Genomic DNA, 121896 nt, shown 5'->3' with positions numbered 1-121896 from the left:
ACGTGAGGATTTTTTTAACTTTTAATTAAATCCATATGGTAACAAAAACAAATACATATTGCAAATGCTTTTTTTCGAACCGTGCCCGTACGCGGTTACTTTTAAATATACGTTGCGTATACTTCTTTACTGAACAACATTCCAATATCTCCTAACGACTGGTGAAAAAATATATATATTGCAGCCTACCAGGAAAAGTTATTGATCACCTTTAACTTAAAAGCAGCGTTTTCGCTCAGATCCAAAGCCGCTCGCGTAATGCGCTCCCTCCCTCCGTCCCGTTTCATCGCAAACCGGCATTTTCCCACAAGACACCGCGAAACCGGGTGTGACATCATAGCATCCCGCAATGTAGTACAGAAAACAAATATAGTTTAAACTAAGTAGGCAGCACAATGCTTCGAGTGTTTTCCATGTTGATGAGGGTGAGTACAAATGACTGATTTACAATAATTTAATTGTGAAAGTGCGCTTGATTTATCGTACAATTTCATTGGACCTCTGTGAACTACTCATCAATTTTATTGGTCTACTGTTATGAGGCAAAATGTTTACGAGGCGGCATGAAAAAAATCATGCATTAGCCGCTTCGGATTATTGGCCGCAAAGTTCAAAGCTGTTCAAAATGTGGGAAAAAAGTAGCGGCTTAAAATCCGGAATCTACGGTATTTTAATGTTGGTAGCTGACAAGGAAGAATCTCCGCTGTGTGGACCACTTGCTGCAACCCGGCCAGAGAGGAGTTGGCCTGAAACCAAATGGTGATAGAGATGGTTACAACATTCTCAGTGATGACTGAGGAAAAATCCATTAGGATATGCCCTGAGATATTAAGTTTCCAAAGCTGGCATAAGAACAATCTCTGCTGGGCTTTCCTAGTGATGGGTGTAACGTGCTTGTCCCAGTTCAATGTATTGGTAATGCTAGTTGCCAGGAACTTGAAACTGAGTGTGCTGAAAAGGAAATGAACATATTTAAGGGGAAAATGAAACTGAGAATAGATTTTGGAGGATTTGGGAAGAAATAGAAAGGAAGGAATTGGTAGAGACACAAGTGGCTGTAGTTACTGGCATCTGAAATGAAAAACAAATTGCTGAAGGACTTCAGAGCATTGGTATAGTCAATATTTTGAATAATGACTCAGTTGAATCACAATTGAGAGGGTCAAAGGAAGATACTCGATATAGAGGTGGGAGGAAGGGTGAGACATGTAAAACACAAACTAGAACATTCGCAGCTCATATTCCACTTGGGTAGTCTACAACCCAACGGCATGGATATTGAATTTTCAAATTTCCTGAGTTCGTTTTCCACTACCACTGGTCCATCTAGGTTCTCTCCCTATGTTCACCTTTCATATTTTCATCTGCTCCTTGTATTTTACAAGGGATAGATGGAGTTGCTTTGACTTCAAGCAAAAAATAATGTAGTGGCCATTATGTGAAAGGGAATCTAACTAAACTGGAAAATAAGGAGAGGCATTGATTGAATCATTTACAGTTGAGAGCCACAAGACAAGTAAAGATTATACACAATAGTCACACACATAGAGTGCAGGTTCCCTATTGTGGAAGGATAGGAGCAAGACTGGAGAAAGTTAAGCAGAGAGTTTCAGGAAATATGAGCTTGAATTACAAGGACAATGCATAATCTGTGACTGTGGTTCTCTCTTTGATGAATACCCAGGTTTATGCATCAATGTGTTGAAAAAGACCACTGGTGTAGTAGATACTGTACATAAGATTAGGGAAACAGCAAGGAAAGTTAAAATGAAGAAAGCGGAATCATAATCAAAATTAGCTTTGATATCGCTGACATATATTGTGAAAATTTGTTGTTTTGCAGCAGCAGTGCAATACATTATATAAATACAGTAAAAGTAAATCAGTGGAAAAAGAGATAAGAATAATAAGGGATATTTCATATGTTGGTTCATTGTTTGTTCAGAAATCTGATGGTGGTAGGGAAGAAACTGTCCCTACAGCTTTTTTTGAGTGTGGCTCTTCAGGCTCCTGTACCTCCTCTCTGAGAGAGCATGTCCAGGCTGATGGGGGTCCTTAGTTCAAAGACTGGAAGATTCAAAGTACATTCATTTTCGAAGTATGTATACAGAATAAAACTCTGAGATTCGGCCTCCCCCAGACAGCCATGAAACAAAGAACACCATGGTACCTGTTCAAAGAAAACATCAAACAACCAACACATGAAAAAAAGGATAAATTGAGCAAACAGCAAAAAGTGAGCAAACAAAATATAGAATATTAAACCTTGTACCAGGAATCCAGGAGTAATGATGGGTAGCATCTTTTTGAGGTATCACCTTTTGAAGATTTCCTCAGTGCTGTTGGATAAATATTTAATTTATTGGTCACTGGGCCACAAAGCCCAGTATAGTAAACGAAGGCTCCTGCTTTTTCAGACTTTGCCTCAAGAAAGTTAACCAGCCAATTGTTCTAAATTCTGAAGAAGTCAGGTGGTTCCCTTTGTTTGCAGGTGAAATGCTCTGTGCTTGTGGGTAGTCATTCTCAATACCATCTGCTGGTCCGAAGCACCTGCTGCTCCAAATAACAAATTAGCAGGGCATTTGCTTTCATGCCATATGTCTGTGAAATAGCAGGAGGTGCACACAGTGTGGCACTGTTATTTACAGGAACATCTTCTAGGCGGATAATGATGTCACCACACAAGACTTGCAGATCAAACCACTGATTCTGGTGTACCCCTGCTGGTTCCATCAGTTAATTGTACTGCTAGGCAGCCCCTCACATTTCAATTTGTCACATTAATTCAGTAACTCAGGGTAGGGTCATCCATGTTGTTTCTCCCTATATCCCGACTCTTGTACCTCAATCTTTATTCCTCTCTCTGAGTTACATCCAGGGTTACAATTCCATGGGTCCTGGCAGTTAGTCTGTACCTCAGCCAAGTTGCTGTGCGCAAGCTATCTGCCATGCTTCCTGACATTAAAACATTAGTGCAATAGTACTTTATTAGCTGAGAGATGCCGAATGTTCTCAGGCTATTGAAAATATTATGTAAATGTTCGTTATCTTTCCTTCTTCCCTTCACATATGAGACTAGATTATAACTGTCAGCAAACCATTGAGGTTATTGCCGTTCCAATGTTCCAATGTTTTCTGAGATCCACTTATGTGAATATTACAGAATAGATTACTCGGTAATAATCACAAATGAGGGGTGGATTGGCTGAATGTGTATCTTTCAAAGGTTTGAGTAAATAGGAACAATCTATTCCTTTGATGTGATGAAATCATTTTTATTTGTACTTTTCTCCTTTCTTTATCCTTTCAATCCGTGTCTGTACCACAATCTACTTCCACATTGTGATGGGATCTGCTTTTTCATAACTGAACTTAGATAGACAGAGGAAACACTCTAATCAAAAGACTAATCACATGACAATTAAAGTCAGTTTTCTGGTGTGCGTTAACTGACCCAGTTGTTAATCAATTGTACAGTTGCTTTATCTGATCGTTTAAAACACTCAGCAGAAATTCATTGACAGCACACGTCCATGAAGCATTTCACATACCATGAGCACTTATTTAGAGATGGGTGCAGAAGAAAGCCGAGTTCACAATTTATATTCATTTAAGTTAGATAACTGATAATTTACATGAGGCATTTGAGGCTTAGATCATGATTAGGCAGTATACCAAGAACATAATAACTAAACTGGGAGCAGGACTGAAATATGCACCCCAATGAATGTCATCTGCCTTTCCATAACCTTGTACTTGATTTGATCTTAGTTTCCAGTTCAATGTTTTGGCCTGTTTCCATAATCCTCAACTACCTTATAAACCAAAAATCTGTCTACTTGGCTTTGAATGTACTCTTACAGATATTCCCTTTGTTCCACCCATTGCCTTCCCCATCTTCCCTGACACCTAGACTAACTTTCTTCCTTTAACTTTGTTCTACAGAAGGTCCGTCGACCTGAATTTTCAACAGTTTCACTTTCCACAGCAGCTGCTTTACTTGCTGAATTCTTTCAGCACTTCCTGTTTTTAGTTTAGTGATTCTTTATCTCCTTTTTTGTTAATGGGAACTTGGTTAGTGTAATATTCTTACAGTGCTGGTACTGTCTGTATGTTCTCTCTGTGACTGCCTGGGTTTCCTATGGGGTCTCCAGTTTCCCCCCACATTCCAAAGATGTACAGGCGAATTGGTCACATGGGTGTAATTAGGTGGCACAGGCTCACTGGGCTAGAAGGGTATACAGCACAGAAGTGGCCCCTTTTGTATCAACACTTCCATGCTGACTATTATGCCTTTCTGCACTATTCCTATTTGCCCGCATTAGGCTTATATACATTAATTCCTTCCCTATCCAAGAGCCCAAATGCTTTTTTAAAGTACTGTAATTGTGAAGGTTTCCGCTTCTTCCTCTGCCATCTTGTTGCAGGTGATCAAAATTCTGTGTGTGAAAATGTACTCTTCAGATCACCCTTAAATTTCTCACCTCTCACCTTAAACCTGTGCCTTCTAGTATTTTTTTAGAGATACAGCAAGATAACAAACTCCCTTGCCCTGGGAAAATGATTCTGAGTATCTACCTTATCTATGCTTTATGCTGTCCTATGAGATTCTCCTGTGGTGGAAAATTCCTCTCGGCATCGCCCCCCATTTTGGCTGCCTGTCATTCTTCTAAACCTCAAGCTGCTCGACGTTACTTCATGGAATAAACCCTTTACCCAGGAATCAATCAAATAAATGAACCTTCTCTGAACGTCAAATTGGGTCAGATAAGATAAAGGCAGATTTGATCTTGCAGAGTGAAGGGTGCAGAAAACATTCGGGTTACTCACCGTTATCAGCTGAGATAGATGTATACAAACAGGGATAACCTAGTTCAAACTGAAGGTAAGGTTGTAAAGTTAAAGAAAGCATATTATGAACTAGAAGAGCAGTATCTAATATACCTGCCCTGCATGTCACAGTCATAGAGCCATAGAGAAAATCATTACAGAAACACCCCCTTTAACCCTGTTAAATCTATTCATGCCAACCTGGTTTTCTGCCTTCACCTGGATCATAGCCCTCCATTGCATCTCCCATACACATCTTTGAAATGTTACAATCAAATCGACATCTACCACTTCCACTGGCAGTTCGTTCCACACATTCACCACCCTCTGAGTGAAGTAAACCCCCTCAATTTCCTCTTAAATATTTAAACTTTTACCCTAAACCTATGACCTCTAACTCTAGTTTCTCTCAACCTGAGAGGAAAAAGCCTGCAATCCAAGCACATGAACAATGAATTGTCTAATTTCAGGTAACCTCCTCCCACCACCTCCCCCCCACCTTTTGCTTCTTCTCTCTTTCTGAAATGCTCAGGTCCTCCTATGCATGTGCCTCTTTCTAATCACAAGCCACCACTCCCCTCCCGCACTCATCACCCACTTTGCCTGTGCCAGCTGCTCATCACCCACATCTCCTACTTGGTCCTCTATCATCACCCCCCACCATGAAGTGGATGGGCGACAGCAGCAGAAGATCATGAACATACATTCAGTGGCTTCTTTATTAGGTAAAGGAAGTATCTAATAAAGTGGTCACAGAAAACATAAGAGCATAAGAAATAGGAGCAGGAGTAGGCCATCCAGCCCATCAAGCCTGCTCCGCTATTCAATAAGATCATGGCTGATCTGTCCATAAACTCAGCTCCATCTACCTGCCTTTTCCCCATAATCCTTAATTCCCTTACTATGTAAAAGCCTATCTAACTGTATCTTAAATATATTTAGCGAAGAAGCCTCAACTGTTTCCCTGGGCAGAGAATTCCACAGATTCACCACTCTCTGGGAAAAACAGTCTCTCCTCATCTCCGTCCTAAGGCAATGGACCCTAGTTCAAGTCTCACCTACTAATGGAAACAACTTTCCTACTTCTATTTTATCTATCCCTTTCAAAATTTTGTATGTTTCTATAAGATCCCCTCTCATTCTTCTGAATTCAGAGAGTGTAGTTCCAGGCAACTCAATCTCTCCTCATAGATTAACCCCTTCATCCCTGGAATCAACCAGGTGAACCTCCTCTGCACTGCCTCCAAAGCCAGTATATCCTTCCTTAAGTATGGAGACCAGAGCTGCACACCATACTCCAGGTGTGGCCTCACCAGTACCCTGTATAGTTGCAGCATGACCTCCCTGCTCTTGAATTCAATCCTTCTAGCAATGACAGCCAACATGCTATTTGCCTTCTTAATAACCCGTTGTACCTGCAAGCAAACTTTTTGTGATTCATGAACAAGCACTCCCAAGTCCCTCTGCACAACAGCAAGCTGCAATCTTTCACCATTTAAATAATAATCTGCTCTTCTATTATTCTTTCCAAAGTGGATAATCTCGCATTTACCAACGTTGTATTCCATCTGCCAGACCTTGGCCCACTCACTTAACCTACCTATATCCCTCTGCAGACTCTCCACATCCTTTGTACAATTTGCTTTTCCATTCAGTTTAGTGTCATCAGCAAATTTTGCCATGCTACACTCAGTCCCCTCTTTCAAATCATCAATGTAAATGGTAAACAGCTGCGGGCCCAGCACTGACCCCTGCAGCACCCCTCTCACCACTGACTGCCAACCGGAGAAACACCGATTTATACCAATTCTCTGCCTTCTATTGGTTAACCAATCCACTATCCATGCCAATACACTTCCTCTGACTCCATGCAACCGTATCTTATTTATAAGTCTCTTGTGCGGCACCTTATCGAACGCCTTCTGGAAATCCAAGTGTACGACATCCACCTGTTCCCCTCCATCCACTGCACTCATTATGTCCTCAAAGAACTCCGGGAAGTTTGTCAAACGGGTCTTGCCCTTTCTGAATCCATGCTGCGTCTGTCTAATGGAACCATTCCTTTCTAAATGTTTCGCTATTTTTTCTTCAATGACAGCTTCAAGCATTTTCCCGACTACAGCTGTTAAGCTAACTGGCCTATAGTTGTCTGTCTTTTGCCTACCTCTTTTTTTAAAAAGTGGCATGACATTTGCTGTCTTCCAATCCGTCGGTACCTGCCCAGAGTCTAGAGAATTTTGATAAATAATTACCAACACATCTACTATAACCTCAGCCAATTTCCTCAGCACCCTGGGATGCATCTCATCAGGACCAGGGGTCTTAGCTACCTTCAGGCCCTCTAGTTTGCTCCTTACTAACTTTTTAGTGACAGTGATTTTATCGAAGTCCTCACTTCCCATTTCGTCCATAACAACATTCTCTGGCATATTAGATAAGTCCTCCACTGTGAAGACCGACACAAAATTGTCGTTCAATCCTTCAGCCATTTCTTTATCAGCCAGTATCAATTTCCCCTTCTCGTCTTCCAAGGGACCTACGTTGACTTTAGCCACCCTCTTCCGCTTTATATATTTATAAAAACTTTTGCTATCTGTTTTTATATTTTGTGCTAATTTACTTTCATACTCTATCTTCCTTTCCTTATCTCTTGTTTAGTTATTCTCTGTTGCTTTTTAAAGTTTTCCCAATCCTCCAGTCTCCCACTACTCTTTGCGACTTTGTACACATGAGCTTTTAATTTGATACTATCTTTTATTTCCTTAGTTATCCAAGGCTGGCTCTCCCAACACTTACTGTCCTTACTTTTGACTGGAATATACTTTTGTTGAGCACTGTGTAAATTTCTCTGAAAGTATTCCACCATTCCTCAACTGTTCTACTAAATAGCCTGTGCTCCCAATCCACATTAGCCAACTGTTCCCTCATTCCATTGTAGTCTCCCTTGTTCAAGCATAATACACTAGTTATCAATCTAACTATTTCATCCTCCATCTGAATGTGAAATTCAATTACACTATGATCACTCTTTCCAAGAGGATCCCTGACTACAAGATTGTTAATGTCTCATTGCACAGGACTAGATCTGAGATAGTATTTTCCCTTGTAGGTTCACTAACATGCTGCTCAAGAAAGCCATCACGGATGCATTCTATGAAGTCCTCCTCAAGATTTCCTTGACCAACCTGATTCCCCCAATCTACGCGGAAGTTAAAATCCCCCATGACAACTGCCGTTCTGTTCTTACAAGCCTCAGTTATTTCTTGGTTAATCGCCTCTGCCACTGCAATATTTTTATTAGGTGGCCTATAGACAACACCCACCAGTGATTTTTTTCCCTTTACTATTCTTAATCTATACCCAGGTGGACTCAACATTCTGCTCTGTAGATCTTATATCATCTCTCACAATCACCCTGATCTCATCCCTAATCAAGAGCGACACCCACCTTTGCTTCCCGCCTATCTTTCCATATTAACTGATACCCTTAGATATTTAATTCCCAGTCATCTCCACCTTGAAACCAGGTTTCTGTAATGGCCACTAAATCATATGCCTTGGTACTGATCTATGCCACATGTTCACTAACCTTGTTTCTAATACTACGAGTATTTTAAAAAATCTAGTGACCTATGCGATTTCTGCTTTTTACTTTTATGCATTCTACTCTTACTTTTTCCTTCACTAACTCTAGTTTTGGTCTCTGCATCACTTCCCTTTTCTTTTCTGTGTGGGTTCCCACAGAGTGTAAAGTTGTGCTTAGAAACTGAGATAACTCAGGGATAATGTTTTCCCTTGCACCATAGAACAAAACAAGGGGTCATCAATTTAGGATGGAGATGGAGAGAAATTTCTTCACCCAGAAAACAGTGAATCTTTGGAATTCTTTCTCCAAAAAAGTTATGGTGTTGTAGTCACTGAATGTATTCAAGGCAGAGACTTATACATTTTCTTGTTATTAATGGAATCTAAGAATCTGGGGATAGGATGAAAAAAATCTTTCTGAAATTTGGAGATAATTTATTTATTATATTCATGCTTTGTAGAAGAGCAAGCAATGTTATCCCTATTGTATTGGCCAAACTGTTACCTTCAGTCAATATTTCTAAAGAAGCTTAGATTGTTTGGTCATTGAAGAAAGAACTGGATGAGCACTTACAAGCTGTAACCATCCTAAGCAGTCAGTAGACAGGATTTCCACTGAGTGTTTGGGTTGCTAGTTTCCCTCACTTTGAGATATTACTTCCCTCTTTCTCCATCTGTTAGTTGTTTCCATAATGGAGCTTGGAATAGAATTTTGGGAGTCTGTATTGGGCACACCCAAACTGAGTGAGAATAATTAGGTAGGAATGTGATCTTACTTTCTTTTCCAATCTTTTTATTAAGTTCCAATAAACAATATTAATGCTAATACATAGAGATCAGGAATACATTAATAACAGTTAACATGTAGAAACACATATTCCAAGTAACAAATAGAGTCTAACCACCCAATCTCTTAGTACTTAACCATGAAAAAGATGATTATAATCATAAAAAAAGAGAAAAAGAAAAAAACCCCAAACTAAAACAAACTAACCTAAAAAAAAACAAAGATAGGGCTGCCATAATTCATTGGTTAAAATTATATTTTGTCATTAACTCCGCTCCTCTATACATTAAAAAAATTACTGAGAAAAGGATTCAGAAAGGGTCAACTTACATCATATGAAAATATTGAATAAATGGCTTCCAAGTTTCTTCAAATTTAACCGAGGGGTCCATAACACTACTCCTAATCTTTTCCAAATTTAAACATGCAGTCCTTTGGGAAAACCATTGAAATGTGGTAGGTGGGTTTTTCCATTTAAATCTTTCCATTTAAATAAAACGGATCTTCTGGCTGTCAATATCACGAAAGCAATTAAACAACAAGCTGATGAGGATGAATTGCTAGAGCCTATCACTGGTAGTCCAAAGATTGCAGTAATAGGATGAGGTTGTAAATCAACATGCAAAACTGCTGAAATAATATCAAAAATATCTTTCCAATATTTAGGAATAAAAATTGATACTGTCTGAAATAGATACAGAAATTTAGGTAAAATAAACATGTTAATAGCATTAAGTCTACCAATCAAAGATAAGGACAGTGGGGACCAGTTAGTAAACAGTTGTTTAACATGATCAATAAAAATAAAAAATTAACTTTAAATATATCCTTATACTTCTTAGCAATTTTAACCCCCAAATAAGTAAAATAACCAGTAGCCAATCTAAATGGTGATTGCCTATAAATAAGGATTTGTATATTTAATGGGAAAATCACACTCTTATCAAGATTCAATTTATACCCAGAAAAACTACTAAACTGGGCAAGTAGAATTATTACTGCAGGAATGGATTTCTCTGGATTAGAAATATCCAGAGAACAGATATAACAGATTACCTGCATATAATGACATTTTATGCGTCCCGTTCCCACGAATAATGCCAAATATATTGGGTGAATCATGAACAGCAATTGCCAAGGGCTCCAGGGCAATATCAAATAATAAAGGACTTAACGGACAGCCTTGTCTATTACCTCGAAAAAGCCTAAAAAAAGGGATCTCTGATTATTGGTAAATAGGGCAGCCAAGGGTGTATGATATAACAGTTTAATCCAAGATAGAAATTTTGAACTGAAATTAAATTTCTCAGGTATATTAAATAAATATTCCCTTTCAAGTCTATCAAACGCCTTCTCGGCGTCAAGCGAAATAACACATTCTGGAATATTAGATGAAGTAGTGTATACAATGTTCATTAACCTCCTAACTTTAAAATGTGAATAACGATTTTTAATAAATACTGTCTGATCCTCAGAAATAATCTGAGGCAATACCTTCTCTAATCTAATAGCTAATATTTTGGAAAAGATTTTAGAATCCACATTCAACAAAGATTTAGGCCTGTATGATGTACATTCAGTGGGATCTTTATCTTTTTTAGGAATTAAGGAAATTGATGCTTCATAAAAGGATTGTGGTAATTTACCTACTAAGAAAGCATCTTTAAAAACTTTACATAACCAAGGAGAGAGTAAATCTGAAAAGGTTTTAAAAATGCAGCTATATAACCATGTGGACTGGGTGGTTTACCTGAGTTTATTGAAAAAATTGCCTTCTTTATTTCCTCTTCAGTAATGGGTCCATCTAATACTAAACATTCATCAACTGGTAATTCCGAAAAATTTAGTTTCCTTAAAAATTCATTCATTATGGCAGTATCACCAGGAAATTCTGATTGATATAAATTATTATAAAATTTTTGAAAAGGTTTGTTAATTTCATCATGATTAATTGTCAAGACACCATCTCGTCTACAAACTTTATTAATCTGACGTTTTGCCAAAGCTGCTTTCAATTGATTAGCCAACAATTTATTTAATTTATCACCATGTATATGGAATTGGCTCCTAGATTTAAGTAATTGGTTTTCGATTGGAGATGTTAATAACAAATTATATTCCATCTGAAGTTCAACTCTCTCTTTATAAAGCTCCAAATTGGGAGCAATAGAATAATTTTTAGCAATATCTTTTATCTTATCAGCCAATGCGCGTATCTCACTATTCATACCTTTTTTCAATCCAGCGGAATATGAAATCATTTGTCCACGGATATATGCTTTAAAGGTATCCCATAATATCCCACTGGAATTTTCTTCCGTTGAATTAGATGAAAAGAAAAATGCAATCTGTTCTTTAATAAAATTAACAAGATTTAAATCCTGAAGCAAAATAGAGTTGAACTGCCATTGTCTAGTACTAAAAGTTACATCACTAAATTTAATTGATCATTTCAGAGGCGCATGGTCGAAAATGGCAATTGCATCATACTCATAGGTAGTGACGGATGAAACTAAATGAGAGTCAATAAAAAAGTAATTGATTCTAGAGTAATTGTGATAAACATGGGAAAAAAAGGAGAATTCTTTATCATTGGGATGTAGAAATCTCCAAATTTCTAAAATTCCTGTGTCAACTAAGAAGGAATTAATAAAAGCAGATTTATTTGGAGGTACCTGATTGGGTGCAGACCTATCCAACATAGGATTCAAACAACAATTAAAATCTCCACCCATTATTAACCTATCATTCATTTAAATTGGGAAAAGGTATAAATAGCTGCCTAAAAAATTCAGGATAGTCTGTATTAGGTGCATAAACATTAGCCAAAACTAGTTTTTGGTTATAAAGTGAACCAGTAATTAATAGAAATCTACCATATGGATCTGAAATTATGTCATAATGAACAAATGAGACCGAAGGGTCTATAAAAACCCTTCACTTTGGTCGAAGAATTAGAGTGAAACCGTTGCCTTTCAAAAACCTAAAAAAAACGCTGATTATCCTCCTTCCTCACGAGTCTTCAGCGCAAATATAATCTGAGCATTTAATCTATGAAAAACCTTAAAAACGTTCTTCTGTTTAATTAGATGATTCAAACCATTTGTGTTCCATGTGAGTGGAATGTGACTTTAGTAGGCAATAACTAAGTTGGTTCATTCATTCTGCCAATTGATTTCATTGAATTTATACACAACTTTCCAAACACTTTGAGATACTTGTTATAGGCACTCCAGGTCTCTTAAGGGAAGAGGAGGGGACAGATTATTGTGGATAATGAGCTTTCGTCAGCAATGTGGCCTTGATCTTCAAGCACTGTTTTTCTCAGGCATGGAAGGTGTGGCGAAATTATCATCGTATTTGCCTTCATTGAGAGGCAGCTCTTGAGATCTGAGAAGTTCAAAGTAAATTTATTACAGGTCAACCTTCTATAATCCGGCACCATTGGGACCTGAGGAGTGCCAGATTAATGAAAATGCTGAATTACAGAAGGATCACATGAAGCAATAGCTAACCGCCTCATCATACTTTCAAAATATCATGTAAATCAGTACAAGTTAGATAATAATGAAACAGAAATATTAAATGAGTAGCAAGTGAAATTTGACCGGCTGGTGGCATAGTGGCATCAGCACTGGACTTTGGGGCGAGAGGTCCCGAGTTCGAACCCTGCCTGCTCCCTTGCACGCTCTCCATCCATGCCTGGGTTGAGTGTCGAGCTAGCAACTCAACCTGGTAAAAAAAACCCTGAAGAGGGATGGGCTTCACCAGGTTTCAGATGCCCAAGACACGCCATATGTTGAGCAATCACCAAAGGGATCGGTGCAAAAAGCTTGTCAAGATGGCGCCCCGATGACTCCACCAGGAGTTAAGTGCACACACACACAAGTGAAATTTTAATAAAGTAATAAACTGTACAGGCGCAGATAAAATAAAGAGTACAGGTAAATGTACAGGAATTAATTTATACAGAACAGTTGAGCACTTCCGCTTCTAAAGTGAGACATTTAATATACCTTCAGGCAAAGTTATATGTCTGCAAGTGTGGAGTTGTCAGGATCATCAACATCTTCATCTTGAAAAATGGGTGAAGCATCAGGAACTGGTGCTGAAACTGACACAACAGTTTCTTCAAAAACTGTTGATGATGGTGACAGTACATCTGGGTGAGCAGAAGCGGAAGTCGGAGAAAGGAGGTCTTCTATACGTCACAATTCATGTGACCGCCAAGCAGCCAGGGATTCAGCGCTGGGCTCTTTCCTCTTCACTCACAGTTACTGAGGGAATCCTTGTTAGTTTCTTTTCCTCCACTTAGTAATATGCTTAAATCCAGTGGGTCTCCACATCTGATCTGAGGCCGTAGGCAGAAGAGAATGGAGAGCCGGCTAGGTGATGCCGGAGGGCAGTGCGTGACTGCCAGCAGGTGGGCGAGAAGGCGGACTGACCCAGCGTGAGCCAGCTCCCCTGCCATTGGCGGGTGATGGGCGGCTGCACCTCATACAAATGATGTTAATAAATTCAGGGAAACAAGCAGAAATCGCCTGTCTGTGCTTACAAGAGAGCAGCAACACGTGAACAGATCTAGCACAACCAAAACAATGTGCAGCAGTTTGGTAAAGTGGCCCAGGAAATTCGAAATTACAGTTGTGCAGAAAATTTGAAATCAGTGCCGGATTATTGAAGGAACCGGATTACAGGTAGTCGGATTAGTGAAGGTCAACTGTACCAAAGTCACCGTATACTACCTTGAGATTCATTTTCTTGCAAGCATTTGCATTCACAGAACAAAGAAACACAATAGAGTCAATAAAAAGCTACACTAAAACAAAGACTGATTAACAATCATGTGCAAAAGAAGACAAACTGTACAAATAAATACATAATACAGAGAATGCAAGTTGTAGAGTCCTTGAAAGTGTGTCCGTAGGTTATGGAGTCAGTTCAGAGTTGCGGTGAATGAAGTTATCCTCGTTGGTTCAGGAACCCACATTTTCCAGGATCTCATCTTGAATATTCCTCATTGGGGGTGGTAGAGTGTTACAGCAGACGTAGATTGGGGTTGGTAGGGAACCTTTGGCTTGCAGATGTTAGGTGTTGGGTTATGTATCATATATACAGTAGTTCAGTAAATGAGTGGACAGTGTCTCAGAACTCAGCCTTTGAACATGTAAAAACACAATTGCCATTGTTTACTGAACCTCAACGACATGACATTGGTGTGAACTTAGTTCTTCAGTGGAGGTAATGGAGGTTGAACTGATTGCTGCTTATCTGCATGTTAACTATGCACACTAACATTGCGGTTAGCGTAATGCTGTCTGGCACCATCGATCAGGGATCAGGATTCAATTCCTGCCAGTGTATGTAAGGAATTTGTACATTCTCCCAGTGACCATATTGGTTTCCTCCCTCTTCCCAAAGATGCACAGCTTAGAATGAGTAAGTTGTGGGCATGCTGGAAGCATGGCAACACTTGCAGGGCTGCCGCCACCACATAATCGGACTGTGTTGATCATTGACATAAAATGACCCACTTCACTGTAAGTACAGTTTTCATATACTGTACTTGTGACAAATAAAGCTAATCTCTCTCTTTATCTCTTAACTCGGCTTCTTTCAGGAAGCTGAATGGAGTGGAGGTGCAACATATCCTTCTCTTCCTAGATGTAGCAGGTGACATTATTCATTTGTGACTGAAGTTTCTATCCACCATGTTTTAGAACTTCAGCATAGATATCACCTGAGCTTGAGCCTATGTGGTTGTTCAGATGGCCAATGGCGTTATGACTTCAAGTTGATCAGGAGAGGCTGATTAGGGCTAGATCAGATAGTGAGTGGTGGAATGGAGCCAAGACTGGTGGTGCCAAGGGAAGAGTTGCAGTTGACGTCGTTTCAAAGTTCCCTTTTCTGTAGGCACTGGTAACCTCTCTGCCCTTGATCTGTTCTTAGCTCTTAGCAGAATGGATCCTTAAGTGTTTGTGCACAGACAGCTAATATTTCGAAAATATGCTTTATGTAATCTTTATTCATTATATATTTACAGTAAATATAATTGGCACACATCTTTCTCTTCATTCATTTTAACCAACAACTCAAAACATTCTTTAAATGCATGAACGTCACTCACAGTTTCCACCTTAAAACAGTAGAGCGTTGAAGTGTTTGAGACCCGTTTATGCAGGATGCAGCTTCTCGGTATCTACAAACCCCATTTCCAGAAAAGTTGGGATATTTTCCAAAATTCAATAAAAACAAAAATCTGTGATATGTTAATTCACGTGAACCCTTACTTAACTGACAAAAGTACAAAGAAAAAATTTTCAATAGTTTTACTGACCAACTTAATTGTATTTTGTAAATATACACAAATTTAGAATTTGGTGGTTGCAACACACTCAACAAAAGTTGGGACAGAGTTAAAATAAGATTGAAAAGTGTGCAGAGTATTCAAGTAACACCGGTTTGGAAGACTCCACATTAAGCAGGCTAATTAGTAGAGGGTGAGGTATCATGACTGGGTATAAAAGTAGCGTCCATCAAAGCTCAGTCTTTGCAAGCAAGGATGGGTCGTGGCTCACCTCTTTGTGCCAAAATCCGTGAGGGAATTGTTAGTCAGTTCAAAAGGAACATTTCCAAATGCAAGATTGCAGAGAATTTAGGTCTTTCAACATCTACAGTACATAATATTGTGAAAAGATTCTGAGAATTCAGAGACATCTCAGTGCGTAAAGGGCAAGGTCGGAAACCACTGTAGAATGCGCGTGATCTTCGAGCCCTCAGGTGGCACTGCCTAAGAAACCATCATGCTATTGTGACAATTATAGCCACCTGGGCTCGGGAGTACTTCGGAAAACCATTGTCACATAACACAGTCCGTCGCTGCATCAAGAAATGCAACTTGAAACTGTATTACGCAAGGAGGAAGCCATACATCAACTCTATGCAGAAACGCCGGCGAGTTCTCTGGGCCTGAGCTCATCTCAGATGGACCGAAAGACTGTGGAACTGTGTGCTGTGGTCAGATGAGTCCACATTTCAGCTAGTTTTTGGAAAAAACGGGCATCGAGTTCTCCATGCCAAAGATGAAAACGACCATCCTGATTGTTATCAGCGAAAGGTGCAAAAGCCAGCATCTGTGATGGTATGGGGGTGCGTCAGTGCCCACAACGTGGGTGAGTTGCATGTATGTGAAGGTACCATTGACTATGAGGTGTATATTAGGATTTTAGAGAGACATATGTTGCCATCAAGGTGACGTCTCTTCCCGGGACGTCCATGCTTATTTCAGCAGGACAATGCCAGACCACTTTCTGCACGGGCTACAACAGCGTGGCTTTGTAGACACAGAGTGCGTGTGCTTGACTGGCCTGCTGCCAGTCCAGATCTATCTCCTATTGAAAATGTATGGCGCATCATGAAGAGGAGAATCAGACAACGGAGACCACAGACTGTTGAGCAGCTGAAGTCTTATATCAAGAAAGAATGGACAAAATTTCCAATTGCAATTCTACAACAATTAGTATCCTCAGTTTCAAAACAATTAAAAAGTGTTATTAAAAGGAAAGGTGATGTAACACAATGGTAAACATGCCTCTGTCCCAACTTTTGTTGAGTGTGTTGCAGCCATCAAATTCTAAATTTGTGTATATTTACAAAATACAATTAAGTTGGTCAGTAAAACTATTGAAAATCTTTTCTTTGTACTTTTGTCAGTTAAATAAAGGTTCACATGAATTAACATATCACAGATTTTTGTATTTATTGCATTTTGGAAAATATCCCAACTTTTCTGGAAATGGGGTTTGTAGATTGTGATCTTCCCTCAGTGTGGGTTCAGTGATCTCTTAGGATCTACTCCAACCTCTTGGAAAGTGCCAGTTGGAAGCATTTGTTTGCAAACATCTCCTTCCACCTGAAGATGAACATAGTTTTATAATATCAAAAGAAATGTTATTCAGAATAAAAAAATACAAGAATAAACTGTATAATGGCTTTTCATTCTTATGTTCATTAATGTTCGTAAACAATGCATTCAAGTAGTGTGCTGTTACATTTCTTAATACCATGCAGTACTTAGTCGTAGGCAAATCCTGTATATATGTAGCTAGGGTGCGTAGGACTTTGGCACAGTACTGTATTTGTCAACGTGGAGCAAAGAGCGAGCTTGTAAATATGGAGGAGCGAAGGATGCTGGGAATGGCAAGGGTGGAACACTGCAGGAGGGGTGTGGGACAGGTAGCAGAGAAGGAGTGCTGGGGCGGAATTGGTGCAGGTGCAGGCACACCCTGCCCTGAGACACCAGACAGGGTTATTTGATTTTAAACAACTGCTTTGTTGATCATTGCAGAATGTCTTTCTGGTGCTTCCCACTCCATCACCTCTCCCTTCACTTTGTTCCCAACAATGATTCCCCTCTCCCTGCCCCCTTCCCACTCTCACTCCCCAGTAGAGACCCATAAGAGAATCAGATTTATCATCACTCACATTTGTCATGAAATATGTTTTTTTTCCGCAGCAGCAGCCCCATGGGGATGAATAAAGTATCTATCTATCTATCTATCTATCTATCTATCTATCTATCTATCTATCTATCTATCTATCTATCTATCTATCAAGTTACCACAGGACTGTCAGACTTCTGCCACTCATGTGGCCTCCTGGAGTGGTACTCTTCTACAATAATTGCAGGGCTTCTTCACTCCACCCAACTCCTCCATATATGGTATGGAAGAACCCTGTACAGTGGTCCTGTCCCACCGAGCCCTTGCCATTCCTGCGTTGAGCTTCAATGCGTCCGTCAGTATGTGCTCCTACAGCCTGGTTTGTGATTGTCAGACCACCACACACCTTTCAAAAAGTATGACTTTGAACATGCTGAAGAAACTGCAATTGTCTTTTTTTCCCTCCCCTCTTCTTCTATTCTCCACTCTGGCCTCTTACCTCTTCTCACCTGCCTATCACCTGCCCCTGGGGTACCTTCTCATTCCCTTTCTCCTATGGTCCACTCCCCTCTCCCATCAGATTCCTTCCTCTCCAGCTCTTTACCTTTCTTACCCTCCTGGATTCATCTATCACCTTCCCCTACCCCCATCATTTTATCGTGGCATCTTTCACTTTTCTTTCCAATCTGGAAAAAGGGCTTCAGTCTGAAAAGTCAACTGTTTATCCATTTCCATACGTGCTGCCTGACCGGTGAGTGTTGCTTTGGATTTCCGGCATTTACAGACTTTCTCATGTTTGCAATTGTCTTGTTCATCAGTTGGTTCCAGGACATCTGGATACTTTCTGCCAGCAATTTACTGTTTAGATTGAGTGTTATACACTCAGTGGCCACTTTATTGGATACACCTGTACACCTGCTTATCAGAATCAGAATCAGAATCAGATTTTAATCGCCAAGTACCTATGCACATACAAGGAATTTACTTCCGGCAGATGTTGTCTCTCTGCTCATAACAATAATAATGATAAATATAAATGAAAATATAGATTATACATACAGGTAGTGCAATCCAAGTAATAGTTAGCCGACAGTTAACCGGCAGTTAACTGTTCAGCAAAGTGACCACAGTAGGGAAAAAACTTCTCCAGTGCCTATTAGTCTTAGTCTGAAGGGATCTGAAGCACCTACCAGACGGAAGCAGATCAAACAGTCCGTGCGCAGGATGGGAGGAGTCCTTTATGATGTCCTTTATGAATGCAAATATCCAATCAACCAATTTTGTGGCAGCAATTCAATGCATAAAAGCATGTAGACATGGTTAAGAGATTCATTTGTTGTATAGACACATATTAGAATGGGGAAGAAATGTAATCTAAGTGACTTTGACTGTGGAATGATAGTGGTGTGAGACAGAGTGGGCCATGGATCTCAGAAACTGCTGATCTTTTGAGATTATTATGCACAACGGTCTCTGGAGTTTACAGAGAATGGTGTGGTAAACAAAAACATCCAGTGAGTAGCATCTCTGTGGGTGATAAAACGTTGTTAATAGAAACATAGAAAACCTACAGCACAATACAGGCCCTTCGGCCCACAAAGCTGTGCCGAACATGTCCCTACCTTAGAAATTACTAGGCTTACCCATAGGCCTCTATTTTTCTAAGCTCCATGTACCTATCCAAAAGTCTCTTAAAAGACCCTATTGTATCAGCCTCCACCACCGTTGCCGGCAGCCCATTCCACGCACTCACCACTCTCTGTGTAAAAAACTTACCCCTGACATCTCCTCTATACCTACTCCACAGCACCTTAAACCTGTGCCCTCCTGTGGCAACCATTTCAGCCCTGGAAAAAAGCCTCTCACTATCCACACATTCAATGCCTCTCATCATCTTATACACCTCTATCAGGTCACCTCTCATCCTCCGTCACTCCAAGGAGAAAAGGCTGAGTTCACTCAACCTATTCTCATAAGGCATGCTCCCCAATCCAGGCAACATCCTTGTAAATCTCCTCCGCACCCTTTCTATGGTTTCCACATCCTTCCTGTACTGAGGCGACCAGAACTGAGCACAGTTCTCCAGCACAGTACTGGCTGCCGGCAACGGTGGTGGAGGTGGATACGATAGGGTCTTTTAAGAGGCTTTTAGATAGGTACATGGAGCTTAGTAAAATAGAGGGCTATAGGTAAGCTTTGTAATTTCTAAGGTAGGGACATGTTTGGTACAACGTTGTGGGCCGAAGGGCCTGTATTGTGCTGTAGGTTTTCTGTTTCTATGTTTCTAAGTGGGGTCTGACCAGGGTCCTATATAGCTGCAACATTACCTCTTGGCTCCTAAATTCAATTCCACAATTGAAGGCCAATACACCGTACACCTTCTTAACCACAGAGTCAACCTACGCAGCTGCTTTGAGCGTCCTATGGACTCGGACCCCAAGATCCCTCTGAACCTCCACACTGCCAAGAGTCTTTCCATTAATACTATATTCTGCCATCACATGAGAAAGGTCAAATGAGAATGGCCAGTCAGGAAGGTGACAATAATCCAATTAACCATGTATTACAACAGTGGTGTGCAGAAGAGCATCTCTGCATGAACAGTTGTTCAAACCTTAAAGTGGATGGCCTACAGCAGCAGAATACCACAAAAATACGCTCAGTGGCCATTTTATTCGGTACCTCCTGCATCGAATAAAGTGACCTTTGAGATTATGTTCAGGCATCCACAGAGTTATTTTGTTTCCTTTGAGACATAGCGGAGAGCACAATTAATGAGAGTTAAATGCAGGTTAATTGTCCCTGCGGCTAATAGTCATCAGCTGAAGATATGTGACATTTATTGGCTGCTGAGACTTTTAACATTAGCTACAGGCGTGAACAGACCAGTACACATGACATGAAGTGCTTGCATTTTGGTTTGTCATTCATAAGAACACTGCAAAATAATAAAAAGGCAAACACAAAGCAGTCAATTCTTTTCAAATGAGTTACATAAAATTAATTAAACCAGCTCCCCGATCTGAGGGGTAACCTGTCATTATTAGGTAAGGCAGTAATTACCATGGCTAAACAATCCATAAGTGGAACATGTCAAAGTAACATTAATGATATGAAAATATGTATGATCCGATATGAGAAATAGAATTGTGTAAAAGGGTAAAGGGCCCATTCACACCTACAGCTAATGTTAAAAGCTTTCCTAGCACAAAACCTTAATTTGAATCCTCTTGTGTAATGATAGTCAATATGTGTACTTAATATCGATTATCATTACTCTTTTACACTTGATAATACAAGTAGAACTGATGGTGAAGGCATATGCTATACTTCCCTTCATTGGTCAGGGTGTTGTGCATAAAAGGCAGGTTACTGCTGTATAAATCTTTGTTTAGGCTACTCTTGCAGTGTAGTGTGTAGTTTTGATCGCTGCATTACAGGAAGGTTGTGGAGGATTTGAAGGGGGTGCAGAAGGCTTTCATCAGGACATTGCCTGGATTAAAGGGCAATAGCCGTAAGGAGATGTTGGACAGACTTGGGTGTTTGGAGCTGAGGGACAAACTGATAGAAGTGCATAAAATTATGAGAGTCATGGATAAGGTAGTCAGTCAGTCTTTTTGTTCCATTTTGGAAATGTCAGATTGCATTGCTTTAAGGTGAGAGGGAGATAGTTTAAAGGGCATTTATCTCATGTTCGTTTTAGAGTCATAGAATAATTCGTCATGGAAACAGGACCTTCAGCCTAACTCATCTGTACTGACCAAGATGCCCGACTAAGCTAGTTCCGTTTGCCCACATTAAGGGAAATTTGTTTTAGAGAAATAGCGTGAGATGCTTGGAACACAGTACCAGGGTAATTGGTGGCAGCAGATATACGAACAACAATTGAGCCATTTTGACAGGCGTACAACCAGGCAGGAAAAGGAGGGATGTAGATGAGATTGGCGTGGTGGTCAGCACAGGTACTGAGGAATGTATTGCCTGTTCCTGGGCTGTGTGTTCAATGATGGTCCACGACTGGAAATATTATTTTGAGAGTAGAAGTGCTCTTTGAGTTAAGTCTGGTGAAAGGATATAAATTGACCTGGAAGCAGTTATTCTGGAATACCAGGGACAAGTAGAGCCTCAGCATATTGTGACATATGGTGCCAGCGTACTTCAGTTCCAAGTACAGTCTGGTGTAGCCATTCACAGAGGTAGACCTTAGGATGAGGGTAATGTAGGGTTTGCTTTCCCCCCTGTTGTCCAGGAACTTGCTCACTCCTCCCCATCAGGCATTTTCCATCCTGGAATCCCAGATGAATTGGAAGATAGCTCAAGTGATTTCCAGGATGAGCAGGCAGGGAATGAGCCACAACTGCATCAAGTAAAACAGCAACGAATGTCTGTCCAATCTTATGGCCAGGTTCTTACTCATCATCATGACTATCCTCTCTTACAATAATCCAAGTACGGTCTGACCAATACAGTACAAAGCCTCAGCATTATATCCTTGCTTTTAAATTATAATACTCTCAAAAAAGAATGCTAACATTGCATTTTCCTTCCTTGCCACCAACTCAACCTGCAAGTTAACCTTTAGGGAATTCCTGCACAAGGACTCCCAAGTCCCCTTGCTCCTTTGATTTTTGAATTTTCTCCTCCTTTAGAAAATGGTCCACGTCTTTATTCCTTCTACCAATGTGCATGACCATGCACTTCCCTGCACTATGTTCCATCTGCCATGTCCTTGGCCATTCTCCCATTTTGCTTAAGTCCTTCTATGGAATCCCTGCTTCCTCAACAATATCTGCTCCTCCACCTACCTTTGTATCATCTGCTAACTTGGCCACAAAGCAATCAATTCCATCATCAAAATCATTGACATGGAACTTGAAAATAAGTGGTCCCAACAGCGACCTCTGCAGAATACCACTAGAAACTGGCAGCCAACAAAAAACACCCCCTTTATTCTCTCTCTTTTCCTCCTGCAAGTCAGCCAATCTTCTATCCATGCTGGTATCTCTCCTGTAATACCATGGGCCCTTAATCTTGTTAAAGAGCCTCATGTGCAGCACTTTATCAAAGGCACTGATTTCAGCTGCACTTTGTCTACTTTGACTGATCAGAGACCAGAGATTTCCCCAAGACAATGTGGATGATACACTTTCTCAAGAAGGTTTTGGTAATATCATTAATCTCTTCCCACGTCAGAGACTGGAATACAGGATTTTGACGTTGAGGATGTTAGCCGTCTTGTCAGCCAATAAAGCCAATTGAGTGTAACTAAAACCTTAGTGTCAGGAATGTCAGCCATGGAGAGGTGGCTAACTTGTCACAATGGATTTGGAGGATTTTGTAGTGGTGATATTGCTGGTTTCTCACTAGAGTCTTGAAGCACCAAATCTCAGTAGCAAATAGACAGCAGAGTGGCCCAGTAGACTATGAAATTTATGCTGGTTTTGAGACCCCTATCTTCAAACACCCTCTTCCTCAGTTAGCCCACGCTGTGATGCTGCACTGAATGTGATAGTGAACTCCAATATTTTGTCTTAAAGATATTGTAGTGGAACCACCTTCCCATTCGCTTCGGTGAATAAGTCAGCAATGATTTGGAGCTTGATTTCCAAACACTCACAAATGGCAGGATCTCTTGCAAACACCACATGGATTCTGAGCCTGGTTCTGCAGTGGAGCATGAACACTTTAGAATTAGTCTTCCCGATTAGTTCCATGCCAGCAGGATGCTAGTTAAAGGTAAGGTGCTGAATTACAGTAAGAAAGATTGAGGGAAGTGTTGGGGCAACAACATAGCCAAACATGACAACAGCTGCACTGGGACTGGCACTGCTGTGACCCCCTTGGTTAGGGTCATGGTTTGCATGCCGTCATGAAGCAAAGCTAAGGAGGTAATGAATTTTGCACATATAGAAATTTGACAGTTCATTCTGACTGATGTCATAGAAGATCCTGAATAGTGATTAGAGACACATATTAGACTCTGGAGCAATGTATAATGATTAGTTCTGCTTCCTGCATTTTTCTCGGAGCTGTTCAGTAGTGAAAATCATGCTCACAGCACTTATTGATTGATGTGATTCTGCACTTCAGGGGGAGCTGTTCAGTCATTAAGAGGAAGCAACTAGGGAGGACGGCAGAGTGGTCTACCCTAGACTTATCTCCTCCCTACAATGTTAATATCTCTCACTTATCCTCCTTTACCCAGCTGAAGACAAAGTGGTTCTGGACTGTGACTTAAGCTCCAAGCTGCTGAGTTTAAGTTCCTGTAAGAATATTGTCTCTCTTTGAGTCTATGCACACAAAATTCTGGAACTCAGCAAGTCAGGCAGCATCTATGGAGAGGAATAAACAGTCAACACTTCAGGCTGAGACTGTGTATTTTGCTCTGGGTTTCCAACAGCTGCAGAATCTCTTGTGTTTATGATCTCCTTAATGCCATTTTGTACTTATGTCAGAACATGACTGTTTAAGAAGGTGGCGTCAGTAAACAATCTTACCAAGGGTGACATACTCCAGGCGGTTCCTTTAATTTCTTTTTACATCTTTTTCTTTCAAATGTGGTTTTCCTGTCATTGGAGAATGTGATCTACTGTTCAGCCTGTGATCTACATTTTGATGTGTGTGTTTGGGCCCACTGAGTGATCTGGCGCTTTGCTGTCTCCCTAAGGGTTTCACGAGGTAGCAAGTGAAATGTGCAGCCTAGACACTGAGAACCCTAGCGAAGGTGCGTGAGCTCAGGATTGACTCCATTTCTCACTGATCTCACTGACTAAAACACTGAGAAAGACTGAAAACATTGAGGCGAGTGCGGAAGGCGAGTAGTGTTCAGCGCCATCCACCACCCTTTCACTCACTGCTGCCAGAGGAAGGCATCTTCACATGACAGTCTCTCTCTCTCCCTCTCGCTCACTGCTCCCAAGCGAAGGCCTTGAGTTTGAATTATCTCTCTCTGTCTCTCTCATGCTGACAAGGATGGTGCCGGAGCAAGGTGTGTGAATTGGACTCTGTAGTTCACGTTATGACGTGTTTCTCATTTTTGATCCCTTCTTTTCTCCTTTTTTTGTTGCTGCTTAGAGCAATTTTGAATCGGGGTGGCCTGCACACTGAGCCAAACTGAAATATGCCTATGGTCTTTCAATTTTGTAATTTGTATTTTGTGTTTTTGCTCGTTTTTCTTTTAATTGCCATTTGTGCAATTTGTTTTACTCTCTGCTTGATGTTTTTCTTTGAATGAGTTCCATAGTTCTTCTTTGTTTCATGGCTGTCTGTGGGGAAGGTGGAACTCAGGGCTGTATACTGCATGCATACTTTGATAATAAGTGTAACTTTGAATCTTTAAATTTCTTGTCAGGTGGGAGTGGTGACAAGGATAAACCAATAAGTAGTTGTAAGATGGAGTCAAACATGCTCATGTCGAGTCAGGAATGCCAGATGCAGTCCTTGAAGTTTCCTTTCAATAGGGATTGACTACCTTGCTCTCCTTCAGTTTACCTACGTTCTTGTCTCTCAATAGGAGGAGGCCTGGGGTATCTAGGTCATGATGACCTTGATAATACTGAAGATCTTCCTTATGCCATCACTGTTACTCGGTGATTGAATTTTAAATGCTCAATAAAACTTTTTTTTGATATACGGCAATTTCATCAGCATCAAAGTTTATTTAATGTTTCTATGAAATGCCACACAATGCTTCTCTTCATTAAATGTGATATATAAATATAACCAGTTATTGCTGGAACAATCTGGTCAGAGATATAACTTGTTCAGCACACATCTTCATGTGCAGTGAATTGAACTGATTGAAAACCAGCCTCAGCTGTAGTGGCTGGTCTGGGAGGTAAAGAGTGACTGCCCATTGACAGTGTCTTTTGCATTCCTGCTGGGATTTTCACTGAGGATGGAGACGTGCTCTTTTTGGTTGTTTTGCCTGTCCACTATCACTCAGCTGACACCTCATTCCTAGTTTCTCCTGACAGTGGTTCAGGCATCTTCTTTCATACTCCTCGTAAACCTCTGGTTTGATTGTAAGAGATAGAGTGAGGGACAACAGTACTGTGGAAAAGTTTCAGGTGCATGTATATATCTAGGGAGCCTTAGACTTTTGCACAGTAATAGAGTAATTTTACGTATTGCACTGGACTGCTACCACATATGAGACTGACAATGAACCTGATTCTGATATGGGTCTCTATTGTGGACTAAGAGTGGGAAAGGGGCAGGGAGAGGGGAGGGAGCAGGAAACAACCTTTGCTTCAGGATGCCATGCAAGAGAAGGGGTTCCCACAGTCCCAGTCCCAGTGCAGCTGTTGTCAAATTTGGCCGTGGTGTTGCCCCAACACTTCCCTCAATCTTTCTTACTGTAATTCAGCACCTTACCTTGAACTAGCATCCTGCTGGCATGGAACTAATCGGGAAGACTAATTCTAAAGTGTTCATGCTCCACTGCAGAGCCAGGCTCAGAATCCATGTGGCTGTTTGCAAATGATCCTGCCACTTGTTGATGATGATTGCCCAAAACACACCATTGATGAGCAATTTTAATAGCCTAATCAATCCTGAATTAAACCCATTTAATAAGGTGGTAATATCACAAAAGAGGATGCAGAAATCTTGTCTCAGTGAGGTCACTACTTCCTGTACTAATAGAGGCTGATACATATGTGACAGGTAGATCAATGAGAAGTTCAAATAGGCCTCAAGTTAGCAATCGCGTCCTTTGATTCCAGTCCATTTTGGCAGCAATGACCTTCAGGGAAGGGCCGGTAGGGCCAATCCTGTTGAAGGACTCTGAAATCTCACCCCAGAGTACATTCTTCAGTCTTTCTATCCCTGAAACATTCTTCCAAATGAAGTTCAAACAAAGAAGTACTGACTCATCTGTTTGTTGAAAAAAATAATAAGCAGGTTTCTGAATGCAGTAATTCAGTAATTTCATAGCAACATTTAAAATTAATCTTCAAATTAAAATTTCAAATTATTCAATTTGAAGACTAATTTGAACTGTTGTGATGGAATTACTAGATTACTGCATTCAAAAACATGCTTATTATTTTTCTAAATCTAAAGTGTTATGTTGTGGTACAGTGAAGCTGGGTGGCCATGAATAACACACACGAGAGACAGAGAGGCGTGGAGCAAACATACTGCTGTTTATATTACTTGTAAGTCACCTACCCAGAATGCCCCTTCCATTTACGTTCAGTACGGAACGCACAAGGAAGCCTGACAGCAACTCGTAAGGGTCAGAATGTACATAAATACATAATATATTCATCCCCCTAATTATAAAGGTTCCCCCCACCCTTCCCAGAGCGGCTGCTGAACTATTAACATTCAATGGAGTATTCGTCAATTCAATCAACAACAACACATTTTTTTTTCTTCACCAAGGAAAGAGGATAGATTGCCTCTATTTGCAGACATAGTCCTAGGGATTATTCTGCCTGAGGTAAACTAGAGATTCAATCTGTCTGGAGGCCGCCTGTTCCTGTGAGAGTACTGGTGACCTGGGAGTGATGCCAAACACATTTTACCTCTTGGTGGTATATATATACAAACATTGGCTTGGGTACTGCACTGTCAGAAGAGGGCACCTTAGAAAGCACAGGTGATGGGGGACAAATGCTCTTGCTGATTAAAAACTAGCGTGTGATGATTCCGACTGCCAAGCGGGTCGCCTAGAATATCTAGGGATGAAGGCAGCATTACAGGGGGCGGTAGAATTTCAGGTGGTTTTGATTGAAAAGGCAAGGTTCCACTTGCCTTCATACTGTTAACTAGCTTATTGAAAGTGGTTATATCTGTGTTCTTTTCTTTGTAGTTGTTTAGGATCAGGTGATGCAGTTAGAGTCTGTTCCAGATGTTCCACAGTGAACGGGGGGGGGGGGGGGGCAAGGTTCCTCCCAGATTCCATTTTGAGACCTTTCATTAGTGCTTCCACCTCTTCAAAGGCAAACCCACTCTAGCCAGTGAACTTCCCTTTAGATTCTCCTTGTTGGCAGTAAGACTGGACAGCAGTGCTTTCACATTCACATTTGTTTTTCATACTATTTCTAAATATCAACACTTTCATTAATCTCCTTAATATCTTCTTATGATGGAATGGGAGCTAAGTAGTTTCGAAGGTGTAAGACAGGAGTTGGGATCTTCTGCTCTAGAGCAGCAACTCACTCATGTTCTTCATGTAGAGTAGACCACCGGCTACTGCAGTGACTACCTAGTCAACTTAAGTTACTTGAGAACCATTGACTGAACCTGGCTGGATAACACTGATCCTTCACCAAGTGCCTCTTCAATCATTGATACCAGTCCAGGTGTAATTTTCTCCATGTTGAAGAACTCATTGAAGTCAAAATCCCCAAATGAGGGCTCAGATGGGACTGCTTCCTGGGGAGCATTTTGGTCAGGTTCTGATGCAAAAACAGTAGGTACAGTATCTCTGCCTGGGAAGACCATTGCACTCTATACATTCTTTAAGGGTTTCTGATCACTTCTGCCAGTCTTAGATCCTCCAATAGCACTTTATCATCAATGCTTGTCAGCTCTATTGTTTCTGATTGAGCAAAGGGGCCAGCAGAAAATCATTCTGGTTCTTCTTCTGTATAAGAATCACATTGCCTCTGCTCACCAAAAAGACGTTTGCCATTACCAAACCTTCCCCTGCAGCAATTTTCCTTGTTGTCTCATTCCTTCCTTAGCAAGCATTTCTGTCATGCAAGTCAATGTCTCTGCCATCCTGATCAAAGGTTCTTGATGTTATTATGTGCCGACTTCCAATTCTCAGCTGGTAACCCAAGCCACAAATATTTTCATTCTCATTATTTTCCAATGGGCTTCCAGATTGTTGGCTATCGGAGGTGTTGGTCACATGACAGCCACAACCAAAGCTTTGGCACAGAGGATTAAGTACAACATCAAGATCTTCTTTTATTCTCTCTCATGGATCTGCAGTTCTTCACTTGAGAACTGTTCTCTCCAAATCTGAAGCATAGTCCTTCTCAGATCCATCCAGTGCCGAACGTCTGCCAGAACTGGGATACAAGGGTGTATGCCACTTTTCAGGTCCCAGATACCTTCACTCTCATATTTTTCCAAAAGTCATGCTGGTCTCTGCTTTGCATATGGGTACTCTTTAATATCTAGCAGCTTTTCCTTAGAATATCTATATGGTTTCTTCATTCCACACATCTTTATTGTAACTTAATTGACATTTTTCCTCAATCCACTCTTCTTTATCTATGCTGCCACCACAGCTCAACGGCCACCTCCTCTGCTCGGCTAAGACCTGGGGCTTAACAGTGATTCCTTTCACACTGCACAGTTCTCTGTTGAGCATTTTTGTGTGTTTCTTTAATACCTCTTGTAGACCAGAGCTCCCACCAATCAAGTGAACTTCATGCCATTTGAGCTTGAGCTGCTCCAATCACAGGAGGCCCAGAAGTGTTGGATAGTTACCTTTAACTATATACAGTGGAAGTTTGCTTCTCTGTTCATTAATCTCCATGGTAATATGTACTTCTCCCCTCACTGGAACAACCTCACCAGTGTAAGTCAACTTATCCCCTTCTGAGGTGAGGTGCTGTGATTTCTCCTTGTAAACTGCCTCTGACACCAGTGATACTGTAGCTCCTGCAATCTCACTTGTGGTCCCATTCAACTGCAAGGTTATCCAATAGCATCTTTGTGTCCTGAAACAGATAAAACATGCAATACTTCTTCAACTAAAGAGTGAGAGTCACTCAGTCCATCTTCAGTATGCTCCATCTTGTTCACGTTTTTTTTGTTCGTCCAAGACGTATTTCTTTAACACGCGCATTCCATATGTCCCTTTTTGCCACAGGTTCGACAATTTAAATCCTTTTGCTGACTGCCCAGTTTTGCCACAACGGCAACATTGATTGCCAATAGATGTTTTAATCTTAAAGTCAGTAGAAACTAGATGAACTAGGGAAGCTGTGCTTCTTTAGATGCCATCTCCAGAGATGTACTAATCTTACTTGCCTTCTGTAATGTTAGCCTGTCTTCTGTAAGCAAATGTTTCTGAATTTCCCGACTACACAGACAACATACAAGTCTATCATGTAACATGCTACTCAGCAACTGTCCAAACTCCCAGTGTTCAAACAATTGCTGCAGCACCACCACAAACTGTGAAATAGATTCACCTTCCTCTTGATTCCTTTCGTAAGATTGAAACCTCTCAGCAATAATCAGAAATTTAGGTGAATAATGGTCCTTTAGGACTTCAACTATGTCCTCATAAGACTTATCACCAGGCTTAGCGAGTTGCACTAGACTGCGTAATAAATGGAACAAATGTGAACCATCACAGTCAGAAAAGTTGGAAAATGAACATCAACCGGATATCACTCACATTACACAGTGGTACACCAGGCTTTTTTTGCCAAAGGAAACAAAACAATAAATATCACATGAAGACTTGTCATTTTGTCGTCAATAGTGATCCTTGTGGTATTGGGAAGCTGGGCAGCCGTGGATAACACACACAAGAGGTGGAGAGGTGAGGAACAAAATATGCAGCTGTTTATTTGTAGGTCTTCTGCTCAGAATGTCCTCTCATAGTATGTTCAGTATGTAACATACACAGTAGCCTGACAGCAACCTGTAAAAGTCAAAATAAACAGTACGTTAATATATAATATTGAGTTTCCATGTGCCAAGGTAGGATTTGAGCAAATAGTCCAATATTTTTCTTTCCAGATTTGTAGTTTACTATTTCAGCAATCTCACCACTTAGCTGGCCAGTGGTGTAGTTGCATCCACACTGAACTTCGAGGCCGAGTGGCCTCATGTTTGAATCCGGTCAGCTGCTGACGTGTTTTCCATCCATGCTGCGTTGAGTGTTGAGCTGGCAACCCATAGAAGAAGCAGACAAAAATGCTGAAGAAACGGCAAGGTTGCTGCCCGATGTGCCACAAGGCACAGGAAGTAGCAACAACAATAACAACAATCTAACCACTGACCTGGGTTCAATTCCCACCACTGCCTGTAAGGAGTTTGTACGTTCTCATAACTGTGTGGGTTCACTCTGGGTGCTCCGGTTTCCTCCCATATTCCAAAATCATACTGGTTGGTAGGTTGATTGGTTATTCATTGTTCCATGGTTAGGCTGGGGTTAAATTGGGAGATTGCTGGGCGGCATGGCTCAAAGGGGTTGAAAGGCCTACTCCGTGTTGTATCTCAATAAATATAAAATAAATTTTAAAATCAACTCGTCTAGTCACCATTTCTAATATGAAGGATTTAAACCACCCAGATCATCACCGGCACCATCAAGGACATCTAAACAGGAAAATGCCGGCAAACACCCAGCAGCATCATGAAGAATCCCACCCACCCAGCTCTTGGACTGTTTGTCCCACTCCCATCAGGAAGGAGGCTACACAGTATCCGTGCCAGGGACACCAGACTCAAATACAGTTACGTCCCCCAAGCGGTAAGGTTGATCAGCACCTCCACCCACTACACCCTTCGCCACCACTATGTTCTCATTTCTTGTCAAAGTCACCTTACGAATAGACACTCCTTTGTCTAGCATCACTCTATGAACATACAATCAGTCTGTGTATTTATACTTATTGTGTTTTTTAAAATTATTGTGTTCCTTATCTTATTATGTTTTATGCTAGGGTACAGAGTAACAATTATTTCACTGCTCTTTACATCTGTGTATGGGAAATTACATTAAACAGTCTTGAATCTGGAATCTTTCTACCCCAAGGAGGTATAGGGTGTCAGCAGTTAGTTCTCAAATTCCATTATAGAGTAACTTGTATTCACAGCCTACAACAAATATGATGAAACTCATTGTACATCATTGAATCATAGAGTTATAAAACAATACAGTGCAGAAACAGGCCTTTTGGCCCATCTAGTCTGTGCTGAACTATTATTCTGCCTAGTTCCATCAACCCGTACCTGGACCATACCCCACTAGCCCACCCCATGACAACCCACACCACCACTACTTCATCATTTCCTCTCCTTATGTACAGCTTATGTACATACCTTATGTACCCCTTATGTACAGACACTCTTGTGCATAACATCACTTTATGGACATGCAATCAATCCATGTGTTTAAGCTAGCTCATGTATTTATACTTACTGTGTTTTTTTCTGACTGTGTTCTTTTACTTGTGTTTTTTTCGTGCATCGTGCATTGGATCCGGAGTAACAATGACTTAATTCTCCTTTACACTTGTGTACTGGAAATGACATTAAACAATCTTGAATCATCTCAAAAGTATCTTGATATTTTAATGGATTAAAAAGTATTGAAAATTATTCATTGCATATAAATAAAAATAAAAGTATAATTCTCTATTTCTGTAGGGTAAACGCACACACCCTGTTGCAGCTCTCAGAATACCCAGACAAATACTGATAGATGTCTTATGTCTTAGCATTTTATGTAGAGGCACTTCATATGCCAGCACCATACTTCTTGGATGTAAATTGGTTAATATTAAAATCAATGAATTGCTGTTTTTAAATAAGTCTCTTTCACAAATGAACACAGAACATCTAATTAGGCAATGATTTGAATGAATTGACATTAATTCACATGTCAAGATGATTTTCTGTGATTTGGTTCAATCTCCAGCATCTGCTGCAGACTGTAATGTTTAATACACTTGAATTTATAAAGAGTAAGTCAATTTTAAATGGTACATTCTGAATCCTTGCCAGGAGCCCGATTCAGATTATTTATTCATTTCTTTATCATATGTACATTGAAACACAGAGTGAAGTATGTCCTAAATTCCTAAATTTAGGATTGATTTCACTTACTGAATAAACTGGGTTCCTAAAACACCAAATATTTACCGCATGGAATTCACACTTAATTCTTTTCATCTATTGTAAACTCTGTGCACTGTATCCCCAGGGGTTTGAGAACAAATCCTTTGCTGATGCTTCAGTGACACACTGAGGGAATCCTGTACTCTTGGAGTCAATGTCTTTCAGATAAAAATCACACTGAAGCCACAAAAGAACAAAAGACATAGGAGCATAATCCAGACGTTTGGCCCATCCAGCCTCTTAATAAGAACTGGTGTCTGAACCCTTCAGCAGTGATGACTCACTCTTCACCTTTGGTAGAGTTTTAATAGTGAAGTGCAGACCCTTCTATTCACCAGGGGAGTTCACTACCATTGTGATCCCCACTGTACTAATGTTGGGAAAACCATGGATGAACTCTTCCGACACTACCAGCGACCTCCAACCTAAACACCCTAACGGCTTTTTAATTGTTGCTGGTGACTTTAACCATGCCAACTTAAAAGCAGTCCTGCCTAAATTCTATCACTATGTTGACCTTGATATGAGAGGTGAGAACACATTTGACCTGGATTATACCAGCATCCATGGTGCTTACAAGGCTGAGCCCCATCCTCCCTTTGGATACTCTAACCTAGTTGTCATCAACCTTTTGAAGCCCAAGATCCCCTACCTCGGCCTTAGTGAAATGCAAGATCGACTCAAAATCAATTAGTTACACGCATGCGCACTGGGACAGAAAAGACCGGAAGTAAAACCCCGCAACCCGGAAGTAGAAATAAATGTAGGAACACCAGGGGTCACCATCACCACCCTTTTTTTGCACCACAGACCAGTTTACTATTAACAATATTCTTGCAGACCGGCTGATGGGGGGGGGTTGTTAAGCACGACCGGAATACAGCGGTACTCAAAGCAGGTTCCTTATGTCCAGTCTATTTCACAATTTAGTTTACGTGGCTCTCAGGACTTACTCACGTTTTTAATGCTGGAAAAAAACTCAACGGGCTTGTCTTTAAGTGCAGGGTGCTTTGACTCAAGGTACCGAAGCAGTTTTGAAGGCTTTATTGCCTCATTAGACAGCCTCTGGGCCCGAGCTCCAGCCTCCCGCCCGCCCACCCGTCGCCTTGGCCAGGTGCGTCTGTTCCCGTGCCGGGGCTGCGGCGGTCGCAGTCCGGAGAGAGCGACAGACCGAGCGAGCGAAGAGGGCTACAGGACGTGTCCGCCCCTCTTGTAGGATCTATCGGCTGACAAAAGTTTGATTCAGTAGATCGCAGCGAGGTAGCTACTCTGCTACTTACGAAACCCTGAGCCCGAATTAGGTCATCTGCGAATATTTTAGCACCGGGTTCCTCGCGAACATTCGGTGTGCTAAACAGGTTTAGAGGTGACGCCCATCTGTCCGCGCTCCCGGCCGGTAGCAACAGCAATTCTCGCCGGCCGCACAAAGCAGCCGGTTACCCGAGGCCAACCAGTGATCCCCGACGCGCTTGGGTAATGACCTCACATGTATTCAAGTTCAACAGTGGGCGTGACAGGGAATGAGGGAAGGTGCAGCTGACTCGTATTGGTTCCTTGCGGCCCGGTGGTTGGGGACCACTGAAGTACACTATGTAGTGCGTGGCGGAGGAACTACACACATGCGCACTGGGCAGAAAGAACGGAACTAAAACCCCACAACCCAGAAACAATCTCTCAACAGTATTTGTGTATATATTTTTCATCTTTTTCCAGGATCTATGGGAAAGTCTCAAAGATCAACCCGTCGATCGCGATCAACGGATTGGCGACCACTACTGTAACCACTTATTTAGAATGCTATTCCTCCATGCAGACCACTGATTAAATGAGCTGAACCAGTTCAAAGTGAGATAAAGAGCTAGCCGGAAGTATCAACCTTAACATTACAAAACTGTTTTACAAAGATAACCCGGAACAGGTTCAGGAAGGCAACTACCTATGACTATCACACTAACATCGATGAATATGCGGGATCTGTGACCGGCATTGAAGACATCACTGTTATAAAGCACATCTCTGTGAGGGCAAATCAGAAGCCAAGGTTGATAACAGAGGTCCGGGTACCACTAAGAGGTCAGGATGCTGCCTTCACTTGGCTCTGAGGTCAGCAGGAGCTGTGCTTTCCAGCGCCATCAGGAAGGCAAAACTGGATTCTGCATGAAGAATCTACCGCCATTTCTGTGACACCAGAGGCACTGGGTGCATGTGACAGGCATTCAGACCTTACAAGGACAAGTACAACCTGCACATCAACGACTGCAGTGCGTCACGTCCTGGTAGGCTGAAAGTCTTTTACCCTCGGTTTGATGCACAGAACAATATGCTGGTGAGGAATTCCCCCACCTCCCCTTACCCCTGAGGAGCAGACACTCTGTCCGACCTCAGCTGATGTGGGGAAGACCCCAGCCAGGGTCGACCTAAGTAAAGCTGTGGGACCCAATAACACAGCTGGTCGGATGCTGAGATACAGTGCAGCCTAGTTAACAGAGGCTCTAACAGACATCTTCAACATCTCTCTGGAACAGTCCACTGTCCCCACAGGCTTCAAGGGAGCCACCATCTCCCCAGTGCCCAAGACGTCGATGGTAACCTGCCTAAACAAATACGGCCCAGTGACATTGACCTTAACAATAGTGAAGTGCTTTGAGCGGCTATTTATGGATAGCATTAAATCCCACCTTCCTGCTACATTGGACCCTTTCCAGTTCACTTATCACTCAAATTGGTCCACTGATGATGTCATAGCCTCTGCCCTACGCTCTGTCCTGTCCCAACCGTAAAATGGTGCCTCATATGCCAGGATGCTTATTATTGACTTCAGCTCTGAGTTTAATATGATCATCCCTCAGAAGCTGGAGGGTACACTGTCCTTACTGGGTCTCAACACCTTTCTCTTTAACTGGATCTTAACTTAACAGAAAGCCTTCAGTCAGTCTGTGTTTGAGTAACTTCTCTAAGTATGGGAATTGAAAGGGATCCGACTGCAAGACCCTACAAAGGATTGCGAGGACTGCCGAGAGGAACATCGGGGTTTCTCTTCCACGCAACTGAATACTGTGTACACAGGGCCCTTAGCACGGTTAAGGTTTCCACCCATCCATCCCACAATCTCTTCGACCCCCTACCATCAGGCAAGATGTATCATAACATTAGAACAAGGGCTACTAGGATGGGAAACAGCCTCTTCCCCCAGGCTGGAAGACTACTGAACTTCCAGCCGCCATCCAGGTCTCATCACTTATGAAGCACAAGTAAGGTTATACTGTCTACTTTTTAACTTGTGTCGTATGTTAAATGTCAATCTTCTGGAATATAGTTTATTATTTGTTAATTTTCTGTTGTAGTATTACTTCACGTGTTTTGTGTGAGTTATATGTGCACCTTGGTCCAGCGTAATGTTTCTTGGCTTGACAGTATACGTGTATACAGGTGAACGACAATAAGCTTGAACTTAGTTAGACATGACAGATCCTGTGGTAATATTTTGAAAGACACATGCATTGTGTTATTCTTGGTGCAATAGTCAATATTTATCCTTCAATCAACACTCCTAAAACAGTTGTTCTACATATCATATCATTACTGTTTGTGGAATTTGCTTAGGTGGGTAAGCTGCCCTGGTCCTACCAGATAGCAGTTATTATATTTAAAAGAAAAACATTACTGGGTGTACAGCCCCCAGGCAGATAGATATTTATTTGCAATTATATGAAGTGAATCCTCACCCTTCCCACACACAGGTGCAATGCCACCAGCTGAGTCACAGCTCATACTGTAGAGTGGAAATATTTCTCCCAAAATATACAATTAAGATCTGGAAATATTACAATTGTCACAACCACGGATTCAGCAGCGCAGTAGAAAAGGCAATTGCGCTCATGAATATGTATGTTCCAGCTAATTATTATTTAATTGTGATAATATTTAACTCCATTCATTCCATTGTAGTTTTGTCAAGACTTGAACAGGATACAGCAACTCTTCGCTGCCTCCATTCTGCCTTGCCTGAGAGAAAATGGACTGTCAAGCCAACTGATTCTGAAGACTAGCCATTTCATTTTATTCTTAATTTTGTTATTGAATTTTCAAATGGGTACAAAATAGAAGGAAAAAATATATATATATCAACCCTCCCCCCCCCTTAACTCCTCTCCCCTAACATATCCCTATATATAAGAAAAAGACAAAAAAAAGAAGAAAGAAAAAAAAGAAAAAAGAAAGAAAGAAAGAGTGCCTGGATATCGGAAGATCCCCACACGCTCATGGAGTTCAAATTAGCTTTAATGTATATATATGTTTCTTTCCCCAGATGACCAATAATTTTATCTTCGGAGCACCTATATATTTAATCCTATCTTTTGTAAATAAGGGCACCAAATTTTCAGAAATATATCATATTTATTTCTTAAATTATAAGTAATTTTTTCAAGTGGAATGCAGCTGAAAATTTCATTCTTCCAACGATCTATACTTGAGTATAAATCCGATTTCCAAGTAACTTCAATAGCCTTTTTGGCCACTGCCAATGCAATTTTTATGAACTCTTTCTGATATTTGATCAATTTGGGTTTCGGTTTTATCCCTTCAATATCACCTAGTAAGAATAATATTGGATTGTGTGGAAGCTGTGTTCCAATAATTTGTTCCAGTAAAACTCTTAAATTTGTCCAAAAAGGTTGAATTTTAAAACAAGACCAAGAAGAGTGTAAAAAAGTACCAATTTCTTGATTACATCAAAAATATTGATCAGATAAATTTGAGTTTAATCTATTTATTTTTTGTGGTGTAATATATAATTGATGTAAAAAGTTATATTGTACTAATTTTAGTCAAACATTTATTGTGTTTGTCATACTGTCAAGACATAATCTTGACCAACTTGTTTCATCAATTTTAATATTCAAATCAGTTTCCCATTTTTGTCTTGACTTATGAATTCCTTGTTTAATTGCCTGTTTTTGAATCAAATTATACATACCAGAAATAATTTTTTTAATTTTTCCTTTATGAATTAAAGTTTCTATTTCATTACGTTTCGGCAATAACATTGTTTGACCCAGTTTATCTCTTAAATAAGCCCTTAATTGGAAATAACAGAAAAGAGTGTTATTTGATATTTTATATTTATTCTATAATTGGTCAAATGACATTAATATACCTCCTTCAAAACAATCTCCTATATATCTAATCCCTTTGTGAAACCAGTTATATAAAAGTTGATTATCCATTGTAAAAGGAATGTTTATTTTGAATTAAAGGTCTCTTTGCTAATAAAGATTTCTTCATCAACATTTATCTTATTCCATAAATCAATGAAATGTTTTAGTATAGGAGATTCTTTCTTTTCCTGTATCCATTTAGATTCCCATTTATATATAAAATCTTCTGGTATATTTTCTCCTATTTTATCTAATTCTATTCTAATCCATGCCGGTTTATCTTCATCAAAAAAAGATGCAATAAATCTAAGTTGATTTGCTTTGTAATAATTCTTAAAATTTGGTAATTGTAACCCTCCTAGGTCAAGTTTCCATGTCAATTTTTCCAACGATATTCTTGACATCTTACTTTTCCAAAGGAATTTCCTCACACATTTATTTAACTCTTGAAAAAACTTCTGCGGTAATTGTATTGGTGGTGTTTGGAATAAATATTGTAATCTAGGGAATATATTCATTTTTACAGCATTGACTCTACCTATTAATGTTATTGGTAACATCATCCATTTATCAAGATCCTCTTGAATTTTTTTCAATAACAGCAAATAATTTACCGTAGTTTATATAAATTCTTTATATCATTATCAACTCTTATACCCAAATACTTTATACCATTTATCGGCCATCTAAATCGAGTTATTAATCGACATTGACTATAATCTCCTTTAGTAAGGGGTAGAATTTCACTTTTATCCCAATTTATTTTGTACCCTGATATTTTCCCATATTCTTCCAATCTAGAAGATAATTTACGCAACGAATGCAATGGGTTAGTTAGATAAATCAGAACATCATCAGCAAATAAGTTAATCTTATATTCCTCCTGATTAACTCTGAAACCGATAATATCTGAGTCAGTTCTAATTAATTCAGCTAATGGTTCCATCACCAACGCAAATAAAGCAGGTGATAATGGACAACCTTGTCAAGTTGACCTTGTTAACTGAAATGATGTTGAAATTTGGCCATTTGTCACCACTTTAGCTTTGGGGTTAGTATTTAAGATTTTAATCCATTTTATAAAAGATACTCCTAATCCATATTTTTCCAATACCTTAAATAAAAAATCCCATTCCAATCCATCAAATGCTTTTTCTGCATCGAAAGCAACTGCCACACTCATTTCTTCCCTCTTTTGTGCCAAATGAATTATGCTAAGTAACCAAGTTACATTATCTGCCGACTGTCTATTTTTAATAAATCCTGTTTGGCCCATGTGTATTAATTTTGGTAAGTATTTAGATAATCTATTAGATAAAATCTTTGCTATTATTTTATAGTCCGTGTTCAACAAAGAAATAGGTCTATATGATGTTGGCTTTAAAAGATCTCTGTCTTTTTTTGGCAATGCTATTAAAATAGCTGTCAAAAAAGATTCTGGAAGTTTACGTGTTCTTTCCGCTTGGTGTATTAGCTCCATAAAAGGAGGAATTAATAAATCTTTAAACTTTTTGTAAAATTCAGGCGGAAAACTATCTTCTCCTGGAGATTTATTACTCTGAAGTAATCCTAGAGCTTCTTCGACCTCTTTTAATGTAAAAGGCACATCTAATCCCTTCTGTTCTTCCGAATTCAATTTTGGGAGAGTTATTTGTGATAAAAACCTTTTTTTCAACAATATAATTTTGTGATTCTGATTGATACAATTCAGAATAAAAAAATTTAAAAGTTTCATTGATTTCTAAAGGTTTATAAGTAATTTTATCTACACTTGTTCTAATTGCATTTATTGTTTTGGAAGCCTGGTCTAACTGCCAAGCAAGAATCTTGTGTGATCTTTCACCTAGTTCATAATATCTCTGTTTAGTTCTCATAATTGCTTTTTCTGTTCAGTATGTCTGAAGTGTATTATATTGTAGCTTCTTATTAACAAGTTGTCTTTGTTTTTCTTCTGTCATATATCTTTGAGATTCTTTTTCTAATTTTGTAATCTCTTTTTCCAATTGATCTATTTCTACCATATATTCCTTCTTAATTTTAGAAGTATAACTTATTATCTGGCCTCTCAAATATGCCTTCATCGCTTCCCATAATATAAATTTATCACCAACTGAATGCGAGTTTGTATCTACAAAAAACAATCTGTTTTTTCATAAAATCACAAAAATCTTGACGTTTTAATAATATTGAATTAAATCTCCATCTGTAAATCGATTCCTCCTTATCCATCATTATCATTGTCATTATCAAGGGGGAATGATCTGACAATATTCTTGCTTTGTATTCCATATTTTTCATTCTGTCTTGAATATTCACTGATAGTAGGAAAAAATCTATCCTTGAATAAGTTTTATGTCTATTTGAATAAAATGAATAATCTCTTTCTCTTGGGTTAATTCTTCTCCATATATCAATCAAATTTAAATCTTTCATCAATGATAAAGTTAATTTTGCTACTTTTGGTTTTGTAACAACCTTTGTTGACCTATCTAAAACTGGGTCTAGACAAAAGTTAGAGTCTCCACCTATTAGTATTTTATCGTGTGCGTCAGCCAAATTCAAAAAAGCCTCTTGTATAAATTTTACATCGTTTTCATTTGGTGCATAAATATTCATAGGAGTCCATAGTTCTGAAAAGATTTGACAATGTATAATTACATATCTTCCCGCAGAATCAATTCATACATTTTGTATTTTAATTGGTAAAGTTTTGTTAACCAAAATTGCAACTCCCCTCGCTTTTGAATTAAATGAAGCTGCAATATCATTTCCGACCCAATCTTGCTTTAATTTCTGATGTTCTATCTCTGTTAAATGTGTTTCTTGTATAAAAGCTATATCTATTTTCATTTTCTTAATGTATGTTAAAATTCTTTTTCTTTTCACCGGTCCATTAAGCCCATTAACATTAAAACTTAAGAAATTCAGTAAATTAGTCATTATTTTTAACAGGGTTACTCCAATCTATAATAATACATAATATTTCAACTCTCGTAGTACCCTGGGGAATTATTTTAAAATTCTCCATGTTGCTATGTGTCTCCCCTCTGATCATCCAGGCAAAGAAAGAAAGATAAAAGAAAAATAGATTATAAAGAAAAAAACAACAAAAAACCCCCCTGCTAATGTTATGAATGAAAAAAAAACACAACATTACCCCCCTCCGTTGTGCGGGTCATAGCAAACGCCATGATTACACACATGAATCCCATAGCGATCGATCCGAAGTTCCCCCAGCTCCCCTGTAGCATGAAAAAAGTATATGTAAGAGAAGAAAAAATAATATCACTACTCTCGATTAATATTTCTCAAATTTTTACCTTTCTCCCCCTGTATCATATAATGAAAAGTATATTTAAATATTCTTCTGTCCTTAATGTCCATCAACTCACTTCACTGTCCCCATCTTCATCTTTAAAATGTTTTGCTTTTAAATCTTTACTGTGTCTAGCGAATATTTGGGAGTTCTTGTGCAAACTCCTCTGCATCCCGATGATCAGTAAAAAATCTTCTTTTCCCGTCATCCAAAAAAATTATCAGTGTTGCCAGATGGCGCAATATAAATTTATAACCCTTTTCCCATAAAACTTTTCACTGGATTAAAGTCCTTCTTTCTCTTCAAAAGGTCATAACTTATATCAGGATAGAAAAGAACTGCTTTCCCTTCTATCATCAATGGCTCATTTCTCTTTCTGGCACATTGGGCAGCTGCCTTCAGGATCTTTATTTAATTTTGATATCTTAAGCATTTTATCAAGATTGGTCATGGGTTTTGATCAGGTTGAGGTTTTAGTCTTAAGGCTCTGTGGACCCTTTCGATTTCAATCAACTGGGTTCCCTCTTCCATTTCCAAATTTTCCAGGATCCACCCATTTTTGAAAATTTTTTATTGGATCCTCTCCCTCTATCCCTTTTTTAAGACCAACAATTTTAATATTATTTTGTCTACTAAAATTTTCAAGCACGTCTATTTTTTCCAACAGTCGTTTTCTTTCTGATGTCCAGGCAAGAATATTATCTTCCATTTTATTCACTCTATCAATAGTGTCTCCTATTATTTCTTCCAACTTTTTAACTTTCTTGTCCATTTTCTCCTGTTTTTTCACCATTTTATCAAACATAGTCTTCATATTTTTAATATCTTCTTTTATTATTTTTAATGTTTTTAATTCATGCATTATTTGCGCCAAAGCTTCTCTTATGTCTCCAGAAGATCTTCCACATCCAACCTCTTCCTGTTGTTCTTCTTTTACGTCTTCATCTTCATCTGTATGTTCCAGAGAATCCGAATCCACCTCGGATTCATTTTCACTTCCACTTCCAATCGTAGCTGGGATTTGTAGTTCAAATTGCTCATGTTTGCGCATGCCCCTTCCTTTGTGCACGCGCAGTTCCTGTTGTTCCTTCTTGGAGACTGTTGATGTTGCCACCGATTCCTGTTCTGTATTGCCGGAGGTGAGATGCTTGAGTCCGAGGCTTCTTCATGGTGGCCGGCCCAGCTTGTACTGTCTTCAAAGTAGTAGTTTTCTTCTGCATCTGTTTAGGAGGCATATCTAAGGAAAATCCTGAGTAGTTTAGACGTAGTTTTTAGAAAATATTTACTAACTTTTCTTCACTTAAACATTAATTTATTATTTTTTTACGGGACAGCTGGATTTCCACGTCTCGATCCTACGTCATCATGTGACATCCACCCCCCCCCCCCCATTTCATTTTATTCTTAGTTGTCCTTTTCAGCCGCAGTGTAGGCTTCGTTTATCATTTGAGAATTTTAGTTAACGGCCCAGTTTGGCCTATTGTTTGTTTTCTTTTCCCTGTAACACTGTTTGCATTAAAGTCTGTGAAATATCGACCCACTTCAGTGTCTCTCACTCCACACTTGGGCCATATCTGCACCGGGTGACAACAATAACAGAGCTAAAGATTCAAGACCGTCCTCAAAGACCCCTTGAAAAAATGCAATATCTCCACTAACTCTGAGAATCTCTGGCCTACGCCTGTTCAATGTGGAGAAGGAGCATTTCGGATGGAATCGAGGATCTCAAGTCCACAAAGTTCATGTGTCAATGGTAAAACAAAATACAGCACCTCACAAGCTACTGCCAGCTTCACTAGACCTACCAGCCCCATCAGTATAAGAGTCTTCCATTGGCTTCAGTAGTCAACATGGAACCCATAAAAGCTGAGTTGGTAGCAAGTTATCCTCGATCCTGAGGAAGTATGCAAGAAAAAGAGAAATATGTCCTTGGTTACAAAACACTAAACACATGACTTTAACATCTGTAGTTTCTACTCCATTCTTAAAATTCAACTCCTTTGAAATGTTTTGATTATAGCCACTACTAAACCAAGCACAACCATTTACCTAATGATGACAAGAATACTCTTAACTGTAAACTCATTTTTCAACAGAAAAATAAGGCATAGTTAACACCATATTAACAAAAAAACTAAAACAGCTGGATGGATTCTGAACATAGGAGATTCTGTGGGTGCTGGAAATTCAGAGCAATGCACACAAAATACAGCTGTGCCGGAAGGGATGGTCGTCGGCTCGGAGGTTCGACAGACTCGGAGTCCGCTGTGGTCAGGTCGCTTTCGGTGTGTGCTGCGTCTGCGAGGCTGGGTTCGACAGAGCTTTCATTGTGTGCTGCGTCTGCGAGGCTAGGTCGGACAGCGCCGTGGAAGTCCATAGCAGGGGTATTCCCTTCTGCCGCCGGTGTGAGATGGCGAGTCTGTCGGAACCTTGGGGACTTGTGGAAACTGTGTGGTGATTTCTTTTGAACTTATAGTCCTTTAACATCTTTGGACTGTTTTTACTGTGCCCATAGTCTATTTTTTTTTTATCAATTATGCTATTGCTTGCACTGTTGAAACTATATGTTGTAACTAAGTGGTTTTGTGCTGGTCTTGTAGCTTTAGTTTTTGGTCTTGTTTGTCTGATGCGTTTGGAGCTCCTTTCCAGGGAACGCACTAAGACGGTAGCGCGATATTAATACGCAGCAGCTTCTCCGGACTCTGGATTGGGGATTGCCAAATGTTAAGTGGATTTTCTAGTGTAGTCTGTTTTGTCATATGCTTTTGTGATATCATTCTGGAGGAACGTTGTCTCATTTTTTAACTGCATTGCATTTGTGGTTTCTAAATGACAATAAACTGAATCTGAATCTGAAAATGCATGAGGAACTGAACAAGTCAGGCAGCATCTATGGAGAGGAATAAACTGTTGACATTTCAGGCCAGTACAGTCAGCCCTCCTTATCCATGGGTTCCGCATGCGTGGATTCAACCAACCACGGATCAGGAATACCAGGAAGTTCTCTCTCCAGCACTCGTTGTTTGAGCATATACAGACTATTTTTCTTGTCATTATTCCCTAAACAATACAGTATAACAACTATTTACATAGCATTTACATTGTATTAGGTATTATAAGTAATCTAGAAATGACTTAAAAGTACAGGCGGTCCCCAGGTTATGAATGAGTTCCGTTCCTGAGTCCGTCTTTAAGTCAGATTTGAAGTCGGAACAGGTACATCCGGTATTATTTAGCATCAGTTAGTCAAACGTTTTTCTTAGTATATAGTACATATTTTACCTTTCTATGCATATAAAACACTTGAGAAACATACATATTTCAATAATTAAACCACTGCGTTGCTTAGTAATAATTGTAGCTTTCTTTGGGGCAGGGCCTTTCAAATGCTCTATTGAAATTGTTCTGATCGTTTACCGACTGTAGTCTAACACTTTTCCAATGACTGATGGCGTTTCACCTCTTTCTGATCACTTTACTACTTCCACCTTACTTTCAATCGTGATCATGATTACTTTTGTGAACAGAAACACTGCGGATTCAGAGCTGCACCACCAGGTCCTAAAGACCACCGCACTGCGACAAGTTAAATAAGGGACTTGAGCATCCGCGTTTTTTGGTATCCGCGGGGGGGGGGGGGGTGCTCGGAATCAATCCCCCGCGGATAAGGAGGGCTGACTGTACTTTGATGACGGGTACTGATGAAGGGTCTCAGCCTGAAATGTTTTTTTTTATTAGTTTTTCAAAACATTTTACAAATTAAAAACCCCAAATCCCAATGAGGAACATTAATACAGTGCAAAATTAAGCATACAATGACAATATGCTACAAAGGAAGTGAATTTGACAAAAAAGCACCTAAATTGAAGACAACTCAGCCTGAAATGTTGACTTTTTTTTTCCTCTCCATAGATGATACCTGATCTGCTGAGTTTCTCTGGCATTTTGTTGGTCTTATTCTAGATGGACTCTAATGATCATTATGGTCTTATACATTTCTATCATCCCATGCTTTATGAAAATAAAATGGTCCAGAAGATACTGAAAGGTCCCTTGAAAGCGATTCAATAATCTTCCCAATTAATGTAACCATATCTGTGGTACTACATGAGTTGGCTAATCATATGGAAAATTGGACTGCCGCTGGCTACATGAGCTTTGATAGAACATGGTTCAATGATTCATGACATGCTAAATTCCATCTCAAGTCCCCAAGGAATTAAACATCAACCTTTTCTAAAGATGCCAGTGAGATGATTTGGTTCCGTACTGTCTGCATTTTTCTCAGCCTCTTTCTTTTCTCTTTCTCTCTCTCTCACCCTCTCATTTTCTACTATGTATTCATTTATGGCATATGGGGTCACTGGCATGGAAGTCAGAAATTTTCACCTATCACTCCTTTCCCTTGAGAAACTGATGGCAAAGTGCCTTCTTGAAGGGTTTCAATCTTTCTGATGAAATGTGCCTACCATGATGGAACAGAAATAGTTCAAGTTCAATTTGAATTGTTATTCAAACATACATGAATATATATGAATACAGCCCATGGTGTTAAAAGACCCTTTTACAAAACTGGGAGACATCTAGTTGCTTTTGGTTAAGGAAATCAGATATATTAGTATTAACTATGTATAGTATGTGCAAAAGTGTTAAGCACATTCTGTATATATAGATAGGGTGCCTAAGACCTTTGCACAGGATGGTATTTGTCAACATGGAGCGGAGATCAAATTTGTAAATCTGGCGAGAGCAAAGGATGTTGGGAATGGCAAGGGTGTGGGACAGATAGCAGAAAAGGAGTGCCAGAGGTGGGAGGTGTGGTGTTGGTACAGACAAACCCAGCCCTGAGACCCCAGGCAAGGTCATTTGATTCTAAACAATTGGTTTAGTCATCATTCCAGAACATCTCTCCGGTCCTTCCTATTCCCCCTTTTCTGAACTATGATTGCTCTCTCCCTGCCCCTTCTTACTGTCAGTCCACAACGGAGATCCATTTTAGAATCAGATTTATTATCACCACATATGCCATGGTATTTGCAACACAAGTGGTAGCGCAGATGTGGGAAACTAGAGCAATACACACAATGTGCTGGAGGAGCTCGGCAGGTCAGGCAGCATCTATGGGTGGGAGTAAACAGTCGATGTTTCGGGCCGAGACCTGTGTCCTGACGAAGGATCTCAGCCTGAAACCTTGACTGTTTATTCCTATCCATAGATCCTGCCTGACTTGCTGAGCTCCTCCAGCATATTGTGTGTATGGCCATGAAATTTATTTTTTATGTGGCAGCAGTACAGGGCAATACATAAATTGACTCCAGCACTGTGCAAAAGTCTTAGGCATCCTGGCTATATATATGCGCCTCAGACTTTTTCACAGTAATGTTCATTAATGACATATGAAGCATATCCAATTGCCTATGAACCAGAACCTTATTTGAGATACTTAAAATGCATTGGAAATAAATTCATTGTCGAAGGCTGGCTGTGCTGTGAAGACTTACATGACTCCTGACATTTGAATCTGCAAAACTCTGACTCATTGGCAGAACAACACTTTCTCAGTTACGGTTTGCAATAAGGGGTGGAAAGTCATTCTCAATCACAATACACCAGAACATGTCTTTGTACCCACCCCTCTGGTGAAGCTGTTGGCTCTGAGTTTCTGCACTTAAATCCAATGATGATGAAGAAATATTAGGCGTGACACAGTAGTAAAGTGGTTGACGCAAAGTTTTACAGTACTAATGATCACCCATACCTGTCTTTAGGGAATTTAGACATTTTTCCATGACCGTGTACGTTTCCTCTGGGTGCTCCAGTTTCTTCCCACAAAATTCCAAATATGTATATGTAGTGTCAGCAATTTGCAGGCACACTACGTTTGTGCCATTTGCATGGCAATACTTGCAGACTGCCCCGGTACAATCCTCAGAATGCATTGGTCCCTGAAGCAATTGATGCATTTCACTGTATGTTTTAATGTAATTCAGCTAATCTAATTTAATCATTTCCAACTGTATGCTTCACACTGGTGTGTGACTTGAAGGGAAACTGACAGACTAAGACATATGTTGCCCTTTGCTGCCTTGGTGTTGAGGCCATTGAGACCATGGGAGGCACTGTCACAATAGATCAGACCAGTTGCTACAGTGCATGTGTGATACTGTGGCCATAGTCTACAGGTGGAGGAGAGCGAATGGAATGCCCATCAATGTGTTGTAGTTGTTCATCCAGACAGGCACAGGTTGCTCCACCACATCCCTGACCTTTTGCCTTCTTAGGGTGTCAGGGATTAAGTCACTTCCCACAATCAATATGTCTCCTCAACATTTACTGTATGTACCGGTACTTCCAAATAAGATTTTGGCCAGTGGATAATGGGAAGTGGCCCTGTATAGAATTAGTACACTCAGTGGCTACTTTATCGGGTATTTAAGAGCTCTGTTTGTGATCCTCTGTTGCTGTAGCCCATTAACGTAAGGTTCGACGTGTTGTGCATTCAGAGATCGTCTTCTGCGCAACTCTGTTGTAACACGTGGTTATGTTTGATATAGTTTTCCAGTCAGCTTGAACCATTCTTCCCATTCTCCTCTGATCTTTGTCATTAGCAAGGCGTTTACACCCAGAGAACTGCCACTCACTGGATTTTTTTTGTTTCTCACACCATTCTCTGTAAACTCTAGAGACTGTTGTGCATGAAAATGCCAGAGAATTGGCAGTTTCTGAGCTACTCTAACCATCCCATCTGGCAGCAACAGTTATTCCATGGTCAAAGTCATTTAGATCACATTTCTTCCCCATTCTGGTGTTTGGTCTGAAGAACAACTGAACCTCTGGAACACATCTGTATGCTTTTATGCAATGAGTTGTTGCCACATGATTGGCTGTTTAGGTATATGTATTAACAAACAATGTGTAGAGGTGTACCTAATAAAGTTGCCACTGAGTGACCAAAGAGAGCCACCTGTTATCTTACAATTTTCATAAATATTGTATGTCTTTCATGTCTGCTTCATCACGGTAAATACATAAATATTTTACATTTGAATCTTGAGTGGATTCTTTGATTGCTGACTCTTGCAATAATGATGAGTAACTAATAAACAGCCATTAGCAACATCCATGCAATGTGGAATATTTTACTCTGAACAGACAACAGGATTTTATTCATTACTAATCATGAAGCTCTGGACCTTGCTTTACACTCAGTGGCCACTTCATCAGGCATCTCCTTGAGCTAATAAAGTGGCCACTGAGTGGATGTTCATGGCCTCCTGCTGTTGTAGCCCATCCACTTCATGGTCCGGCATGTTGTGATTTCAGAGACGCTCTTCTGTACATCACTATTGTAACACTTGGTTATTTGATTTATTTTCACCTTCCCATCAGCTTGAACCTGTCTGACTATTCTCCTCTGACCTCTCTCAGTATTTATTTTCACACCATTCTCTATAAACTCTAGAGATGGTTGTGCATGAAAATCCTAGGGGATTTTCTGAGATACTCAAGCTACTTAGTCTGGCACTAACAATCATTCCACAGTCAAATCCAGTTCCTTCCCCATTCTGGTGTTTGGTCTGAACAACAACTAAACCTCTGCACCAGATCTGCATGCTTTTAGACATTGAGTTGCTGTCACATGATTGGCTGATTAAATTTTTGCATTAATAAGCAGGTGTACTGAACGGAATAAAGTGTTCCAATCACAAACAAGAGAAAATCTGCAGATGCTGGAAATCCAAGCAACAAATGCAAAATGCTGGAGGAACTCAGCATCTATGGAAAAGAGTACAGTCAACATTTTAGGCTGAGACCCTTCAGCAGGACTAATAAAGTGACCCTAGTAAAGTGGCCACTGAGGGTATTTCTGGAAATATTTTAAATTCTCTAGAGTAATAGTTTGGATCTCCTAATGTAAAACCACCATTTAATTATTACAGAAACATACTATCCCATAAATATTGAGTAAACTAACCTAACCTCAACAACAACATATAAGCCAGTGAAGTAATTGGACTCCAGACCACAATCTGACGGTTTATGTTGTGAGAATAAAACTGTGGCAGAGTCTATGGAGTCAGAGGGAACACGTCTGTTTTATGCAGAGCACAACTATCATTGACACCTTTTTACCTCTTGTTGAACTCACGATATCAGCTTCATTCCTGGCATTGGTAATTAAGTACCCTGAAACCACACACATCTGATCCAGATTCAGATTCATTTATTTATCACACGTACATCAAAGCATACAGCAAAATATATTGCTTGTGTTAACAACCAACACAACCTAAAGGTGTGCTGGAGGCAGTATGCAAGCGTTGCCACATATTCCTGTGCAAACATACTGCAGCTTGCCAACAGATCCCAAGGTCCTGAGATCCTCTTTGTCAATCCTGAAGGAGATCATGCATTTCTTATTGGCAACATAGGCCCGAAAAGAAGTACTCAGAAGTTGTTATTCTGCACGAGGTCTCTCTAATGGGCAGCGCAGTAGTGAAGCAGTAAGGGCGACGCAGTTGCAGCTCATGGTGTTCCAGAATTCAGAAGTCAATTCTATCACCATTCTGTAAGGAATCTCCTTACGTCCTCCCTGCTAAATGTGTGGGTTTTCTCCAAGTGCTCCAGTTTCCTCCCATAATCCAAAGATGTACCAGGAAGGTTAATTGGTCATTGTTAATTGTCCCGCAATTAGGTTTAAGACTATAAGACCACAAGATATAGGAGCACAAGTTGGCCATTTGGCCCATCGAGTCTGCTCCACCATTCAATCATGGGCTGATTCAATTCTTCCAGTCTTCTCCCTGCCTTCTCCCCATACTCTTTGATGCCCTGGCTAATCAAGAGCCTATCTATCTCTGCCTTAAATGCACCCAATGACTTGGCCTCCACAGCTGCTCGTGGCAACAATTTCCACAGATTTACCACCCTCTGACTAAAGTAATTTCTCTGCATCTGTGTTCTAAATGGACATCCTTCAATCCTGAAGTCATGCCCTCTTGTCCTAGACTCCCCTACCATGGGAAATTACTTTGCCATATCTAATCTGTTCAGGTCTTTTAACATTCAGAATGTTTCTATGAGATCCCCCCTCATTCTCCTGAACTCCAGGGAATACAGCCCAAGAGCTGCCAGACGTTCCTCATACAGTAACCCTTTCATTCCTGGAATCATTCTCATGAATCTTCTCTGAACCCTCTCCAATGTCAGTATATCTTTTCTGAAATAAGGAGCCCAAAACTGCACACAATACTCCAAGTGTGGTCTTACGAGTGCTTTATAGAGACGCAACATCACATCGCTGCTCTTCTATTCTATACCTCTAGAAATAAATGCCGACATTACATTCATCTTCTTCACCATTGACTCAACCTGGAGGTTAACATTTAGGGTATCCTGCACAATGTCTCCCATTGTATCTCTGCATTTTTAATTCTCCCCCCATCCAAATAATAGTCTGCTGGTTTATTTCTTCCATCAAAGAGCATGATCATACACTTTCCAACATTGTATTTCATTTACCACTTCTTTGCCCATTCCCCTAAACTATCTAAGTCTCTCTGCAGGCTCTCTGTTTCCTCAACACTACCCACTCCTCCACCTATCTTTGTATCATAGGCAAGTTTAACTACAAAATCCATTAATCCCATAGTCTAAATCATTGATATACATTTGTAAAAAAGCAATGGTCCCAACACTGACCCCTGTGGAACTCCACTGCTAACCGGCAGGCAGCCAGAATAGGATCCCTTTATTCCCTCTCTGTTTCCTGCTGATCAGCCAATGGTCCACCCATGGTAGTAACTTCCCTGTAATTTCATTGGCTCTTATCTTGCTAAGCAGCCTCATGTGTGGCACCTTGTCAAAAGCCTTCTGAAAATCCAAGTATACTACATTTACTGCATCTCCTTTGTCTACACTACCTGTAATTTCCTCAAAAGATTGCAGTAGGTTAGTCAGGCATGATTATCCTTTCAGGAAACCATGATGGCTTTGGCCTATCTTGTCATGTGCTTCCAGGTATTCCTCAATCTGATCCCTAACAATTGATTCCAACAGCTTCCCAACCACTGATGTCAGGCTAACAGGTCTATGGTTTCCTTCCTGCTGCCTCCCACCCTTCTTAAATAGCGGAGTAAATCATTAATTCTTGAAAGATCGCTGTTAATGCCTCCGCAATCTCTCCAGCTACTTCCTGCAGAACCCAAGGTTACATTCCATCAGGTCCAGGAGATTGATCCACCCTCAGACCATTAAACTTCCTGAGCAACTTCTCAGTCGTAATTTTCACTGCACATACTGTACTTCCCTGACACTCTTGAATGTCCAGTGTACTGCAGATGTTTTCCACTATGAAGACTGATGCAAAATACACATTCAGTTCCTCTGTCATCTCTGTATTTCTGATTACAATATCTCCAGCATCATTTTCTATTGGTCTTATATCTGTCCTCAACTCTCTTTTACCCTTTATATACCGGTACTTAAAAAAGCTCTTTGATATTAGTCGCCAGCTTCCTTTCATAATTCATCTTTTCCTTCTTAATGGCCATCACATCACTGTTTCCTTCTGCACTTTTTAAAAGCTTCACAATCCTCTATCATCCCACTAATTTTGGCTTCCTTGTATGCCCTCTCTTTTGCTTTTACTTTGGCTCTGACTTCACTTGTTAGTCACGGTAACGTCCTGCTTCCATTTGAAATACTCTTCTTATTTGGAATATATCTGTCTTAACTTCCCTTATTTTTCACAGAAACTCCAGCCACTGCTGCTCTGCTGTCCTTCCTGCTAGTGTCCCTTTCCCTTCAACTTTGGCCAGTTCCTCTCTCATGCCATTGTAATTTCCTTTATTCCACTGAAATACCGATACATTGGAATTTAGTTTCTCCTTCTCAAATTTCAAAGTGGACTCGATCATATTGTGATCACTGTTCCCTAACCTTAAGCTCTCTTATCACCTCTGGATCATTGCACAACACCCAATCCAGCACAGCCGATCCCCTAGTGGGCTCAACAACAAGCTGTTCTAAAAGCCATCCCTTAGACATCTCTTGAGGTCCAGTACTGGCCTAGCTTTCCCAATTTACTTTCATGTTAAAATCCCCAATGATTATCGTGATATTGCCCTTCTGACATGCCTTTTCTATCTCCTGCTGTAATCTGTAATCCACATCCCGGCTGTTGTTTGGAGGCCTGTACACAACTGCCATTAGGGTCCTTTTACCCTTACCATTTCTTAACTCAACCCATAGAGACTCTACACCTTCTGATCCTATGTCATCCCTTTCAAATGATTTAACATGATTTCTTATACACAGGGCCACACCGCCCCTTCTGCCTACTAACATATCTTTCTAATACACTGTATATCCTTGGACCTTCAACTCCCAAAGGCAGCCATCCTTTAGCCAAGCTTCAGAGATGGCCACAACGTCATACATGCTCATCTGTAGCTGAATTTCCACGTCATCCATTTTATTTCTTATGCTGCATGCATTCAAATACAACACTTTCAGTCCAGTATTTGTTGCTTTCTGTTTTAACTGTACCATGCATCTATTGCCCTGTAACTCATTCCACTGGCTGAGATTATACCTCATCTCTTTTCTTTCATCTCTGTTGCACGCTATCTTTAATTTATTTCTGTTTTCCCCTTCCTCAGCCCTATCACTCTGGTTCCCATCCGCCCTTCCAAATTAGTTTAAGCTTTCCCTAGCAGCTCTATTAAACCTGCCTGCTAGGTTATTGGACCCCTTTGGGTTCAGGTGTAACCCGTCCTTTTTGTGCAGGTTGTACCTCCCCCAGAAGATGCCCCAGTGATCCAGGAACCCAAAGCCCTGCCCCCTACACTAGTCTCTCAGCCACACATTAATATGTCTGATCATGCTATTCTTGTGCTCATTAGCACGTGGCACAGGCAGCAATCCCGAGATTACCACCCTGGAGGTCCTGCTTTTCAGCTTCCTACCCAACTCCCTGAATTCTCTCTTCAGGGCCTCCTCCATTTTTCTACCTGTGTCATTGGTACCAATGTGTAGCAAGACTTCTGGCTGTTCACCCTCTCCTTTCAGAATACCCTACACCCTATCCAAGATATCCTGTACCCTGGCATCTGAGAGACAACACACCATGTGGGTGTCTCTATCAGGCTGACAGAACCTCCTATCTGTCCCTCTCACTATGGTTTGGGATAGTTGGGTATGTCAGGGGTTGTTGGGGTGGCGTGTCTCAAAGGGCTGGAAGAACCTACTCTGCACTGTATTATTAAATAAATAACACTTCTACTATCAGTAGACAACTGTCATTCTCAGGTGAATTCTACCAGCACTGGACATGCTGATGTTAAGGTTCAATCCTAGTCTTATGACAAACTTACATGTGAAAAATAAAGTTCTTGCGTGAGTGCGTGCATGTTCACATGCATACAATTAAATTGTACAGATAGAACCAGGGATCATTTCTTTACCTGAAACACAAGAGATTCTGCAGATGATATATCTTGAGCAACATTCACAAAACACAGAGCAGCACACACAAAATGCTGGAGCAACTCATCAGGCAACATCTATGGAAAAAATAAACGGCTGACATTTCAGGGCGAAACCCTTCATCAGGTCCTGATGGAAGGTCTCGGCCCGAAACGTCGACTGTTCACTTATTTCCATAGTTGCTGCCTGGCCTGCTGACTTCCTCTGGCATTTTGTGTGTGTGTGTTGGATTCCCAGCATCTGCAGATATTCTCATGTTACCAGACTCACAAAGAGCTGCAGGACTGACAGCAGGTCTCAGCCAGAAACATCGACTGATTACTCCACTCCACAGATGTTGCCTGACTTGCTGAGTTCGCCCAGCATTTTCTGCATATTGTTCATTTTTTTATCCGAGATTAAATTGGGATACTGCAAGAAGCCTTGAGAAGAAGCAGGGACAGATCACTCGTGTTATTATTTCTGTCCGGATATTTTGAGCAATTTACACAGCACCAAGAAAAGTGCAGCCAAAATTTGACATTACAGTAACCGCCTCAAAGGAAGATTAATGATTTAAAGAAGTCTAGCATGACTATCCAGTCCTGTGTGCCAGACATATCTGTCTTTATCATGAAAAATGAAACCATGGACAGGCTTTTGTAACCTGCTCCTAATTCCCAACTAAGAATAAGCTCTTGCACATTCAGTTCTAATATTAGCTGAGAGAAAAGACTGTCCCAAAACTTCTGCAGAGCCAAGTAATCTTGAAAGATCTTACCTTAATTTTTTCCATATTCCCCATTTTAATTTATTACTTTGAATACCTTGCCTGCACATTTTAATTCAAAAGTAAGAATGCTATGCCAGCTTTGTAGGAAAATGCTTTTACTGAAGCATACAGAGCTTGTAAAAGCAATCGTCATTTCCGTTCATAACTCTTCAGACTACAGCAACCAAACATGGGTAATGCTTAAATTTAAACTGAGAAATGACAAGTAACATTTACACAACACAAGTGCCAGTTAATGAACATCTACAGTACATGAAAATAAGATCTTCATTGACAAATTGTCCATTAAAATCATCCTTTTTCAAAACCTCCCTTCTGGAATGCATGAGAGGGATAGTAAACAAAAACTTCACAACATTTTACAAGTTTTTTTCCGTCAGGCAGTTAATCTGATCGGCCATTCTAGTTAGCGCCCACCCCTGTCCACTCCACTTCCACCTATGACCTTAGTCAATGCACTGCACTTTCAACCACTTTTTATAATGCTGTTTACATTGCAAATACATGCTGGTATTTACAGAGCCTATAAAAAGTATTCACTATGCTTGGAATTGTTCATGTTTTATTGTTTTACAACATTGAATCAGAATGGATTTAATTTGACTTTTTTTGATACTGATCAACAGAAAATCTCTTTTGTGTCAAATTGAAAACAAATCTCTACAAAGTGACTTAAATTAATTACAAATATAAAATACAAAATAATTGATTGCGTAAGTATTCATCCCCTTTAAAATGACACATCAAATCATCACTGGCACAGCCAATTGGATTAGGAAGTCATATAATTAGTTAAATGGGGATCACTGTGTGCAGTCAATGTGTTTCAGTTGACTGTAGTAAAAATACACCTGTATCTGGAAGGTCCATCTTCTGGTGAGTCAGTATCCTGGCAAAAACTACACCATGAAGACAAAAGAACACTCCAAGCAATTACAGGAAAAGAGTATTGAAAAGCACAGGTCAGGAGATGGATATAAGAACATTTCCAAGTCACTGAATATCCCTTGGAGTACAGTTAAGTCAATCATCAAGAAATGGAAAGAATGCGGCACAGCTCTAAATCTGCCTAGAGAAGACCATCCTCAAAAACTGAGTGACTGTGCAAGAAGGGGACCAGTGAGGGAGGCCACCAAGAGACCAATGACAATTCTGAAGGAGTTACAAGCTTCAATGGCTGAGATAGAGAGACTGCGTATACAATAACTGTTGCTTGGGTGCTTCACCAGTCACATCTGTTTGGGAAAGTGGCAAAGAGAAAGCCACTGTTGAAAAAAACTCACATGAAATCTTGGCTAGAGTTTGTGAGATGGCAAGTGAGAGACTCTGAAGTCAGCTAGAAGAAGCTTCTATGGTCTGACGAAACCAAGATTAAGCTTTCTGGCTATCAGACAATGCATTATGTTTGCCATCAGCCAAACACTGCACATCAGCCAAAGGTTGTTGTACATATTGGTACCAACGACTTAGGTAAGAAAAGGGAGGAGGTCCTGAAAGCAGACTATAGGGAGTTAAGAAGGAAGTTGAGAAGCAGGGCCACAAGGGTAGTAATCTCGGGATTACAGCCTGTGCCACATGACAATGAGTATAGGAATATAGTGAGGTGGAGGATAAATGTGTGGCTGAGGGATTGGAGGAGGAGGCAGAGATTCAGATTTCTGGATCAATGGGATGTCTTTTGGGGCAGGTGTAACCTGTACAAAAAGGACAGGTTGCACTTGAATCCCAGGGGGACCAATATCTTGGCAGGGAGGTTTGCTAAGGCTATTGGAGAGAGTTTAAACTAAAATTGCTGTTGGGGGGCGGGGGTGGGGGGGTGGGAACCGAACTGAAGAGACAGAGGAAGAGGCAGTTGGCTCACAAATAGAGAAAGCTTGGAGAGGGAGGATAAGCAGGTGATAGAGAAGGGAGGTGCTCAGATTGATGGTTTGAGATTTGTCGATTTTAATGCAAGGAGTATTATGAACAAAGCAGATGAGCTTAGAGCATGGATCAGTACTTGGAGCTATGATGTTGTGGCCATTCCAGAGACCTGGATGGCTCAGGGGCAGGAATGGTTACTTCAAGTGCCAGGCTTTAGATGTTTCAGAAAGGACAGGGACGGAGGCAAAAGAGGTGGCAGCATGGCACTGTTGATCAGAGATCGTTTTCCTCTGCAGGAAAAGAGGAAGTCATGGAAGGATTGTCTACGGAGTCTCTGTGGGTGGGAGTTTAGAACAGGAAGGGGTCAATAACTCTACTGTGTGTTTTTTTATAGACCACCCAATAGTAACAGAGACATCAAGGAGCAGATAGGAAGACAGATTCTTGAAAGGTGTAATAATAAGAGGGTTGTTGTGGTGGGAGATTTTAATTTCCTAAATATTGATTTGCATCTCCCCAGAGCAAGGGGTTTAGATGGGGTGGAGCTTGTTAGGTGTGTTCAGAAAAGTTTCTTGATTCAATATACAGATAAGCCTACAAGAGGAGAGGCTGTACTTGATCAGGTATTTGGAAAGGAACCTGGTCAGGTGTCAGATCTCTCAGCGGGAGAATATTTTGGAGACAGTGATCACAATTCTATCGTCTTTACAACAGCATTGGAGATGGATAGGAACAGACAAGTTAGGAAAGTGTTTAATTGGAGTAAGGGGAAATATGAGGCTATCAGCCAGGAACTTGGAAGTATAAATTGGGAACAGTTGTTCTCAGGGAAAAGTACGGAAGAAATGTGGCAAATGCTCAGAGGATATTTGTGTGGAGTTCTGCATAGGTACGTTCCAATGAGACAGAGAAAGGATGGTAGGGTACAGGAACTGTGGTGTACAAAGGCTGTTGTAAATCTAGTCAAGAAGAGAAGTTTACAAAAGGTTCAAAAAACTAGGCAATGATAGAGATCTAGAAGATTATAAGGTTAGCAGGAAGGAGTTTAAGCATGAAATTAGGAGAGCCAGAAGGGGCCATGAGAGTGCATTGGAGGACAGAATTAAGGAAAACCCCAAGGCATTCTACAAGTATGTGAAGAGTATGAGGTTAAGACGTCAGAGAATACGACCCATCAAGTGTGACAGTGGAAAAGTGTGTATGGAACCGGAGAGGATAGCAGAGATACTTAATGAATACTTTGCTTCAGTATCCACTACAGAAAAGGATCTTGGCAATTGTAAGGATGACTTACAGCAGACTGAAAAGCTTGAGCATGCAGATATTAAGAAAGAGGATGTGCTGGAGTTTTTGGAAAGCATCAAGTTGGATAAGTCACCAGGACCGAACAAAATGTACCCAAGGCTACTATGGGAGGAGAGGGAGGAGATTGCTGATCTCTGGCGATGATCTTTGCATCATCAATGGGGTCGAGAGAGGTTCCAGAGGATTGAAGCGTTGGGAATGTTGTTCCCTTATTCAAGAAAGTGTGTAGATATAGCCCAGGAAATTGTGGACCTGTGATCTTACTTCAGTGGTTGGTAAGTTGATGGAGAAGATCCCAAGAGGCAGGATTTATGAACATTTGGAGAGACATAATATGATTAAGAATAGTCAACATGGCTTTGTCAAAGGCAGGTCATGCCTTACGAGCCTGACTGAATTTTTTTGAGGATGTGACTAAACACATTGATGAAGGTAGAGCAGTAGTTGTACTGTATATGATTTCAGCAAGGCATTTGATAAGGTATCCCAATCAAGGTTTATTGAGAAAGTAAAGTGGAATGGGATCCAAGGGAACATTACTTTGTGAATCCAGAACAATTGGCTTACCCACAGAAGGCAAAGAGTGGTTGTAGACAGGTCATATTTTGCATGCAGGACGGTGACCAGTGGTGTGCCTCAGGGATCTGTTCTGGGACCCCCTACTCTTTGTGATTTTTATAAATGACCTGGATGAGGAAGTGGAGGGATGGATTAGTAAATTTGCTGATGACACAAAGGTTGGGGATGTTGTAGATAGTGTGGAGCGCTGTCAGAGGTTACAGCGGGACATTGATAGGATACAAAACTGGGCTGAGAAGTGGAAGATTTTCAACCCAGATAAGTGCAAAGTGGTTCATTTTGGTAGGTCAAATATGATGGTAGAATATAGTATTAATGGTAAGACTCCTGACAGTGTGGAGGATCAGAGGGATCTTGGGGTCCGAGATCATAGGACACTCAAAGCTGCTACGCAGATTGACTCTGTGGTTAAGGGGCATACAGTGCATTGGCCTTCATTAATTGTGGGATTCAGATTAAGAGCCAAGAGGTATTGTTGCAGCTATATAGGACCCTGGTCAGACCCCATTTGGAGTTCTGTTCTCAGTTCTGGTCACCTCACTACAGGAAGGATGTGGAAACTATAGAAAGGGTGCAGAGGAGAGTTTCAAGGATGTTGTCTGGATTAGGGGAGCATGCCTTATGAGAATATGTTGAATGAATTTGGCCTTTTCTCCTTGGAGCGACGGAGGATGAGAGGGGACCTGATAGAGGTGTACAAGATGATGAGAAGGCATTAATCGCGTGGATAGTCAGAGGCTTTTTCCTAGGGCTGAAATGGCTAGCATGAGTGGGCACAGTTTTAAGTTGCTTGGAAGTAGGTGTAGAGGAGATGTCAATGGTAATTTTTTTTTATATAAACGCAGAGAGTAGTGAATGCGTGGAATTGGCTGCCGGCGATGGTGGTGGAGGTGGATACAATAGGGTCTTTTCAGAGACTCCTGATTAGGTACATGGAGCTTAGAAAAATAGAGTGCCGTGGTAACCCTCGGTAATTTCTAAGGTAGGGACATGTTCGGCACAGCTTTGTGGACCGAAGGGCCTGTATTGTGCTGTAGGGTTTTCTATGTTTCTATGTTTTCATCATCAAAAACACACCATTCCTACTGTGAAGCGTGGTGGTGGCTACATCATGATGTGGGGATGCTTCACTGCAGCAGACCCTGGAAGGCTTGTGAAGGTAGAGGGTAAAATGAATGCAGCAAAATACAGGGAAATCCTGGAGGAAAACCCAGTGCAGTCTGCAAGAGAACTGCGACCTAGGAGAAGATTTATTTTCCAGCAAGACAATGAGCCCCAAGCATAAAGCTAAAGCCACACAGGAATGGCTTAAAGACAACAAAGTTAATGTCCTGGGGTGGCCAAGTCAGAGTCCAGACCTCAATCCAATTGAAAATTTATGGCTGGACTTGAAAAGAGTTGTTCACTCATTATCCCCATGCAATCTGACAGAGCTTGAGCAGTTTTGTACTGAAGAATGGGGGGAGATTGTATGGTCCAGATGGGCAAGTTGATAGGGACCTATCCACACTTACTCAAGGCTGTAATTGCTGCCAAAGGAGCATCTACTGAATAGTTTGAAGGGGTTGAGTAATTAGGCAACAATTATTTTGTGTTTAATAATTATAATAAATTCTGACCAATATGCAAAAACTTGTTTTCACTTTGACACAAAAGAGCATTTTCTGTTGATCAGCGTCAAAAAAGCCAAATTAAATCCATTGTTATTTAATCCAAAACGCCGGAAGAACTCAGCAGACCAGGCAGCATGTTTGAGAAAGAGAACAGTCGATGTTTTGGGCTGAGACCCTTCGGCAGGACTGAAAGGACTGTATGTGGAGAAGATGTTTTCTGTGGTTGAAGAGTCTAAGACCAGAGGACACAGCATCAGACACACAGCAATAGAGTGGTGTCTCTTTAGAACGGCGATGTGGAAGACTTTCTTTAGCCAGGGATTAGTGGATCTGTAGAATTCATTGCCACAGGCAGCTGTGGAGGTCAAGTCTTTATGTATCTTTAAGGCAGAGTTTGATAGATTCTTGACTGGTCAGGGCATGAAGGTACACTGGGTGAAGGCAGAAGACTGGGGCTGCGAGGAAAAATGGATCAGCCATGATGAAATGGCAGAGCAGACACAATGGGCCAAATGGTCTAACTCTGCTCCCTGTATCTTATGATCCAACACACACAAAATGGTAGAGCTGGTCATGCAGCATCTATGGAAATGAATAACCAATCAATGTTTTGGGCCAAGACCCAAAAAGAGAAGCTAGACTGGACTGCCAACACAGATGCCTTGTGCAGGAAGGCACAGAGTCGACTGTACTTCCTTAGAAGGTTGGCGTCATTCAATGTCTGTAGTGAGATGCTGAAGATGTCCTATAGGTCAGTTGTGGAGAGCGCCCTCTTCTTTGTGGTGGCGTGTTGGGGAGGAAGCATTAAGAAGAGGGACGCCTCACGTCTTAATAAGCTGGTAAGGAAGGTGGGCTCTGTCGTGGGCAAAGTACTGGAGAGTTTAACATCGGTAGCTGAGCGAAGGGCGCTGAGTAGGCTACGGTCAATTATGGAAAACTCTGAACATCCTCTACATAGCACCATCCAGAGACAGAGAAGCAGTTTCAGCGACAGGTTACTATCGATGCAATGCTCCTCAGACAGGATGAAGAGGTCAATGCTCCCCAATGCCATTAGGCTTTACAATTCTACCGCCAGGACTTAAGAACTTTTTAAAAGCTATTATTAATGCTTTTTGAGATAGTGATTTAGATGCATATCATATTTTTTACTGAGTTAAGTATTGTATGTAATTAGTTTTGCTACAACAAGTGTATGGGACATTGGAAAAAAGTTGAATTTCCCCATGGGGATGAATAAAGTATCTATCTATCTATCTATCTATCTAAGACCCTTCAGGATTGGAAAAGGGGGAAAACATCAGAATAGAAAAGTGGGGGTGGGAGGGGAAGAAGGATAGCCAGAATGTGATAGGTATATGGAAAAGGTAAAAGGCTGGAGAGGAAGTTGATTGGTGAGGAGAGTGGACCATAAGGAAAAAGGAAGGAGCAGGCCCAGGGCCCAGTGGTGGTGATAGGCAGGTGAGGAGATGTAAGAGGCCAGAGTGGGGAGTAGAAGAGGGGAGGGGGAGGGAAGCAATTTTTTTTAACTGGAAGGAGAAGTTGATATTCATGCAGACAGACAAGAAAATCTGCAGATGGTGGAACTCCAAGCAACGCATGCAAAACGCTGCAGGAGCTCAGCAGGCCAGGCAGCATCTATGGAAAAAGAGTGAACAGTCAATGTTTCAGGCCGAGACCCTTCATCAGGACGGTAAAAAACAATGAGAAGTTAGAGCAAGAATGTGAAGGGAAGGAAGAAAAAGTACAGGTGATAGGTGATAGGTGATAGCTGAAACCGGGAGAGCGGGAGGGGTGAAGTAAAGAGCAGGGAAGCTGATAGGTGAAAGAGATAAGGATAGGAGAAGGGGGAATTTGATAGGAGAGGGCAGAAATCCATGGAAAAAAAGGAATGAGGAAGAGAACCAGACAGAGGTCAAAGGCAGGTAAGGAGCTAAACTGAGAGAAGAAAAAGGGAATGGGAATGGTGAAGGGGAGATTGTTACCGGAAGTTCAAGAAATTGATGTCTCACCATCAGATTGAAGGCTACTCAGATGGAATCTAAGTTGTTGTCTTTTTCAGCTTGAGTGGGGCCTCATTACGACAGTGGAGGAGGCCATGGACTGACATGCTAGAATAGGAATGGGAAGTGGAATTGAAGGTGAGTGACCACTGGGAGATTTCACTTTTTCTGGCGGACAGAACACAACTGCTCTGCAAAGCAGTCTCGCAATCTACACATACAAAATGCTGGAGGAACTCAACAGGCCAAGCAGCATCTATGGAAAAGAATACAGTCGACATTTCTGGCCAAGACCATTCAGTAGAACTTTAGTATGACGTTTCAGCAAGACCGATTTATATGATTGGGAGACCGATACACAGGGGGCCACACCGGGAGCACTGGATACAGTAGATGACCCCACAGAATCAAAGGTGAAGTATCACCTTACCTGGGAGGACTGTTTAGGGCCCTGAATGTTAGTAAGGGAGAAGGTGTAGAGGCAGCTGCACTTGTTACACTTGCAAGGATAATTAGCAGGAGGAAGATCAGTGGGGAGGGACGAATTGATATGGGAGTTGCGTAGGGAGCAATCCTTGCAGAAAGCGGAAAGTTGGGGGGGGGGGGAGGGAAAGATGGTGGGATCATGTGGAGATGGAGGAAGTTATGGAGAATTATGTGCTGGACGCAGAGGCTGGTGGGATGGTAGGTGGGAACAAGAGGAACTCTATCCCTGGTTGGGTGGTGGGATAACATGATGAGGGCAGATGTGCGCGAAATGGAAGAGATGCAGGTAAGGGTTCACCTCACCAGGACAACTACAGATGGGCATAAAATCACAAACACAAGTGTCCTCATGAAAGATTTTGGCCCAAAACATTGACTGTTTACTCGTTTCCATAGATACTGTCTGGCCTGTTGAGTTGCTCCAGCATTTTGTGTGTGTTGCAATGGGCATAAAATGTTTGTCCTGTAGGACTGCCTACGTTCTTTGTTTAATCAAGCTTTTTTGTGAAAAATCAAGTCAGTATGTGTGTGCATGTGTGTGCATGTGTGTATATGTATTTGATAAATAGATTATTTAGATGAAGCCAGAAACATTCCCTTATCTGTGGAGCACATTGGCATTTTGTAACAATCCCCACAGAAATGCAAATCTAGCATATCTAAACCTTCTGAATGTAACATATAGATATCAGAAACACAAAGAGACCCTATTATCTGAGAACTAAATATCTGAACTACCATAATGGGACATTTTCCTTTCATCTTTCAGTTGTCTCCTTCATCCTTTGATGCCATTGAGCTGGAGAAAACCCTGCAAATGCTCTGATTCCTCAATATGTTTCTCATTATGAGCTTCAATCAGGCTTGTAAAGAGCTATTGAACATATAATATGAAGAAAATATTGGTGAAAAAAGGGAAAAACAAACACTTTTCATTTTAACACAGCCAACAAGTACCTGTTCTAGTGTGCTTAGATCTCATGATGTATGTTTGTCGAATGATTGCCCTTGTAGAGCCGTGACAGAAAATATGCACATAATAATGTCAGGGTGACCAGACACGATTATTTGTTTGAGTTCATTGTGAAAAAAATGCCTGGGTCATTGAGCATAATTTGCGCTGTGGACAGTGGAAAACTCATAGTACTATCATGGAATGTTGGCCGAGATTTCATGCCGAAATCTCCAGAGAGGATCTTGAATTTACAAACTCCCGACTTAAGTGATAGCACCCCCCAGACACACCGGGCAGATCTATCAACTTCCTGTGAGCAAGTCTGCAGGAAATCAACAATGTAGTTGCTGATAAATAAAGATTAAAAGTTTAGTATGAAGCCTGCAAAGATTCAAAGTACATTTATTATCAAAGTATTTATGCAGAATAAAACTCTGAGATTCATCCACCCACAGAACGAAGAAAGACCATGGAACCCATTCAAGAAAACATCCAACACCCAATGCGTGAAAAAATAACAAATTGCACAAACAGCAAAAAGCAAGAGAACTCACGTAGAATATCAGACATCAAACCAGGGGTTCAGGTCAGGTCAGTTCAGGGCCACGTTGCTCGCCCACTGCAGACCGTAGATCCATTCTTTGCCAAAGCGCTGCAGTGTGCGCTGATCAATCAAACCACTCAATAACAGTAAAACAGAGTAATGAGAATTCATAAGCAGATGCAAAGTGAACCCTGAAATGAGTGCACAGCCTCTCTGATGAATCCTTGCAACGTGGATCCCTAGACTCTCGCACTTTCTTCCGACAGCAGATAGCGACAGGAAAAGCAAGATTGGTCCAACGCAGGCAGACAATGCTGAACACTCGCCCGTACACCGCTCTCATCCTTGTTGGCTTCAGCCTTGCTTGACGCCTCAATCGGAGCAATGGAGTTGATCATGTGCTCACACCCCATCTCCAGGACTCCAGGTCACACACACTGCTCCAAACCTCAACAAACTGCCACGGAGACAGCAAAGCACCAGATCGCTCAGTCGGCTCAAAAAACAAACCATTAAATGTAAATCCCAGGTTCCAATCCCACGCAGTTTAGTAGTAGAATCGTATTTGAAAGAAGTAGTTTTGTGAACTGTCTGCAAGACATTGTCACAGATCACATTGTTCGTTGGCCCCATCTTGAAGCACATTCAAGCTATACAAGTCATAGAATTTGAGCTGAGTCCACCTTGGAATATTCCAAGTCCGATTACCAGTTTTTGTATCTCTGTCGTATAAACAACTAAACAAAGTTCACAACAAATGCCAGTGATATTAAACCAAATTCTGAAGGTTAAACTGGAAAGATTGCAGAGAAGAAAAGATGTATGAGGACATTTCCAGGACTAGAGTACCCCAGCCCACAGGGAGACATTGGCCAGGCTTGGATTATATTCCTTAGGACATAGGAGAATGAGGGGTGGTCTTATAGGAGTGCTTAACGTTATGACAGATACAGATAAGATGAATATAACAAACTTTTCCCCAGGGTAAGAGCATCTAAAACTAGGGGGTATAGATTTAGACTGAAAGATTAGTTTTATTTGTCAGATAAATGTACATCAAAACGTTGAAACGTACTGTGAAATGCATCATCTATGTCAATGACCAACACAGTTCTAGGATGTGCTGGGGCAGCCCATTGGTGTGGCCACGCATCCAGCTCCACCATAGCATTTCCACAATTTACTAACCCTAAGCAGTACTACTTTGGGATGTTGGGGGTTACCAGAGCTCACAGGGGAAACCCACGTAGTCATGAGGAAAATGTGCAAACTTCTTACAGGCAAGCAGCAGGAATTGAACCCTGATCTTACGATCACTGGAGCTATAAAGAGAGGAAAGATTTAAAAGGGGACTGAGGGGTAACATCTGCTATGCAAAGTGGGGTGAGTATATGGAATGAGGTGCCAAAGGAAGTGGTTGAGACAGGTAAGGTTGCAACATTTAACAGGTGCTTGGATAGGTTCATGGAGGGGAAGGTCCTGCAGGGATATTCACAAATCACAGGAAACTGGGACCAGCTGGGTGGACAAAACATGGTCAGCGTGGACCAATTGGGTTGAAGGACCTGTAAGCATGTCTCTATGACTTAATGAAGCCAAGCTTCCAGATAGCTGTCTTAATGAAAAGGTACAAACAAGCTGGATCAACTCAGCAGGTCGGGCAGCATCCGTTGAAAGGAGCAGTCAATGTTTCAGGCCGAGACCCTTCATCAGGACTGAAGGAGGAGGGGGCAGGGGTCCTCTAAAGAAGGCAGAGGGAGGGTGGAAGGTGCCAGGTGAAAAACCAATCAGAGGAAAGATCAAGGGGTGGGGGAGGGTAGGCAGAGAGGGGATAGGCCGGAGAGATGAAGAAGGAATGAAAGGGGAAAGCACTATGGGTAGTAGAAGGCGGCAGAATCATGAGAGAGGTGATGGGCAGCTAGAAGAGGAGGCAGAGTGAAAGTGTGATAGGGGAAGGGAGAGGGAGGGAATTACCGGAAGTTGGAGAATTCGATGTTCATACCAAGGGGCTGGAGGCTACCCAGACGGTATATGAGGTGTTGCTCCTCCAACCGGAGTTTGGCCTCATCACAGCAGTAGAGGAGGCCATGTATGGACATATCCGAATGGGAACGTGAAGCAGAGTTGAAGTGGGTGGCAACTGGGAGATCCTGTCTGTTGTGGCGGACGGAGCAGAGGTGCTCGATGAAGCAGTCCCCCAATCTGCATCGGGTCTCGTTGATGTAGAGGAGGCTGCACCGGGAGCACCGGATGCAACAGATGACCCCAACAGACTCACAAGTGAAGTGTTTGCCTCACCTGGAAGGACTGTTTGGGGCCCGGAATGGTGGTAAGAGATGAGGTGTAGGGACAGGTGTAGCACTTACGCTTGCAGGGATAAGTGCCAGGTGGGAGATCTGTGGGGAGGGACGTGTGGACCAGGCAGTCACGGAGGGAACGATCCCTGCGAAAAGCAGAGAGGGGTAGAGAGGGAAAGATGTGCTTAGTGGTGGGGTCCTGTTGAAGTTGGCAGAAGTTGCGGAGGATAATATGCTGGATCTGGAGGTTGATGGGGTGGTAGGTGAGGACAAGGGGAACATGGTCTCTGTTGTGGTGACGGGAGGATGGGGTCAGGGCCGAAATGCGGGAAATGGAAGAGATGCGGGTGAGGGCATCCTCCCTGCTTCCCCTCCCCTGCCCCTTGATCTTTCCTCTGATTGGTTTTTCACCTGGCACCTTCCACCCTCCTCCCACCTTTGTTAGAGGACCCCTGCCCCCTCCTCCTTCAGTCCTGACGAGGGGTCTCAGCCCGAAACATTGATTGCTCATTTCAATGGATGCTGCCCAACCTGCTGAGTTGATCCAGCTTGTTTGTACGTCTTGATTTGACCACGGCATCTGCAGTGTACTTTGTGTTTACTCAATGAAAAGGTGCAGCTACTTCGAACCTTCAATAAAGGAAGCACATATAGAAACTGCAAACTATCATAATCATAACTTAAAACATCATCAATTCTCAGACACTCAAAGAAATTGATTTGCTTAAATTTGCCTGCATTTTCTTTCAATTTATTACATTGTTCAACATTGCTCAAGATTGTTTATTGTCATTTCCAGTACACAAGCGTAAAGAACCATAAGACCATAAGACAAAGGAGCAGAAGTCGGCCATTCGGCCCATCGAGTCTGCTCCGCCATTTCATCATGAGCTGATCCAATCTCCCCTTTAGTCCCACTCCCCCGCCTTCTCACCATAACAAACTAATTGTTACTCTAGATCCAGTGCAGCATAAAAAAACAATATAAAGAAACAACAATAATAAAAAGACAATAAATACAAATATATAACATATAGGTACACAGATTGATTGTCTGTTCATAACGTGACACAAGGCGTAGGAGTGTCTGTTCATAAGGTGACTCTGACAGGAACCGATGAAGTAGTGGTGGTGGGGGGGGGGGGGGTGTGGGAAGATGGTTAACGGGTGGAAGTGTTGATTGGTCTTACTGCTCGAGTCTGGTGGTCCTGACATGAATGCTACATAGCCGTCTCCCTGATGGGAGTGGGACAGTCTATGAACAGGGTGGGTGTGATCCTTCATGATGTTACTGGCAATTCTCTGGTACCTTTCTGTATATATGTCCTTGATGGCGGGTAAGCTGGTGCAGGTGATGCACTGGGCAGTTCTGACCAGCCATTGTAGGGCTTTCCTGCCCACTGCAGTGCAGTTTCCATGCCGTGCAGTGATGCAGCTTGTTAGGATCCTCTCCACTGCACATCTGTAGAATGATGTGAGCACAGATGTGCATAGTCCAGCTCTCCTCTGCCTCCTCAGAAAGTTGAGGCATTGGTGGACTTCCTTGTTTGTGTATAATGTGTTCTTGGACCATGAAAGGTTGTGCAAGATATGTACTCCCAGGAGTTTGAAACTGCCCGCAGTTTCTACTGCTGTGCTGCCAATGTAAAGGGGGTGTGAATGGTGTGCGTTCTCCTGAAGTCGATAACCATCTCCTTTGTCTGGCTGGCACTGAGGAAGAGGTTGTTTGTCTAGCACCAGGCCTTGTGCTCTTCCACCTCCTCTCTGTATGCTGTCTCTTCATTGTTGGTGATGAGCCCGATCTCTGTCATCGGCAAACTTGATAATGTCATTACTTGAGTGTTTGGCCATGCAGTCATGTGTGAGCAGAGTGCACAGCAGTGGAGTCAGCACACAGCCCCGGGGGACATCTGTGTTGAGGATAATGGGGACGGAGGAGCGGTTGTGCATCCTGACTATCTGGGGTCTGTTGGTTAAGGAGACCGACACCCAGAAGGTGTATTTAGACTGTGGAGTAGTAGTTTGTTCACCAAGGTCTGCGGGACAGTAATGTTGAATGCCGGACTGAAAACTAGAAACTGCTTTCTGACACATGTCCTTGTTTACTAGGTGTGTCAGGACTAGATGCATGACAGATGCTATGGCATTTGTCATAGAATGGTTCTGTCGTATATTAGTGAGTGTCTAATGTGGCAGATATGTGTGGCTGTTCAAAGCACTTCATGGCGATTGGTGTCAGTGCCAGCAAGCGGTAGTTGTATAGTGAAGGTGTAGAGTTCTTTGCTACAGGGATAATGGTGGCTACTCTGCAGCATGCAAAGACATTAGTTAGCTGGTGTGCATGCTCCCTGAATACTTGGCCCAGGATGTTGTCTGGCCTGGCCACCTTACGGGGGTTGGCTCTCGGCAAAGTCCTTCTCATATATGCTGCTGTAACAGACAGTAGCTGCTCCCTGGGACGGGGGGGGCTTTCATGGATAACGTTGTGTTGCATGCCTCAAAGCATGCATGAAAGTTGTTAAAATGTCAAGGAAGGCCGCTGTTTTACCTTGAATAGTTAGTAATGCCCTTGGTGTCCAGTCACATATGCTGCGGATTATTATTGGTCAGATGTTCCCAAGTTTTTTGTGTAGGCAGTCATTGCTTTCCTGATGCCTCAAATGAAATTTCTCCTGGTTGCTCTGAGGGTTATTCTGTCATGAGACTCGAAGGCAACATAGTAGGGAGCACACTTCAGCTTTCAGCCAGGGTTTCTGGTTGAACTATGAAATAACCATTTTTGGGGTAATGGTCCTCTTGTCCAGTTTATCAACATGAACATAGAAATATTAGCATCTCTTATTTCTTTCCAGTGAACCCATGTTATGCATGACTAGAGGAAATTGCATTGAAGTTTCAAGTTATAATTGGGTATACACTGCCATTTGCCCACAGAATCAGAGTTAGGTTTAATATCACAGGCATATGTCGCAAAATTTGTTGACTCTATGGCAGCAGTACAATGCAATGTATAATAAGAGAAAAAACTGAATTACAGTAAGTATATACATTAAATAGTTAAATTAAATAAGTTGTGCAAAAATAGAAATAATAAGGTAGTGAGACAATAGACAGTAGGTGCAGGAGTAGACCATTTGGCTCTTCTAGCCAGCACCACCATTCACAGTGATCATGGCTGATCATACACAATCAGTACCCCATTCCTGCCCTCTCCCCATATCCCTTGACCCCACTATCTATAAAGAGCTCTATCTAACTCTCTCTTGAATGCATCCAGAGACTTGGCCTCCACTGCCTTCTGGGGCAGAGCATTCCACATATCCACCACTCTCTGGGTGAAAAAGTTTTTCCGCTTCTCTGTTCTAAATGGCCTACCCCTTATTCTTAAACTGTGGCCTTTAGTTCTGGACTCACCCATCAGCAGGAACATGCTTCCTGCCTCCAGCGTGTCCAATCCCTTAATAATCTTATATGTTTCAATCAGATCCCCTCTCATCCTTCTAAATTCCAGTGTATACAAGCCCAGTCGCTCCAATCTTTCAACATATGACAGTCCCGCCATTCTGGGAATTAACCTTGTGAAACTACACTGCACTCCCTCAATAGCAAGAATGTCCTTCCTCAAATTTGGAGACCAAAACTGCACATAATACTCCAGGTGGGGTCTCACCAGGGCCCTGTACAGCTGCAGAAGGACCTCTTTACTCCTATACTCAATTCCTCTTGTTATAAAGACCAGCATACCATTAAAGACCAGCATGCCATTAGCTTTCTTCACTGCCTGCTGTACCTGCATGCTTGCTTTCATTGACTGATGTACAAGAACTCCTAGATCTCGTTGTACTTCCCCTTTTCCTAACTTGACTCCATTTAGATAGTAATCAGCCTTCCTCTTCTTGCCACCAAAGTGGATAACCTAACATTTATCCACATTAAACTGCATCTGCCATACATTTGCCCACTCACCAAACCTGTCCAAGTCACCCTGCATTCTCATAACATCCTCCTGACATTTCACACTGCCACCCAGCTTTGTGTCATCGGCAAATTAGCTAATGTTACTTTTAATCCCTTCATCTAAATCATTTATATTGTAAACAGCTGCGGTCCCAGCACCGAACCTTGCGGTACCCCACTGGTCACAGCCTGCCATTCCGAAAGGGACCCATTAATCGCTACTGTTTCCTGTCAGCCAGCCAATTTTCAATCCATGTCAGTACTTTGCCCCCAGTACCATGTGCCCTAATTTTGCCCACTAATCTCCTATGTGGGACTTTATCAAAAGCTTTCTGGAAGTCCAGGTACACTACATCCACTGGCTCTCCCTTGTCCATTTTCATAGTTACATCCTCAAAAAAACTCCAGAAGATTAGTCAAGCATGATTTTTCCTTCATAAATCCATGCCGACTCGGACTGATCCTTCTACTGCTATCCAAATGTGTCGCAATTTCCTCTTTTATAATTGACTCCAGCATCTTTCCCACCACTGACGTCAGGCTAACTGGTCTATAATTCCCTGTTTTCTCTCTCCCTCCTTTCTTGAAAAGTGAGACAACATTAGCCAGCCTCCAATCAGCAGGAACCGTTCCTGAATCTATAGAAAATTGGAAAATTATTACCAATGCGTCCATGACTTCTAGAGCCACCTCTTTAAGTACCCTGGGATGCAGACCATCAGGTCCTGGGGACTTATCAGCCTTCAGACTCAACAGTCTATCCAACACCATTTCTTGCCTAATATAAATTTCCTTCAGTTCATCCTTTACCCTAGATCCTTTGGCCACTATTACATCTGGGAAATTGTTTGTGTCTTCCCTAGTGAAGACAGATCCAAAGTACCTGTTCAACTCATCTGCCATTTCCTTGTTCCCCATAATAAATTCACCCGTTTCTGTCTTCAATGGCCCAATTTTGGTCTTAACTATTTTTTTGCTATTCACATACCTAAAGAAGCTTTTACTATCCTCCTTTATATTCTTGGCTAGTTTACCTTCATACCTCATTTTTTCTTGGCGTACTGCCTTTTTTATTATCTTCTGTTGCTCTTTAAAAGCTTCCCAGTCCTCTGGTTTCCTGCTCATCTTTGCTATGTTATACTTCTTCTCTTATTTTTATACTGCCCTTTACTTCCCTCATCAGCCATGGCTGCCCCGTACTCCCCTTAGGATCTTTCTTCCTCTTTGGAATGAACTGATCCTGCACCTTCTGCATTATTCCCAGAAATACCTGCCATTGTTGTTCTACTGTCTTCCCTGCTAGGGTATTGTTCCATTGAACTTTGGCCAGCTCCTCCCTCATAGCTCCATAGTTCCCTTTGTTCAACTGTAATACCGACACATCAGATTTTCCCTTCTTCTCAAATTGTAGGTTAAAACATATCATATTATGGTCACTACCTCCTAATGGTTCCTTTACCTCCAGGTCCCTGATCAAATCCAGTTCATTGCACAACACTAAATCTAGTGGAGCCTTCTCCCTGGTAGGCTCCAGTACAAGCTGTTCTAAGAATCCATCTCAGAGGCACTCCACAAACTCCCTTTCTTGGGGTCCAGTACCATTCCGATTCTCCCAGTCTACCTGCATGTTGAAATCCCCAATGACAACTGTATCATTACCTTTGCGACATGCCAATTTTAACTCTTCATTCAACTTACACCCTACTTCCAGACTGCTGTTTGGGGGCCTGTAGATAACTCCCATTAGGGAGTTTCTACCCTTAGAATTTCTCAGTTCTATCTATACTGACTCTACATCCCCTGTTTCTATGTCCCCCCTTGCAAGGGACTGAATATCATTCCTCACCAACAGAGCCACCCCACCCCTTCTGCCAGTCAGTCTGTCCTTTCAATAAGATGTATATCCTTGAATATTCATTTCCCAGGCCCTGTCCACTTGAAGTCAAGTCTGTTATTCCCACAACATTGTACTTTCCAATTTCCAACTGAGCCTCAAGCTCATCTACTTTATTTCTTATACTTTCTGCATTCATATATAATACTTTTAATTCGTTACTCCCCTCTCCTTTCATATCAATTCCTATATCACTTGGGCATACTGTATGATCTCTTCTTGAGCTTTCTACTCTATTGATTCTGTTGTCCTTTTTAACTTTTCTTATTTTCACTTTCCCTTTAACTCCATCCTTAAATTTCCAGTTCATCCCCTCTCTCCCCCCCCCCCCACTACTTAGTTTAAACACATCCGTGTTGCAGTGGCAAACCTGTCTGTCAGAATGCTGGTCCCCCGCCTATTAAGGTGCAACCCATCCCTTTTGTACAATTCATCCCTACCCCAAAACAGATCCCAGTGGTCCAAGAATGTAAATCCTTGCTTCCTGCACCAGTTCCTCAGCCACACATTCAGATCCATTATCTCTCTGTTCCTGCCCTCTCCAGCACAAGGAACTGGAAGCAAACCAGAGATAACCACCCTGGAAGTCCTGCTTTTCAGCCTTCTTCCGAGTTCTCTGAAGTCCCACTGCAGAATGTCCTTCCTCTTCTTCCCAATGTCATTTGTGCCAACATGCACTACCACTTCCAGCTGTTCACCTTCACCCTTGAGGATTCCCTGCAATCGGTCCGTGATGTCCTGGATCCTAGCAACAGGGAGGCAACACACCATCCTTAAATCTCACCTGTTGCCATAGAAACCCCTTTCCATACCTCTTACTATGAAGTCCCCTACTACCACAGCTCTTCCTGATGTCTGACTCCTCAGCTCTGCTTCTGCACCAATTTTCAGCTCGCAGACCTGTCCGCCTCTCAGACTGGCAGTATCTTCTGTCCTGACAGCTTCCAAGAGGGTGAACCTGTTTACAAGAGGTACATCCCCTGGGGTCTCCTGTACTTCAAGCATCCTTTCCTTCCTCATCATCACCTCCTTTCTCTCTTCCTGTATCCTCAGTGTAACAACCTCACTGTAGGTCCTGTCCAGAAAACTCTCATTTTCACAGATAAACCTGAGGTCATCCAGTTCTTTCTTCAGTGCTGCAACATGCTCCTTCAGAAGCTGAATCTGGACACACTTTCCACAGCTGTAGTAGCCAGTGGCACCATCAGTGACCCTGACCTCCCACATCATGCACGTAGCACACTGAATCAGTTCAGCAGCCATGTCTTCACCCTTTCCAATTGTGGCATATTCTCCTCCCTCAGCCTCCTCGCTGAAGACTCTCAAGCCAAAGACTAGCACTTACCCCCAACCAGGCCACTTCCCAACAGACACTCCACTAGAGCTCTCCCTCTTTTTATTTGCTTGAGCTTTGCAAGCTGCAAGGTCACCTGACCTCGATTGTCGAATCAGCTGTTTTCTGCTGAGTCTGAGCTATTCAAATCTTGATTGCCAATCAACTGCACTATCCAACTGCCAGAATCTCTCAAGCCAAAGACTAGCACTTTTCACACCAGGCACTTCCCTCGACCAGGCCGCTTCCCTGAGGTATTGTTCATGGATTCAACCTTCATTCAGAAATCAGATGGCAGAGGGGAAGAAGTTATTCCCAAATCATTGAGTGTGTGCCTTCAGGCTCCTGTACCTACTTTCTGATGGTAGCAATGAGAACCTGGATGATAGGGTCCTTAATGATGGATGCTGCCTTTCTGAGGCATTGCTGTTGAAGATGTCCTGGACGCTTGGGAGGTTAGTGCCCATGATGGAGCTGACTAAAGGCTGATTTATACTTGTGCATACGGGCTACGCCGCAGCCCTGATTTTCACTTCTGCGTCACTCTACGCTGCAGCGAGCATGCGTTGGTGTGCGCCAAAACGCTAGTTGGCGGTGGGGTTTCTATGCCACTGTGTTGAGTTCCTTCATGAGAGACATGGACGAGGAAATGCATTTCAAACATTTTCGCATATCAGCAGGTAGATCTGACGATTTGGTTCGCATTGGTGTACAGACATGGCAGAGAAGAAGCAACCGGAAATGCGTAGGAGGAAATACGATGCTACCAAGCGGACCAATCACAGTTGTTGCGGTCTGCGTCGCTACAACACGTGAGTTACTTTTTTGGGGAGGTGCACATCACCCTATGGTGTAGGGTACACGGTACCTATGGTGTAGATGTGACACACAAGTATAAATCAGCCTTAAGTTTACAACTCCCTGTTGCTTGTGCAATAGCCCCTCCCCCTCCCCCCACCCCCATACCAGACAGTGATGCAGCCAGTTACAACACTTTCCGCAGTTCTGTAGAAATTTTTGAGTGTTTTTGGTGACATACCAAATCTGCTCAAATTTCTAATGAAATATAGTTGCAACATGCCTTCTTTGTAGCTGCATCAATGCGTAGCTAAAAAGATGCTCTATTCGCTTTTGAACAAGATTAGAATACAAGCAGGTTTTTTCCACTGAGGCCAGGGGAGAAAAAAAAACTGAGGTCATGGGTTAAGGGTGAAGGGGGAAAGTTTAAAGGGAACATGGGGGGGGGGCTTCTTCACACAGAGAGTGGTGGGAGTGTGGAATAAGCTGCCAGATGAAGTGGTGAATGCCATTTAAGAAAAACTTGAACAGGTGTATGGATGAGAGGGGTTTGGAGGGATATGGCCCAGGTGCAGGTCAGTGGGACTAGGCAGAAAAATGGTTCGGCACAGCCAAGAAGGGCTAAAAGGCGTGTGTGTGTGTGTGTGTGTGTGTGTGTGTGTGTGTGTGTGTGTGTGTGTGTGTGTGTGTGTGTGTGTGTGTGTGTGTGTGTGTGTGTGTGTGTGTGTGTGTGTGTGTGTGTGTGTGAGAGAGTATGTGTGCGTGTGTGTCAGAGAGTGTATGTGTGCGTGTGTGTCAGAGAGAGAGAGAGAGTGTGTGTGTGTGTTTTTGAGGGGAGGAGGAGAAGATATCCTGGAAAATCATTTAGACCTCTTCAGATTTACCTTGCCCACATGCGCAAATAGTACTTAAAATTTGATAGCAACACATAACTGTCATTCACATTCAATTTAACAATGTAGGAAGGAAATGAGTATTGGGCAAATAAAACTGTGAACTAGGAATAAATTAGGCTATTGCCCTAATAGGCTATTTGGCTGTGAACCAATTATAATTATGGACTATTTCCTCTTGGGCTGTAAATGCATTTCTTCCATATTTATGATTTGTTTCAGCTAGTAGTTCTGGTACTCTTGCTTTGTGTGGGAACTATTGTGCTATTTATATGCTGAATCATCTCCTTGAGTGAATGTCATAGATTCTTCACTTCTTGAGCCACTTTCAAACCTGCTCAATCCACAAAAATCCTCAACAAATTTGACAGTTTTATTTGGGCTTTTAGAACAGTTATTAGCCTTGTAAAACATCAAACATGATCACATGAGGATCACTGCTACTTAAAGCCTCACCCAGTTTTCATTTGTTATTTAATAGTGCCTAATATTCTTAATCCACATTATTTCCATCTCAGATGTGGCTATTCTAATGTTTCCCTTCCTAAAAATTCTCCTGTCTGTAACTTTCTCTGCACTGAATCATTGATTGCTGGTTTGTAATGGTTCCCAGTCACCCACAAACAAAATTTAAAATTCTTTTTCTTAGATTTACATCCTTTTGTACTCTTCAACCCTCCTCTTCTCAGTTACAACAACCTTCAAGGTTGTTGCGACACCACTCAACCAGCTGATCTGTCTCAGTCTTGTATGCTTCCTCCTCACCATTTAATATTCTGCCAACAACACAGTGGTGTGAGAAAATTTGTGAACCCTGTAGAATTTTCTCTATTTCTGCATAAATATGACCTAAAATGTGGTCAGATCTTCATGTAAGTCTAAAAACTAAATAAAGAGGACCCAATCAAATAAATAGCACAAAAAACATTATACTTGTTCATTTATTTATTGAGAAAAATGATCCCATATTACATGTATTTGTTGGAAAGAGCATGTGAACCTCTGGGGTAATACCTTCTGAAAAAGCTATTTGGAGACAGGTGTTCCAATCAATGAGATGAGATTGGAGGTGTGGGTTGCAGCGGTGCAGAGTCCTATTAAAAAAGCACACAAAGACAGGTTACTGACAGAGCCTGCTCTTCTCAAGAAAGATCTGTTTATGTACACTAATGGTCGCCAACCCATCGATCTTTGAGACTTTCCCAGATGACCCCGAAAAAAAAGAAAAATAAATACACAAATACTGTTGAGAGATTGTTTCCGGGTTGCAGGGTTTTAGTTCCGTTCTTTCTATCCAGTGCGCATGCATTTACCTCTCCCGTACTACACAGTGTAATTCACTGGTCCGATATGAGTCGGCTGCACTTTTCCTCAGTCCCTGTCAGCCCACTATAGAACTTGAACCCACGCGAAGTCATCAGGCGACTAAACGCAGTGATATCCTCGTGCCAGGGATTACCAGTTGGCCTCGGGCGGCCGGCAGGAAGTGCCATCGTTACTGGCCTGGCGCGTTGCCTCTGAACCTGTTTAGCACACTGAATGTTCGTGGGGAATCCGGTGCTAAAATATTCGCAGATGACCTAATTCGGACTCAGCGTTTCGTAAGTATCAGAGCAGCTACCACGCTGCGATCTACTGAAACAAACATTTGTCAGCGGATAGATCCTACAAGGGGGGGCGGGCGGGCGCTCTGTCGCACTTTCCACTCAGTCGGCCGCACACTCCTGACTGTGACCGCTGCGGCCCCGGTACGGGGACCTCCGGCCCTGAACTCGTCTTCTCACCCCACCCACGACCAGCCACACCTGGCCAAGGGGTCTGGCGGCGGGCGGGTGGGCGGGAGGCTGTCTAATGAGGCAATATCTCAAAACTGCTTCAGTACCCTGAGTCCAAGCACCCAGCACTTAAAGACGAACCCGCTGAGTTTTCTCAGCAGAAAAAACCTGAGCAAGCAGGAGAGAAGCCGAGAGCCGCAAAAACTAGAATAGACTGGACAAAAGGAACCTGCTTCGAGTATCGCTGTATTCCGGTCGTGTTTAACACCACCCACCCACCCCTCCCCACCCCCCGTCCCCGTCAGCCGGTCCGCAAGAATATTATCAATATTAAACCGGTCCACGGTGCAAAAAAAAAGGTGGGTACCCCAGTGTTTATATATTATTTCTACTTCCGGGTTGTGGGATTTTACTTACGGTCTTTTCTGCCCTGGTGCGCGTGCGTGTAACTAATTGATAGGGGGTCAATCTTGCCTTTTACTAAGGCCAAGGTAGGGGATCTTGGGCTTAAAAAGGTTGGTGACCACTAATGTACACCATGCCTCAATTAAAACAACTTTCAGACGACCATTAGAAGAAGAATTGTAGAGATTCACGAAGTTGGGAAAGGCTACAAAAGCATTTCTAAAGACCTGCGTGTTCATCAGTCCACAGAAAGAGAAACTGTCTCCAAACAGAGGAAATTCAGTACTGTTGCTACTCTCCCTAGGAGTGGGCGTCCTGCAAACATCACACCAAGGGCACAATGTGCAATGACAGACATACTTTATTGATCCCGGGGGATCAATGCTGAAGGAGCTGAAAAGGAACCCAAGGATAACAACAAAAGACCTACAGAAACCTCTAGAATGGTGTTTATGGAAGGACACCACAGAGGAAATCACTGCTTTCCAATAAAAAAAAACATTGTTGTACATCTCAAGTTTGCAAAAGACCACTTGGATGTTCTACAACACTTCTGGGAAAATGTTCTGTGGACAGATGAGACAGAAGTTAAACTTTTAGGCAGAAATGCACATCACTATGTTTGAAGGAAAAGGCACTGCACACCAACACCAAAACCTCATCCCAAATGTGAGGCATGGTGGAAGGAGCATCATGGTTTGGGGCTGCTTTGCTGCCTCAGGGCCTGGACAGCTTGCGATCATTGAGGGAACAATGAATTCAAAATTGTAACAAGACATTTTACAGGAGAATGTCAGGGTAGCAGTCCATCACCTGGAGCTTAATAGGAGTTGGATAATCCAACAAGACAATGATCTGAAAGACAAGAACAAATCAAAGACAGAATGGTTAAAAAAGAAGAAAATTTATGTTTTGGAATGGCTGAGTCAAAGTCCTAACCTTAATCCTATAGAAATGTTGTGGGAGAACCTGAAGCAAGCAGTTCATACAAAGAAGCCCAGCAACATCCCAGAGCTGAAGCAGTTCTGTGAGGAGGTATGGCCTAAAGTTCTTCCAAACCGATGTGTGAGATTGATCAATAGATACTGGAAATTTTGGTTGAATTTATTGCAGTACAAGGGGATCACGCTGGTTACTGAAAGCAAAGGTTCACATACTTATTTCAACAAATACTTATAATATTGTTTCATGGCCTCCAAGCAGGCCATTGCCTTTGTCAGAGCTGGGGAGCAGCCAATTCCCACCAGAAGGACATCTGCAGGTATCCTGACCTCTGCAAGGGACTGGCAGCTGAATTTCCCCAATCATATCACAGCCACCACCCTGCAGCCAGACATTGTCCTTTTCTCTGAGTCTACGAAGCAGGTGGTGATGCTGGAGCTGACAGTCCCATGGGAAGATCGCTCGGAAGAGGCCTTTGAAAGGAAGCTCTCCAAGTATGCAGGACTGGTCAGCAACTGCCAGCAGGCTGGATGGAGAGCGAGGTGTCTCCCAGTGGAGGTTGGATGTAGGGGATTCGCAGCCCATTCTTTAGCCAGAGCCTTCAGCAATTTGGGCATCGAGGGAGAGAGGCAGAGGAGAGCCATCCACAGTACCACCAATGTGGCAGAGAGGGCCTCAAGATGGCTGTGTCTCAAAAGAGGGGAGCCATGGAGTCAGAAGTAGCTAGCCATCTGGACACAAGCTGGTGTCTGATCAGCCCCGGCTGGGTCACCTGGAGGAGGGTGTATGATGTTGAAAGACCCGAAACAGCCAATGATTCCAGGAACATCACTGAAGATGTGTCCAGAGGCATCAGTAGATGTATGTACACAGATTCATTTTTCTCAATAAATAAATAAACAAGTATAATATTTTTGACTTACTTATTTAATAGGGTTCTCTATCTAGATTTAGGACTTACAAGAAGATCTGATTACATTTTAGTTCATATTTGTGCAGAAATAGAGAAAATTCTGCAGGGTACACAAACTTTCTAGCATCACTGTAGTTGTGTTATTGGCAATTTTGTAGATGGCTTTGACCTGTGCCTTGCTACACCATCATGGGTGTAGAGAGAGTAGAGCAGTGGGGTAAGCACACATCCCTAAGATTCTTTAGAGCTGATTGTAAGTGAGGAGGAGATACTATTTCCAATCTGCTTACACAGTGGTCTCCTGATCAGAAAGTCAAGGACCCAGTTGCAGAGGGAGGCCCAGATTTTAGAGCTTGTTGATTAGAACTGATGGTATGATTGCGTTTGAACACTGAGCTGTAGTCAATAAACAGCAGCCTAACATCTCTTGGAGATCCAAGGCCGAGTGGAGAGCCACTGAGACTGCATCTGCTGTAGACCTGTTGTGGCAATAGGCAAATGGCAGAGGGTCCAGGTCCTTGCTTAGGCTGTAGTTAGTTCTGGCCATGACTAACCTCTCAAAGCATTTCATCAGAGTAGATTTGGGTGCAACTGTATGATGGTCATTGAGGCAGCTCAGCCAACTCTTCATGGGCACTTGCACAATTGTTGCTTTTTTGAAGCAGATGGGAACCTCTGACTGCAGCCATGAATGGTTGAAGATGTCCTTAAACACTCCCACCAGTTGGTTGGAATAGGTTTTCAGTGCTGTGGTGAACTAGATATACCTGTCTGACTGCTCCTGTGGCTCCTCCCACAGACCCTGCTGACTGCTCCTGTGGCTCCTCCCACAGACCCCTGTATAAAAGCGACTGTAGGCTGCTGCTCTCCCTCATTTTCCCCAGGATGTAGTGCTGTTTATTCTTCCAGTCAATAAAAGCCGATAACTCGCTTCCTAAGTCTCAGCGTGAGTTATTGATGGTGCATCAATTTTATTGACTGGAAGTTAAAACATAGAGACCGTGTCCCATGGCGGTCCCCAGGTCTCAGACGCAGCGCTGCTCGACCCCGGGCGCGGTTTAGATTTACAGACCTTGGCGAAATGGCCCTTCTTCCCGCAGCTGGAACAAGTCGCTTCGCGAGCCGGGCAGCTGTTTCTGGGATGTTTCTGAAGCCCACAACGCTTAGATTTGGACCCCCAAGACCCTGAAGCAGCTCTTGCCTTTGAACACTGGCTTGTATGCTTCCAATCATACTTGGAGGAGGTTCGTGCCACCGACTCAGCTGTTAGGCTCAGACTTCTCCTCTCAAGGGTCGCCCCAAAAGTTTATTCATTCATCAGGGACCTCTCGACCTACGAGGGGGCGCTTGCCGCTCTCAAAAGACAGTACCTGCGGCCGGTAAACGCAGTTTATGCCCGGCATCGCTTGGCAACACGAAAACAGCGGCCTACGGAATTGACTGCTGAATTTCTCCGAGCTCTACAGGCACTCGTGCGGACAGAGACCGTGTCCTCCCGCCCATCAGGCAAGACCACGTAGGCATACTGGGGATTAGCATGCAGGAGGTGAACCCTCTCGACCTGCGGGGAGTACTTATTACTCCTCGCATGTTTACATAGCAGCACTGGCCCCGGGGACGTCAGCCAAACTGGTAGGGTGGTCCCAGTGACAGACTTCCTGGGAAAAGAGAATAGGCGTTCGTGAGGGGTGGCATTAGTGGACGTACACAACAGGGAGCGGATAGAGTGGAGTGCCTCAGGGAGGACCTCCTGCCATCGGGAGACCGGCAACCCTTTTGACTTAAGGGCTAAAAGTGTGGCCTTCCACACTGTGGCATTCTCCCTCTCCACCTGGCCATTCCCCCGGGGATTATAACTCGTGGTTCGACTAGTAGCAATGCCCCTAGCTAGCAGGAACCGGCGCAACTCGTCACTCATAAAGGAGGACCCTCTATCACAGTGGACATAGCAGGGATATCCGAACAGAGTGAAGAGCTGGCGCAGGGCTTTTATGACCGACGTGGTAGTAGTGTCGGGGCAGGGAACGGCAAAGGGGAATCGCGAGTACTCGTCAATAATACTGAGAAAATAGACATTGCGGTCGGTGGAGGGAAGGGGGCCCTTAAAGTCAACACTCAGTCGCTCAAAAGGGCGGGTGGCCTTGACAAGCTGCGCAGTGTCAGGACGGTAGAAGTGCGGTTTGCACTCAGCGCAGATCTGGCAGTCCCTGGTCATCGTCCTGATGTCCTCCAGGGAGTACGGCAGGTTCCGGGCTTTAAGGAAATGGTAAAATCGGGTGACCCCCGGATGGCAAAGATGGGCATGAAGGGCATACAGCTGGTCGAGCTGGGCACTAGCACACGTTCCCCGGGATAGGGCATCAGAGGGTTCATTGAGCCTGCCAGGCCGGTACAGGATATCATAATTGTAGGTGGAGAGTTCTATTCTCCATCGCAAAATTTTATCATTTTTGATTTTGCCCCGCTGTTGGTTGCTGAACATGAAAGCAACCGAGCGCTGGTCGGTCAGCAAGGTGAACCTTTTGCCAGCGAGATAGTGCCTCCAGTGCCTAATAGCTTCCACTATGGCCTGGGCTTCTTTCTCCACCCTCAAGATCCCTCCCCCATCGCTGTTCACCAACCTGACCCCCGACTGTAAACCGGTGGCGACTAAAAGCAGGAGGTACAGCGCAGGGGACAGTGCCTTTATTCATTCAGAGGTGCAGCGGCTGCTCGGGGAGGGGATCATTGAGCCGAGCACAAGCCCATGGCGGTCCCAGGTGGTCGTTGTTCGGACTGGGCAGAAAAATAGGATGGTTGTGGACTATAGCCAGACCATCAATAGATTCACGCAGCTTGACGCGTACCCCCTACCCCGCATCGCGGATATGGTCAACCAGATAGCTCAGTACAAGGTGTACTCGACAATAGATCTGAAATCCGCTTATCACCAGCTCCCCATCCGCCCGGAGGACCGCCCCTACACCGCCTTCGAGGCGGGTGGCAGGCTCTATCACTTCCTGCGCGTCCCATTTGGTGTCACAAATGGGGTCTCAGTCTTCCAGAGGGAGATGGACCGGATGGTGGACCAGTACAAACTGAAGGCCACATTTCCCTATCTAGATAACATCACCATCTGTGGTCGCGACTGGTCGGATCACGACGCCAACCTCCAACGATTTTTCCAAGTGGCCGAAGCTTTGAACCTCACTTATAACAAGGACAAGTGTGTGTTCAGAACCACACGACTCGCTATCCTTGGGTATGTCGTGGAGAACGGGGTCATTGGCCCTGATCCCGACCGTATGCGCCCCCTGTTAGAACTCCCTCTTCCCACCACTCTCAAGGCCCTCCGGCGGTGCCTGGGTTTTTTTTCCTATTACGCCCAATGGGTCCCCCATTACACAGACAAGGCCCGCCCCCTGGTCAGGTCTACCACTATTCCCCTCTCTGCCGAGGCCCGCGCGGCCTTCAGCCTCATTAAAGGGGACATTGCCAAAGCAACGATGCATGCGGTGGACGAGACCATTCCCTTCCAAGTAGAGAGTGACGCCTCTGACGTCGCGCTGGCTGCTACCCTCAATCAGGAAGGCAGACCAGTGGCGTTTTTTTCTCGTACCCTTCAAGGCTCTGAACTTCGGCACTCCGCGGTGGAGAAAGAAGCCCAGGCCATAGTGGAAGCTATTAGGCACTGGAGGCACTATCTCGCCGGCAAAAGGTTCACCTTGCTGACCGACCAGCGCTCGGTTGCGTTCATGTTCAGCAACCAACAGCGGGGCAAGATCAAAAATGATAAAATTTTGCGATGGAGAATAGAACTCTCCACCTACAATTATGATATCCTTTTAGCCCTTAAGTCAAAAGGGTTGCCGGTCTCCCGATGGCAGGAGGTCCTCCCTGAGGCACTCCACTCTATCCGCTCCCTGTTGTGTACGTCCACTAATGCCACCCCTCACGAACGCCTATTCTCTTTTCCCAGGAAGTCTGTCACTGGGACCACCCTACCAGTTTGGCTGACGTCCCCGGGGCCAGTGCTGCTACGTAAACATGTGAGGAGTAATAAGTACTCCCCGCTGGTCGAGAGGGTTCACCTCCTGCATGCTAATCCCCAGTATGCCTACGTGGTCTTGCCTGATGGGCGGGAGGACACGGTCTCTGTCCGCGACCTGGCGCCCGCCGGAGCAGCAGACCACTACCCCGAATATTCCACGGTAACTATGAACCCTGTACCCGAGGTGACACCGCACGCACCGTGCCACACCCTGACTCCTCACGACGCTCATGTACCGGGCATCTCGTACGCGTCTATTCCGGGGACCTCGCACACACGCGAGGGATCCCTGACACCTCCAGCTGGGACAGAACCAACCCACTCTCCGCCTCCGGTGCAAACACCACCTCCGGCACCTGTGCCATCACCACCTCCGGCACCTGTGCAATTGCAGCCGGAGCTATGTAGATCGCAGCGAACGATTTGACCACCTGATAGACTTAACCTGTAAATATACTTGGGGACTTTTTTTAAACAAAGGGGGGGTGAATGTGGTGAACTAGATATACCTGTCTGACTGCTCCTGTGGCTCCTCCCACAGACCCTGCTGACTGCTCCTGTGGCTCCTCCCACAGACCCCTGTATAAAGGCGACTGTGGGCTGCTGCTCTCCCTCATTTTCCCCAGGATGTAGTGCTGTTTATTCTTCCAGTCAATAAAAGCCGATAACTCGCTTCCTAAGTCTCAGCGTGAGTTATTGATGGTGCATCAAGTGCCCTACCAAAGCAGATGTCTTGTGAAAGATGTTCTCCAAAACAGCTCACAGGGTCACCAGATGCTGCAGAGATTCACACAGGTGTAGTTTTATTCTCTCTTCCAAAGCGTACGTAAAAGGCTTTGATTTCATCTGGGAGTGAAGTATCACAGAATTTAAAATGTTAGGTTTTGCAGTGTAGGAAGTAATGGCATGTAAATCACGCCAAAGCTGACATGCATCGAATCCATCTCTAACTTCAATCAGAATCGTTTTTTTGATCACAGAAAACTGAAATTGTGATCATTGTTAGGGGAAATCTCCATTACAGTAGCAGTCAGAAAAGCCTAGCCATTATTTTCAATTAGAGTTTGGAACACAACGACAGGTATTGAACAGAACAGTGTAACTGGGACATGGTAGCAGTTTTTAAGGAGAGGGATATCGATAGAGGGTAGGATTCACAGATAAAGAATGAATGAGCAGTTGAGAAAAGGAGTATCTACTTGTAGACACTGGAACTCACAAATAGTAGTAGTAGTGAAGTAAAACGTCGTGAGGGGTTGTCTAATGGTGAGTCCTCAGGTGGATGTAGAACCCGATCCATAAGTAAGTGTTAAGAGAGCAAGAGTGAACAAGAGAGGATTCTTTTTTTCTCCCCAATTAAGAGATACAGAAGAAAGAGAAATTTTAACATTCCAGAGAGGTATTGATTTGAATTGAATTGACTTTATTACTTACCTCCTTCATATACATGAGGAATAAAAACCTTTACGTTACATCTCCGTCTAAGTGTGCAAAATGTAACTTATAGTAATTTATAATAAATAGTATGTACAACAGGACAGTCAATATAACATAGAAATACAGTTGCGTCAGTATGAACTAAGCAGTCTGATGGCATGCCAATCTAGTCAGAGATTGTCTTGAGTACAATGAAACTAAACTTATGATTAAAGTAGCATGAGCAAGCTTGTTTTCTTTTCTTTGGAGTGAAAGTGGATATGAGGTGACTTGATGGAGCTGTACAAGATGATAAGAGGCATAGATCGAGTAGATAGCCAGGGATTATTTCCCCAGGGTAATATGAGGGGTGTAGATTGGTGAGTCCATGGAATGTCTTGCCAGGGGTGGTGGTAGAGGCAGATATGCAAGGGACATTTCAGAAACTCTGAGTTAGGTGCACGGATGATAGAAAAATATATGGTTATATAGGAGGGAAGAATTAGATTAATTTTAGAGCAGGTTAAAATGTTGGCACAACATTGTGGGCTGAAAGGCCTACACTGGGCTGTAGTATTCTGTGTTCTGTGTTTTTAAACTCGTCTTCATTGAAAACGTACTATGGGACTTCTTACAGAATCTCTCATCCAAAAAAATAGAGAAGAGGTGTGCCTATTTTTTTTAGAAACGGAGATGAATAAACCGTATTAAAAGCATTTTAGTGTTGGTTTACTGCATGAATTAAAGTGGTGTGAAAATTTGACATCCACTTTGCTCACAAAGCGGTATTAGATTTCAAACACCACATAGTCACTCCCATCTTTGCTCTGGCCAACTTAAATCTACAGTCTTGCATCGTTAGTTAGCACATTAATTGTTAGTTGCTTAAACTCCCTTCTTATCCTGATGCTGCAATCATCAATACATTTTCTGAACTTTTCTTCTCTACTTACTCATAAAAGGTCACTTTTTAGGGGATTTCCAAGCTACAATTTCATGCTTGAGAGAGGAAGATATCATGCCAGCTCTTGTGAACCTCATCTGGAATAAAACCATAGGATAAAGGAGCAGATTCAGGCCATTTGACCTGTAGATTTTAAAAGCATAGGAATGTCTCATTCTGTGGTCTGGGGGAAAAGTAGACAGCCAATTGATTACTCATCATCTGCTTCCACACTATCCGTCCTTCACTAAAAAGTTCAAACAACAGCTTTGGCCACAGGTCCATCAAGCAATGGTCAGTATGGAAAATCCTGCAGATACTGCGGGATATGAACTCGATGGATACTGTGGGGTGTTTCCTTGGGCAGACTGTCTAAAACAATCTGGCAGAATGCCTCATTGGCTGATTTTATCAACAAGCACCAAGACCTTGCTTGGCTGGAGGTGAGAGGGGCCCTCCGAGTCAGTTCCTGCCTGCACAGTCGGAACATCACTCCTAACGCGCACTGCCCCAGGGGTGACAGCACGGGGACAGGATGACCACTCACCTCTTTGCTGGCTGTGCTTTCACAAAGAGGGTGTGGAGAAAGATGCAAGGGTCCTCGTTATGGTTCATCCCGACCAGTTGCGAATCAGAGCAGGTTCCGATCCACGGATGTACCAGGGAACACACAGAGATCAGACGTTCAGTGCTATGGGAGGATCATTAACTCGGTGAAAGCCCAAAACATGTTGGTCTCCCAGCACATCGAGATGTCCAAAGAGGAATACTGGTTACAGGAGTATGTGCTGAGTAATTCACTGAGCCTTGGTACAACCACCACAAGGGGTTGGTGAGGAAGCACTCAGTCTGGGAATCTTTTACTGCTGGACAGGGAGCAGTTGAGTCAGGTGTAGAACCCCTTTAATATTGTATTTGTGTGTCACCCTAGGGGGCCACATGAGTGGCAACAGTACAATTGGTTTCAAAACCATAAATTAACACTCCTTAATGCATTGTCCATGAATGAAAAGGCTTGCATGGTTTATTCTTGTATATATATTTTTACATTGTGAATAAAAATCCTCTCCCCTCAAGACCATGTGTATGACTACAGAGGTACTGACAATGGCTCATTTGTTATGCCTATAGTCAGAAATTGCTCATTTTTCAATATTAAATAGTGCCTTTGCTGTTTATTTTAAAATGTTCTGAGTATGTTTTACAGTCAATGGAATGAGTGTTAAAGTGTATTACTGATATAATGCAGCTAATGCGAGAGGCAATTTGCACTGACCAATTTTCCTAGAAGCAGTAATCAGGTGATAACAAGGAGATAATCCAGTTTGGAGACATTGATTTGAGAAAATACAGATTAAGAAAGGATATCTGTTTAAGGTGCAAACACAAGGAAATCTGCAGATGCTGGAAATTCAAACAACACACACAAAATGCTGGTGGAACACAACGAAGGGTCCTGACGAAGGGTCTCGGCCTGAAACGTCGACAGTGCTTCTCCCTATAGATGCTGCCTGGCCTGCTGTGTTCCACCAGCATTTTGTGTGTGTTACCTGGTTAAGGTGTGTGGATAAACATTTTTAGTGATAGGTGCCTGGAAGATAGTGCTGGGTTAGTGAGAGACGGATAAAATCTGGACATCTAGAAAACTCTGATGGGTATACAAAACTAGAGGGTTATGGGCTGAGTAAGTGGGAAGGGTTCTTGGAATAGGTTTAAATTGGCTGACACAACATCATAGGCTGAAGGGCTCAGACTGTGCGGCTGACCAAGACATAGCATAAAGAAGTACAACAAATAATGAAACAGTGATCGATAAAGGTCAGAACCTGAAACAGCCACATCTATTTCGCTCTCCAGCAGACGCTGCTTCAATTGCTGAATATTTCCAGTACAGGCACTTGCTCTATGTATTTCAGAATTCCACCATCTACAGTTTTTTTGGTGTTTAAAAACAACTTTGTTTGTAACAACTTCATAGCAGTAAAGTACTGTACTTCAATGAGGAACATAGGAATATTATTAACCACAATTTGACACCAACCTGTAAATGGAAGTATATGGACATATCAAATGTCTGGTCATTGTATGAACTGAGAGTCTCCCACTGATAATCTGGAAGTAGGAATTAGAATCTCAGGAGAATGGGGTCAGGTACACAAGAATGCATTAAGAAAAATAAGTCTTCATTCAAAATGCTATGAATCTTTGGAATTTTCTGCCAGAGGACTGAGATACTCAGATATTTGATAATAGAAATATTATCTTCATTTGTCACATGTACTTTGAAACATACAGTGAAATGCATTGTTTTTATGTCAATGATCAAAACAGCTGGAGACTGGCTGGAGGCATCTTGCAAGTGTTATCATGTGACCTACTGACATAGCATGCCCCAACTTGCTGACCCTAACAACTCATCGTACATCTTTTGAAATGTGGGAGCAAAGTGGAACACTGGGAGAAAGCCCATGCAGTTATGGGGAGAACCAGCACACTCTTTACAGAGTGTGGCAGGAATTGAAACCCAATCTTAGAGCTGGCCCTCCAAGTGGACAAAAACCTTGTTGTGGTTTGGAAGCTCGAATGCCTCAATGACCCAGCGAGTTATGCTGGCTGGAGTCAGAGCCTTATGCGTTGGCTCTTGGTGGGGTCACCCATGCCAAACAGGTCAAGGGTAGAGGCCAGACTAAGACTAAACGACTGGTCCTCCAGGTTTGGCTCAGGGCTAGCAACCCCGACAGGTCAAACAAAACTGTAACGGAAACAACAGTGGAGAATACCTTCACAAACAAAAGAACATCTGCAGGTGCTGGAGATCCAAGTAATGCACACAAAATGCTGGAGGAACTCCAGCAGGCCAGGCAGCACTTATGGAAAAGAGTACAGTCGACGTTTGAGACCAAAACCTTTCAGCAGGATTGGAGGAAAAAAGATGAAGAGTCAGAGTTGAAAGGTGGGGGGGGCGCAAGAAACACAAGGTGATAGGTGAAATCTGGAGGGGGAAGGGTGAAGTAAAGAGCTGGGAAGTTGATTGGTGAAAGAGATCCAGGCTGGAGGAGGGGGAATGTAATAGGAGAGGACAGAAGGCCATGGAAGAAAGAAAAGGGGAGGAGCACCTGAGGGAAGTGATGGGTAGGTAAGGAGATAAAGAGAGAGAGAAAATGGGATGGGGAATGGTGGAGGAGAAGGGGCGGCCCATTACCAGAAGTTCAAGAAATCATTGCTCATGACATCAGGTTGGGGGCGGAACCAGACGGAATATAAAGTGTTGTTCCTCCAACCTGAGTGGGGCCTCATTGCGACAGTAGAGGAGGCCATGGATTGACATGGCAGAATGAGAATGGGAAATGGAATTAAAATGGGTGGCTCCACTGGGAGATCCCTCTTTTTTCTGGCAGACAGAGCGTAGGTGCTCGGCTAAGTGGTCTCCAAATCTACATTGGGTCTCACCGATATACAGGAGGCCACACCAGGGGCACTGGGCACAGTATATGACCCAAACAGACTCACAGGTGAACTGTCACCTCACCTGGAAGGACTGTTTGGGGCCCTGAATGGTAGTAAGGGAGGAGGTGTAGGACTTGTTCTGCTTGCAAGGATAAGTGCCGGGAGGGACAAATGAACAAGAGAGTCGCATAGGGAGCCATCCCTGTGGAAAGCAGAAAGTGGGGGTGAGGAAAAGATGTGCTTGGTGGTGGGAACCCATTGGAGAAGGATGAAGAATACCTTAATTGATGCCCTAAATGCCAGAGGGGTAACAGGCAGCAGCTAATTAACTGTAAAGTGTAAAGTGAACTACTGTGATACCATGCTGCCCTTACATTAAAAGTTTATGTTTAAGGTTAAGATCAATAGTTCCTTTATATGGGATCAGATAGGAAAGCAGAATTAGTGCATATTTATCCATGATAATATTGTAGCGTACAGAAAGTCTGAGGCTACGTCCACACTAGACTGGATAATTTTGGAAACGCCGGTTTTGCGTAAAAATGATAGGCGTCCACACTATGCATTTTTAAAAATATCTCTGTCCACATTGAAACGGAGATTTTGATGAATCTCCTCCTACTGCGCATGCGCAGGACACATCTACTGAAAACAAGCGTCATACTTGGTGTTGAAACTCGCCGTAAAAGTGCGCGTTTATGTAGTTACAGACTAGAAAATCTTAAAACAACGGACAGCTGTTGGGTTTCGTGCAGGAGAACTTAAAAGTTAAAAAAAAGCAAATACTGGACTTCCGTTGAAAAACTGACCAACTCTGTTGCATTAATAATAAAGCACCTTGTTAAATGTATAAAACATGTCGCATCAGTGTTATTTTGTATTTCCATACAATGTTACGTAAGGCTGTTACACATCTATTGTCAGAGAAGTACTTGCATAAATAGGTAAACCACCTTCATACAAGCAAGGACAGCAAACAGGGCAAAGTGAGTATACTTATTTATTCAATAAGTTATGGGTCAAAGTATTTGGTGAGTACATTTCTAACTCTTCTGGCATCAGGCTCGTTGCCATCTGTTCTGAAATTGTTAGGTCGCGTTCAAGTAAACAATGAAATAGCGCGCTGCCGTCTGACAGCGTTTTCAGATTTCTCCGGTTACCCCGTCCACACTGATCCGGCCAATCCGGCATTTTCAAAAGTACACACTTTGGAGAGGTTTCTGAAAAACTCCGGTTTCGGGGGACGAAAACGCTGTTTTAGTGTGGACGGAGAGTAAAAACAAAGAGAAAAAGCTTTGGTTATCGATTTATCTGGTGTAGTGTGGACGTAATCTGAGACTTTAAGCTGTCAATCCTGATCACATTTCTTAAAAAAAGGGAAGTATAACAACAATGCGAGACAGAATTAAAAGGCACAATAGCCAACAAGGGATCAAATAAAACTGGGTATGTGCAAGAAGCTAGGATTGGAGGAGTGTGGAGATCTCAAGAGAGGTTTCGCAGATATGGAAGGAATAATCTCTCATGTTTTCTTCACCACGTCAGGCACTCAAGTCACCTTTCACTTTACCTTTCCAAGAGCTTTGCATCACAATCCAAGATCCTCACTTCCGCTATTTTGCTTTATCCTCTTTCTTGATTTTCAGTCGGGCTTGAATCTGCACTGGGTTAACCCACTGTCATGACCAAACTATACCAACCTTCCTAACACAACACACAGAAAATGCAGGGGGAGCTCAGAAGGTCAGGCAGCATCTATGGAAATGACTAAACAGTCTATGTTTCGGGCTGAAACCCTTTTTCCCACCTGGTCTTCCTCATCGATTTCTGTCACTTTAGACTTAACCAGAGAATCAATAATCAGTACCTTTCCATGATTTCAATGACCATTCGTCAATTGATAGGGCTGTTAAAAAGCTGTTTGCCGTGTTGGCCTTCGTTTGCTAAGGGATGGATTTCAAGAGCCACAATGTAATGCTGCAGCTCTATAAAACTCTGATTAGATCATACTAGGAGTATTGTGTTCAATTCTGGCTGCCTCATTGAAGGGAGGATGTGGAAGCTTTTGAGCCGGTGCAGAAGAGATTTACCAGGATGCTGCCTGGTTTAGAGAACACATCATGTGAGGATAGATTGAGCGACCAAGGGCTTTTCTCTTTGGAGGGAAGGAGAATGAGATGTGACTTGATAAAAGTGTACAAGATGATAAGAGGCATAGATTGAGTGGCTACCCAGAGACTTTCTTCCAGAGTGGAAATGACTAATACAAGGAGATATAACTTTAATGTGCTTGGAGGAAAGAATAGGAGGGATGTCAGAGGTAGTTTTATTGCATGGATGTTTACAAAGTAGGTTCATGGAACTCACTTCAGGGGTGGTGGAAGAGACATTAAGGACATTTAAGAGATTCTTAGATAGGCACACGGTGAAAGAAAAGTTGAGGCTATGTGGGAGGGAAGCATTAAATTGATCGTGGAGTCGATGAAAAGTTCAGCACAACGTCGTGGGCTAAGGAGCCTGTACTGTGCTGCATTGTTCTATATTCTACAAATGTAGAGATTGTCTGCTTCCTCAAGTCTTGCCAGTTTCATTATAGTGTGGCGGGGAGGAGATACATCTCCACCAAAGGAAGTGTAGGGCACTCCTTCCCTTTGCTAGTCTGCCGGTCACTCCTGGGCAAGGTGTAGCATCTGCTTAGCTTCCCTATCAGGATTATGTGAACCCATGGGAGTAGATGGTGAATGGTCGTATGAGCAGCTGGTGCAGATCACAAGTCCTGGTTATGTGACCACTGACAACAGACAGACAACCTCTGAAGAGTTTTAATGATGGCTGTGGTCACCCATCTTGCAAAGATACTGCCCAGAAGAAGGCAATGGGAAGGCAACGTTTCTCACTTGCTGACAATGGCCTTCTCTTTACCAGAAGTAGTTGCATGTGATTTCTTTCATGCACACACTACATCAGTGTCCTGTACGTAGCTTGTCAAACACTTGCTTTCTTAATGGTGGAAGAATAACAACACGGTAGCCCCATAGTAAACATTCTGTTTGGACTGTGAGCCTATTCTGTCAAGCCTTTTAAGGTTTTCAGTTCCATGGTTGGCTCTCCTTTCCATTCATGAGTTACCATGTCCACCAGTGTAGATAGAACAGGGTCAGTCCATTTCCAGACTTGCGCCTCGGTTATCAGAGCTGGATGAAGTAAAAGATCTCTTTTACAGACGGCTCTGGAACTGTAACAGCTAAGGGAAGTCTGGATAGTTTATTAGCATTCAAATGTGCTCAGTCTTTCTGTACTTTATATCGTACTGAGCCCAACATTGCATGTGGAACAAAAAGTGACAACAAGGAGCGCTGATCTCTCAGTAGTGTAAATCTTAGACCAAAGAGAAATTGGTGGAATTTCTTAGTTCCAAAAACAACCGAGTGCTTCGCACTCAATCTGAGGATAATGACTTTCTGCCTTGCTTAATGTCCTTGATGCGAAAGTGATTGGATTCTTTTCACCCGACAGCATGATGTGTGAGATAACTGCTCCCAGACCATAGGCTGATGAGTCTCAGGCTAAATGCATGGGTAATGATGGGTTAAAGTGCGTTAGTGCTTCAGTTTGTGACAAAGCTGGTTTGATCTTTTGAAAAGTCTCTTCACAGCAGTCTATCCACAGCCAGTGTGTTGATTTATTTAAAATCTCATGAAGTGGTTTCAGCATGCTAGCTTGGTTAGGAATAAGCTTTGCATAGTGCAAATAAACTCTTCTTGGGCTTCCAGCCAGGTACAGGTATTGATTATAACCAATGTTTCAATGACAAACTCGGCTACCTTCATCAGGGATGATGCCTAGGTATGTCTAGTCCGGTGGTATTTATGCTCACGTAGTCTGTCCCTCCTGATTGGTTAGTCCTCAACCAATCAAGTTTCCGCTCTCCCACCTTGTTTACAATCAAATTCCAATTATTACTTAGAATGAGACCTTGGTCTTTGTTAAAATTTGTTTCCTCTAGTTTTATTTCAATGGCTTCCTTTACCAGGCTGTCCCAAAAGCCATTGGCGCAGCACAGAAGTTTGTGATATTGAAATCAGTCCTATGACCATTGTGTATGCAACGTTCTGCTACTGCCGATTTCTCTGGGTAACCCAGACGGTAACACATCCTGTGCTCCTTGATGCAGGTTTCAACTGTGCGTCCCATCTGGCTGATATACACTGCTTCACATTCACAGGGAGTCCTGTAAATACCAGCTGACCTGAGTCCCAGGTCACCTTTGGCCAGTATAAGCTGTGACTTGAGATTCCGTATCGATTTGTATAAGGCATTAATCTGATATTTCTTCAGGATCCTGACAATCCTTCCAGGAACTGTGAAAATATAGGGAAGACAGGTAGTAATGATGGGATCCTCCTCCTTGTTAGGTTTCTTTTCCTGTTTTTTCCATCAGCCCCTTTAAGGGCCCGATTGATTTCCTTCATCTTGTAACCATTCTGTAGGAATATCAAACATAAATCAAAAAAAAAACTAGAACTAGATGACATTGCCTCAAGACTCAGGGGAGAAGATTTAGGACGGAGATGAGGAGAAACTGTTTTTCCCAGAGAGTGGTGAATCTGTGGAATTCTCTGCCCAGGGAAGCAGTTGAGGCTTCTTCACTAAATATATTTAAGAAACAGTTGGATAGGTTTTTACATAGTAGGGGAATTAACGGTTACGGGGAAAAGGCAGGTAGATGGAGCTGAGTTTGCGGACAGATCAGCGATGATCTTATTGAATAGTGGGGCAGACTCGATGGGCTGTATGGCCTACTCCTGTTCCTATTTCTTAAGTTTTTATGTTCTTAATTCCTCGGAGAAACTCTCCGAGTCCGAAATAATTTTTGCACAATTAATCAAAGTAGAAAGAACTGTTCTACATTGGGAGGCGTGATGGTGTCTGTTATTGTTGAGCTATAAGTCTGTGTGAGTGGGTTTCCGGTGTCCCGAACTACTCTCAAGTACTCTCTGGAGTCTGTCGTATCGGAATGTCCAGGAATGGGAGGCAACCATTTCTCCCCGACTCCATTGTAAATTGAATGTTCGGATGCATACTGTTCAGATGATTGTGGAATTGCTGGAGTGTCTGGAGCCTACGAGGCCACGCTACGAAGGTGTCATCGACATATCTGAAGTAGCATTTGGGACATAATGTTGATGAACTCAGAGCCCTCTCCTCAAAGTCCTCCGTGTAGAAATTAGCAATAGCTGGTGACAAGGGCAATCCAACAGCCACTCAGTCCATTGTTCATAGAGGAAGTACTTCAATGGAAGGGTGTGTTCAAAAAGATCAATGGTACCCTTATCCAACCTTGACTGCGGGAGGACCAAGCTGTCCTTAATGCAAACTCTCTTGAATGGGGACACCACGTCAAAACTGACCATTACGTCCTCTGGGTTCAGCTGGTTGTCGGTTATCATTTTAATGAAGCTGGTTGAATTCATGATATAATGCTCATAGCCCCCAACAAAGGGATTCAGCTTGGTCATTAGATGCTTAGCAAGGTAGTAAGATCCTCTTTTGCATAGTACGTTAGTAGTCCTAAGAAAAATTTTAAATGACTTACATTCTATGGTGATAAAAACTCCACGATTGCCTTCACCTTTGATGGTGCCTTGCGAAGCCCTGAGTTGTCGATCACATGGCCTAAATATTCAACTGAAGGTCAAAAGAACTCATATATGTCTTTCCGGACCCTAGCCCATTTACCTTAAGTCTTTGTCATGTAACATCCAGGTTTGTAGGTGATTATGCTCATTTTTCCCAGTGAGACATCCAAATAGCATTGCAGTCCTGTCAACCAGCTCAGGGTCTGGTTCATTGCTTGCTAAGAAAGTGTGGGAGCTGAGATGATGCCAAGTGGAAGGCCTTGGTACCTGAACAGTCCTTTGTGAGGTAGTATGGTCAACAGTTCCTGTGACTCTGACTTAACATGCATCTGCAAATACACTTGACACAAGTCAATCTTGCTAAATGTCTGTCCTCCGGCCAATCCTGCATAAAGATCATCAATGAGGAAAAGAAGGTATTGTTCAGCTATAACAACCGCCACAAAACCTTAGAACCCATCCCATTTTAGAACAGAAACCATTTGAGTTGCCAATTTACTTACGAACACTGGTTCAAATAACCTACTCTGGAACAGTCTTTCCAGTTCAGCCTCTACCTTTGGTTTGAGGGCATATGGAGCAAATATTGCCTTCAGGCAACTAGGTGTTGTGTCGGGTTTAACAGCCAGTTCTCCACTGAATACGTCAGCATGTTTCTTCAATACCTCTCGTAGACCAGTGCTCCCACCAATCAAGTATCAAAAAGTCAATAGGTACTTTTTGAACTTGGGAAGATGCATTTAGTAGCTGTGCTTCTTTTGCTACCATCTCATTTGCCTTCTATAATGTTAGTTCGTCTTCTGTAAGCAAAACTTACAACTGCCCAAGATCACAGCGTTCAGACAAATGCTTCAACACCACCACAGACTGTGAAATAGACTCGCCTTCCTCTTGATCACGTTTAGGAAATCTAAACCTCTCAACAATAATGAGGTTTAGGTGAATAATGGTCCTTAAAGACTTTTTAACTATGTCCTCATAAGGCTTATCATCAGGCTTAGTGAGTTGTACTGCCTGAGTAATAAATCAAACGTTGATGCACCATCATAGTCAGAAAGGTTGGAACACAAATATCATCTGAAATTTGATTTGCCAGTGAAAAATATCCAAACACTTCTGTATGTCCACTCCATTGCTCTGTCATTTCATCATACGGCCGCAGATTTCCAACTCCAATCATTGCCGCCATTTCAAACACCATCACATTCTAGAAAAGTTAACTAGTCTTATCTGTCCGTCTCTCTCTCTCTCATTTGTTTTATTTAACCATCCTGTTCTTATTCTCTCCCCTCAGATTCTTCACTCACCACACTTCCTGCGGCCATTTTCTTTTCGCTCGCCCACAATATACAGCGGTGCACAACCAGCGTTGCACATGAGCTGTTCTTGCCGAAGAGAACAAAACCAAAAAAATATCATGTGAGGGCTTGTCACCTTGTTTCCAGTTGTGGTATGGGAAGCTGGGTGGCCGTGAATAACACACAAGAGATAGAGAAGTGAGGAACAAGCGTAAAGCTGTTTATTCCACACAGAATGCCCTCTCACTTTACATTCAGTATGTAACACACTTGACAACAACCCATAAGGGTCAAATATACAAGAATGCATAATATAATGTTCACCAAAAAGTTACAGAGAGATCTTGGGGTGCAAGCACTGCAAAAGTGTTGCCATGGAACCTGACAGCAAAGTGCTGCCTTAGAGCTGTAACACTGTTGATCGAGCTGCTCCTTCAGCACTGCCCAGGTGCACTTGTGACGTTGTGCAGGCATCAGTCCAAGTACTAGCTCGCTTCTATACTTCTGCATCAGTGCTGCCCCAGCATTGGCCTGACAGCTTCACCTGTGCTGTCCCTCTGTAGGCCCAACTGCTCCCTAAGTACAGCCCTGCTAGTTATCCAGATGTTCAATCAGTGCTGTCCAGCAGTTAGTCTGATTACTGCTTTGACATGATTCCTCTGTTAGCCTGATTGTAGTTTCTGAACTACCTATAACTGGATCTTGCTAGTTTGAAAAGTGATGAATAACCAAGATTTTATGACAAATAGTCTATGTTTATTTTACAATAGAGGCTGCAGGCCATACTTCCTGCCCAGCCTCCATCGCATTTACCAGTGCAGTGATGACAATAAATATTATTTTATTTTGCCTCCACCAGTAAACCCAGGCTGCCTGCTTGGGGCTCCTCCTAGCTTCACAGAATGGATTAAGAATGAAAGAAAATCTGCAGATTCTGGAAATCGAATGCCAGAGGAACGTCAGCAGGCCAGGCGGGATCCTAATGAAGTGTCTCCGCCTGAAACGTTGATTGTTTACTCTTCCTCACAGATGCTGCCTGCTGAGCTCCTCCAGCATTTTGTGTGTGTTGCGTGGATTAAAAGTGATTCTGTTTCTACTTCCACCACACTCTTAATCTGCTGACTCTAGATAGAGTGGACATGGTGAGGATGTTTCCCTAGATAGAGTGGATGTGGAAAGGATGTAGTGGGTGAGACTAGGACAAGAGAACAGAGATTCAGAATACAAGTACATCCCTTTAGAACAGAGATGAGGAAGAATTTTTTTAGCCATGTAGTAGTGAATCTGGAATCCATTGCCACAGACATCTATAGGGGCAAAGTCATTGGGTATATGTTAAGAAAAGGTTGATCCTGTCTGCCCACTACCCTGGACCCCCATCAATTTGCCTATTGCACTAACAGGTCAACAGAGGACGCCATCTCCACGGTACTTCATTCTGCCCTGACCCACCTGGACAGCCCCAACTCTTACGTCAGAATGCTGTTCTTTGACTTTAGTTCAGCATTCGATACTGTGATCCCCTCCAATCTGATCGCCAAACTTCGCCAGCTTGGTATCAGCTCATCCCTCTGCAATTGGACCTTGGACTTTCTGACTAACAGACCCCAATCTGTTAAGTTAGACAACCTCTCCTCCTCCACTGTACCGGCATGCCTCAAGGCTGTGTGCTGAGCCCTCTTCTGTACTCCCTTTTCACCTATGACTGCGTTCCTGTACATGGTTCTAACTCCATAATCAAGTTCATAGACGACACCACGGTGGTTGGCCTGATCAGAGGGGATGACGAGATAGCATACAGGGACGAGGTCCAGCACCTGGCCGCGTGGTGTGCCGACAGCAACCTGGCCCTTAACACCCAGAAGACCAAGGAGATCATTGTGGACTTCAGGCATGCTAGGAGCCACACTCATGTCTCCATCTACATCAACGGAGCTGTAGTGGAGTGTGTATCAAGCTTCAAATTCCTTGGTGTCCACATTTCCGATAATCTCACTTGTCCCTGAACTCCTCCATCCTGATCAAAAAGGCACAACAGAGCCTTTATTTCCTGAGGAGCATCAAGAAAGCTCACCTCTGTCCCAGGATACTGACGGACTATTACCGCTGTACCATTGAGAGCATGCTCACCAACTGCATCTCAGTGTGGTATGGCAAATGTCCCGTATCGGACTGCAAAGCACTCGAGCGGGTGGTGAAAACTGCCCAGCGAATTATCAGCAGCCAATTGCCCACCATTGAGAACATCTACCATAAACGCTGCCTGGGCAGGGTGAAAAGCAATATCAAAGATACATCTCGCCGTAACCTTTTTACTCTCCTCCCATCAGGTAGGCGTTTCAGGAGCCTCCCCTCCCGCACCAGCAGGGACAGGAAGAGCTTCTTCCCTGAGGCTGTGACCCTGCTGAACCTCATATCACAGCGCTAAGCAGTATTGCACCCATATTGGACTGTCTCAGTACTTTTATATTTGTGTGCTGTAGCACTTGCTTTTTATTCGCAGTTATTTTGTAAATAACACTTCTTCTGCACTTCTGGTTAGATGCTAATTGCATCTCATTGGCTTTGTATCTGTACTTGGCACAATGACAATAAAGTTGAATCTAATCTAATATGTTCTTGATTGGTAAGGGCATCAAAATTCACAGGGAGAAGGCAGGAGAATGGGGTGAGAAGGATAATAAATCAGATATGATGGAATAGCAGAGCAGTCTTGATGGGCCAAATAGCCTAATTCTGTTTCGGTGTCTTATGGTTTTATGGTCCCACAGTAACCCCTGTGTTATCAGTAACCCCTAATCATGCCAACAAGACCCATCAGATTGCAAGGTAGGTCCCCATTCATTTGGGGCGGGTACCTAGTTTGCTACCTGATAAAAACTGCAGAGAACTGAATCTTGGCAAATATCAGTAGGAAAATCAGGGCATTTTAATCCTACATGCAAGTCAAGTGTAAAATTACACTCACCTATTTCTGTTGATTGCCTAAGACCTCACACGTTCACAGTAAATTTCCAACAAGTAATGTCAAGACAAGACTGTCCCATTGAAATCTTTTATTATTTTTTCAGTTGCAAAACCCCAAAATGAATTCATATTTCTTCATAATGTTACTATCTGTTTCAGATTAATCTTAAAATGAAATTTGCCACATAGCCACAGGCATCTTCTTTATATTTGAACAATATTTTTGAACACCTCCTTCACACATATTATAGCTGCTTAAAGGTATTAAACTGTAAATATACTGCTATAAAATTAATTATTTTGGAATTGAATGGAACTGAAATTGGAATTGATTTATTATTGTTAGATGTCATTGAATTTCTGAACGGACAATGAACCAACCCATGAACGCTACCTCACTATATTTTGCTCTCTTTTTGCATTACTTACTTAATGAAACACACACACACACACACACACACACACACACACACACACACACACACACACACACACACACACACACACATATACACACATGCATTTATTTCTTATTGTAAAATATTGTTTTTTGTGTGTTGTACTGTACTGCTACCGCAAAACAACAAATATCACGGCATGTCAGTGATATTAAACCTGATTCTGATGGTGAGATTGAGTGAAAAGCTTGCCTTGCACACTGTTATGCAGCTTAATTCATAACACAGGGCACTGAGGCAGAACGAGATAACACAATAACCGAATGCAGAATAAAGTGTAGCAGCCACAGAGAAAGTACAGTGCAGGCAGGCAATAAGGTAAATTGAATTGACTTTATTTCTTACATATTTCACATTCATGAGGACTAAAAATCTCTATGTTACATCTCCATCAAAATGTGCAATGTGCAATCATAGTAATTTATAATAAATAGAACAGTCAATATAACATAGAGGTACACTCAAATCAGCGTGAGTTAATCATCTGATGGCCTGGTGGAAGAAGATGTCCCGGAGCCTCTTGGTCCTTGCTTTTATGCTGCGGTACCGTTTCCTGGATGGAAGCAGCTGGAACAGTTTGTGGTTGGAGTGACTTGGGTCCCCAATGATCCTTCAGGCCCTTTCCACACACCTGTCTTTGTAAATGTCCTGAATCATGGCAAGTTCACAACAACAGATGCGCTGGACTGTCCGCACCACTTTGCAGAGTCCTGCGATTAAGGGAGGTACAGTTCCCATACCGGGCAGTGATGGGGCCAGTCAAGATGCTCTCAATTGTGCCCCTGTAGAAAGTTCTTAGGATTTGGGGCCCATCCCAAATTTATTCAATCACCTGTGTCTTTTTCACCACACAGCTGGTGTGTACAGACCACATGAGGTCCTTGATGGTGTGGATGCTGAGGAATTTAAAGCTGTTTACCCTCTCAACCCCAGATCCATTGATGTCTATAGGGGTTAGCCCGTCTCCATTCCTCCTGTAATCCACAACCAGCTCCTTTGTTTTGGCGACATTGAAGGAGAGGTTGTTTCCTTGACACCACTGTGTCAGAGAGATGACTTCTTCCCTGTAGGCCACCTCATTATTGTTTGAAATTAGGCCAATCAATGTAGTGTCGTCCATAAATTTAATTAGCAGATTAGAGCTGAGGGTGGTGACACAGTCATGGGTATACAGGGAGTAAAGGAGGGGATTTAATACACAGCCCTGAGGGGCTCCTGTATTGAGAGTCAGAGGGGTGGAGGTGAGGGAGCCCACCATTACCACCTGCAGGCGATCTGACAGGAAGTCCAGGATCCAGCTACACAAGGCAGGGTGAAGGCCGAGGCCGCTGAACTTCCTGTCGAGCCTGGATGGAATTATGGTGTTGAATGCTGAACTGTAGTCCAAGAACATCATTCTCACATAAGCAACCTTCTTCTCCAAAGGTGTAAGGACAGTATGTAGAGTAGTGGCTATTGCTTTGTCTGTTGATCAGTTGTGTCGGTAAGCGAATTGTAGGGGGTCCAGTTTGGGTCATAGCAAGCTGCAGATGTAATCCTTAACCAGCCTCTCAAAGCATTTGTACAATACGTAAATTTAACTTTATTTAACAATTGGGATTAATTGAATAAACAACCAGTAAATATGCGAGATTTCTCAAAACTGGGGAAATCAGTGGTGTAAGACAAAGTTGTTTAATTTTTTTTCAAAGTATGTAAATAATTTTAAGTTGTTAAGAAATTTGTAAACATAAGACCATAACACATAGGAGCAGAATTAGAGCATCAAGTCTGTTCTGCCTTTCCATCGTGGCTAATTTATCATTCCTTTCTACTCCATTCTCTCTTCTCCCCACAACATTTGATGCCCTGACTAATCAACAACTTATGAACCTCCACTTTAAATATATGCTCAATGACTTGGCTTCCACAACCATCTGTGGCAATGACTTTCACAGGTTACTGGCTAAAGAAATTTCTCCATGTTTCTGTTCTAAATGGACATCCCCCTATTCTGAGGCTGTGTTCTCTGGCCATAGACTCCCCCACTATACATCCACTTTATTTAGGCCTTTCAATATTTTATAGGTTTCAATGTGTTTCCCTTCTCGTTCTAAACTCAATCAAGTACAGGCTCAGAACTATCAAACACTCCTCATAGATTAACCCTTTCATTTCTGGAATCATTCTCGTGAATCTCCTGGAGCCTCCCCAGTGACAGCACATCTTTTCTTAGATCAGGGGCTGATCAATGCCTCAGAATTACATCCTTACTTTTATATTTTAGTCTTCTTGAAATGAATGCTAACATTGCATTTGCCTTCCTCACCATAGACTCAACCTGCAAATTAACATTTAGGGAATCCTGCACAAGAACTCCCAAGTCCCTTTGCACCTTGGTTTTTTGTATTTTATCTCCATTTAGAAAATAGTCAACCCTTTCATTTTTTCTACCAAAGTGCATGACCATACACATCCTAACAGTGTATTCCGTCTGCCGCTTCTTTGCCCATACTCCTAATCTATCTGTTCTTCTGCAGCTTCTCAATTTCCTCAAACTACCTGCCCCTATCTTTCTGTTGTCTTCAAACTTTGAAACAAAGCAGTCAATTCCATCATCCAAATCATTGACATATAACGTAAGAAGAATCGGACCCAACACCGACCCCTGTGGAACACCTCTAGTCACCGGCAGCCAATCAGCAAGGTTCCCATTATTCCCACTCTTACCCTCCTGCAATCAGTCAATCTTCTATCCATGCTAGCATTTTTCCTGCAATACTGTGGGCTCTTATCTATTATGCAGCCTCATGTTCGGCACCTATTAGACTATCACAATATCCAACATGTTGCAGTAGTCTAACAGCTTCCTGCTACTGAAACCAGGATTTAGGTTCATGAATATCTTTCATACTTACTCACTTAAGCTCATCACTACAACTGGGGTATAGACTACTTACAGCATCTTGCTAAAGTCCTCTGTCCTAAGCCAGTCTTTCAAATTATCCTCAGGTGTAGACCATCATACATCTCTTAGATGAAGATCTTACTTCTCCCAAGGATGAGGCCTTTGAAGCTTCTCTTGGTATTTCTGTAGCTCTCGGCTTTTTATGGGATGGGTTGCAAGCACCTTGCCCACCTTGCTCCTTCATAACTGAGTTTGGCACTGGCCTTGATAGAGTTAAACTTCTTTCATAGCCGCTCTATGCCCAGTGTTTAGGGTCCTGTCATCAGCAAGTCCAGAGTTTGAGGCTTGGTGTTCAATGATAGGCGAGTCCTGTGGTCGATGCCGGGGTTAAATCGGAAGTCTGGTTGTCGAGGTCCATCTTTGTGAATCTACAGGGGTAGTCAAAGTCCCAATGTCTCTAAGTCTGAGTCTGAGTACGAGTCCACTACAGGCTGGAGGCGGAGAAAGACAGACTGTTTGGGTTAGAGGACTGTATATGTGTGTGGGTGGGAGAAAGGACCAGGCTTGCTTCACTGTTGTTTTGTTGCTTGCTGTGTTCTGTGTTGCTCTGCTGAGCATCGTGGGCCCTGCCGTGTTGACAGCAGAGTGTGTGGCAACACTTGCAGGCCACCCTCCGTACATCTTCAGGTGAGTTAATTGCTAATACAAACAACACACTTCACAGTATCCTTTGATGTACATGTGATAATCAAACTTGAATCTTGAATCTTAAAAAAAAAGCCAAAAAAATTTTTTTTGAAATAAATTAAGCAGTCAATCTGCACTGAACAAGGTTTCACAAAAATGAGTGACACAACAATTTAGATAAAGGGCCAGTTCTAGAAGGAGCACTGCTTCCACCTGGAACAAACCTCCCTTGGACTCTTGGTGTAGAGCACCCGTTGTTTCTCAGAAACTAGACGAGGGTTCTGTCGATTCAAGTCAGAAACAGAGGCTGTTGGCAGCATTGGGAGGAGATTCTATTCCTGAAGCTTTTTGCTGGGTATAATTTATATGAGACATTGCCTCAAGTACACAAAATCCAACAAGGACCCCCATGATCATCGCCAATCTATCTTCTTGCAGCTACCATCAGACAGGACGAACAGAGGCCTGAATCCCACACTAGCAGCTTCAACAATAGTTACTTCCCTTATTTGATTTTGTTTTGACTTTGACCTTAAAAACTATGGGACTTCTAACAGATTTTAAATGCTCTAGCACTCAGACATTTTAAAACTATTAAAACTGAAGTAAATAATTTTGCTCAGGTTAAATCATTCTGAATTCATAAATAAGAAATAATAGTTAATATTTGCTTTGTCAACACATAAACATCAAAACATACAGTGAAATATGTCATTTGCATTAACAACCAACACAGTACAAATAAGTGCTGGAGTAGCCTGCAAGTGTCACCTTGCTATTGGTACCAACGTAACATATCCACAACTTGCTAAACCTAACTGTAGTGTATTTAATATTTCAGTAATATTTGAGGAATATTTTAATATATTCTTTGATTTATTATTCTTTGTTTAAATCATTCATTATGGGTTATATGTAAGAAGTATGTGAATGGCACACGGCATTACGTGACCATGTCATATGTGAGCACCTCACAAAAAACTGGAAAAAAAGCCAAGTAGACAAATATCTCGGCTGACGAAGGGTCTCGGCCCGAAACGTCGACAGTGCTTCGCCTTATAGATGCTGCCTGGCCTGCTGTGTTCCACCAGCATTTTGTGTGTGTTGTTTGAATTTCCAGCATCTGCAGATTTCCTCATGTTTGCTCTTTAAACATCCTGGCTCCTGTGTTTTCCTTTCAATTAGTTTCTGGAGTTACAAAACATAACAGCGGTCACGAGGAAGTTTTAAAATGGATCTGAGATGACTACATACCAGTTGAAGCGCAGCATGCTTTACTTCAGAAGGGGAGAGAGGTTCAAGTTAAAAAAGGCGGAAAACAGATGAACCTAACAAGCAATGAGTACAGGTATACCATCATAAATAGTGAGTGCTTGGTGAGAATATTAATAAATTTTTAAAAAGCACTAATCGCTGGCTACATGGGAAAGATCGTTTGAACAACAAATAAGAGTAAGAAGGTGGCGCCAGCAAACAATGCTACCAAGGGCAACATCCTCAAGATGGTTTACAAAGATACTCCTTTGCATCTTCCTTTTATTGCAAATGTGGTTCCGCTACATGTTGGTGCCTGGAATCTATATTCTGGCGGCGTGTTTTTGGGCCGATCAAGTGATCTGGAACTCTGCTGTCCCCAGGAGAGTGATGCAGCCTCTCAGAATGCTCTCCATGATACACTTATAGAAGTTTTTCAGTGTTTTAGGTGACAAACCAAATCTCTTCCAACTCCAAATGAAATATAGCTGTTGTCTTGCCTTCTTTATCGTTGCATTGATATGTTGGAACCAGGTTAGATCCTTGACACCCAGGAACTTGAAATTGTTCACTTTCTCCACTTCTGATCCCTCTATGAGGATTGGCCCATGTTCCCTCATCTTACCCTTACTGTGGTCAACAATCAGCTCTTTTGTCTGACTGACATTGAGTTCAAGGTTTTTGCTGTGACACAACTCAGCTAGCTGGTATATCTCATTCCTGTACATCCTCTTATCTCTATCTGAGATTCTACCAACAATGATTGTGTCATCAGCAAATTTAGAGATAGTATTTGAGCTATACTTAGCCACACAGTCTTGGGTATAGAGGAAGTTGAGTAGTGGGCTAAGGACACATCAAGGTGTGCCTGTGTTGCTCGTCAGCAAGGAGGAGATATTAACACCAATCCGCACCGAATGTGGTCTACTGGTTAGGAAGCAAGGATCATAGCCTCAAGATTCGGGGGAGTACATTTAGGATGGAGATGAGGAGGAACTGCTTTTCCCAGATTGTGGCGAATCTGTAGAATTATCTGCCCAATGAAGGAGTGGAGGCTACCTGAGTAAACATTTAAGATGAGGTTGGATAGATTTTTGCATAGTAGGGGAATTAAAGGTTATGGGGAAAAGGAAGGTAGGTGGAGATGAGTCCATAGCCAGATCACCCATGATCTTATTGAATGGTGGAGCAGGCTTGATGGGCCGGATGGCCGACTCCTGCTCCTATTTCTTATGTTCTTATCCATTTGCAGAGGAGGTACAGAGCCCCAGGCTCTGTAGTTTATCAATCAGGACTGTGGGAATGATGGTGTTAAAATGTTTTTTCATTTTCCTCTTTCAATTTCCGCTTTTAGTTCAGCATATTTCTGGTGGTTTTCACTTATTGATTTCTGTATGATATGTGTGTTTGGAATGACTACTCTATTAAGTAAGTTGTTCTTGCTTGTTTATACTGTAATACTATATACTGATGACTATTATGGATTGCCTTATCTGTAATTATGGATCTGTCATAATATAATTTGTAGGACTCCAATGCTAAAGCTGGATCAGGCTTGTAATTATAGTAAGATACAGTGTATTTTATAAGTTTGTATTTTAAAGCAAGGTTTTGGTGAATGATATTTGCCTGTGTAAGTAATCAGATTAAGATAAACTGCTACAGGATCATGTAATGTTTGGATTATTTCTGGTTTCTCCTGGCATTTTCTGCATTTATTGTCTTGAATTTGTTGGTATCTTATTACATATTTTTGAGAATATTTTGTGTTAACCCTGTATTGTCGCAAGGAACCCCACTGTTTCCGGGAAGAGGTCTCCATCTCTGAGCCAGGCCTTGTTGACATCCGGTCTGCTTTGGATCTTGGAGCTGTCTTCCATGGAGAGTCCTGCTCCTCCATTAGTTAACCTTTCCTTCTGTAGCAATAATTTTTTTCATTTTTCTGGGTTGTACTTCCATTTAAGTTTGGTAGTGCGTACTTCTTATCAGAATTGCATACGATCACAGGGAGTGCAGAATTTTGTTTTTGTGGATAAAAAGATATCCTGAGAGGTTTTATCTGACAGCGTGTAATTTTTTTCTGTCTGTTATTCCTCATCCTCCATCCGTCCTAGGTAGTGTTAATCTAAGCATATTTGAGTGTGCATTGTGTTTTCTAAAATTTGTCATTTCAGTTCTTATCTTCCCTTGTAAATTTTGCAGATCAGTTTTGGACCAAGATATTTTGCCAAAGGGATGCATCAGTAGGGAAGAGTTTATTGCCTTTGTTACATATTTACTATTGACCTCTGTTTGGCTAATTTTCTTAAGCCTTGAAGCAAATTATGTTGAATGTTTTTCTTTTATCACACTATGATCTATTTTCTTTGCTTGTTGATGTCCCAAACAACTGTATAGTCATGGAAGATTTCTGATTTTCTGCCAGGCTTGATTTAGAATTACAGAATCTATTATCAGTTGTTCTTTATATCATAAGTCCATAAGATCATAAGACATGGGAGCAGGATTAGGCCATTTGGCCCATTGAGACTGCTTCACCATTCAATCACAGCTGATCCTTTTCTCCCCTCCTCAGCCCCATACCCTGGCCTTCACTCTATAACCTTTAATGCTGTGTCCAATCAAGAACCTATCAAGCTCTGCCTTAAATACACCCAACAACCTGTCCTCCACAGCTGCCCGTGGTAACAAATTCCAAAAATTCACCACCGACTGGCTAAAGAAATTTCTCTGCGTCTCTGTTTTAAATGGATACCCCTCTATCTGGAGGCTGTGCCCTCTTGTGTTTGACTCCCCCTCCATGGGAAACACCCTTTCTATATCTACTCTGTCTAGGCCTTTCAACATTTGAAAGGTTTCAATGAGATCCCCCCTCATGCTTCTAAATTCCAGTGAGTACAGATCCAGAGCCATCAAACGTTCCTCGTATGATAACCCTTTCATTCCAGGAATCATCCATGTCGACCTCCTCTGAACCGTCTCCAATGCCAGCACATCTTTTCTTAGATAAGGAACCCAAAACTGTTCAGCATACTCAATGTGAGGCCTAGCAGTGCCTTATAAAGCCTCAGCATCACGTCCTTGCTCTTTTATTGTAGACCTCTTAAAATGAATGCTAACATTGCATTTGCCTTCCTCAGCACCAACTCTACCAGCAAGTTAATCTTTAGAGTATTCTGCACAAGAACTCCCAAGTCCTTTTACATCTTAGATTTTTTGGATTTTCTCCCCATTTAGAAAACAGTCTGCACATTTATTTCTACTACCAAAGTTCATGATAATGCATTTTCCAACATTGTATTTCATTTGCCACTTTCTTGCCCATTCTCTTAATATGGCTAATTCCTTCTGCAGCCTACCTGTTTCCTAAACACTACCTGCCCCTCTACCAACCTTCATATCATCTTTAAACTTGGCACCAAAGCCATCTATTCCATCATCTAAATCATTGATATACAGCATTTAATGAAGTTGTCCCAATACCGGCCTCTGCAGAACATCACTCGTCATTGGCAGCCAACCAGGAAAGGATCATTTTATTCCCATTCACTGCCTTCTTCCAATCAGCAAATGCTCTAACCATGCCAATAACTTTCCTGTAATACCATATGCCTTCACCATGTGCTGTTCCTTATCGTGGAGGGGAGGTTTGTGTTCCTTAATGATCCTGGGAGCTATACCAGCTGGGACTTCAGTCCCTGGTAGGTTCAACCTTGCTGGGCAGGTTCCAGGTGAAGGGCCAGACGAATACAGCACCTGGTCCTCCAGGTTGGAGGTTGGGTGTAAGGCCAGCAACCCTACCCTGTAAAATCTTTACTGCTACAGAAACCGATAGAGGCCCCATGTGCCACCTAGGCACTAAGGGTTCAGACGAATACCATATGCTCTTAACTTTATAAGCAGCTTCATGTGTGGCACCTTGTCAAAGGCCTTCTGAAAGTCCAAATATACAACATCCACTGCATCCCCTTTATTAATCCTACTTGTAATTGCTTCAAAGAATTCCAATGGATTCGTCAGGTAAGATTTTCCCTTAAGGAGACCATGCTGTCTTTGTCCTATCTTGTTCTGTGTCACCAAATACTCCATAACTTCATCCTTAACAATTGACACCAACATCTTCCCAACCACTGAGGTCAGGCTAACTGGTCTATAATTTCCTTTCTGCTGCCTTCCTCCTTTCTTAAAGAGTGGAAGAGTGGAGTGACATTTGCAATTTTCCAGTGGTCTGGCACCTTGCATGAGCTCAATGACTTTTGAAAGATCATTACTGATGCCTCCACAATCTCTACCACTACCTCTTCCAGAACCTTAGGGTGCATTCCCTTACCGCTTCTTTTCTGCTCGTCTGTAAGAATATTGTGGCTATCTAAGTGAGTGGTGATTAGATTTGAGATGTATGATGTTACAATTTAATACATAATTTGTAAGCAAGTAATAGAATGATATTTTGATGGGTCATTTGCAATTTTTCTTTTAAGAGACACTTCTGTCAAAAATTCGGGCACTTTTCAAGATTTTTGAGAAAATTGTTGATATATATTAATAGATATGGATGAAGGCACTTACCTCTGCAAGCAGCCAAATTGCTACAGCTGCCCGTTCACCTCCTCCCTCACTTCCATTCAGGGCCCCAAACAGTCCTACCGGGTGAGGCAACGTTTCACCTGTGAATCTGCTAAGGTTGTCTCCTACGTCCAATGTTCCTAATGATACCTGTTCTACATTGATGAGATCCATTGTAACTTTGCTGAGCACCTCTGCTCCATCCACCAAAGGTAGAAATTCAGGTGCCAGGCGTTATAATTCTGATTCCCTTACTTGTTCCGATATGTTGGCCTGTGGCCTCCTCGTGTGCCATGATGAAGCCACCATCAGGGTGGAGGAGCAACACATCATATTCCATCTGGGTAGCCTCCAACCTGATGGCAGGAATATCAGTTTCGCCTTCCAGTAAAAATAATTCCCTTCCCCTCCCCTCTTCTTCTATTCCCCACTCTGCACTCTTACCTCCATTCACCTGCCTAACACCTCTTCCTTGGCCTCCTCTTCCTTCTCTTTCTCCTACCATCCATTCTTCTCTCCTGTCAGGTTCCTTCCTCTCCAGCCCTTTACTTTTCCACCCCACCTGGCTTCACCTATCACCTTCTAGTTATCTTCCTTCCCCTCCACCCCACCATTTTATTCTGGAATCTTCTCCTTTCTTTTCCAGTCTAAAGAGGGGTCTCAGCGCAAAACTTTAACTGTTTATTCATTTCCACAGATGCTGCCTAACAGGCTGAGTTCCTCCAGCATTTTGTGTGCATTACTTTGGACTTCCAGCATCTGCAGAATTTCTTGGGTCCATTATATTATATAAATGCTTTGGCCATAACTAACAATCTTCTGACTATGTGACAGAAGTGATAAAATTAAGACTGACCCAAATGATGTGGTTTATTGTGATTCATAAACAGGACTTCGCTCTTTAAATACTCAACAGAAGGTATTCAGATATTGATACTTGGGTGACAGCAACTTCCTTTGTCAAATTTCTACATATTTATTTAGTTATTTAGTGATGCAGTGCGGAGTAAGCCCCTACAGACCCTCAGGCCATGCTGCCTGAGCAATCCCAATTTAACCCTAACCTAATCACGGAATAATTCATAATGACCACTTTACTTACCGGGTACGTCTTTGGATTGTGGAGGAAACCGAAGCACCCAGGGAAAGCCCACTGATGCACCATCAATAACTCACTCTGAGACGTAAGAAGCGAGATATCGGCTTTTATTGACTGGAAGAATGAACAACACTACATCCTGGAGAATGAGGCCGGGCTCAGGCCTCAATCGCCTTTATACAGGGGTCTGTGGGAGGAGCCACAGGAGCAGTCAGCAGGGGTCTGTGGGATGAGCCACAGGAGCAGTCCAGACAGGTATATGTAGTTCACCACACCCACATATTCCATGGGGTGGACATACAGATCCCTATCGATGATGCCGGGATCTCCGAACTCCAGCGCCCCAAACTGTACAGCGTTTCTCCAACTGCTAGGCTATCATGGCTGATTTTTGACACAAGTGTTAAGTATCAGCCACATCTAAGACTGTACCTGCCTAGAGGAGTGCTCAGCTGCAGCGATTTTTGAAACATATTGACCTTGGCCTTGGCCAAAGCGTCGGAGTGTAGAGATTGACATATTCAGGCCAATGGTGGATACTTTCCCGTCTAGGCAACAGTTGAACCGCCTCAGGCAATGCACCGTTGGAGAAGATTACACTTTTGGGATGATCCAGCAAAAGAAAAGGTAGATCCTGCGTGGGAGAGGAGGGAAACAATCTGGAGAGAGAAGGCATTGTGGAGTGAAGAAGGTGAGAAAAGGAGAAAATTACTTCGTCAATGAATTTAATCTTGGGACTGAGAAGCAATGGGGGAAGGAAGGGAACATGAGTAATGAGCAAAACCATTATGAAGGGAATGTGGAGTTGTAAAGCAAAAGGGATTTACAGCTTTGAAGTTAGCACAAGAGAAGTTCCACATACGGTGCCATGTTAGATGTTGACCTCAAACAAACTGCATTTAGCAAGGGCCTGGCTGTATTCCGCTCAGTTTGTGTGGTGAACTAGATATACCTGTCTGACTGCTCCTGTGGCTCCTCCCACAGACCCTGCTGACTGCTCCTGTGGCTCCTCCCACAGACCCCTGTATAAAGGCGACTGTGGGCTGCTGCTCTCCCTCATTTTCCCCAGGATGTAGTGCTGTTTATTCTTCCAGTCAATAAAAGCCGATATCTCACTTCCTAAGTCTCAGCGTGAGTTATTGATGGTGCATCAGTTTGGTAAAGGAAACATAGGACAGTTGAGTCATATTAAATCATTGTCAGCTCCGGTCTACAACTACAACCCCTCCCAACTACAACCTCAAGACAGCACAAAGGCTGGCCTTTGTATTCTTTTCCATCCATTTTGTTCACTGTCTTCTTCGTATATCTTTTAATTCAACAGGCATAATTAGCTTTTTATTTTATCTCCTGTCCACAGCGCAAAAATTAGATTGTTTTCTGTTTGAGGATAATGCATTAAGGAAATAGATTTATTTGATACACGTCTGTACCAAATAAATAAATAAAGAGGCAAATAATTAAATAAATAAACAAGCAAGCAAATAAATAAATAGATAATAGATGAATGAATGAATGACTGGATGCCGCTCCATTCAATATGTCATGAACAACAAATTAAATGTCATATGTCAGTGGTACTAAACACAAGGGATTCTGCAGATGCTGGAAATCCAGAGAAATACATGCAAAATGCTAGAGGAACTCAGCAGGTTAGGCAGCACCTATGGCAGGGAATAAACATCTGATGATTCCGACCAAGACTCTTCATCAGGACAGTGATTACAAGCCTCATTCTGATTCAAAGGCAACACGAGTGAATCTGCAGATGCTGGAAATAAATAAAAACACAAAATGCTAGCAGAACTCAGCAGGACAGACAGCATCTATTGGAGGATTTCTGCCAGCATTTTTTGTTTTTACTGATTCTGATTCAGCTGGCCCTTCCTTGCTGCCCAAGGGCTCTCAAGATTTTGAGATTCGTAAGTGTGTGACCATCCTACTTGTACGTGCAAATGATCCAATCTCTGCTCCAGGGAATCTGAAAGATCTTTAACCTAGTCACATACTACTCTTCCAGTAATGTCATGCATGTGCATATACTACCTGAGCATTTTAGGTGCCTGGAAAATGAATCTGGACTATTCAACCTCCCGAAAGGGCTTAGAAATGGATTGCACATGACAGACGGTGGGAATCTCATTCCCTCTCTGCCTCATTGCAAGACAGATAGCAGGGGTCGTATGACAGAGCTCATATTCATTACCAGATTGAGGAATTTACAAACTGAGAAAATGCAGCTCCACAGCTTTCAGTCAAAGCAATGCAAATGAGATTACAGTGCTGTGTCAGTGATTCAGGTTCTATCCTGACCTCGGCTGCTGTGTTCACGTTCTCTCAATGACCACGTCACTCTCTCCTGATTGGCTCCGGTTTCCTCAGTTGTGCCAATTGGTAGATGAATTAGTTATCCCTAGTGTAGGCAGTTAGGAGGAGACCCTGGGGTGCTCTGAATCAGGTTTAATATCTCCAGCATATGTTGTGAAATTTGTTGTTATAAGGCAGCAGTATATTGCATTACATAATAATAAAAAACTGTGAATTACAGTAAAAGGTAGATATATATAAAAGTTAGATAATTAGTGCAGAAACCTGTAGTGAGGTAGTGTTGATGGGTTCAGTGTGAGTGGGCCTGTGGAAGAATATAGGTTACAATGGAAGTAAATGAGGAAATGGGATTGCTGAGATTGTGCTGAGCTGGCACAGACTTGATAAATGGCTTCTTCTGTCATCCGGAAATATTAAAGATATTGCGATATGCTAAAAGTGCAAGGCACAGCCATATTTAATTATGATTTACAAATTGTCTTACACCCCTACCAGAGGTCCACAGACCTCTGGTTAATAAGATGTAACTTTCCTCACCTAAGCATTAGTAGGATATCTCAATAACCAAGATGAGTTCTACCTGGTCACTGCCTGAAACCAGCTGAACATTTTGGTTCAGCTTGCTTAAATAGGTGAGACATTCCCACCTTGTACAGACCTGCCTCTGGCATGGCTTCAAGTGCCCGGAAGCGGGGGAGTCAGCTTTTGCAGGTTTCAGCTGAGCCACTATAATGATGATAGCTGTCAGCTGTAATATTTTCTGAATGTGATCCAAAACGAGGAACCTGAAAGTACCCAACAAGGAAACTCGATGGTTTAATTAAATATAACAAAACTTGTCTTTATGAAAGCTCCAAGTCTTTTCTACCTACCTCTTTCAAATTATATAGTTCTGTGATACCATCCATGTCACAGAGGAATAAAGTTGGAGGTTAAGAAATTCCAACTATGACCTCAAGATGATGCAGAGCTCTACTGATAGACCATTTGAATTCCTCCATCCATTTTGTTCACTGTTTCCCTCTTCATTTTTCTTTCAACAGGCGTAATTAAATTTTTATTTTATCACATACAACATGTCAAAAATTAGAATGGTTATGCTCGATGTGGCCACTTTATTAGATACATCTGTACACTTGCTCATTAATGCAAATATTTAATCAGCCAAGTGTGTGGCAGTAACTCAATGCATAAAAGTATGCAGACGTGGTCAAGAGGTTCAGATGTTGTTCAGACCACACATAAGAATCTTGAAGAAACTAGATTTAAGTGACTTTGTAATGCTTGTTAGTGCCAGACAGGGTAACTTGAATATCTCAGAAACTGCTAATCTGCAGGGATTTTCAAACTCAACAGAGTTTACAGAGAATGATGTGATAAACAAAAAGAAAACATCCAAAGAGAGGCAATTTTGTGAGTGAAAATGCCTTGTTAATGAGAGAGGTCAAAGGAGAGTGGCCAGACCGATTGAAGCTGACAGGAAGCTGACAAAAGTGGTGTCCAGGGAGCATGCCTGAATGCACAACACATTGAATCTTGAAGTGGGTTGGACTACAACAGCAGCAGACCATGAACATTCACTCAGTTTATGAATTTATGCCTGCTAGTATTTTATATAACTACCTATATACATGTAATAGATTAGTATGTTACCTGGTAATCACAGTACATATGTGCAATTGTTCAGTTTGTCCTCTAGTGGGTACAGTTCTTTGCATGATTCTGGAAGCTTCTCTTCGTATTCTATTGAATAGGGGCAATCTGATTGATTAACTCTTATCTACAAATTTGAATGGAATATTTCTTATCTATGATATAAAAAGAGCTGAAACTGTTGTCCCACCATTTTTTTTTAGTCTATTTTTTGTTGTTTGTTCCTAGCTACCAGACTTTTGCTGCTTTACATTTCCATTTCTCTTTGTTTGATTGGCACTTAATAAAATGAAGCAACATGTTTTATGCCTCTTTCTTGACTTTCGAAAGAACCTTGGACAAAAGCGTCAGAATCCAACACCACTTTATTAGAAATAGGCCACTGAATATGGGTTAAGACAAAGGGCCAAGCAGAAAATCTCATCTGATACTGCACTGAGAGGGTGCTGCTCTATCAAAAGATGCAGTCTTTCAAATGAAGTTTGTGTAAATTACTGTTCATAAACTCGTGTTTGTGATGTGTTTCGGTAAGTACATTTAATTCCTGTGAACTAACACTTGTTTCAATTTAGAACGGAAATATAATCTGCAATTTTCTTTATCTTGTTGGAAAGCAACTTACTGATATAACCAACTGACATACTTTCAATGTTCATCTCTGCTGCACTTGTATCACTCAAACAGACTTGTCAACTTCACTCTAATTTATTTAAAATACTTCTTAGGAAAGAGTTGCCACAGCGCACCTCGATGTCCGTAAAACCCTTCTGAAAGCTAAATACCCTGAGTCAATTTTCTATTGGTACAACTGATACTGTGGAAAGGTACTTGAATACTTCACTCTGAATTTCCATATTATTTACTTTGTGTTACTGAGGTTGCCACTGCACGTTACTCTTAGTGTGCAGGTGAGAGGTACATCTAGCAGACGTTGATGTAAATAAAAGATCAATGAAAACACAAATGGAATTATTTTGTACAGCATCAAATTTGCAGTTTCCAGAGAAAATTTTCATTTTATCTCATTTTCCGATAACTTTTTATTTTTTGATTGTCAGTACCTAATTTGTTGCATGGATCACAGGACCTGTGTCTTAATTGTAGGGCTTGTTTGTATAGAAAATTGTTATCTTTGATCTTGGGAGGAGCTCTACCCAAGATCAAAGATACTAAGCTGTCCTGGCTTGGTACTAACTAAGGAACAGGAGCAGGTGTGAATTCTATGCTGATCATGTGTAGCATATTCAGAGAAAAAGAAATGAGGAAGAAAACTCTCAGCTTCTATGGCAACACACACAAGATGCTGGAGGAACTCAGCAGGCCAGGTTGCATCTATGGAAAAGAGTAAAACAATTGACATTTTGAGCCAAGAGCCTTCTTCAGGACTGATGAACCACTGTGTAACCCCATGCCTCCCGGTGATCGTTTGGTCTCAGTATCTGAAGATGATGTGCAGACTGCCTTCAAGAGAGTGAATCGAAGGAAAGCAGCCGGTCCGGATGGATTACCTGGCTAAATACTGAAGACCTGTGCCAACCAACTGGTTGGTGTCGTAACCTATCTAAATGACTAAGGCCCAATGGCACCTAGATCCACAGTGATGACATGCTTTGAGAGGCTGGTGTTGAAGCACATCAGCTTCTGTCTGAATGGCAATTTGGATTCACTCCAATTTGCCTTATAAAGCAACAGGTTTACAGAAGATGCCATCTAGTTAGCTCTTCACACAACCCTGGACTGTCTGGACAGCAAAAGTTGCATACGTCAAGATGCTCTTTATTGATTACAGCTCAGCATTTAACACCATCATCCCCTCAAAACTGATCTGTAAACTTCAAGACCTGGGCCTCAATAGCCCTTTGTGCAATTGGATCCTGGATTTCTTCACTTGTAGACCCCTGTAAGTTTGGATTGGCAAAAAAACATCTCCTCCACTATCTCCATGAGCACAGCAGCACTGCAGGGATGTGTACTTAGCCCCATGATGGCTTCACACCTATGACTGTGTGGTGAAGTACAGCTCCAACACCATATACCAGTTTGCTGATGACACCACTGTTGTGGGCTATATCAAAGGTGGTGATGAATCAGCACACAGGAGGGAGATTGAAAGCTTAGCTGAGTGGTATAATATCAACAACCTCTCATTCAATGTCAATATGACAAAGAAACTGATTGTAGACTTCAGGCGAAGGAAACCAGAGGTTCATGAGCCAGTAATCATTGGAGGATCAGAGGTGGAGAGGATTGGTAACTTTAAACTTCTGGGTGTCACTATCTCAGAGGACCTGTCCTGGACCCATCATATAAATATTATGAAGAAGGAAGCATGACTGTGCCTCCACTTCCTCAGTAGTCTACGGAGGTTTAGCATGTCATTGAAAACCTATAGAAGTGTGGTGGAAAGTGTGCTGACTGGCTGCACTACAACTTGGTATGGGAACACCAATGCCTACAAAAGGTAGTGGATTTGGCCCAGTACTTCATGGGTAAACACTCCCAACCATTGAGCACATCTAATGAAATGTTGCCATAAAAAAGCAACATCCATCATCACTACCTGGGCCAAGCTCTTTTCTCACTGCTGCCATCAGGTAGAAGGTACAGGTGCCTCTGGACTCCTCACCAGGTTCAAGAACAGTTACTACCCCTCAACCATCAGACTCTTGAACAAAAGGGGATAGCTACACTTCTTTTAAGGACTCTGTTATATTGTTATTTCATGCTTGTTATGTATTGCTATTTATTTATATCTGCATATGCACAGTTTGTTTACAGTTAACACTTCCTGATGTTTACAGTTCACAGTTATTGTTCTATAGATCTGCTAAATATGTCCACAGAAAAAGAATCTTAGGTTGTATGTGTTGACATGCAAGTACTCTGATAATAAATTTTACTTTGAACTTGTTTATTGCCCTCCACAGACACTGCCTGACTTGCTAAGTTTCCCCAGCATTTTGTGTGCGTTGCTCAAGATTTCCAGCTCTTTTGTTTATGATTTCTGGCATTTTCTGTTTTTATTTTAGATTTCCAATATCCACACAATTTTAAAATATAATTTCCATCAATACCCCTCAGACTCCACCACTCATCTACAGACTAAGGGCAATTTACATTGGCAAATAACATGCCTACTCACACATCTATTGGATTTGGGAAGAGACCAGACACCCAGGCAAAACCCACTGAGCCACAGAGAACATCAAAACATGTAGGCAATGCTGCAGGTCAGGACTGAACTGTGACTAGAGCTCCATTTAGATCAGCAATACCATCTGCTCCCAACACCTTACTATCTTTGACTAGAGATATGACCTTTTCAACTTGCTGGTCAGGAGTGGCAGCAAAGCTGGATACGACTGCCTCCAGGGTGCTCACATCGAGGATGAATCATGGTTGAGGAGGTCTATGAAGCAGTTCCTCCCGCATGTATTAGTTGCCTCTCTTTCTCTGTTAAGTATGCCTCCAGTTTTGGCTTTCAGTGGAGAGGAGTGTTGGGGATTTAGGTCACAGCTGGCTGTCACAGCATAGAAGAACTCACATGTATTATGGCTATAGGTAAACTGCTTATCTACCTCTGCTTTCTCCATCAGCTCACTGTTCAGTACAGGGTATATTATGGTTTTCAGTCAGGATTTCTGGATTGAGGTGTGGATAAAGCTGTTTCTTTTTCTTAATGAAAGGTGGTCTTTCCAAAGTAGGAGTACCCTATGTTTGTGAGTAATAATACCATTGATCTTATAGCCCTTCTCATCAAACCAGTTCTAGATCCTTTTGTTAGTGAAGCCAAGTGTTTCCTCAGTGGTACTGATTATAGACAACCAAGGGCAGACCTTAAGATATGGATTTTCCATAGCATCTACAGACTGGAGGAGGGCTAATTCTGTGTGGTCCTTGAGAACTTCAGTATTGATCTTGTGGCAACACTTCTGCTGATGCTGATGTTCTGGGTCCAGGTTAATAGAGGTTTAGACATGACTAAATGATAGTCAGTCCATCATGGATTGGTATCTATCATGATTCAGATCTCTTTGCATTCTTTTATTCAGATGTTGATTGGTGTGTGTGAGTGGACCCTAGGAATGGGATTGGATCTGAGTCTCACTGCCATAAAAACTCAAAGCCAAGTATAATACGGGCATCAGGGTTTAAACTACATCAGATGTCATTGCCAAGTGCAGACTTCAAAAGGGCTCCACACAAATCCATTGTGGTGAGAATTACTGGGACATACATGATTTCAAAGAAAGGCATTGTATTGTTGAAGTTTGTGTCAGTGCAGAGTGAAGCAACTTTACCAACATTTGTGGGTAACTTCTTAACCATTTATTAGTGCTTCCTCCTTCCAGTTTTTGCCAGTACTTGTATGCTGCTGTGAAGCTCTTACAACATCCAAAATTAGTCATCAGAGATTTCAGACACAGAAAGATGACAGTCACAGTTTCCTCACTAAAAAATTGCCTTTTAAGAAAGCTAATTGCGCTAAAGTGAGAGGCAATCACATTCAATACAACTCACAGCCAGACCATCGTACACTAGGGTCCTACCAGGATTGGGTGGTGTAACTGATAACTGAGGAGAGATTGGTTAGTAATCACTGGAGTTTAGATGGGGCAGAGGGAACCTAAGGCTACATCCACTCTACACCAGATAATTTTGAAAATGCTGGTTTTGCGTAAAAACGATAGGCGTCCACATTAGGTGTTTAAAAAAAATCTCTGTCCACATTGAAACAGATATTTCGGCGAATCTCCTCCTACTGCTCATGCGCAGGGCACATCTACCGAAAACAAGTGACATGTTTGGTGTCGAATCTCACCGTGAAAGATTTGCTGCGCGTTTGTTCAGTTACAGACTAGAAAAACTTAAAAGATGGGCAGGCAGCTGTTGGCTGTCACGTAGGAGGATTTAAAAGTTAAAAAAACAAATACTGGAGCATATGAAGGTAACCAACTGGGAGTTCACGGACAGTATGAACCAGCTGATGACGGACATTGAAAAACTGATTAACTCTGTTGCATTAATAAAGCACCTTGTTAAATGTGTAAAACATGTCTGCATCAGTATTATCTTGTATTTTCATATAACGTTACATCAGGCTGTTACACATCTGCTGTCAGAGAAATACTTGCATAAATAGGTAAATCACCTTCATACAAGCAAGGACAGAAAACAGGGCAGAGTGAGTAGAGTATACTTATTTATTCAGTAAATTGTGGGTCAAAGTATTTGGTGAGTACATTTCTAACACTTCTGGCTTCATTTTTGTTGCTGTCTGTTCTGAAATTGTTAGGTTGTGTGGGGGGTTGCGTTCAGGAAAACAATGAAATGGCGCGCTGCCGTCTGACAGCGTTTTCAGATTTCTCCGGTTACCTGTCCACACTGATCTGCCCAAGCAGTGTTTTCAAAATTACACACCCTGGACAGCGTTTCTGAAAAGCTCCAGTTTTGGGGGATGAAGACACAGTTTTAGTGTGGACGGAAGGTAAAAACGAAGAGAAAAAGCTTCGGTTACGGATTTATCCGGTGTAGCGTGGACGTAGCCTAAATGAGATTTACAAATCCTTATCAGACTTGATACAGAGTAGAGCGCACACAAAATTCTAGCAGAATGTGGAGTGTCCTGATGAAGTGTCCCAGACCAGACTTTGACTGTTTATTACCCTATATAGATGCTGTCTGACCTGCTGAGTTCCTCCAACATTTTGTGTGTGTTGCTCAAGATTTCCATAAAATCATAAGACATAGGAGCAAATTAGGCCATTTGGCCCATTGAGTCTTCTTCACCTTTCCATCATGGCTGATTTATTTTCTCTCTCAACCCCATGCTCCTGTCTTTTCCCTGTAAACTTTGACACCTTGGTTAATCAAGAACCAATCAACTTCCACTTCAAATATATCCAATGAATTTGCTCTACAGCCATCTGTGGCAATGAATTCCGCAGATTTACTACCCTCTGGCTAAAGAAATTCCTCCTCATCTTTTAAATGTATATCCTTCTCTTCTGAGGCTACACTCCCTCACTATAGGCATTATTCTCTCCGTGTCAAATCTATCTTGGCCTTTCAGTATTCAATAGGTTATAAATTATTTTAAGCTACAGCGAGTACTGCACAGTACTACAAGTGTGGTCTGATCAATGTTTTATGAAGCCTCAATGTTATATCCTTGCTATTACATTCTAGTTCTCTCAAAATGAATGCTATCATTTTATTTGCCTTTCTTACTACTGACTCAACCAGCAAGTTTACCTTCAGGGAATTCTGCACGAGAACTCCCAGTCTCTTCCCAGTATCTGCAGAATCTCTTGTATCTCGGATACAGAGTGAATGCTTCTTCTGGCTGGAGGTTTGCAATATTAGTTTACAGGCAAGGGATTTAAAACAGAGGAGAAATTTGTCTGCATCATCATTTGGTATGGAGAGGCCATTACATGGGATTGGAGAAAGCTTCAGAAAGTTGCAACCTCAGCCAGCTCTATCAAGGGCTCTAGCCTTCCTAATATCGAGGACATCTTCAAAAGGTAATGCATCAAGAAGGTGGCATCCATTATTAAAGGCCCCATCCGTTACATGCCCTCTTCTCATTGTTACCATGAAGGAGGAGGTACAAGAGACTGAACACCCACACATAATATGCTAAGAACAGTTTCTTCCACTCTGTCGTCAAGTTCCTGAATGTTTCATGAACCCAAGAATGCTACCTCACTATTTGGCTCTCTTTATGCACTAGTTATCTATTTTTACATTCTTATTGGCCACTTTACGAGGTAACTCCTGTACCTAATAAAGTGGTTACCAAGTGCACATTCATGGTCTCCTGCTGCTGTAGCCTATCCACTTTAATATTCAATGTATTGTGCATTCAGAGATGCCCTTCTGCACACCTACACCACTGTTGTAATGCATGGTTATTCGAGTTACACTTGCCTTCTGTCAGCTTGAACCAACCTGACCATTGTCCTCTGACCTCACTCGTTAACCAGGCACTTTCCCCACACAGAACTCCCACTCATTGGATTTTTTATTTTGGTTTTTGGACCATTTTCTGTAAACTCTAGAGAATGCTGTGTGTGAAAATCCCAGGAGATCAGCAGTATCTAAGATCTCAAGCTACCCTATCTGACACCAACGATCTCAGTTTTCTTGCCCATTCTGATGTATGGGCTGAACAGCAATTGAACTTCTCCTTCATGTCTGCATATTCTTATGCACTGAGTTGCTGCCATACGATTGCTATGATAGGTCTTCACTATCATGGGACAATTGCTTGCTTCAAGGAAACATGCAAGACAGATGGATAATATCATTTAGCATATCAATACTGTAACTAGTGTGTTTATAGTCGGGAAGGTTTTATGTACTGTGACTTTCAACTGAGGTCTGTGCTCCCAAAAATGTTTTTCCACCATTAGTATTGAAAGGATATCAGAGAAAATATCATATGTGTGTGAAGTCACCCAAGTGGTAGAGAAGCAACACAAATGTGGAGACCCATTCCTCCAGCTCAGGTTCCTGCAATGAACGGATTGTCCGTCTGCATCGTGATATGTCTTTTTAGTTTATAGGAACTGTACCTGTGTTTTGGAAATTCTTTGTGCTTTGTGCTTTATCCTTTGTGTTTTAGAAATACTTTGTAATTTGGAAATGTTTAAGATAGAAACCCTCTGTGAATTTTAAGTGTGTTTTAAGAATGTTATTTGGATTTAAACATGTAAAACTGAAAAATAAATGTACTATGTTTTAAACTACTTTGTTAACTGGAAGTATTTCCTCCTTGGTGGGGAGAGGGAATCCATTGCATGAATAGTGGGTATTGAAAGCTAAACTCACCATGGAGAATTATCGAGAAAGTAAACTAATCTTTGAAGATTGGGTAGTTACAGTATAATCTCCCTTTAGTGAGAGTGCTCATGGCTATTTGCTGTATATCTATCGGGGCTTAAGGTCTTCGTTTATGGAGTTCTGAACTTCATGGTCAGCAAACCCAATGTCATCACAGGTGGCACCCATCGTGGTCACATTATACCAAGAAGTTTATTTTAGAAAGAATTTTTACTTAGCAGCAGCCAACTTAGAGGGCTCTCGACAGCTGCTATGGCACCTCACCTAGTACAATAAGAGGGTTGACATCTTGGTTTCCAGCAGCTGTGCAGGCAAAAGCTGGTCGATATTATGAACATGTTAATAATATAGCAGAAATGTAGGATGAAACCCCGAATGCTCCTGAAAATGAACATGATGAATATTTTATTCTTCGAGTCGGAGAGTGGAATGATAAAGGGGTAGAATATAGAGTGGGATGCAGGTTAGACAGACCAAACCCTGTGGTACAATCTGCTAGACTCAGACCATCACAATTTGTAAGGGATCCCAACAATGTAGCAATAATTTGTGCCTGGAAGTAAACAAATCAGCCTTTTTTAGATAGAAACCAAGCACCCGGGTGGGGATTATATGC

At 42.2% G+C, this 121896-nt stretch overlaps 1 long non-coding RNA gene and 1 pseudogene across 1 annotated transcript; one reads left to right on the top strand and one right to left on the bottom strand.

Annotated features, from left to right (window-relative positions):
* The first annotated feature begins 351 nt into the window (after positions 1-351).
* On the top strand, positions 352-63301 carry LOC140739567 (uncharacterized). The gene is made up of 3 exons (XR_012101671.1): positions 352-425; positions 61628-61706; positions 62824-63301. It is a non-coding gene; the product is annotated as an uncharacterized lncRNA (long non-coding RNA).
* LOC140739532 (eukaryotic translation initiation factor 4E transporter pseudogene) lies at positions 27238-28830 on the bottom strand (annotated as a pseudogene).
* Positions 63302-121896: the final 58595 nt, after the last annotated feature.

This window comes from Hemitrygon akajei, chromosome 15, assembly GCF_048418815.1.
Source record: "Hemitrygon akajei chromosome 15, sHemAka1.3, whole genome shotgun sequence".
Classification (NCBI taxonomy): Eukaryota; Metazoa; Chordata; class Chondrichthyes; order Myliobatiformes; family Dasyatidae; genus Hemitrygon; species Hemitrygon akajei.
Note: the sequence above shows the minus strand (reverse complement) of the source record. Positions and strands in the feature narration are given on the sequence as shown.